The sequence below is a fragment of the Cottoperca gobio genome, chromosome 9, assembly GCF_900634415.1.
Source record: "Cottoperca gobio chromosome 9, fCotGob3.1, whole genome shotgun sequence".
Taxonomy (NCBI): Eukaryota; Metazoa; Chordata; class Actinopteri; order Perciformes; family Bovichtidae; genus Cottoperca; species Cottoperca gobio.
This window is the reverse complement of record NC_041363.1, coordinates 9054278-9182899: the sequence shown is the minus strand read 5'-3', so window position 1 is coordinate 9182899 and position 128622 is coordinate 9054278. Positions and strand designations below refer to the sequence as shown.

General features: G+C 41.6%; 1 protein-coding gene and 1 long non-coding RNA gene across 10 annotated transcripts; both read right to left on the bottom strand.

The window, feature by feature from the left end:
- Window positions 1–10720: 10720 nt before the first annotated feature.
- On the bottom strand, window positions 10721–48121 carry LOC115013253 (uncharacterized). Its single transcript, XR_003832781.1, has 4 exons — window positions 47774–48121; window positions 33461–33556; window positions 14549–14647; window positions 10721–11396 (listed from the first exon to the last, which is right to left on the bottom strand). It is a non-coding gene; the product is annotated as an uncharacterized LOC115013253 (long non-coding RNA).
- Window positions 48122–53494: 5373 nt separating this feature from the next.
- mef2cb (myocyte enhancer factor 2cb) lies at window positions 53495–127989 on the bottom strand. Of its 9 annotated transcripts, none has more exons than XM_029439384.1 (12): window positions 127744–127989; window positions 119119–119248; window positions 95281–95496; window positions 85394–85597; window positions 70764–70907; window positions 70442–70579; window positions 67543–67723; window positions 66586–66633; window positions 61247–61419; window positions 59724–59853; window positions 59199–59334; window positions 53495–58905 (listed from the first exon to the last, which is right to left on the bottom strand). In XM_029439384.1, the coding sequence occupies exons 3-12, from the start codon at window positions 95332–95334 to the stop codon at window positions 58575–58577; spliced, it is 1539 nt and encodes a 512-aa protein (XP_029295244.1). In that variant the 5' UTR covers window positions 95335–95496; window positions 119119–119248; window positions 127744–127989; the 3' UTR covers window positions 53495–58574. The 9 variants fall into 9 exon arrangements, with proteins under 9 accessions (XP_029295244.1, XP_029295237.1, XP_029295236.1 ...); XM_029439377.1 differs by lacking the exon at window positions 70442–70579 and having other exon boundaries at window positions 127744–127792; window positions 127929–127947; XM_029439376.1 differs by lacking the exon at window positions 70442–70579.
- Window positions 127990–128622: the final 633 nt, after the last annotated feature.

Below are 128622 nucleotides of genomic sequence, written 5' to 3'. Positions count from 1 at the left end.
TTGCAATAATTAACATTGTAATATACTTACACAGGACTTAAAAATGTTTTTCTAAAATATCCATATATTGCTTGTGTATTAACAGAGTAGAAGAGCACCAAGATCCTTCTATTTTATAAGTGTCTTTTTATTTGGGTGCGTGATAATTGGACGGGTGGAGCAGATGCTCCGGATGAGGTCAAAATAATAATAATAATAATAATAATAATAACAATTATAACAAACAACATTGCGGACATTGTTGTTTTTTTATAAACATGAAATCTGTTTTAAAAAAGACTGAAAACGAATACGTTATTCTACAATTTGAATGATGCCTGTTCTCTTCTCATTTGAATATAAAATGGTCACAGAAATGTAATTAATCTGACGCTAGGTGATACTGACTGGGTAATAGAATCTCAATATTAAATCATAATTATGTTCTGGGCTTTTCTCTTTGTAAACCATGCGATGAATATGTTCACACATCTCTTTTTGGGCCTCTCCTTAATTGTTACAGGATTTTGATATTTCATACTCAAAGTATCCTAAACTACCAGACCTTGTTAAGATATAATAATAAAATAATATATTAATTTCACTTTTGCTAAGTGTGACATTGAAGCTTTGATGATCTTTATTTAAGTACTCGACTGTACACTGACAGAGTTTATGGTTTCAAGATGTACCAGCATTTTTTATTTAATTGGGTCTGTAGTTGTCCATTAGGTCAGATTAATCATGTACACCGCAGTATTTTTTTTCTCTTCTTCTTCTGTCTCACATATAGAAAGTCAAGAGACTAACAATGCGGCATGAGGCAAAGTGGCATACGCTTGGCATCACATTAGTTTACCGTTATCTGCAGAGTTACCTGCCTGAAATCTACAAAAGCAATTAATAGTCTGAGTGTTAGGTTGGGTTGTCGCCATGGCTCGTTTTACTATATTTTGTTGTTATACTGTACACTTCATTTCCTGCTCTAAAACTCTATTGTCTGTCGAAGTCTCAGGAAAACACTGCAGAGCGCCATTGCAGCACCAGAAAATATTAATGCAGATTCACCCCCCCCCCCCCCCCATTCAACTGAAGACTGATTTATATCAGAATTAGGCTACAGTGTGTGAATGTGTGTGTGTGTGTGTGTGTGTGTGTGTGTGTGTGTGTGTGCGCATACAGAAACAGACACACTGAGAAATAAAGGCAGAGCTAGAGAGAGAGAGAGAGAGAGAGAGAGCGAGAGAGAGAGTAGCTCATTATAATCAGGCAATTATGCTGGCAGAATTAGAAGCGTCCTTATTTTCTCTTGTGGCAGCCTGAGTGTGGAGACGTTTTTTTAAGTGCCTGCAGACTAATCCATGGATATGACTATCCTGTGCTAATATGGAGCATCTGTAGTCGTGTATGACAACAACATTTGGAGGTGGAAGCCTGTGATTTTGGAAAACCGGTGACTCAAGCAAGGCTCCCCATGTTCTGGGCTCTAATTTGCATTGATGAGAATTTTTTTTCTTCTCCCTCCTGGTTGAGGTTTTGGCTCAGCGGTAGTGAGTGAGAGACGAGGGCAGTTATACACGCCTACAGCTCAGGACCGTGGCTGTACGCAATCAGTGCCTTCCAAACAGTGGTATATAATTATATTGCATGTTTTTTGGGACATTTTATTTAATTTCATGTCGTATATGCATTGCAGCTGTTGTTGATGTCAAAGACAAAGTGTGTGTGAGAGAGTGTGTGTGTATGTGAGTGCATCATGTATCCTTTATCCCTAAAACTGGAATACATTTTCGTTTAAAATTATAATGTCTTATAGCCATACAATAATTTTTTTAATAAATGGGGTGTCAAAATGTTTTTGGGTTACAAAATATTGTAAAAATATTGTGAATATGATTGACTTTTCTCATGCAACAAAATGTGTTAAAAAAAATAAATAAAAATGTCTCACAACATATATCTGTTTGTGAAAAGTCTTAAATCCAAATAAATGCACTGTTGTCATTATTGAGTCAAGTATTGACACATATGTGATTGTGCACCAACGGCATGTTCACGCTAAAGACTTTGACCTTAGGTCAAGGGTGTTTGAACCCGCATTTGACTCTTGACCTCTACTACATGTCTTATCAACTGGCCTGTTAATGTGTATTGATCATCCCTCCCTTGAGACGGAAAGACTAAAACATATTGTTTTCAGTCGTTTTTGTGAAAAAGTACCTAGTTGTTGTTTTCTTCTCAGTTTAGCAGGCACTTGCAAAGATATTGAAATAAGATGTTTCCCCATTTCTTTATAATTGAAAAAGTCCTGAGATAACAACAGTATAAACAATGCAATATTTCGCCCTGGAGAATGACAAAATATTACAGGTATTACATCTATCCGTCTTGAGGACACAGACCCAACACCCCACATCTCCCACCCATTTTCCACCTTCAAAAAATGTTGAATTGTGCATGGAATTTGGCAATAGGGATTGTCTATGTGTGTGTTGGGAGGGGGGGAGGGTTAAGATGAAGTGGAATGACGACTCCCTGAAAGTTCTCAGGGAAGTGCTTGTGTCTGGCCATGGAGCAGGCAGCTGATTTGGGATAGGGTGTTAGCATAACAAAGGGCCTGAGCCTGTGAACTTGGGGCACCTTTCGACCCTGGCGCTGTGGGGATGAATAGTCTCTGGGCCTCCCCATAGAGCACCCCCATGGCTAGCCTGATCGTGGCTAAATTGTTAATCAGGGTAATTTAATATAGTTTTCAATATGCCTCATCTCTCATCGGGGATTCACCGCCTACTCGCCTTCCCACCCAAAAAAAGGCCCCCCTATTCAACAAGACGAGACAAGCAGCTGCAGGTCTTATAGCCTCCTCGATTGAAATGTTCAAACATCAACAACACGAAGGCCTCAGCCCTGTGTTTGTGCGTGTGTGTGCATATGTGTTTGTATGCATGTGCACCAGTCTGGATCTTCCAAAGTTGAGCATGAAAGACTGTTCATGCAGGTGTAAATCTTGGACACGCAGTTATTTAATGACAGTGTGGGTGACGGAGAAGACAAAGAGAGAGGTAACAACTGTAATGCACAATGTTACTGTACTCTTACTGGCTTCTGAAACAACTTTGGCCTCACCACCTTCGTGTTCACCAAGTGCAATGCTACATATTTACTTTGACCTGTGGTCAGAAAATGAGGAAATGAGGCAGTGCCTTTACGCTCCGACATGACAGACAATCTCTGGCAGATTTCATCCCTGACCTGAATCAGAGTGAGGTCACTGCGGGCAGTAAATCTCGGTCTCAGGACAGGTGACGTCAGCTCTCCTGGTGGAGCCGTCCAGTAACTGAGGTGAGTCATCGGACTGTGGGCCATAGTTTTAGGCAGGTAGAAACATCCTCCCCACACACACACACACACACACACACTCTCACACATGCATGCACACGGGGCCTGGGTCCTGACTCTACTGTCTATAAATACATACTGTAATCGAGAATGACTCAGACACTTCATGGCTCTCTGTAGGGATGCACAAGATGGAGAGGGGAGGACAAGGAGGCTGTAAGCATAATGGAAGAAAGCGAGCAAGACCCTGCGTTTCCGTTATCTCTGTGCACATTTTAGCTCCGAGCTCCGAGCTCCGTGCTGGCATGATGGCAGAAAATGGAGGACAAAGAACAGGAAGTAGAGTTTCCCACGTTCTGTCTTGAAATGCCGGATGCCGCTTTTGTCGTACTTATTGATTAAGAATGCGACATCACCCACACAGATGGATGATTTAAAAGCTTTTTCTTTCTTCTTTCTTTCTTTCTTGTTTAAAGCACCCTTAAAAATGATTATGCTTATGAAGTAAGTTGTGCCCATTTATTGCAGCTTTGTGGTTATAAACTGTTATATTATGCATCTCTGTTTTCAATCATTCATTATCTGCTTTATTCAGCCTACTGTTCAGAGAAAGTCCCAGGTTGCTAACTGCAGCTGATACAACAATAGGGTATTACCTCCGATTTTAAATGATGACATATTGATGGTGATTCATTGAATCCCTGTTATTACCAAAATGTCTCCCCCCCTTTTTTCTTCAAATTTTCTCACCTTTTCTGTTGCTGATAATACTTTTTGTTCACAAGCATGTCTTTTAAAACTCTTTTTTCCTGGTCAGATAATCAGCGTTGGCATGTTATAACAACGTATTGATGGCGGAGTGCATGCATGTATGTGCAAACACTAGCTAATTATCATAACACCTCGCCATGAGCAGGCCGTGTGCTAAAACAGACACTATGAGGAGTCTAAAGCCAGCAGACCGTGTTCCCTTGTGGGCCATTGAATAGAAGTGGCCTGCTCTTGTGTACACTGTCTCAGGCTGTATGTTAATTTATGCTGTGTGACTAGATGATAATTCATGCCTAAATCACCAGACTGCACCCCCCAAATCCAAAATCCAGACATGTGTCTATGGGAACCAAGGACCCTAAGTGAACAGATATTATTCACATCACCCTCACCGAGACAAATCAGTTCACCAAAGTGAAACAAACTCAAGCATTATTTCAAACATTACTTTATTCTTTAATATCGCCATTTATTGATGCAAATTTCTCTAAATTGTTTGTACACTAAATAAGCAGCATTTACTATGTTGTTTTTGTTGATTCATTTGTTTTTAATAAATAACAAGATCCTCAAACTCTGAAAGTCACTAAGTCACTTACTGCTCTGTACATGCCTGTAGTCCACGTTTCAAAGTTTGGATGTCACAGTGTTTGTTGTACGACTAGTGCGACAGGAAATAGAATTTATCAACATGGAAACAAAGGTATTACAGGCCCCTGGGGGGAACAGGGTCTAACTGGGGTCAGGACTGTTGGGCCTTGTCTAGACGGCCTGCTTTTGTGGTTGCAGGGTTTCTGTCTCTATCTCACCCTTTCAATAGGAGAACTTGACCCGTGTCGAGCTACCGTGGGACTCAGAGACAAGGAGACGGGGAGAGATGGACTGACGGGACAGTGGGACAGCAGTGAGACAAAAGTTTTTGCCAATTAAAGTAGAGAAGAGAGGAGTTTTTAAATAATTTAGGATGATAAAACTAAAACTAAAAATATATTTAGACTTTTGAATCTCGTTGTTTCACACTCTGGGGTTCAACACAAAATGCACCTGGCCGACTTCAGGTCCTCCATTTAAGGATGACCTTTTCCAGTTCCTCTGTATGGGTGTGTCACTTGAAACAATAGCTAATACAGAACATACCTCTCGTCATAAGGAGTTAAATCCAACCAATGACGATACCAATACGCAGAAAAAAACAAAACACCCATTAAACGCCAAATTCAAATCAATCCCTCCTACACTCCCGTCTCGGTGTATGGCGGGTGCAGGGTGTTGCTTCGGGGCATGGTATAATTGAAAGGCTGAAGAAGAATACTGCTTGTTTAAACCAACCAGCAGGCAGTGAGGGCATGATGGGAAAACAAAGCCGGAGCCCCAGGAGTGGGTGACACAACATCACTAATGGCGGAGCAGAGAGGAACACTGCCTCTGTTTTGTTACCCTCAGTCTTTGTGACAACCAGCAGGTTGGAAAGACTACAGTACATTTCACATATTTAAATCTGAGGTTTGCACAACTATATTGAGTTGGTTCACCGGGATCCAACACCGGGAGCTCTCCTGGGTGCTGGTTACAGAGTTATTTTCTTTACTTTGAGGAAATATATTGTCAATCATCAGTGTAATTTAAAGAAATGTATTTGAATTGTGTAGCCATGGTGACTTATATAAGTGTTGTTGTAAACTGAATTCCATATTTATAACTTTGAGATTTCTTTCAGGCTGCAACAAATACATGATATAAGGGCAGAAGGATCACTTATGGATCTATTTGTTACTGCACATATAACAGCACCTATTTATTTCCTCCCTCCCTTGAATGTACAGTATCTATATACACATAGCTGTGGTAAGTAAGTCATAGGTGATATATTGTAGAGTGTGAATAAGCTATTCCATTTAAACAATATTGCAGAAAATCATCAATGTTCCCTGAGACCCTTCCATTTCACATCTCTGTTGTTTTTTTCTCTCTTCCTATGGATGATAGTTTGACACAGGCTGTATCTCAGCAGTATAAGCTACAGCAGCTGCGAATTCCCTCAAACCAAATCATCAGGCATGCCTGTCTCTTATTGACCCTCATCAGGAATCCCCACCCACCACCTGCAAGACGGCGGTTCATTTTAGCCAGCAATAAATATCAATATTACATATCAATAAACCTATCAAAGAGACTGGAAGGAATAGCAGGAAGGAAAAGGGGTTAGATTGGAGGAGCAATGGATATATGTGGAGGATGAGAGAGGGCAAAGGAGAATGGGTACAGAGAGAGAGAGATAGAAAGAGTTAGAAGAGAGAAGAAGAAAGTGATGGCTGCTGGTCGGTTTCGGCCCCGTGGTCTCGTGCCTCCTGGGATAGCCGAACACTCTGTCAAGATTCTACACTTCAAAATCAATCACTCGAATGAGCGCAAAAGAGATTCACACATTCACACGCATGTGTACAGGGAAACAAGTGTACATTCGCACATGTTACAGGCAGTGTCGTCTGTTCCTGCACAGCTTCAACAAGGCGGCCTCGGCATGTCACAGCAGTGTGTGAGCAGCTGTGAGGAACGGACGTCAGATCACCAACTTTCTCCAAACTTTATAGATATATACTTTTAGATTTTACAGCAAGGGGTACTTCTGCAGCATAGTGGCTACATGGAAATATTGTGGAGTAGTTCAACTAATTAGAAAAAAAAAGAAGCTCTCCTGGAAGAGTGGGCGGCCCACGAACCAAAGCTGAGCCCTGAGCCTGGGCTCGAATCTGCCCTGAATGCTGCATGTCACCCCCCTCTCTCGCCCCCTTCTCCAGTCTATCTGTCCTTAATCTATAATAAAGGCAAAAGGCCAAAGAAATTAATATTGTATGTTGCGATTTTGTCTGCAGGAAAATAGTTAGTGAGCGAGCAGAGAAGTCCAAACGGTTAGCTTAGAGAATAAATGGTTCAAACTGATTTTGTATTGAGTATTGGATTAATGGTTGAAATAAGGTATTGAATAAATAGTTCAAATTAAAATAGCTTAAAAATAGTGAAGGGTTGTACATTTGATCAAACTGACTTTTACATTTACAGTTCAAGTGTATGAAATAATATCCATTTTTATAAAAATGCAATTATGTTACATGACATTGAGTTCAAAACTCTTGGAACATGACGCGTGGTGTCGATGAAGGGGTACTTGAGTACATCTGACAGGGCTGTGGAGCTACATCCAACGAAAAGGTGGGGAACTGATCTACAGAATAACTTATTTAGGATGATGTATCTGATGAGGAGTGAAAAGTCGATCAAACCAAGTTAATTTGTGATACATTTTCATTTGAGAACTTCTGCTTTTTTCTTTAAAGTTCCAACCCCCAACAACCTTGAATAATTCAATCAAACTCCAGGTTCATGCAGCAGATTTCTGTTGTGATCTTAAACAAGCTGCTTTTAAAAAAATCTACACGCATCCTTGTGTCTGTAACACAATGCAGCGAGCAGCCTCTTTGCCTTCCAGATCTTCTTAGGCAATAACCAAAGAGTTAAATACACACCAAATGTAGTTTCAGTAAGACCTCATTTTTCTCACTGTGAAGTTTCCAGACTTGGAGTTCTGTATCTTGTCGTCTGTTGGGATCACGGGGCGGATAGTACTTGTGAATCTTCTCCCAAACAAAATAAGATAACACAAAGTCCTGCTATCTGTAGATAAAAGTGAAATACTGTGCCGTCTAGTGGAAAAAAGAGCAGGGAGACAAAGAAAGGAGCAAAAAAGTTCTATCACATAATGGAGTTCAGAAGTTTTATTCTTTACTTTTTCTCGCCAGCAGTTTCCAAGGTCATGTTCCCACGCCACCTTAATGTAAAAGCGAGATTGTTTTTTCAAAGCTCTGCGTCAATAGTAGAATTCATGCATTCATTTTTTTTACCGCCTTCAGGAGATCAATACTAATTGCCATCTGAGATCTTTGTGGTTCCCAAATGTCTCTCGGCTCAACTCGATTGTACTTGACAGATGTAGACGGCTGCATTATGATTCCAGGAAGACCTATTTAAACTAGGATCCATGTCTTCACTGGTTTGTCCTGTCTCTATTGGATTTCACTAAACGTTCATCCACCAGCCAATAAGATACCGTATGATCTGTGGTGAATATTTTCATTCATTAATAAAGCCAGGTTATTACAAACCTATGTTGTGTGTAGGCACAGTTTCTGTAACACCCTATAAATGATTTTGCATATTTCCCGTGATCTGAGTGAGAAATGTATTCCCGTGCTAGTACCCGAGCTCATTAAAACATATTAGTATTCTTCTCACGTCAGGAGAAAATAGAAACAGGCTTGCAACTTGTTTTGGGCTCTGCGCTCTAAGAATTAAACAAACCATGAGCTTAACAATTTCGAGCTGCTTAGGAAACCAAAGGTAGTTGAATTACAGTAATTATATTAATGAATCATAATTTAAACCTACATTTTTTTTTTAATCTAATATCTTGTAAAGTGTGGATGTTTGTTCAAACTGATAAAACCCTCAGCATACCGGCCTGTGACATATATTGAGTCCTTGTGCTTACCAACTATTTTTTGCACATGGGAATATTTTCATATGTCTACTATAACTGTGGATATACAGTACAATAGCGTTCAAGCATCTGTGAGAAAAAAAAGGTTTATTCAAAGCATGGCTCCATACAGCTTTGTTATGGTGCAGATCACATTTAGACTACTGCAATCTGTTTTTCATTTGGAAAATTAAATCCCTACTAAATAAAACTACATTTGCACACACTGTGATCAGGATTTACTTTGGACATTACATTTGAACTTCTTTAAGACGTCAGACCCACATAGACACACAGTATATTGTATATACTGTATACACATATAATTGAATGAACAGGTGTTTCTCCATAAAGTGTGCAGGCTTTAGGTACAACTGGTAAGACAAGATGCTGTGGACACAAACAATGGGATAAATCATGTACAAAACTTTAGCTTTTTTATTTTGGAAATAGTTTTTATGTTTACCTCTTGAGGCCTCCAAAAAGAATTCAAATAAACCAATCCCTCTTTGGTGAAACTACTCACAACTCACACACATACAAACAGTTTCAAGTCAAAAATGTTGGAAAAGCATGCCTCCACGAAATTACATTACATGCATTTCTGTAGCCTAAAATTGTCCGTTACACGCTTGACATAGGCCACGCCTTCAAACTGTGGCAGAAGAACCGATGTATATAAACCGCTTGTGCATGTGCCTTTCCATAAACATTTCAATTGTGTCCAAAATGACCTGATAAGATTTAATGCAATGAAAATAACAACATTCTAGTTAAACCAGATGTTAGATTGTTTGGAATTGGAGACTCAAGGGAACCTAAACTAAGATTGTGACACTGTGTGACACTATGTGCTTGTCCATAGGGGTTCACTTACATGCTGCACTTTGTAGGTGTGGTCTCAGTGTCACTGCCACTCTTATCGATGTGGAAACCCATGGCAGTACATTTCATTATATGGCTATTTGTCACAGTATACCATATTATTGAAGCATTTTCTGCCAGCAACAGGACTGACTGGATATTTTGCACAAGATGTTGTGTTGCATCCTTCAAGTTGATGCCAAGACATGTTGGAGCTATTTCAGTACTCCTGAGACACTTTTAGTTGATGTTTCCTTTATTTCGCTAGTTACCTGTAGATGTGACACTGCTGGCTCCAGGGCATCTTTTGTCTCCTCACAAAAGCCACTAGCAGCTGATCAGTGGGCACTCTTGGAATACACACCATCTCACCTGTCACATTGTAACAATCACATCGACAACTTGGTGCAAACATGGTTTGTAAAAACGTACACAGCCATCAGCTTGGATTCCTGTCCCGTACGACCACTGACGTGCGTGTGTGCCTGTGTGGGTGCATGTGTTTGTGTGAGTCTACAGTATATGTTTGTGTCTGTCTGTCTGTCTGGGAGGGGATAGGTGGAAGCCACCTTTCATCTCTCGCTGTGATCAGATATTCTACATGATATGATGATACAGGCCCAATTAAGGGATGGGGTTGTGTGAAAAATGTGATGACAGGGCAAGCGGAAGAGTAGACTGTGATCTGACATCTGAGAAGGATATAAAGACAAGGGAAAGATAGAGAGAAAGGTAGCAAGAGATTGGGTAAGGGTGGGGGAAGATAAGGGGGGACCGAGGACTGAAAGATGGTTGTAGGAAAGAAGAGTGATGCTGGTAAAGGAAATGAAGATGGCGTAAGCGTGAGAAAAATAGTGAGGATGAATGTTAAGTATGACGGGAGCGGGAGAATTAATATGATTAGGAAGGAGAAGGGAAAATGGAGAAGCACATAAAGATGAATGGAGAGTAACGAAAGATGGAAAAGGGAGGAAAATGAGGCTTCTTTCCTACAAGAAACAATTTGTCAAAGATGTTATGGATCCTACTTTTGATCCGTCTCATTGTAGTGTGAATACAATTCTGGGGAAACTTTGACAGCGTTACAGAAGTCAGATCGTTGTGTCTTTCTTTCAAAAACATAAACCTGACAAGCAGCATGGAGAGGAAAATGCAACAAAAGCTGACGTAGAAAAGAAGCATAGAATCAGTCAAATGTTTAATTGTTGTTTTGTATTTCCACGTACAGGAACATTTGATTTGACAGATATACTGTAGTACACCAAAAACAGTACAACATGTGAAATGGAGCTGGTTTTAAACAGGGAGGCTTCTTGGTGCTGTCTGAAGCTATTTCCCCACATTTCGTTAGTCTTTCAGGATAAACTACATCTGTGTCAGGTGCAGGATTTTGATCGGGACGCATGGTGCTTTGATCACCCTGCCAGCTTTTATCAGCACACGTGCTCTTTTCATAACCAAATAGGACCCAATTATGTCAAGCACATTGTTCTTTACCTGGAGTGCCAAAGCACTACACAGAAATAACTCACAGTAGAACATCAGTTAAAGGAAAGAAATGCTTTTATTTAGCTGTCAAAAATATATCAATTTATCAATTTAATACATTAAATATATACAAGTTTCAATGTGAAGAATGTTTTCATCCTATTTTCCTATTAAGTATTCTCCTATTAAAAAAAAAAAAAAAAAAAATATATATATATATATATATATATATTAGTGCAAGGTCACAACATTTTCCAGTTTGGTCAATAATCTCATATAACCAGTCGACAGAAATACTGAAATGAAGAGTACAGTGCAGGTCCAAGTGTTGTAGAGAGTAATGTGAAGCTCCTACAGCTTGTGAGATTCATGAGTGGACGTCTTGAAGCTCCTCTTGAGTTGATTAGAAGAACTCATCTACCTAAAAAAAAAGAGAAATATGACAATGATTAAACAATTCAAAGACATTGCAGAAATCTCAGTTGACCGTTTACCTTATGTTCATATTATTAAATCAAACCACCAAGGCAGGAACCTTTGGCAAATGTTCACCACATCCTTTGTAACACAACATTTTCAACAGAAAAAAAAAAGTGTGAGACTAAATGATCATTCCCAGCCAGAGCGGATCTTACACCAACCTGTTAGTAACAGTTTATCCGCCACAAACACATAACCTCTGTGTGTGCAGTTTGCCACTGCTGAAGCATGAGGGACAGCACTTGTTGTAGAGTTTCATCACATCCCAAAGCAAAATCCTTGAATGAAAGGAGTTCAGTGAGCTGTGAGTTCCCGGTGTACTTGACAGTGACAAAGGCCTCAACAATAGCCGCTGACATTAGTCCCCCTCATATCACGCTGCACTTTCCTCCCATTGTTCCCAGTGCACTTCTCACATGTATTGTCTTACGTGTTATCCTTAGAACCTGATAAGATGCTCGGTGAAGGTTTTTGTAGCTGAGGACACAGGACTGGGAGTGTCTCAGGGTTACAGCTGCTTATTATTCTCTCATAGAGGAGACTGGGAGAATGTAGGGTCTGGGGAACGCCTTATCGGATCCTCTTTACACCCAGCCTAACATGAGTTTCCTGTTCCTCCAGCCCCTTCATCCATTACTCTTGCCATACCTGACACTCTCTTCCTCCAGAAAGACATTATGGTATTACATTTCATCGGAACTATAGAGCTTGTTGACAAGCATGAAAGGTATTCTGGGGCCCAATATGAATGTATAGGCCGTACAGAACAGCTGAGGGTCATTTGAGACAATAGGGATGTCTGACTGGTTCAGTTAAATCTTCAGTGTATGGTGTCATTGTCTGCATCAGACAACAAAGGCAGATCCTATGACTTCAACAGAGGTGTTTCCTAAAGGTTGTCTCTAAATGTAGTTTGTTGATTTATCTTGTCATACACTTCAAATCCCTTGAAAGTCAGTAACTCCCCTTCAGTTTGTTCCAAGAATTCATAAAGCACAAAAGTACTGTTTTGGCCACACTGTCTCCTTCAACAAATTTCTCTAATAATTGGCTGACAGTATAGAACCGTTTGGGATTGGCAGGGGGTCTCTGGACCATCAGCAGCCAAACTCAGCCCAACTGCAAAAGATGAAGGGATGTGGATTCAGACAACTCAAGCACACCACCGAGCCTGCACACAGCACCTCAAGGGCACATACTGCCTTCCTGGCCTGCCTGTTATCTGTGGCAGCTGATCTTAGTCAACGCTACATGTGCCTCTCTCTGCATCCTCCTCATCTTCTCTGCTGACACTGCAGTTCAATGCCTATATATAAGGATGAGGTCCGCAGTGTATGTGTGTGTGTGTGTGTGTGTGTGTGTGTGTATGTGACTCAAACCTGCCTGACATGTAAATGCAACGCTCATGTACTTCTGTCTTACGGTATTTAAGAAAGTTTCAAAGTTGCAAGATGCATTACACAAACTATCTTCTCAAAACAGAATAATGGATGTGAAGTACAAGTAAAGTCATCTTTTACAAACTGGGGCGTGTATTTATAGTCAGCTGGGATAACGTTTCATTAAGGTAGATAGAGCTTAGAGCAACATGTCTGTTATAAATTAATCTTGTTTTTCTTCATATAATTGTCAGGTTGACCCAGTTTGACTTAATCATACTGCTCGTTATTGGAGGTCAAAAATGGTCTGATCCTATTCAATGAAACTGGTGATGCATGCTAATGTCTTAGCCACTATAGGAACAAAAGCCAAAACAACAGGTAAAAAAAAGAGTAAGAGAGTAAACCAAATAATTCCTTCAAGTGTATTTTCAACACATACTGTATTGTAAGTACCACATCTAGGATTTTTTGTCATTCTAACTTTAGGGATTCTTCAATTCCAGCAGAACACAGAGTTTCCCAGACCAGAAAACAACAAACATAGTTACTTGTCATGCTCTCCAACAATGCGCATTAATGTGGAAAAATACAGGTTAATTTTGGGAGTGGTCTCCCCTCATCCACAAAAAAAGGATTTCATGTCAAAGTGTCACTCTGGAAATCGACAAAGGCAGAACGTAGTGCCTGGTGTTGCCCCAAGTCTGATAACAGGGTGGAGGAGTTGTATGCCTTGCTCCCCCTTTGCTAACTACTCCCAGTAGATTTCAGTCAGATGCCTCCACAACTGATGCTTCTGCTGATCTGCAGAGGAAAAGACTCGACTGAAGCCTATCAGGAGTGGTAGAGATACTGATCCAGACTCAGTGCGGGAAAAACATAATGCATACACGGTACAAGGTACAAACATATGCTTGCACTATGTCTACGACTACTTCATTTACATTATGTAATCTAGGACTAAGGTAGGTTTTGACACATACTGCTGCACATGTATATGATAACAAACAGACTGGGGGAAATAAATACACACACACACACACACACACACACACACACACACACACACACACATGTATACACAAATGCACAGACATGAATAAGAAATATACACAAAGATTTGACTGACACACACACACACACACAAACGCATCTCTCTACCATCCTGTTCTATCCCTCTCCTTCTTTCTCGATCTCTGTCCGTGCTTCTGAACCTTAGGGAGACATATTCTTTTTCATCTGTCAGTATGGATGGAAACAGACATGTTCAAAACACACAACAATGGCCTTGCCAGCACAGAGGAGGCTCTATGTTTTGTATGCTTGAAGCACTGCATTATCTCCTAAGTGTCTAGCAACCCCAGTATAGTAAATAATGGATGCCCCTTTTCCTTCTGAAAAAACCCTCTTTCACTTCAGGGACCAGTCATGGTTTACCTGTATAAATGCCCTTTCTGTGCCTTTGGAGAAATGGATAGAACTAAAGGATGTGGGTCAGACGATTTCATTAGCACAGCATTTCTCTGTGTGTCTCCTTCAATCAGCCATTTGACAGATGTAATGTCACTCAACATGTCTAACAGACACATTCTTATAGAATACACTAAGAAAAAGGATGCAGAGACCGCTGATCCATACCAGGGAATTCGTCAAATATAGCCCACATAACGAGATGGCAGAAACTGTAATGCTCGAAAGGAGAGAGCGCAGTCACCTGTGAGATCAGCTGAATTTCCTTGACGTCCTCATTCTGGAGACTCGGGTCATTATGCCATTTGTTTCTGGGTCATGATCTACGAGGTCTCCATCCAACCTAGAAAACACAGGATGGGCAACATGTTTAATGTTTAACATGCTGTAGATGTATATATACACCCTAAAACAAGCACACATACACAGAAGGTATACATTTCATTTTTGGAATGGAATCAGACTTTATGTAATGACGAGAGCCATGTATGACCTTAATGGGTGCTGCTTTTTGACCTACTTGCTTCTCTGTACTTTGTGCAGTTAACTCAAAACACTAAGCAGGATTGGACAGGAATATAGTGTGCAACTAGGAAACTAAGTCTCTTTGGTCTCCCTCCCCCCATGCATTCTGGGGTTACATCGAAAGAGTTTCAGCTATTGTGAATTATTTACTTGATTCACCATGCGGCCCTTTAACCCCTCAGCAAATGCACCAGTGTTAAAAATACACTCCCACAGGATCTGAGTTTGACTCTACATGCATGTGTATGTGACCGTGTGTGTGTGTGGGTTTGGGTGTGCATGTGTGTGGGCAGGGATGTGAATCTAAAAAAAATATAACGGTATATAACCCATGACACATAAGGCACCTCACATTCTCTCTTTTACAGACACACACTCACACACACACAGGAACTCATCAGAGCATCATTATGTGGATACCTTCTGAGTGAGAATCCAGGTTGTCCCAGATGGGATTATTATAACACAGCTTGATCTGTGCGAGAGCTACGAGTGTGATTGTGTGAGTCTGTGTGTGTATGTGTGTGTGTGTGTCAGTGTGTGAGCATGTTTGCTGGAGAGTAAGTGAGTCCTGACCTGCGCTTCATGACCTGAGTGAATGTGAGGGCGCACCTCTCTGTGTCTGTGAAAGTATAAAATATATAGTACAAGTATAAAACTGTGACATGCCCAATCATTAGCAAGAAGGCGCTTTTCTTAACAATTGTGTCAAACGACAGAACTTGGCTTACATTCACTTACAAGAGAGTGTGTATACAGCGGACATATTCATGTTGGGCCTCTGAGTTAAAGTCTGAAATAAAGGTGTCTGTGATACATGGCTGTCTGACAGCAAACTGATTGAGGCTGCAGTGGCTTCCCTGTCTGACTGAGTGAATATTAATGTCACCGAGATATGAGGGCCTTAATGGATCTACACACACACACACATACACACACACACACACACACACACACACACACACACACACACACACACACACACACACACACACACACACACACACATTGACACCAACTCTACTTGGCCATGTTGCCGTGGCATGTCCCTGGCATGCAGCAGTGTTGTCATGGATACCCCCAGACACATCCGCCATTCCATAAGCGGGGGGATGCTGAGCGCTTCAGAGGGGCTGGCGCCGATGCTCCCCCCCTCACCAGCCCTCAAACCCTCAACCCCCATTCTCTATCCCCTTCCCCCAAAACTGAATCCTTGTCCCCGAAAACAAGCTCAACCTCAAAAAGGCACTCTAGCTTGTCAGCTGGGTCGGCCTGGAAGCACATAGCTGCTGTCTTGTCCCAGTGTTGGGGCCTCCATTGCTCTTAACTGGAGTGTGTATAATGGAACATGGAGAAACAATTAGATATAGACGGAGAATACCTAGTATGCTTGCACAAGTTTAAATCTCCTTGTCTGAGGAAACCTAAAATAGATGTTAAACAGGGAAAATTAATGGTGTTTTGTGTGTGTGTGTGTGTGTGTGTGTATGGATGCATGTGTGTTAGCCCTCAGGGCTATGGTTAAGCCTGTAGTTTATCCTGAACTGATCCTTTTCATTAGCCATTATCAATAATTCATTATTGCACTTGTTTTAATGGTTTAATGTGAGCAAACCCTGAATCCGCACACATCCACACTGACACACATGCACACTTGCACACTTTACTTAACAGCACTCACTCTCTTGGCCTACGTCCAATGCCACTGAGGTGAATATAGATGTGTAAACGTGCACATAACACAGTCAGTGCACCTCAAGCTTTCAAAGATAAATACCTATCCATCAGAAAAAACACATTGTGCCCCACCAGGCAGTCATAGGATCCCTTGAGTTAGAGAAGAAAGCAATTATTATTTCCAAACAAAAGTCTGTTTTTACTGTATATCAAGTTATATTTGCAATAAAAATGCACATCAAATCCTCTACTCTGAGATGAGGAAATGAAAGGGTTAATCCTTTATGAGGCGTCCCCTCCCATCCGTGCTCTCTTTTGCCCTCCCTTTCATATTCTCCAGTATGGCAGCGCTCAATGCCTGCACATATGCTGAAAAAAAGAATCCTCTTTGATTGGAAGGCTAATTTGAAGTGTCAATTATTCTTATGCAAATGAAGGTACAGTTTCTCACGTCTGAAATAGGTTGGGGGGCACGGATGGGTGTGTGTGTGTGTGTGTGTGTGTGTGTGTGTGTGTGTGTGTGTGTGTGTGTGTGTGTGTGTGTGTTGTCTGTGTGTGTGTCCGCACAAATCTCCCTTCCAAAAACATACAGGGCCATTCCATCCCCCCTCCAACTCTTCATCCATACCTCTTAGGGACGAAAGCTGACGTACAAAGACAGCAGGCATAATGGGAAGAACATATTTGCATGCACATTGTCCACACTGAAAGCCAAAGAGATCCTAAATTGAGAATACAATGACAAAACAGCAACAAAGGCGTAGAAATGCAAGTAAGCGCCCAAAACATTCGACAATACAGCGACATGGTTCTAGCTTGTAATGTAAATAATGAGGTGATGTTTGGTAAACAGGAACGCAACAAGAGCTGGGAGGTATCACGAGAAGTACTGTGAGCAAACAAAACAATTTACTACAGCTTTTGTCATTTAAACACTTTCCAGTAACGTTTGCTTTTGCTGTTGCCTTTACCAAAGGTACGAGAAATATAATCCTAGTTTCTGTACAGAGAGAAAGGTACAAGAAGATCCTGTTTAAAGAAGAAGGGAGAGAGAGAAAGAGAGAAAAATGGAGAGCAACAGAGTGTGCCTAAAAGCATACGTTTGTGTCTAAATACAGTATGTGAATGAGTGCACGCTCCTCTTTATGGTAATTAAAGCTTTTGACTCAAATCTGAATCTGGACAAGAGATTAAGACTGACAAAGAGGGACAAAGTGAAGATGAAAAAGGAGAAATAAATAAAAAAAGAAGCGGACAGACGGAGGACTCTACAAATAGAGTCTGTTGTCTGAACCTCTCAGCTGATGTGATGGTTTAAGAAAAAAAAGAAGGGCTTTTCAGGCCCAAAACAGGATCAAACAACCTGCTGTGGAGTCCAGGTTACACCATAACAATGGCTTACATTCACTCTCAGCCTCAACACACAAGCTTTTACCTCAAAGGGTGTGGAGGGAGAGAGTAAGTCTGGTTTGGAGGGTGGGTGGGTGGGTGGGTGGGTGCGTGCGTGCGCGTATGGAGGGGGGTATAGCGATATCTTAGACGATAATGGTGTTCAACAGATTAGATGGTATCAGCCTACCATGTTTGTTTTCTACTGTTTGCTTCTGCTGCTCTACTGAGATCTATGGTCAACCCCGCAGGCACTCTCAATCCCAAGGAAACTTTTAGATATCGCTACAGAAAGTGAAGTACTATTAGAGATAGCGTTCAAAACTCTAAGATAGAGACAACTGGCGAAGAGAGAGCGGCCGAGGATTGCGTATAAAGTGAAATACAGACACTGTCTTTGTCAAAATCCGTTATTGTCCGACTAATCGCATTGAACATTTGATGGACTTTTAATTGACTGGTGAATGAATGAGTCGTTTTTTTTACACTTCCCTTCATCAGCTCAGGATTTTAAACTCAGGCATATTGACGGATTCCTAAAGATATCATATAGCCAACTACAACAGCTGTCCCTGTAAGCTTCTCTGTCCACAGCAGACAATCTGATTAATCACAGACACACAATAGATAGCTACTTTCTGCTCACCTCTTAAAACCCTGCCTCTCAAGCAATGAAGAGCAGCCCTGGCAATTTGTATTTGTTTTACATTGGTTCAGTAGTTTTGGGGAAATTAGTATGCAGTCAGGGATGGGAGAGCTTGTCAAGATCAGGGGGAAATCTCTACCCACCCACCGGGAGGATCTACATTCGTGAACAAGGTTGACAAGAAAGCTGACTAGTGTAAAGACAAGGAGCAAATAAAATGGTGGAGAACACCATGAATATTCTTTTTCAACTGAGAACACCTTCATAGACAGGCCCTCTCTCTATCTGTCTGTCTTGTGTGTCTGTTCATCTGTCAAGGCACTCAATCTCTCTCTTTCTCCCTCACACCCTCTAGCCCTTCTTCTCTTTTCCCAAACTATGTGTCATGCACGTCAAAATGGTAAGGCCGGTCCTTTTTGAAGGTGTTCTGCTGGACCATAGAGCGAATAAACATCCATGCAGGAGAAAGCGATCTGGGGCCCTTCTCTCACTGAGCCCGAGCTCTCCTGGGAAACACACAGCTCATACAATGGATAGAGGAGGCCTTTTGTTGAGTCTCTGGGAGCTGCAGGGCTAGCTCTGGATCAAACACGGGTGTGTGTACATTTCTGCGTTTTGCACACGCACGCATACACACACATGCAAGAGCAAACCACAATGACATGCGAGAGTGAACACACACACACACACACACACACACACACACACACACACACACACACACACACACACACACACACACAGATAGAGTCCCAGACTTTCTTCATCTCCCTAAACTCAGTGTGACTAAGTAAACTTCTTCACCCTTTTGCAGTAGTTACCGAGGACAGGAAGATGAATTTGAAATAGCCAGCAGGAGAAGAGAGAAGAGACAAAGAGGAGAATGGTTAAGTAAATCAGTGTTGGCTTGATTTAGACGGGTTTAGTGTCAATCTAAAGGGGCTTTCTGTTGTACTATATACAAATCATAGTTCAATGCCTGTGACTGGGCTCCCTCCTGGGGTCCAATGCAGAAAAGTCCTGCGGAGAGGTGTCTAATGCTTGTGGGTAGCCTGCGTGTGTGACACAGTTATCTATTACATAGGCTTGAGACATTTCTCAAATACACTGTATGATCTAATTTTGGCATGATATGTTGGGGGAGGGACTGTACAGAACGGCAACACAGGCAAACAACCAGTATTAAATTGTAATTGTACTCGGGGTCTAAAAAGAAAGAAAACAGCAGTGAAGTGAATACAGATGCACAATAGTAACATTCTGTATGTAGCCTCGGCTAGTTATTTCACCACTGTCTAAGAACTGTGTTTATTATGGCTGAATAGTGTGAACAAATGTGGTGGCAATACAGCCACTAGAATACAAAACTACTACAGTTCAGCCCCTCTACCCAGAATGCATTTTAATAAATTTCCATTTGAGCCACTTCCTTGCTACTGGCCGTCTGCCCTTCAGTTAGCATCTGTGGGAATTCTCCTCACTGAAATGAACTCACACCGTCTGACCCTATTCATCCCCAAGTCTGCACTTTCTCTGGGACTCCCCCTTTTCCAGTCCCCCGGTTTCCCACAGACCCCCTCTTCTCCTCTCTCCCTCTCTCTCTTTACTTCCTCCCCTTCTTTCTCACTACCTTCCCACTGCACCCCCCCCCCCCCCCCTCTCCATCCAAGTCTCTGCCCTGCTTTCAACTCCAATTTTGGACACAATGAAGCTGTTCTGGCTGACAGTTTGGCCAGTAGAATAAGTGTTGTTTGAGCCTGCTGTGTGGCCCTGTAGTGGGCCCATTCTCCCCCTCGCCGGCTCAGTTACCGAGAGCCTTGTTGGTGGTACACGGAAGCTATCCGTCCCCACGCTCCCACCCTGACCCAAACAATTAGCCTCAAACCACAGTCAGGCTCACCTGCGCCTCCTCTTTACATGCTTTACATATGCTATCCTATCCTCCACTTCTCAGCAAAGAAATAGCAGCATGCCATTTGAAACTGTACAGTTTAAGGTCTTCTGTCTTTCACATATTCTTGTCTATGTCATGAGTTCTGCAAGATGCCGTGCGGTTGGCTTCTCTGTTGCATCTGTTATGGTGCAGTCGCTGCTACAACACAGCCAGGTTGGCCTGATTTACTCAGTTACTCCATGTCTTGTAGGACGTGTCAGAAAGGATTCTGTATTGGGGTCAGCTGGAAAGACAAAGCCTGCAGCCCTCTCTCCTCTGTCGCTTTCAGTAAGCATCAACCAGCCCGTCTTCTCCAACCCCCCTCCCTCCCCCCTACTCCCTGCGTTTCTTTTCCAGTTCTCTGTTTCTCTGTTCCAATTACTTATCAAACATGTAGAAAAAGTCACACTATAAATATTCTTCTTGTGTGTATCCCCTCTGACACATGCACAGACAAAAGCACACACACAGAAGCCAGGACATGAGAAAGTGGCTGGGAGAGGCCCTGATGGGGGGGGGGGGGGGGGACCATATGTCCAAGCGTTGTATATCAGTCGGCTCGCCCTCAGCGCTCTGCCAGACCACCATAACTTAGTTTGTCTTCAGCACAAAGTTTGGTCCAAGCTTGGCTGAGTTCATTAGGAACCTATTCTCTGGAGCCAATGAAGCTCAACAGACCTCCAACAAAGGAGCTAATCACACCCACTGCTGCTCTCTCTCGTTTTCTCCCTCACCTTCGCTCTTTAAAAAACTCCACTGTTTCCACAAAATCTCACTCCTTTTATTTAATAGAAACCAAATACAAATAATCAATTGGTTAAATAAGGGAAACAGTCACCCAACATTTAGAGAATGCTGCACAATCTGTAGACTGTGGAGCATGAAGAATTCACAATCACAGCAGAATAGCTAAATGATGACAGTAAACAGCAATTGTCCAACAGTCGTACTTTTCATTCTTTTGTCTCTAGGAAGTCTATAGTACAGAAATAAAACTGGATAATTGTGTCTCCATTGAAGATTCACACCTGCGACATGTTAGTGCATGTGAGTGGACTGACGAAGTGTCATGTTTTCACTTGACAGACACTTTGCTGTCTCGGATGCGAGTGTTAGTGAGATGCGGAGTGTAGAATGTACGCCTACCAACAATGTGTTTGTGTGTCTATTTGAGTGCATGTGTGTGTGCAAAAGTATGTGATGCACTGACAATGGAGAGCCCCAGGCTGCTGAATACTTGAAATGACCTTGAACCTCAGCATTCTCCATTCCCATGGCTGCAGGGACGGTGAGCACGTCTGTATGTTTGTGCGTGTGTGTTTGAGAAGAAGAACAATGAGGCTCTGCACTTTGTGTGTGCACATACTATCTCTTCCACAATTCTGTATCACAGTCAGGGTCAGAATATTTCTAAAGTATCTATAGTGAGTAATGTAGGTGAGATTGTATGGCCACTATATTTATGAAATGTTAGTGCTATACAGAAGGGACATTTTAGACATTTTGTAAGACATTCTAAGACACATTTTCAGGTTATTGTCCTCATTAGGATAGAGCTCATCCGTTTGTACTATCTTATCACATCAGAGTGAGCTATCCTCTTTCCCGTGTGCCGTACTACCTCCCAGCCTGCAGTGACTGTATTTGTTCACCCTGCATCCAGCAGAGAAAGAGGCTTTCTCCATACCATGTCCCCTGCTGTGCACACAGGCTACAGGCAAGCACAAACGTGGCTGATCTGGACATGTCTTAAACACACAGACACCGTACACACAGGATGGTCCCAAAGCACACAAATAGACACACATTTGTGAGTACGCGGATGAAGAGGACTTGGTGGGTTAAGAACGGCAGTAGGGGGTAAGTAAAGCGAAGGGATACCCAGCGAGGGGTCGTAAAGGCCATGTCACCGGGCCCTGCTTGGACACAAATGTCAGCAGCATGACTACCTGTACATGGAGACCCATCGGTGAGAGAGCACAGGAGATAATCAAGAACAATAGATAAAGAGGAGAGGAAGACACATTATTGTCCAAAACAAATAAGGTAAATAAGGTAAAGAGAAAAGCTTATCAAGAACATATTTTGAGACCAGTTTTTATGAAATGTGTTTTATCTTGAACCTAAAATTATTCATTTAAAAAAGACTGAAATATGAAACAAAACACATGGTTTTCAAATGATTAGGGAGAAGGAGTTACTATTTTCATGCAACGTTGCAATGTTAAATTATTTGAATAGTAGTGGAATATTAATTCATCTGACTTTACTAATTAAACACCAACTGTGTGCATCCCTCCCTTCAATGCCATATGTTACCGTTCCTGCTCCCCATCCATTAGATGCTGAACATTTCAAAGTGGAGAGAGAGAACACAATGCCCTCTGCAGCCTGGAAACACTGAATACATTATAAGCATTTTGCACTTTCACTTGAATATTCCAACAGGTACAAACAAGCAGGCACGCATACAGTATACACTGAGGAAAATGCAATGTTATTTTTCTCTCTCTTTTAAAAGGTCAAAACACAACCCTGCACCATTCTGAGGCACTTTGAAGACCACTAAAAACATTTCTACTCATGCACTCAATGTCTTAACAGTTACTCAGGTAACAAGAGAACATAATGTATATTGTGATACATTTTCTATTCATCCATGCATTAGTGACAAAGCTCTTATAGACAGTGGAAGTGGACTGTAAGCAGGAGCCTTGTATTTTCTGTACAATGTAATCAACGTGTGTGTCTTTAGGTACACACTGCTCAAGTGTAGAGAGGGCGTTAACTTGAAAATTGGAAATTCAGACAGAAGTGCAAAGAAGACATAACTTGCAGAAAAATAAATGATGTTGCCTTGTTCATTTGTAAAATGTTGTTAAGTGTTAGATTCACACTAAACAACATCGTGTTCAAAGTATTTATCTTGTCGTCAAGGTAAACGAAGGTGGAAAAACCATAACAAATGAACATGACCAAATTCTATTACTTGTCGAGACACAAAAATAATTTGGTCCTTTTGCTCCCACCGTACAGTATAATCATGCGATTGGCTGAGTCATCTGAAGTTAACAGTCAAGAGGGAAGCTGCACATAATATACACACAAGATGTGTTAAACATGATGGTTGTACAAGTTTAATTGAAATACAGTGTTACGATTAGGACACTGAGGTCAGACAGCCATGTGCCTGTCTAAGTAGCACTAGAAAACCAGTAAATTATAGATGTTTTATCAGAGCAGCACACTATTCTTACAGTCATGCTGCTTTTTTGGTTAGCTTGCCTACATTTCAAAGTGTCATTTATTTGTGTGCATTGTAGAATATATACTGTACATGTGCCTCCTTATTGAAAACAAATGCTGGTCATGTTTATTAGTTAGAAAAAACAAAAGCTAAATTAATTGTTTTTCAGAATAACGAGATTGTGAGATTGTTAATCAGATCACTTGATACTTTAGGTGCAGTATTTCAATTTAGGCTGAGAAAAATACAAATATTAAATAATCATTACAAAACATTCTGAAGGAAATGTGTTCACAGATTAAATTACAAATTATGTTCGACTTTCCATAGCATTATGTTCCATAGCATAACGGGAAATGTGATTAAAATATACACACACACACACACACACACACACACACACACACACACACACACACACACACACACACACACACACACACACACACTCACTATCTCCAGATGGTCATAGAGAGTAAATGTGTAAACACAGCAACAACAGCTTGCCTGAACCCAAACCCGAGGCCATCTTCTTCTCAGCACACATGCACTGTCTTTGGAAATAAATCGAGTCCTACATCTTGACTCTTAATACAATTTTTCCTCTCTTTCCCCTTTTAGTTCATTTCCTTTTGTTTCCAATCGCAACCTCTGTCTGGAATCACAGCAAAGTTGCTCAGTGAAAGCATTGTGTTCTACTCATCACCGACACTTTTACAGATCCCCAGCCAGACGGTGGTGATTTGTGCCTGTGTTAAGGCAGAACTACTCCTTGCCTCTTTCACAATATAGATTGCTGCCATTATCTGGAGCTATTCCTCTGGCTGACACAAAGAAGAAGAAAACATGGCAGGAAAAGGATGAAGGAATTTCACACAACCACTGTATGAATTGCGGATGGGACCTGAGTGACAATTTGGTATGCAATTGTCAGTGTCAGTAACAGAGACATGTCGGATTCCTATCTTGTGGAGCCAAGCTTTAGTGGGTACAGTGTGTTGTCAGAGGACAGTTTTCCATTGAGGAAGTCCAATCAGAATCACAACACTTGTATTAGTATAGCTTATTCTAAATAGTGTTTGGGCCTTCTTTTTGGTTAATGTATATGCTTTTACATATACACACATTCAAACACACGTATTCAACAATGAGCCAGGACCTTTGGCTATAGTGGAACCTGACCAATATTTCAACTAATGTGGAGTGAATGTGGCGGAAATGCAAATTCAATGCTGTCTCCTTTCACATTGAGGAATGAAATCAAATCTTTTGTGGCCGCTGGGCATTGAGGGTGGGAAAAACGGCGAGGCGAGGGGGTTCCTTGGGCCACTCGTTTGGGCTGTGAATGAACCAGTGCCCAAGCGGGAAAGATGGTGTGCCAGTGGTGTGCTCTCTGCTAATTGATTGCCTCTACTAACAAGAGCATAATGTATTCTATTGTGATCATCCTTTGCCCATGTTCATGAAGCCAGGAAGCAACGTGATCTTTCTTTTTGTCTCGTTCCTGCCCCTTTTCTCTCCCCTGCTCCTCTCATCCCCCCTCCCAATCCTCTTTTTCGTTCTCGCTCATCTTCTCTCTGTCCCTCTCTCTCTCTCTCTCTCTCTCTCTCTCTCTCTCTCTCTCTCTCTCTCTCTCTCTCTCTCTCTCTCTCTCTCCCGCGCCGGATGGGAAAGGTGATGCAAAGGTGGTATGACAGGCAAAGCATCCCTCGCCATCCCAAATGCAAAAACGAAGAGGAACAAAGGACAGATGGAAGGAATAGAGTAGGTGGCTGGTAGAATGATGCAGGAAAGAAGTATAGATGAAAGGATGAGGAGGGAAAGACATGGACGAGAGATGATGGCTGAGAAGGTAGAAGGGTATGGAAACAAGAGGAAGATGGTGGGAAACGAAGACACAATGCAAGGGTGAAAAAAACAAATCAAGATCAGAGAAGCACCTCTCGCCATCTCCCTCCATCCCTCTCTTTTTCTCCACTTCCCCCTCCCACCCCAGCCTCTATTCCTGTCAGGTTCCCACTTGCTTCTCGCTCTCCCCCACACCTCTTCTTTTTACCCCCCTTGCCCCATTTACACCCACCTCCCTTCCCTGCTTCTGCTCCTCACCTCATCTCTGGTCTGCCTCTTAATAAGAGCTGGCGGGACAATAGTGCCGTTGTTGCCCGTGTTTGGGAACCCTGGACTAAAACAATCGCTGTTTACCCAAGCAGTGGCAGAGCCTGGACCCTCTCCTTCATTACAGCCGGGCCAAGTCTGATTAAGTCTGTTCCGCAAGTGCTACAATAAGCCACTGAGCCAGCCACTCTCCTCTGTCTTCTCGCTCGCTCTCCATCTCTTTCTCCAATACTTCCTGCCCTATCTTTCATCTATAGTCACAACTTTATTTGAATTTTTCTCACTCTGTATATGACCGTCCCTGCTTCCACTTGCTAGCATTGTCACAACCTGATTTACATATTGTTCATTACCAGTTCAGGAGAATCACATAAATAAAAACACAGAGATGGTGGATAAATGACAATGTATTTCAAAAATCATTAGTTGAATCTGATCTATTTTCAAAATGACCTTCATAATCTAGGACAAAGCTAATTTCTTTATTAAAAACTCCCACTGGGTTTGAACATGCTGCAGGCAGTGGCAATATGACTGACTGCAAGAAATAAGAGAAAACTCTCTTTCCATAATGGTCTAAGATCATAAAAGAAATGGCATGGAGGTGGCGTTATCAAGCTTATGCTTGTGGCGGAGACACACTGAATCAGTGGATTGAAAGCTTTTTCACTCAACCACATCCCTCAGCTCTGTGGCTTGTAACAGAAGTATGCTACCAGCACTATGCAAAACAGCATCATGAATATGCGTAATTAGGTGGGACTGGTGTAATTTCTCTGGGATATGGGATGTGACATTTGTGGAAGCAGGAGCATACATCAGCATAAGCACGACTGACAAATGCATAATCCCTTCCTCTGCAATAAGGCATTTTACACTTTGCAATACAAAACATACAGTTTGCCTTCATACACTTAACAGCTGCCTGAAAGTCATTCAGATAAACATACACAGAGGCACGCATCCGTAAAGTCACAAATACATAGACATGCACAGTTGGAAAACACATGCATTAAAATAACTGGAAAAAGGAAGGTGGCACTAAATGAAATATGTGCGATTGGACACAAATGTGAACTTTAGATCACAGTCCAATTTTTTAAAAGCACAAGTAACAAAACAACTGAGAGACAGATAGCCAGAGTACATTTGTGTTTCCTACAGTGAAAGGAGAACATAAAGGTTGCGTTGTGTCTAAAAGCAGGATACATGAGGATATCAGAGGGACACAATTACTCAATGATGATGGAGGAAATATGAAATAAATGGAAAATAAAACAAAATAGGGCTTGGCCATAGAAGGATGGACACAAAGACTGCTATTGCCAAGCAACTAGGTTGAAAGACAACTAATACGCATGGAACTTTAACATAATATGCTACTAGATATCAGTGTGGTTTAGACATTGTTTGTAGCAACCAGGAAATGCACCATAGCTGATATGAGAGTCCAAGTAAATGTTCCTCCACATTTAATTATGTGGTTGAAAAAACTACTACTAGAAATCTACGAATACTTCCTGCTTCTTCTTTTTTTCACAGCGACATTGAATTACTAAGCATCTGTCATACGGCAAGTTTTTCTTCTTCTTTTATTCCAGCATTAGTATTCAATTTAAATGAACCTTCAAAAGAACTGAACATGTGGATGCACAAATAAGGACAGGCACACGGGCATAGGTACACTGACAAAAGCATCTATTAATAATTGGATCATATTCTTAACAACCAGACACACACTCACTCACGCATACACACACACATATGCATGCACATTTTCAACACACCACTCTGGCTCTTCAGAGAGAACCAATTTATAGATACTGTACTGAGCCTCCCTCGCCACCTCTCGCCTCTCTATTTGCCTTGCCATGCCCCTTTCCCTTTCCCCATTCACCCATACAGACTTGCACACACACACAGACTTGCACACACACACACACACACACACACACACACACACACACACAGGCTCGTTCAGCACCCTGCCACAATCCGCGGCCCTGCCACACATACCGAAGGGGAGGACACATCCCTCATAGCACCCAGGAAATTAACTTGACATTTGATGCAGACAGAAAAAAAATATTTCGGTGGGGGGAGGGAAAAAAACAAAGTGTACTAAAGCAGAGATAGCATAAACCCATCCCTTGTTCACCCTTCCCCACCCCATCCCCCCTTAAGCCCAGGGACGCATTCGAAGGGGATTTCAGCGATCTGCAATGCAGACGCCACTGGGTGCCCACGAAAAAATGAGCTTCATCTTTTGCCTGTCCTTCTCAGTGTATGCTGTCTGTCCCTCTTTGTTTCCATCTTTTATGATGTCGACGCTCCATTTTCATATCCACTTCCCCTCCCTCCGCGTTTGTGTCTTTCTATTTGAGAGGAAGTTGAAATAAATGTATAGCAGTAATGGAGGATCATTGATGGTGCATGTGTTTGAAACTAAGCCGCCGCTTTTAAGCCACTCCTTGTGAATATACATATTCATTCAGTTAGGATGAGGATGTTTTAAATTGTTGTTGCCATGCCTTTTGTTTTAACTTAGCATTTATCTTCTAAAACCTTGCCCCTGATTCACCTAATATCCCTTTCCTGAGCAGTTAAACATACAAACAGGTTTGTAAATCTGGGTTAATCCCTTCCCAAATTAACCATAATTTGAGGAAAATATCAAATAAACATACGTCCACTGGTTGCAATGATGTAGAAAGCAATAACAGCAATAGTTCCTGTTACCGAGATTACAGTGCACCTACGATTTCATGCGAGCAGACCAGAAAATACAGTGCAGTGTGATCTTGCATATGTTTGATAAGATTAACAGTCGCATCAAAGGCCGGGTAGTAACCTCAGCAAGGGGCCCAAACACCACGAGCAAGAACGGGCTACAATTAATACATCATTATGCACTGCTACAGTTTATACCCGTGAACACATACAACACACAGCAAGACCTCCGACCAGCTAGTGTCTGTCTCAATATCCCCTGCATTAGACATGCAGGAATGTTAACATCATTATGCACAATTGTGAATGTCTGTCTGTGCCCTCCCCCCTTTTACTCCCCTACCATATTGTGTGTGTGTGTGTGTGTGTGTGTGTGTGTGTGTGTGTGTGTGTGTGTGTGTGTGTGTGTGTGTGTGTGTGTGTGTGTGTGTGTGTGTGTGTGTGTCTAAAAGAGGGCGGAATTATTTAAATATTTTTTTGTATGCAAGATAAAACAAATGACTGATTGTTGGATGGCTATGAGAACAATGTCTACATTGATATCAGCATTTATTCGAGGGGAAGTGATGCTGCAGGAAATTGTTTCATGGGAAAAAATACATAAAATGATTGCATTTTTGTACTATGATAACATTACATCATTTTAGGATATATCTACAAATTAGGACTGAATACGTTTTATTAAAATTCATTTGTGATGAAAAACACGTATATTTAACACAACACTCACCTTAACGCTCTGCAACGCCGTGCATTATAATTTCAAATAATTATTACATATAATTTAGGAGGAAAGCAAATGGACTTTTAACTTGTACACAAATGAATGTTGTTGCGCTTTCTGTGCTGATGCATGTGAGCTGTTGTCCTGATGCAGTATATAGGGAACCCCACTAGTGTTTTAAATATTCATGCTGCAAACCAAACCAAATATCCAGGGAAATAAACATGAGCATCTTTTTTCTTTTCGTGGCTAAATGAAGGTGGAGACTAACCCAGTTCATCATTACCTAATCCCCCCAGTTACTGAACGCACTCGTGAAAATGTCACATTTTGGATAGAGTTGAAGTTTTTTTGCTGGGAGGGCGAGGAGGACGACTTTCATTAGCGCAGGTGTTACTAATATCTTCTCTGCATTTCTCTGAGGCGGTACGGTTAAAATATTGCATCATCTCAACACACGCACGTACTGCAATGCTGTTTGCAGCCATTGTATCACATTTGCATCCACTGTGTATTATAACAGCCTCTTGAATGAACACTGCTTTTTGTTGCATCATAAAAAAATGAAGAACAATTTCCAGCAGAAAATAAACAATGCATATTGTTTAGACGTTGGAAGCAAAACAGATTTATCCAGTATTTACAAAGTCTGGTTTTATTGTGCAGTAGAAATTTTAGAATCAGATTCAAACCAATATATTTTTTTAGTTATCTGCCACAACTTAAAGGAAGATTGTCCGGCAAGTGTTGTATACAAAGTCCTTGGCATCCCTCTGCTTATACAAACTCCCCTCCTGCCACCTCACTATTCCTTGCTGCCAGTGATTTGCATTCATTTGCATGATTTTACGATGTGCATATCCTTTGTTCTGACTGTATCATGATGCAGAAGAAACCCTCCCTACGCATCGCTATTACACAGGCCGCTGAAACCTACTTGGATATTAAATGAAAAAAAAAACTTTTATCTGGTTTAATTATAAATTGATAAGACGGCATTTCCACAAATACCAGACTCATCCCGTCGTACACCGATGATAATGTAGTGCATCACAATGAAGGGGGGGGGGGGGGGAAGATGAGGATGTTCTAGTTTTGTGGAATTTTTGAACAACCATGGAAAGGACATATTGTGCTATCGCTAAAAGGCATGAGCATCTGTAATATATAGCACGGGAAGGGATTGCATCCAAGCATGAAATATGGAATTACTTGACAAATACGAAAAAGGAAAATTATAGATTGAAAGTAAATCATTGAAAAGAAAAAAAAAAAACCTTTCACCTGTTTTACAATATGTTCATAAATTATGTTTTGTTTTCTCCCTCTGTCGCCTCCCCACTTTTAGTCCTAATTTGTAATTGTTTGCTACTGTACTACCTCATCATAAATAATGAAGTCTTTGCATTCACTCTGCTATCTTCACTGTGGAAAATGTGTTCATTTTAATGTTTGTGAATGGACCTACTGCAAAGCCTTCCTATATTCTGGTGTCTTTTGTTCTCTGTTGTTGTTTTATCTGAGACAACATGCACACACACACACACACACACACACACACACACACACACACACACACACACACACTGGCGCTTTAACACTCCTTAATCATGCAGACACATGCAGACGACTTCATTAATCGCTGTGGGCTCGCACTGATGATGCAGGAGTCGGCCTACAAGACTGGAGGGTTTATATCCACGAATGCGGTCGCCACATTATGAATACTTGCCCCCGCTGGCACCCTAATAGTAAGCAGCTGTACTCCAAATATGCATGTCTGATAGATGATTATGAGTATAGTATAGGAAATGAGATGGTGCGATGTAAACAAACCATAGTGTGTAGTAAACATTCTGTGTTTTCATGGGCGTTTATCTTAACGTACACCGTTATGCTACTAAGGCAAAATTTACAGTGTATATGTTTTTGTCCTTATTTCAGGTGGTAACACTTCCTGATATTGTCTGAGTACATCTGTATCTGCAAAGATGATCTGGTTTTCTGTTCAGCTTCAAACCCATGACCCTGCTATATTCTGCACACAGGTAATGGCTGACAGGGGGGGTTACTCGAAAAAAAAAAAGCCTGCCGCTCAAACTAAATAATGCAAAGTCAGATATAGGGGTCTAATGACCCTGACACACTTTTAGCAGAGGGAGTGAGGTATATTTAAGATGACAGTTTGTTTGCAAAGATGCTCCACAGATGTTCTGTGTATGGTATCGTATTGTCTCATCTAGGTAAACTGAATTTAAAAGTTAGCTTTGTAATGCTGTTCAGCTAAGTTTTTGATATTTAAAGCTGTTGACCCACCTCTATTATATAGTGACACAATTCTGAAATCTCAGGTAACAACTTCCTCTTTCAAAGACGACTAATGGTTTCCACTTTAGCCCTTTAACAACTATCAACAATGATCCTGGCTACACTCAATATGGCAAAATATCACCAAAAAAAAGCAGCATTCCTAAATGCTAAACTGAAGTTATGCTGGAATGACAATATGAAGTACAGATAGAAAGATACCAATGTTCTTCTCAAAAGTGTTAATTTTATACAAAAAGGTAATTTGTGGAAATGTACTGCAGAATTCACTATAAAGCTCCATCTCTCTGTGGTATAGTCTAGATGGCTACAGACTTGAGCACTGACTTTTCCTACCCAGTGACTTGCCCTGCCCTTCTAATTGGCCCTTCTGAGCAGTCCACCAAATGTGTGTGAGACAGTATTGGGAGTAATTAGGACGAGTAACACTAACGCATACTGAGGCCCATGGGCGCTGACATACCACCTCTTCTCTTTGGCCACTTATTATCACCGAGAAATAAACTTTTGAACTCTGAGAACTCTCAACACACAGAGTGTGTAGAATCTCTGGGCAATTTTCATTTGGTGTAATTTTTTCATACCAAAGGTCCCACTTTGCCATACTGTGTATTTTTTGCTGACAGTGGCAGATGTCAATCATTTCAACTAGTTGTTCACCTAATATCCCACACTTTGCACCACCTCAGCCTCTTCAGAGGTCACCTAGTTGTAAGACAAATGTGGTCAAAGTTGAAAGTTGAAATAAAGATGGTAATCAGCAGCTGCAGCCAGCTGATATGATAAATATTTCCTTGACATGAGCGCGAGCTTGGGTCATTAAAATGTTTGTCTCTTTTCAATAACATAAAATGTCACATGTTATTATGTCTGTGGGTGTAATTGATAGAGCGGGATGTCCTGCATGCAACGCAAACAATGCCAGGGCTGAGGGCAATTACTGTTACCGCATGGATTTCAATGGCCAGAGGAAATTTTTGAAATCACTTCCTGGTTGTAGCTTCTGTTGGTATGTGTGTGTGTGTGTGTGTGTGTGTGTGTGTGTGTGTGTGTGTGTGTGTGTGTGTGTGTGTGTGTGTGTGTGTGTGTGCGTGTGTGTGTGTGTGTGTGTATGTGTGTGTGTGTGTGTGTGTGTGTTGTGATGAGGAACAGTGAACAGTAACCTCTGTTTCCCCTGGGCTTTTTGTCTTTGGTATGGACCACAGGGCAAAGAATGGGTCATGGGATTTAATATTGCGCACATCGTCTGAGCTCCTTTCAAACCACTGTTATTCTGTTTACTGTGTCCTCTGGACCACTACTAACATCTATGCCTTTATCCAACACACACATGGGCTAACTTTGCTGCAGGCAAACAGACACACATGGACACAGACTCACACATCTGCAAAGACAGGCACAGTAAGAGAAAAATAAAAACAAAACCAACAAAGAATTTGGATGTTTTTGACTATTTATTTCAAATATCAAAAATCAAGTGTAAATGTAAATAATTCAATGGTGAGTGATTTGTGAATATCAAAAAAATAGTGGTGGTTATGTTGCTTTGCATTTAATCAGAGATTTAAAGCCTTGAAATATATTTTTAGAGTCATTTTCCTTAATTGGATTTTGGCCTTGGATTACCAGAGGTCACAGTAAACCCACAATTACAGAACATCTAAATGTTGTCATGATATGTCAAATGCCTACACATTCAGCGCATATAGGCTAATTATGTACACACACACACACACACACACACACACACACACACACACAAACACACACACACACACAAACACACACACAAACACACACACACAGACATTGATGCATTTTGGTTTATGAACCTAAGCTCACCTCATGTGGGTCCAGTGGAGAGCAAAATCCCAGAGATCTGGTGTTGACCTCTACTTCCTGCTGCCTGCAGTTCTCCACAGCTCCTTTTCTCCATCACTACAGCAATGAAAGACACACACAGGGCAGGGAGTGAATACATTTACCAAGAGTTAACCTTTACATGTAGAATAACTTTTCTTGAGCAAATCGTAATTAACATGGTTTCACTAAAAATAAAGGAGGGGAAAGCAAACACGCCGTTATATGGTAGAAGAAGGAAACAGAAGTAGCATTTACCATCGCTAAGTTGACTTGCAGGAATTCAAATTGGCAATAACTTTGTGCAAATGTCTTCTTGGTATCTTTATGGCACACAAGCAGCTGGTTTGCAGATCATTCTAAAAGGTCATTGGAGTTGTATGTTTTTGATTACTTTAATAATATTAATATGAAACTTTGTTTAAATGTTAACGTGGAAGTCTAAAGTTGTTTTATTGACACAAAATTATACTTAAATATGTCAAAATAAAACAGAGATAATTTTGGTCTAAATTGTGAATCCATCCAATCTAATTCTGGTTTAGGCCAACGCTGTTTCTGCAGCCATGTTGTTCAACCCAACCACCTTTGACCTCTGCCTCCTCTCACTGGAGTGAGGAGGTTAGAGGTCAAATGTCAAGGCTAAAGGACAAATCCATTTGAGATCAAAGGTAACCATTATAGATTGTAACATTTTTGACCCCACACAGGAAGGATGCCGATGAACTTTAATGCATCCTTAAACAATAAAGTTAATAGATGTTTGTGGGGTTTTTTTGTTTTGTTTTTTTGTCCTTTAACCCTGGAAATACATGTGCCTTCAGACATTCTCCTCATTTTTAAGATTGGTTTAAAAGAACAATGTCAAAAACAGGTCAGATATAAAAAACACTGTAGTTGATCTTGAATGCTAAAACAAAATGCACTTTTATATTACAGATTCTTTAACGGTTGTTTATGTTTGATGTGTTGGTTATGACTCATTAGGAGGATATATACATATATATATATATATATATATATATATATACTCTACTTAGTTTCTGTCTGCTGGATTTCATTCTTGCTGTGTTCCCAAGTGATCGTGTGGCTCTTCTGGCATGTCAATATCAAACTGACAGATGCCACATTTTATTAGAGCTCCATATCAAAGCGCACACACACACACACACACACACTCACACACACACATCATAATCAAACATTTGCACTTGCATGCACACTGTCATGATGCTGCATGGCAATAAACAATAATACAACCACACAAGATTTTTATGATTTAGTTCTCGATTTTATTTGTGTTTTTATATAAAATACAGTCTCCAAAAATACATTAAAATCAAGGAATCCTGAGAAAGACAAAAATAACATGAACCTCAGAAAACCATAATCTTTCAATCCAGTTGACACTTCAGGAGTAATATAAAGAACCAAAAAAAACATTTAGGATATCTTTATACAGGGCATATTCTCATACTCCCCATTGCGATGTTCTACACTGTTCTGAGTGTGTTTTGCGGTGGTGTGGCAAACCAGTGAATGTGTGTGTGTGTGTCTGTGTGTGTGCGTGTGTTTCTAGCCCTACGGCAGGGTTTAGGGTAACTATACAGCACTCCCCCCTCCACCTTCACCCCGTTCCCTTTGCGGCTTGTGTGGCTTGTCTCATCCCATCTCCCTCCTGCTTCTCTATCTCCCTCCTTCGCTCCGCTCCCTACTCTCCCTCCTCTCCCTCCTCTCCCCATCACTACTCTGCTCCTAGCCTACATGTGTGTGTGTAGGGTGGTCGGGGGGGGGGGGGGGGGGGCTACACTGGCGACGTCAGTGCCAAGAATTGTCCCCTGCTTTCTCTAAAGCATCAGTGTGAGGATGCTAGAGCTAATGCAAATTGCATATGTATACACATCACACACAATCACACACAGGCAATAGAATATAACATGAAAAGGAACATAAAGATCGTAGACCTACAAGCATTCTTTTTATTGAGTGGGAAAATAAAAATGATGTTTAAGTGAGCTGCACTGATTTGAAACACAGTGTAAGAAACTGAAAATTGGAAAAGCTACATATCTTGACTTAGGTGATGCAGAACCGACTGTGGCTTTCTCACTCTGTGTGACTCCTCACCATTTGCATCAACCTATATGACGAAAAGAAGCAGTCATAGAACCAAAACATTTCCTTTACGAGAGGTGTGTCTACTCTCCACCCCGGTGGCTTTCAGTGTTTCATTATCCAAAGTCGAGGTCTGCTTTGCCACACAGCTCCCCCACGATGCCTGTCTCATTTCCTCCCGGTAACAATCCATTAGCCAACGCCGGGCTCAAACACGCAGCCGCTTAATTATTCTCACTTATTTGGCAGCACGCCTGGGCGTACCACTCATCAGAGGAAACAGGGAAACAGCTGATATTGTATATATACTTTATGTATGTAAAAAAAAAGTACAACATGCTGACTTTGACAAGGACACACAGCTCACATAATATCCACGTACACACTTCTAGTATATTAACATGTTGTCTTCCAGATTAATACACTCGCAGCAATATACATTTGTCCACAGAAACAAATCTTCATCAGAACAATTTTAACCAAACTCTAATGTGTGTGTGTGTGTGTGTGTGTGTGTGTGTGTGTGTGTGTGTGTGTGTGTGTGTGTGTGAGAGAGTTTCGATGCCCAAATAAATGGGGATGATGTGTGGTATAATTCATCTTGAATATTTTCCTGCACATTCTTCCTCATGCTATGCCTCAGGAGCACTTCAGGATGAAAGAGAATGCTAATGCTGTGTCTGTATCTCACTGAACAATGTGTGTTTGTGTGCTGTACGCAAGTGTGTGTGTATGTGTGTGTGTGTGTGTGTGTGTGTGTGTGTGTGTGTGTGTGTGTGTGTATGCCGCCTCACTAAGCAAATTTATGATAATTAACAGATAGGAGAGGTCAGCTGCAGTGTGTGTGTATGTGGCGGTGATAGTGAGTAAAAGAGAAGGAGACAGAAAATGATAGGGGGAACAGTATAGCGCTGATTTACATAAATTGGCAATATTTTCACCGACTTCCTTTCTCTGCTCTAAAACATTTGTTCTGTCATTTCGTGTGTAACAGTTTGAAGAAATACTCTCACAAAGAGAGCAAGTTTTATCTCTAATGGTTCACAAAAGGTAAAATGCTGCACCTTAAGGCTGAAGTAAGTACACTGATACATTTGTGATATGCACAATATGTTGTCTTGTATTTGTATGATGTGTGGCACTTTAACGTGGCGAGCTCTCGTTGAAGATGACGGCAATCAAAAAAATGTATGAACTGTACAGCACTGTAAATGAACACATAAATACATATAACTTAAAATATTTTTCAAATAGAAATGGTTTGTGTGTCCCATTACAATGTGTTGTCAAACTGAACTCAATAAAAGCCAACATATAAGGTGTTTCTTAGGATGAAAATACATATAAATGGTCAATTTAAATTCTTAAAATATTAGAAAACACCAGTTTAGTTCTGATGATAGTGCTAGTATTAGTGCTCGTACCCAAATAAACGGCGTGCATCCGAAAGCTAAACGCAGGCGGATCTCGTAGGTGACAGTAATCAAGGGAATTAATACATGCAAATGAAACGCTCAGCATGCAGAGCTGCCGATGACAGTAATTGAATAATCGACTTTCAGAGCCCCGTGTTTCATACCCCACATAAATGTGTATGCGTTAATGTGTATGCGTGCACGTGTCTATGCCAGCGGACATTTTAGGTCTACCCTCCTCACACTCTCACTACTGCCAAACGCCTTAAGATGGTGGCACCTTGAGGCAGAGAGAGACACTCGTAGAGAAAGCCAACCTCCTCCTCCCTTTCCCCCTTCTTCCACCTCGGGTCCTCACGACAACACAGGACAGGCCCCCCTTCCTAACCCTTAGCCCCCCTAATAAATATTTAATTCACCCCTCTCTAATAAGGATATTAGGCGAGTACACCCCAGCCCTGGCGTATATGCATGAGTCCTTTCTCATCAAATTTACATAAAAGGGCCAGATGCTAATGCGAGTGTAGCAACTACTGCTCACTATTCTATATGCACTGGTAAAGGCTCCCTAGTTCGAGAGCCCAGATAATTTAATTGCCGAACAGCATATATTTTTCAAATGGTTCCTCGTATTCAAATTGCAACTAGGCCTCAATACCACATGCTTTACAAAGAGCGCAAAGACGAGCATATTTTAATTGTAGTGGCGGCACGACTACAGTATTTATGTTTATTTAATGTTTTCCCGAAGCCCCTCCTCTTCGATGAAATAATATTACGGATGCATGATATGAAAAAAAGGAAAAATCTGGATGCTCAGACAATGAATACGGGTACGTTGGGTTTTACAGTCAGAGCTTGCTCAAACAATAATAATTACCATTGCAACAATAAAAGCCAATTAAGGTTTGGAAACGGCTTTATACTGATAGGTTAAGAGTTTACTAATGGGACGTTGAGAGTGAATGCAGTGAGACACAATTAGCATTATTATTTAGAAACAAGTTACTTGATACTGACATACTGTACGTGGACGTATATACGGTACACTGTATGTAAAAAATGAAAGTATAGTATATACAGCATGGAGAGACTGAGCGCCCCGATGTTTGTAATTAATAGAGGATGAATAATGCAGTGACACGAAATATATTATTTACACCCTTTCATCTTCGAGGAAGATTCAAAGCATATTTCAGATGCAATTATACTAATTTATTTATAGTGCATAGTATTTGCATAATCAAAAGCCAGCGGAGCACAGATATCATAGAAGACAGGCTGACAGCCAGCTTTAGACCTGTAGTGCAAAAATAGCATTTATGCGCACAACCTTATTGTGCACCACTGCTGCCACAGTATTGATATCTTATAATGCAGCTACATAGCTGAAAATATATAGCATTAACATCAAGTGTAAAGCGGCATTGCGTCATATTCTAGAGAATGTAAAATTTTGAGGTACTGCAATAGTCATTATCAGCTCAGACAGTACATATTGTGATTCGACAAATTATCTTGACAACCATGTAAATACACTTAAAATAAACACTAAGACAAGATAACCACTTTGTTATCTTAATAATATCTACAGAGGAATCTAAATATTTATGTTTCAAAGAATAAAATGGACAATTATTCTCCTCTGATCAAACCGGTAAAACCCTACAGGATGCTTTGACTCATCTAAAAAAAAAAAAATGTTTTAGTTTTCTTGCCTCTTTGAGTCTTTGTGTAGTGTTTGGTTCGGTGGCCAGTATTTAATTATAAGAGAAAGGTAGGGAGTTGCTGTTGCAGACTGGAAAGCATACTGATGGAGATTTTAGATTAAGTCAGGCTTGGGCAAAATATAGACTAAGATGTTAGCAGTATCAATTTTGGGACAACACAATTGTGGCTTCACTTTGGTTGAAACCGATGGCTTGATGGACAATTAATGGAACAAAGACAAGGCCACACTTTTAAATAGATTAACTATATTAATAGATAATCCTAAAATTAGTTTCAGAGCATCTGTGTCATGAAAGTGAAACACATTTTTAGGGACTCATTTTTTGTTGACTGAAGTTAAACTTGATGGTAAAACTGTAAAAGTTTTCCTATGTACCTATTAGTTGCATATTATCCTGTATGTCATAACTACCAAAGAGATCATTTTAATACCACAAGAGCTGAATAACCTCATCATGCCAGATAACAACAAGCTCGTACAAACAACACAACTCTATCACTTTCAAACAAAATCACATTATGTTGCGTGTGGAATAGATCTTTGATGGTCTAGCATGCATATCCATGCAGTTAGCTCATGGGGAGGGCCATACAGCGTGGCAGTGCACAGCATGCCCGCTGCTCCCCACAAGACGCTCAAGTGGCCATGCATGATGTCATTAAAGAGGGCCCAACCGTGACATTCCTTGGTGGATTATTGGGAAGTTATGGCTGGCTGGTCTGTTATGGAGGGAGGTCGATCAGATCCCTGTTAATCGGCAATGACACCATTAATGAAGCCGATGACACCTTTTGAGGGTGTGTGTGTGTGTGTGTGTGTCAGTATGTGTGTGTAAAAGACCAATGTACAATTTCAGGCTTTGTATTATATACAAAGCACAGCCTCATACTCACACATGAGCTAAATATTATTTATAACTTCATTTCATAGAGAGAACCAGAGAAACTTTAACTAAATCGATTAACCAATGCATGTGTGGTAACATAGGAAACACTAAAATGTGTCCATGGAGGGAGGCACTGTGTGGCATTATGGTCTCTTGCATAGAGCACTCTACACACACACACACACACACACACACACACACACACACACACACACACACACACACACACACACACACGAAGAGACCAGGACACTGTCCTGCACTGGCAGGGGCTGATGCTGCCATGCGCACGGTGATCTCACCTACCGTTGCCGTGGCGACACCAACCAGAGGGAAAAGCCTTACTGTGTGTGCGCATGCGTGTGTGTGTGTGCATGCGCTTGTGATTGTGGCAGGAGCTTGAGCTGGAAGAAGAGGAGGAGGAGGAAAAGGAGGAGGAGGAGGAGGAGGAGGAGAAGGAGGGCCTGCAGGAATTCACATTGTGCCTGGCTTGTTTAAGGTTTATGCCTCATTCACTTACTACCCTTTATCAGGGGGAATACTGAACTGGCCCTTTCAATTATCAAGGCAATAAATGCAGCATGGTTGTGTCGTTAAAAAAGCAGGCCATGCTTTAATAGGGAAAGGGACAATATACGGTAAGAGATTGGGTGTATGTCAATTAATTTGCATAAGCTATATAGAGAGACAAAGATAAACAGGAGGGGAAACATGCAGGGCTTCATGCATACATTCTCAATTACTGACAAGCATACAGATGCAGGCAAGCACGCATACGGCACACATGCATGTAGGCTCCACCACTGCTCACACACCACTACTCTCATTTCTCTTTAGGCAAACAGCCAAAATAAACTCCCCTACTACCAGCTGGTATTATTGAATTCTATTAGTGATGAAGAGCTAACTCAGACTATAGGGGTCATCTGCTCATCAATGGGTGGCGGTGGCCTGGCTTGCTCCACAGCCATGAATGCACCGAATTCATTACCCCTGGTGCACAGATGGTGTCTGGCTGCCTGTCTCAAGTTCAAGTTCATGTCCAGGAGACACACACACACACAGAGGAAGAGAGAGACATGGCCCAAGCCAGACAGACAGACGTTGTTGACTGAGACACAGCTATTGTTCCCTTTCATCAACATGATGTAGTGGCCTCACTAGCTATCCGAGACGCCTCGATCAGTTAATTGCAGAGACAAACGCACAGGAAAACATAAACATCATGCAAACACAGACATACATAAGTAGATGCATATGGAGCCTCTCGCTCCACCAAAGGCCTCAGCAGCTGTGAATATAGCCATGCATTTCTGCTCACTTAACCTGGATAGAATTGCTTTGACTGTAGCTGGCTAATATGGCAGATGACGCTTCATGGTAGCTCAGAATATGACAACTTTTCCTACAGAAAAAGAAGCCATATGCAAGCACTTTGTTGGTGCAAAATAATCTGAGAGTAACTTAAAATACAGCCATGCAACACATATATTAACAAATGTCAGCCGTATGACAACTATATTCTCCTCCTTTGTCTGGCATAGAAATTACCCTAGGCCGATATATTATAAACCTGCTACTGCACCTGCCATACACAGCACAGAGGCACAGAGGAAGTAAATAAAAACCCCGGGCACGCTTACATAAAATATGCTGATTGCCCGTCCAATGAATATGAAAACACCTTCCATGGTCGCCATGGTTTTGTTACTCAACATATCACATGACAACAATGGCTGCGGCACACTGTACTTGTGAGCATGGAAGGAGGGCACAGTAAAGCGCATAGCCCCTATTTAGTGAGGAGAAGGAAAGGGGACCGTCACCACCCATTTCAACATGCATAGTCAAATCACACGGCTATATTTATATATATATGGAAATGGGGCGCCGTGAAATGAATGGCAGGGCCTTTCTTTCTCACCAACATACTTGTATGGCAGGAACACATTTATAAATAATATAAAAGCTTACTTTTGGCCTCATCACACACTAGAAGACACAATTCAGCCTCATTTATAGAGACACAGGGAACAGTGGTCATGCACCTTTACACTTTCAGGTGAAATTGAAATTTAGATATGGAGTCTACATCACTGATAGAGAATACAGTTCATTATTTTTAAGGACTCAAGGCAGCAGTGGTTGTCAGTGTTCATAAAAAAGCACTAATGTTACCCATATTGGTGAGATTTACTCAAGCTCCAGAGACAGGCAGTAAAGGCCATGCAAACCGTTGCCAACCCCCGTTGCATCTCTCCGCCATGCAGCCCTGTTTGAGACATGTGATGCTGCTCTCTCCTGGTAACTGTACATCCCAACATTGCATTTCCTATTGATTTTGTGGACTAAGGTCCTTTTTTATTTGATGCTTTTAATTGATGGACCTACAGGTTAGTATTGTGGAGAGATGAGCCAACCCAGTGATTTAGTTTATCATGTGCACACTGACTTAGGCTGAATCTGATAAACATAGGCTTAAATATAAATATACTTTAGCACATTTTGTCTAAATGTATTGTTTGAGTGAGGAAGTGTAGAAAAACTATACTAGTTTTGTGAGAGAAGCATACTGAAAATGATGTTGTAGTAAAATGTAGTGAATGACATGAGATGGTGGCTAGGTTGCAGATACTGAGTTTTTTTCTTACTCTCCGTTGACATTTAGTGTGACCCCCCAGACTTGAAAACAGTGTTCTCTTTCATAAAACTAGACGACTATTTTAATCGACTTAACCGAGGACAATAAGACTTGTTTTATTCAGAGCTCCTCAACCCAAATTGTGTTCTCAAATTTTCTTTCGGGTAAACGACCTGTTATTGTATGGCGTCTTTGACAGGGGCCGGGAACAAGAGACACTAGTTTTGTCTGACTGGTGTGAGAAAGTCGGCAAGAGACCTTTTCAGCAAAGGCGGTGTTGAATTCAGCCACTGTGGCTCTGTTTAACACGGCACTTGAATAATCCTCTGTTGCAAAAAGGAAAGACAAGAAAAGCCAGCGTCTCAGACTCCTGAACATATGCTGAACTTGAACTATGACTTAATCAGATATTTTGAAACATGGACATTTAAATACATACACACTTGCACAATGGGTGAAGATAAACGGGTCATTTTTGATTTTTCAAAATATGTAATTTGAAAAGATCAGGACTGTTTTAAACACGTGGAAACAGCTTCTGACATATGCAGTTGTATGTATTCGTTGGGGGGAAAACTACATCACTTATTTATGATAAAATAGTGCAACTCAGCTATAAGTGTAAAGCTTCTCATTACAGCGGTCATTATTGTGCAAAAAGAAATCATCCGCTGCGAATATACTATTTTTAATTGGCATATCTGAGATCGGCCATACATACTTTGGCCTAATAAATGTAAGTCAAGCGTTGGGTTTATCCTTAAAGCACTAATTCAAATTGCAACTTATATGTTTTTGCTTTTTTTCCAAAGATCTATTTTGTCTGTAGATAATATGCTCCTAACAAATTTCCTTTCAGCAGCCGTGATCTCAAATCCGTTCATGGTCAAGTTCAAATACAAACAATGCACCTATATGTCATCTATTGAAATGGCCCAGACTTATTTATGCAACGTTATCTGTGCTCTTACTAATTATTAGGAGAAGAAGAACAACGCATGCAGCCGCGCGGTGGAGTGGGCCATGCAGGATTACAGAGTTGCAGCCCATCTCTTTCAAATTCATAAACCCGCATAGTTTTAAGATAATGACCCAAAGTCCTCATTATCAGTACAATTGGCGAGACATTACGCATTCAAGACCGTTACTACTCCAAGTTTAGGAGCGCCGCGTCGGCTGGGGCTGGGAAACGTCGCCTCTTTCTTTGGGGATGCAGATGAGTCTGGTGCACTTGACGTCTTTTCATGACCCCTGTCGCCCCCCCCGCCCCCCCCCCCCCCCCCCCCCCATCCCTCCCAGCCCCTCCAGGCCCTCACGGCGCTGTCTGTCATATTGGGCCTGGGCATGGCATTGCCACTTGCCCCACCGAGCGTGGGAATGGGATCGTCCAGTCGTTCACATCTCCTGCACTGCGGTTAACGGAATCAATTAAGCAGGCCCGACCCCCCCCCCATATTTCCCCAATCCCCTCACTCCCTCCCTCCCTCCTCTCCTCCCTCTTCTGCCACCTCCCTCCTTCTCCTAACCCAACTCCCCCACCTCTCTCTCTCTCTCTCTCTCTCTCTCTCTCTCTCTCTCTCTCTCTCTCTCTCTCTCTCTCTCCATTTTTGTCTGTCAGTATACGTCCTAATTATTACTGTTTGGGATGCCAGCGCCGTTTCCTGGCCGGGCTCGATCATGCTGAAATAAAAGCATGTGAGACTCACACGTGGGTTTCAACAGAAGCCCTGAATGTCACTCTTTCATTCCCATGAAATACTCAAGATGAGCCAAGTTGAAATTTCATTCAAATTAAATAACATTTAAAATCATACCTTATGTTATAAGATCACATATATGAACATTCAATATCAGGACTGAAGGGAAGTTTGGAGTGTGTGTGTGTGTGTGTGTGTGTGTGTGTGTGTGTGTGTGTGTGTGTGTGTGTGTGTGTGTGTGTGTGTGTGTGTGTGTAACAATAATGTGTACACTATGCGCTCTGAAAAAGTTATTATTCAAATGAATCAAGGTGCACAAACAAAGCTGTTCCTTCCTGGTGAAAATTTATAATGTACATTGTGGAGAAAAAAAGACAAATTAAATCAAAGTAATATCAAAATAAAGTTATAGTAATAGCATCTACAATCTCTGGTCCATGGGAAAATTGTGCAATATGTCAAGAGTCCTCCTCAAGTCCTCGATGAGTCTGGAAGTAGTTTTTACTTTCGGTTATCTAGCTTTATGACGAGCAGAACACTCATACAGCTAGATAACCAAAGATAACAACCCACTTCCCAATCTTCAGCAATAATCCACATGTACATTTCCTCTTCTGGTCTCCAAGTTTCCATCTCTCCGATATCAAATATAGTAGTCATCAGTGTCCTTTTTCAAGTCATATTGTGCATTATATTCCTTATATTTCCTTTTTGGCATTGAGGGCCACTATTGCACAGCCAGAACTGTTATACACCCGGCGCAAAAAGGCGACAATTCTTCGGAAAAAATGATATATAATCCCAATGTTAATGTCATATTCACTTGACATTACCCAATATTACTGAGTTGGAATAGGCCTTGAAAATCGCGGGTAAAGTGCAGTCATCCTTGCACAGGGGCCCTAATTTGCAATGCAAATAACTCCAATCCCACAAAAGGCTCTTTCGCCTCTATTAAGTCGTTGTGGCAGTAGCAAAAGATATCCTGTGAGGCCGGCGGAGAAGAAACACGGTAGAGAAGGATGGGAAATCCGGTTTCCTGTGGAAAGTGCAATAACGGCACAGGGAATTACGACGCAAATGTTTCGGATTATGAAGACAGGATCTTGTTTTTTACCCAAAGAGTGTCAAGTTGTCCGTTCAAATCCAGCATGTATTTAAGGAGAGATAAAGCCGATGACTCTGAGCCAAAGGGTCCGTTCTGCAGGCTGCACGGTCGGTCGGTGTGAAAAGAGTGGGGGAATAAGGGACATCCCCAAACGATAGGGGGGCTGGGGGTGGCCAAAATATGGACCAACCCCGGTGAGGTCAAAGGCCTCTGACCACGACAATGTAACTGCGGTGATGTCATGAAAAGAAAATCGCAAATGCACCCTCCTATCCATGCATGCACAATCTCCATCCATTACACTGAGCGCGCTGGAATAAGTCCGCCTTCCATCGAGCAGTCTGCACGCCTACTCTCACACAGGGATGAAAATGGATGGCAGGGCAACCATATGTTTGTTTTTTTCACACAGAATGAGAGCGATTCAACTGCTTTTAAAAGAAGCTGCGACCAGGTTTATGTAAACAATAAAAATGAAACAACTCTATGAATAGAGCATCCTGGAGCTGCCTGAGCGCCAGCGTCTTCTGTCTATCAAACGCAGGCTGCATTTTCTATTCGCAATAACACGCTACTCGCTCACTCATTGCTCTCCTTCTCATATAGCCTAAGAGGTACCACTGTGGTTAAATTGCTCTCACTTACTCGATTTTGCGTCGAAGTCCTTACTAACCCCGTGTGTTTTTTTTTTGTCATCGTCGCATCCGAAGGGTAGACTACAATGGTATTCAGGTAGGCTGGCGATGTCGCCTCACAGCGAAATATAGCTCAAGCGCTTCACCGTGTACGCGTGTCAAGCCGCACACTTTCCCACAGAAATGTAAGTAGTTAACCGATGGCTTCGCACACATGGGTTATTATATAGGATATTTGGAAGTGGGTCAACAATAACAAGCAGTGAAACATGCGATGCATCATGCGCAGAATCGTATGCAACTGCAGGTTACCGAGTCAGTGGTATGGTACGCTGTGCTCAACTTTGATTCTGTTTGTCCATATGACTCTCACAATTCAGGAAGAAAAAGTTAGCCTCTGACAGGTAATCGACTCAATTAATATGCGTCTACATGTGAGGGAGAGCTTATGTGTGTGTGTGTGTGTGTGTGTGTGTGTGTGTGTGTGTGTGTGTGTGTGTGTGTGGGTGTGTGTGTGTGTGTGTGTGTGTGTGTGTGAGTGTGTGTGTGCGCGCGTGTGAGAGGTGAAGTAAACTTAGGTGGTGACAAATTAACACCGTATTATTTGTCAATGACATCATCAGCTTTTTTTTTTGTGTCCCATTCACTTGATACAGTTTTAGATCTGGCTCTCAAGTTTGCTCTCGTTTCGTCAGTGGGAGGGGCAAAGCGGAGGTGTTTTAATGAGCAAATATGAGTCACAAGGCCTGTGCATTTCAATAAGGGACTACTTACTATAAACAGCACGTTGTCCCTCAAATGTTCAGCCACAGCTACTGTATTCATATTTCTATGTTTGAGTCATCCTTTTTTAAATAACATATTTCACCTGCCACTCATGATACAATCATTTGTCCAAATGTCACTTGTACTATGGACAATTCCACACATTGTCAATCTCTTTATTTCTTCCGTGCCAATTTTCACACATTCACAATCATTCTGATGTGGAGCTGATGCATAGCAAACTGTAAGGCCAACTTGATCATTAAGATGAGCATTATGAAGCACACCTCATTAGGGTAAAGGAGGCTTCAGAATAGGCCTCCCACACAGAGGCCATGATTTAATCACATCACAGCATTTTTTATACTTACAACCTGCTGAACCACTTGAAATTATAATAAACTGTATTTCCGTGAGGGTTAATGATACATTGCTGAGAAGCCAAAAAATACCAGATGGGGCGTGATTATATTCGCATTATTTGTTATATTATTTGAACAAACGAGGCATTCGTGCGCAGTAACACATGGATAAACAATACAATGAACGCTTTTATTCAACACATTGTGTGGTGATGTTGGTGACCTTTTTCATTCATATGAACCAAACTTTCTTCTTTTGTTGCTTCATTACATTTCCACTCGCTTTCTGAAGAAGGAAAATAATGTCGCATTTTTTTTTAATGTGGTTTGCTAAAGTGTTTCTGCACGTACATGAGTCTCAAACACATCTCAAACACTTCGCTCACGAAATCATATTTCTCACACGTTATCGAGTCCACACTGCTAAAGCCACAGACAGCGTCTGCACTGATTTAAATAGGCCTAATAATAATGATAATTCCAGGCAACACCAATAAAATGTTCGTTTTTTAAACCGCATCAACTGTTTTAGGACTACTGCCGAATAAAGTCTGAAGTGAACAGAAGGCAGAATATAACGGGAGACGTCGGCCGTAAAGTGCACAATATTCAAGTCACTATTATTGATATATATTTTTTTCACACACCTGAAGCAGACTTTGCTAAGTTACCGGTCAGTTGGAGTGTATACAGTTGCTTCTAAAAGGTCCCAAAAATCAGTGATTCACATCCAGTCACAAACTTCACTATTCATTCTAAATCAGTGCAATCTCCCTACGAATCATCAGTCTTTATCAACTCCTTATACAACAACAACAACTTATACTTTATATTTCTTATTGATAATCTATATATTTAACTTTTGCGCACATGGGAAACCTTTACGCACACGATTGCCTCTACACAGCCTATTGAAACCGACACAAAAGTTGCACTTACTTCCTAAAGATGAGTCAAATCGAGCAGAAAGCGTCCCAAGCAGGAGAAGCACAGCGGTGTTCAGTTGGGTCCGTGTGTACCGTGATGTGGTATATGTTCCCCTCAAATATCCCAGCCGTATTATTTGGTGGGGAGGCATCACTTTAAAATTGCCGCTAACACTCAGTAGCCTGCATTAGACGTGCTTCGGCTGCTCTGTGCAAAGCATGGGCATATCCCAAGCACATGATAGACGAAGAAGAGAAGGAGGAGGAGGAGGAGGAGGGAGGGAGGGATGGGGAGAGGGAGAGAGATGTAGGGAGAGAGACAACTTTCCCATAACGTCTACAAGCACCAAATAGAAAAGTGCGTGCACAGTTAAGCTCTCAGAGTGTGCAAGTTTTTCCCCCTGTTGGTGGTGGGGTGGGATGAGGAGGGAGGAGGTGATGATGAGGGGGGGGGGGGGGGGGGGTGTAAAGTCCATCCTTCTGTGTGAGCAGAGGACGTGCTCTGAAACTCAAACAAGTTCCCTCGGTTCTTTTGTTGCACGCACGAACTGAGGCAGCATTGTTCGCAGTTTGGCGTGGACCTCTCCCTCCCTTCCCCTGACCAGGTTACGGAGTGAGCCTTGCAGTTGGGTGGTAATGAATTTGCTGCAGGCGCTTCGCTAACACGCTTTGACAAACGGAACGCATTTACCGGTTTTCAGACAGAGGGGAAATGATTTGCTACATGCAATTCCCAAACTAAGTCTAGAATGAGGTCTATAATAAAAATAAAAAGGGAAAAAACACAGCGCTTCAAACTTAATTCAAAATGTTTTGATTGGATCTGTGTGTACAGTATAGGCCTATACTGGACTTGTGAATTTAACCTTGCTCCCAGTTGCCTAATAAGAGGTAATCTTATAAGACTCACACACAGGCGCGCGTGCCCCCTCCCAAAGTGGACACACACACACACACACACACACACACACACACACACACACACACACACACACACACACACGGACACACACACACACTGACACGCACAGACTAGAGAGAGAATGGAAAAGAAAGATAAGAGAATCTTTCATAGAAAAAAAGTTAGAATGAGGTGACCTACTTGTCAGTAGCCTACCAGTAGCCTGTATCTTCCGCTAATTCTCTTGGTGATGACATACTTCTTTTTTTTATGAATATATTACTAATGCTTGACTTTTCTGCAAAAGGAGTTGGAGCACTTTACCCTGCAAGAAAACCACATCTCTCTAAAGCGTCAGGCTACACCTGCTCTGTTATATATTATATATATTTTTTCTGAAATACATTTTCTGTATATCTCATAAACAAATAGCAAATTATCATGTGACTGAAAAGACAGAAACCGGGTTCCCGATGCATCCTCTCTCATATGACACCCCCACCCCCCCTCCCTATTTTCCTAATTGCAGGCGTAGCCATTAGATTCAACCGGATTCACGTTTTAGTTTAACAACGAGGGCACGTTCAATGACGTAGACAAGCATATCAGCTACGTGCAGCCATATTTAAATACATCAAGGCAATTAGCGCATCAAAATATGCAAATCCCGCTTACTACATAGTCCGCCCGGCCGCAGTCGGAGTAATTCCCCCCCAGCCAGTTCTTGGGTGTTTGATTGCCATTTTGAAAGCCAACATAGCCTTGTTTGTTTTTCCAAGAGGCTTCGGTAATGTGAACGGGACAGAAGGCAGACATGAAGAGAAGGGGAACCGTGGCTCCAGCTTGGAAAACCGCCCATGCGTAATGAGACGACCCGCTCCACCATTCTCAATTCTCCTACGCCGTTGGCTCTGGTGTGCGTATTATTTTTAATATTGATGCATATTCAGTGGGTATATTTGCATTTCATACTTATCGCTCAGTGTTTATTGTACATGCTTGTGCGTTTAGGTCGATGTAAATCCTATTATAGCGATGACATTTATTAGCTAAAATCTCGGACTTCATATTTAAATCGTCTGCCAACGTGATGCAGTGATACGATACCGACAGCGTTGTGTTCTTAATAGTTAAGATTTTCTTTAATCTGAATGATGTAAATCGGCGAAAGCCTTTTGAATACTCATATACAGCATGCATGAACAAAGAGCTCTCTGGTGGGCAAACAATAGAAGAGATTCGAGGTAATACTGAGGAGGTGATACTTTAACACGGCTGACTCATAATAATAGAATGACAAGGGCTGTGCAAAAACTAATAACCAAAAAGTCTCCTGCCCAGTTTGTATGAAATCCGTGACGCAGAGCTGACATTTAGGGTAAGATTGTTCAGGCTGTCTCTCTGAGTCCGTGCACGCGCACAGTGGTGACAGGGACGAGCGTGTGCATGCAAGTGCCATTGCGCTTAGAGAAAACAAATCTACAATTACCACATAATTTAAAATAAAAGACAGACATCTCCATTCAAGTATCTCTACTTTGTCTTTCTTTTTGTTGTGTTGTAAAATCGCACTTACTGCATCTGTGTGATCTCCGCAGAGAAAGCAAGTCCTACATCAAACGTTTAAACTTACCTTCAATTATCAAAATCCAACGGTGATGCTGCTGGAACTCGGTGCTTGGCAAGGTGCGACGTTTCTATCAAGTTGGTGGGACGTTTTCTAGGAGGGCAAACTTTCTGGTATCAGCTAAAGCAGATGCAGTCCCTATAGGCTACTCCCCTCGTCATTGAACCTTGCTCTTAAACTGCTCGTGGCTCAACACCAGTGGTCAGGCTGGCTCACGTAAAGATATTCAAAGCCGCAGGAGTCCATTACCCAACCTATGCTGGGTCTCTCACTCTCAAAAGTCATATTTTACACATGACTTGTTGTAAAATATTTGAAAAGTACGTTACTTATAGGTGGTTCCCTGAGAGTTTAAATAGTCCACTCGTCATCCTCTGTTGTATCACCCACGTTTTCATCACCACCCTACACAGGATACACAACTTCGTTTACCTTCCCAGATTAAAATAGCCAAGCTCATTAAATATTGTGAGTGTGTAGTGATTCACGATGTTTTTTATAGATAAAATCAAACTATAATTCTTCCAATACAATATATTTGTTTGAATGATAGCTCCATGCGGGGGGAGTTGGGATTCGGGAAATGTGGCATGAGTGTTTGGAGATGATTTAACAACATTAATGTAATCTCTTATTCTATCAATTGTTGGTTGTCATCTTCTCACTAAAAAACGAATCAATTCGTTAACATCACTTTTTTTTCTGGGACAGTTGGACCTTCAACATTAGCAGAGTAAATCACATGAGGGGATTTTACTCACCTTTATTTTATTTTTGAAACCTCTATAGCCTATAGTTCTGTGGACCAGCCTGGACAGAACCAGGTTCTGTAATGGGAGTTAGAGAGACGAGCAACCCGCTGCGCTGCTCAGTGATCCTCATTTGAATCGTGTGTAGCAGAGACACAATTTATGGACACCGGGTATTCTCTCTGTTCCTCTTGATTAAACGACCTGGTTGCATTTAATATAACAGCGTTTTGTGACAATACATCCACCAGGCCGCGTGTTCGAGTCAAAGAAAAGCAGTCTTGCAGATTCCTAATAGATGTGGTGGAATACAGGGACAAACAAAATAATACGGATTTTTGTATTAACATTTCTATTTAAAATGTTCTCATATGGAGATATGATGTGAGCCAATAATACCGCTAAATATGTCATTTAAAACGAGGCAAGCTAAATTAGCGTAGGTGGTCATTTTCATTCAGGAAATCACCTGTGAGTCAAAAATCAGATATTAAAATTTATCTTCTAATTTCTGGCCAGACACCAGCGTACAATGCAGTTTGGATAATGAACAGGTGAGTCTTGTCTGACAAACTGCTTAGACATTGGTGTAATGAAGGAGTTTCATTACACCAATTTCAAAATAGTTAAATAATGTCCAAGTGAAAGAAGCGGCCATGCCATTTTTTCAATACCATACGTGTAGCTGTAAAGGTGTGAGGTGTATCGTGCACCGTGCACTAATGAACACTTTAATTTCTTTTCCCTAGGGGAAAAAAAAGAAGTTCATAGATTATTGCTCAATGTATTTGTATGTGAAAGTCTACATTGATTTATATTATTGTTATTAGTGTAATTATTATTATTATTATTATTATTATTATTATTATTATTATTATTATTATTATTATTATTATTATTATTATTATTATTATCATCATCTCAGTGCTGTTTTTACTTCACATGACATAGTATCATTCTTTTTAAAATCGGATATTAAACAAGAATGTGTAGATTTAAATGATCAGGGAGGAATCTTCTCTCATCATGAAGCAGTTAGTGGAGAGCACACAGGCTTATTCATGTCTGGTCCATCTCAATGAGCAGCTGTAGAGTCTGAGGATGAGGAGGGAGACGCTCATGGGGGGGGGGGGGTTCGGTTAGACGACTAAATGGTGACATCTAGTGGTGAGTTTAGAGAATGTTGATGAGGAAAAATGTGGCGAGCCTGCACAGTCACTGAAATAGCCTACATACACCTGCTGGATCCGCCACCCCGCCCAAATGAATGCGTGTAAAATTCCATATACACAGAATGCACGTGCACAATCTTAAAATACCGTTTGTTTTGTTGTGTTGAAAACCCAAATTGCCACAGTCCGATCAGATAAGATGCTACACTTGACTGACGTCTACAGATCCTGCAAAATGTGGCACTTGTAGCCTAAACTGGGACATATACTCATGCATGGCTACATTTTAGGTTTATGCAATGTTAAACAATTATTTAGGCCTATTTATTTTAGAAATTGTACTGGCTATTAGTTACATTTAGATATGTTTTTCTTGTTTTTTTTCCTTATTGTTATTTAGATTGAGCATTGCATGTTTTCTCATATTCTCTGACTATATTCATATTTTTTATTTGCCTCGCATCTGATAGCGTTTAACAAGAGATAGATCAGATTTATGATACCTGTTTCCCATTTCAAACGGTGACGTGTTTTGCATCAGTCTGACTTTTGAAAAATTGTGAGCACTGTTGTCACAATCGATTATTTCTGACATATAATAAATTATATTGTGCCTCCAGCGACTTTATCAGCCTTCTTCACCACAGGCTACTGAAATTAACCCTTCAAATCCTTTTGGAGCTTAATGTAATACAGCAGTGGATGGATTCATGGAGTGCGGCCTAATTAAAACCTGCAAAAACGCATTATAGTAATGTGGGAGAGCGTTTGAAAGAATTCATATACTGCAGGAATATTGCCGAGATAAAACCACTGTAAACTCTAAAACCATAAAACTTGCTGTTTAGCAGCATTGACACACGGATCCCTATCGGAATATTGCAGTAATACAGCGAATAAAATATACCGTTACAGTAATGTCATACAAACTAACTAATAAGTACCGCCAATCATAGTATTATAGAGCGTTTTTAATATGATATTTGTTCGATTGCAGCTTACTGTGAAACGTGAAAGGATTTCACTTGAAATATGATTTCGTTTTCTTTGATTTTGTGCAAAAATGTAATGATAAAGGTACGTGTTTGTGTTTGCAGCTACATTCATTTTTTGCTAAATAAATAAATACAATTGTGTTGAATCTACTTCTTTAAGGCGACATTATCACACTTATCATTGTTTTTGCGTCTTATATACAAATAAAGAAAATAATTGACTTTAATCTATATAATAGGTTACTGACAATATATAGCCTATGAGACTATTCACTTTTTCTTTCAGGTGAAAATCAAACTCATTTAGTGGGTCGGAAACACACATAATAAAGCTGGAGATAATTCGGATATTTCGAAATAAATATTTATTTGTGTTGCTTTTAAGCCTACAATTAAAATTTTAAAAGAATAATTGATGATGAAACATGAAATTGTTCAAATGTATCATCGTCCTACAGGTAGGCCTACATTTGCAGGTACATTCAGCAAACGCATCGTAACACACCTTTCGTTTATAATAATGTAATCCAATTGATGGGACTGATTCGATTAAAGAGGACACAGGGATCCCAGAGTTTCTAAAAATGTGTTACAGCTACGAATGATTTGAAAGATTAATGTGTCTTCACTTCCAACTCGGTTTGTCTTCTGAGGAGGCATCATGATGTGAGCCATGCTCTTTCAAAACACTATTGCGTATCCAAGACTCTAACGAAAAACTGAACAATAATCCCATGAAAAATATAGATATTATACTATATATATATTTAAAAAAGCAACAACAGTAGGGGTATATAAGAAAATAAATAAGGTCAGAACAGAGCTCGCTATCGAATTTCAAAGACACTTGACGTTTCTATATGAAAACATATATTTTTGTTTTGCTTCCTTGTTTTTATCTTTATCCACTTTAAGTAATAAAGAAAAATAAACAATTGATGATTTTTAGTTAAAGAAGAAACATCAAAACGCGACCCATGTAGTCATGTAGGCAGAGCAGAAAGGACATAACGCGTCAAAACCCCAGCTGGGATCAAACGTGTCTAATTTAAAAATGTTTATATAATTATATATTTTAATTAGTGTTTGCGTGTTGACAATGTATCCCGACACCATCATCACTTAATAAATGTGTAACTGTTTCAGAAGCCAACACTGCGCTGTCCACTGCCATTCTTATTTAATGCGCAATTCTTAACAGCTCCACTACGTTTTCTTTGCGTCAGACAGTCCCACACGATTGTTACAGGGTAACAAGAAAAGAAAAGAAAAGAAAGAAGAAATAATGTATTATTACTGAACGAGGTATTCCTTCCTTTTCTATTTTTTCCTCTTCTTCTTCTTCTTCTTCTTCTTCTTCTTCTTCTTCTTCTTCTTCTTCTTCTTCTTCTTCTTCTTCTTCTTCTTCTTCTTCTTCTTCTTCTTCTTCTTCTTCTTCTTCTTCTTCTTCTTTTATTCAGGAATGCAAGATTGTCCCCGGGCAGGCCTAGACCATTTGAATGTGTGTGTGTTCACATCTCTTTGATTTGTAGGAGCAGATCACTGTGTTTGCATTGTTTATGAACACGTGTTATTCCCTGTGCATGTAAGGTCCATGTTTTATTGTCTAAGGCACAATGTAACCCTGACATAAATGATGCAACTGTAATGTTAAGTGAGATAAACCTTGGCTTTAAATGTCAAATAAATGTCTTCAGTATGAATACTTATGTCAGAATGCTCATTTTTGAAATGTAAATGTTTCTAAGCAAATGTGAAAATGATGCTGTTTTCATTATTTCAATGTCATACAATGTCTTGTCTTAAAGTGAAGCAGCTATATGGAAGCATGCACTGACATCATGGAAGATTTTCATGTTTTTTTTGAGTCTGTACAGATTGGAAGTAAAGCCTCCGTTTGGAGATGCATGCAGAAACAAGTCAAACACAATGAAATCACACCAAGCCACATCAGGATAACTAAGAAAGCCAGTAACTTTACTGAAATCTCTGCAAAATACAAATAGCCTTTCCCTCCAGCAGAGGAGACTTTTATTTCATCCCCATACGTTTTCACTACATACAGCTGAATCAAGTCCCTTGAGTTACAGAGATGTGGATTTAATTTAATACCATTTTAGTCTCAAGTGGCGACAAAGGCCAGCTTATGCCGCTGAAAGCCGCTCTTGCGTTCCAGAAAACCTTAGTTCCAAACCTTCCCCATATTCAGGTTTATACAAGCTACATTTGATACTACAGACTGACTTTTTAAGCATTTTAACATATTACTCTTTTTTTAGAAAAAGATTGTATTTTTCAGCTTTCCAATGCAACTTAAATAAACCACAAACACGGTGGAGCAACAGAGAATCCCATGTGAATGTATAGGGACCTTTAGCAATGGTGTTACATGGTTATTACACATGGCTGTACAGGTGTATAGTCTCTCCCTTTTACCAACACATCAGCTGAGGTACTCCCTGGGTCAATTTTGAGGTACCAACATTAAGTCTATTGTAATAATGAAAAAGAACAACTGATCAACAGGTGAGAAAAAAAAAAAGGCGTTCAAATTGAACAAACACAAGAAGAAAACAAAGATATAAAGCCAAGTTTTGTCTGTCTTTGGTTAAAATTACAGTCAAAACTACAGCACTCTAATCCACCAGCATTATGTATAATCCGTTATCAAACAGCACGATAATTTAGTTTGGTGTGCTTTGATCAAGTGGACAGCAAGCATGTGTTTCACATGATCAGGCCTGAATGATTCAGTTGGTTCTCAGCGAATTACAAATTATAAATACAAAATAGGTTTTTGAATATAACCTTTTCAATGCACAGGGAGACAAATGAGCAACTAAACAAGTAAATAAATGTGGTTTGTTTGACATCTACAGCTACATTTGACTGAAATTGAAATGTGAAACCAATTGTACATTTGAGCAAATTCTTTTATTGTCTTGTTTCAATGCTTGCAAAAACCATAAATGAATGTGAAAATAAAAGTTGGGTTTACAACAAAGAAATGCCACTGGCTTTGGTTTCTCCACACTTATGCTGCCTGAAACATCATGTTTATTTCTTTTCTAAACCTTTTTGTATTGAATAAAAAAAAAAAGAAATAAAGAGAAGAACACCATTATAGAGGCTCTGCCCCTGTTTGACTACACAGACTGTATACAGTAACAACATAGTGAACCTGCATGTAATATGCACACAGAAATATTATAACACTTAAGTGACAGCAGATACGGGAGTGGGAGGCAGAGAGATATGTGGATAGTTTCATTGTTTAAAAAAGAGAAAATCAAAACAGCTATTTATTTAAAATAAACAATTGTGCTTCTTTCATACCAGCATGATCAATCTGTCCTTGTGTATCTGACGCTGAACTGTCATGTGACATGTGTTAAATGATGTGGAACCCTGTTTTGAAGAGTGGAACATGAGGAGTCACAGGACGACACCGAATCAAATTGGGTTTGCAAATGACCGGGGGATAATTAATAACAATGCACTTGAAATGATATTACATAAATATGATTGAAAAGCAAAATGGTATAGATTTGGTTGTGGCTTGTGCAACATCTTGAACAAGAAGTGGTGAACATTCGAGATGGAACGGAACATCGCTAATGTCAGAAACATGTTTTAGGAGATTAAGCATATTAAATGAGATCATTTAGAACGACGTATCTGATGCATTCAAATGATAGATCTAGACGTGGATCTAAGGGTCAGTCATATTTCCTCATCAGTATGACATGTACATCATGTGTCAACATTTATTTCTGTGTCGTCCCCAGTTCCAGTCTCATGACATTTTCCACTAACAGGTTGTGTTTCAGCATTCAGGCCTGTCTTTCCTCCGTCTCACAAACCCTGGCAATGCTTTCCAGCTGGTTTTTAAGGTTAGACTAAATACACCCCTGAACAGCACTGTTCAGGGCTCAAATGAAACAAACCAGACAACATGTGCAACTGCACATAGAAACTCCACTAAGAAACCAACAGAAATCATTAGTATATATATTTATATATTAGAAAGCTATACACAAGCATGTTAATTTCACAGATTTTTTTTAAAAGAATCTTAATATTACCATTATTATATATAATTAGAAATACACGTTTAAAAACAAACCTCTACAAAGATAAAACAGTTCAGCAAAGCATTGGATCTCAGTCGGTTTTTCATGGCTTAGGACTGCGAAGCCCTTTCTTTTCCCCTCTGGGTGAACTATCCATCTCTTATTAGCAAAGCTATCAAAAAACACATTCTGGCTTATAGAAACTACAAAAAGCCACAAAAATGCTTTGCATTGTATTCCTTTCATATGAAAATATAAGCAAGTGTATCGTACAATTGTTTTTTATTTTTCCTTTTTTTTTGTTTATTAATACTGAATATTAATACTAGATCCAGAGTTTTCTTGATTACACTAACGCAGCTCTTAGATCAAAGGGTGGTCCTCGCTCGGCTCCGTTTTTTAATGGGAGCGCTAAAATCATCAAAGGTTCCACACGTCTAGCATTGGGTCTGCCTGTTTACCTGTACAATCCTTCAAATGTTGCATAATAGCTTTTCCTTTAGTGAGTAAATAAATCTTGTAATGTCTGGCAACTTTTGACCCCTGCCCTTCCCCCCTTGACCCTCTATTTACATAAATACGTTGAACCTGCAACATGACATCATCTAATGTTAACACACATTTTTGCAAGGGAGACTGCAGAGAAGGTATATAGCAATGAAACCGACACTGTACACATGTATTGTCTGTCCAAATCAAGTGCTAAGGTGTTTTCCATTGGACACACTCACTCTCATGTTAATGTTTCTTTTTTTTCTTTTTTTGTCTCTAGTCACTGTTATATCGCTGAGGCAAAGTGTAAGTACGTTTTATGAAACAGAGTACCTGACTATTTTTTTTGTTTATTTGTTGATATGCATATATGTACACATACACACACACGTGTAAAGATATATGCATACGTGATTCTTTTTATCCACACACAATACAATTTATGCATAGTTCCCCAACAAAAATACCCCAAGATCCCATCCCAACCAACACCGACCCTCCCAAACCCCCATAACAACACCCCACTGGTTTATATAATGTCAATATGTATAGCACGCACACTCAGCAAAAATAAAATAAAAAAAGGAAAAGAAATTACAAACATATTTCTGAAAAGGGCTGTCCCTTTTCTTTCCTTCAGCGTTAAATAGATAAAAGGAGAGAGGCCATGGGGTTGGGTGGTGGGTGACTCGTGATATCGAGCAAGAGGCGGGAGAGGAGGGAGCTGACGTGGGGGCATCATAACGCTGCGTTGTCGGGGGGCTCAGGGAAACTTAGGGCACTGCCGGGGAAGAGGACAGAGCTATCATGTCGCCCATCCTTCTGACAGGCGCACCCGTTTGATGGAGGGGCTCTCGCGCTCGTCCAGGGGCCGGGTCAGTCCCAGAGGTGAGTGGAACTCATTCCTGTGCTCATCACGGTCGCTGCCCTCGTGGGAGCTGCTACAACTGCTCAGGCTATCAACAGGGGAGCGTCCAGAGTCCTGGCGGTTCTGGGGAGGTGGTATGCCACCGTAGCCCCCCGTGCTGTTGGTGCGATCTCTAGGAGGAGAAACAGGTTCGGACTTGATGTGCAGGCTTTGAGCAGAGGGCAGGGAGAGATTTGAACCCTGACATAAGTGTGAGCTAGAGCAATTTCTGTAGGAAGGAAAGGAAACGGGGTTACAGAGCAAGACACAAAAGTGATTGTAAAGTCAGTCTGTCACACACAAACATGCATGCAAGAACCAATACACACACACACACACACACACACACACACACACACACACACACACACACACACACACACACACACACACATTCATGAAAATAGGGAGCTGTGGTATTTGTGTTGGACCTTGCAAGTGAAAGTTGAAAACAGACTCTAGATGTGTCAATCATGCATTTCACAACAACAAAACACCTCAAATTAAGTTTAAAGCACTCACCCTAGCTGGCCGAGGGCTGAATGCTGCATGTTCTGAAGGTGTTGCTGTTGCCATCCGCTCATTGAGCCAAGGTGAAGGGAGCTGCCACTGTTGAAGCCAGACAGGGAGGATAGGTCTGCACTATTCAGGGAATACTCTGTGTACAAACAACGAGGAAAAAGGAAGAGGAGGAGGAAGATTATAGATTGTTCAAAGAAGTTCAAGAAAGGTTGCAAAGAGAATGTAGCTCTGATAAATGTTGCTGTGATGTTACGTGAACATGTTCTGTGTTTGTTGGTGGGACAATAGCACCCTCTGCTGTTAGACTGTTATATAACACTTTAGGAAGTAGGTTTCAACACATACTTGGAATTAGTCAATTGCTAACTATTTTTACACAACATCTAAACAAAACTTGATTTGTTGGATTCTTTGGGTGTAGTACAAGGGAACTGAATCTAAACTATACTTACAACATCTAAATCATATAAAAGGTAATTACAGAGAATGTGTTAATGATGGACAAATGAGAATCACAGTACATACCGGTACCATAAGAAGTAGAGATGGCAGATGGGTAACCACCCATGCCTTGTCCTGGTAGAGTGGGAGTTGCTACTGATACCACTGGGGTGGCCAATGACTGAGCAGACTGGGAGTTGTTTATTCTCTGGTTCTGTGTGAGAGAGAGCAAGATAGATGAGAGAGGCTTGAAAACATAAAATCAACTCCCAGACAAAACAAACAAAAAAACGGCAATAAACCAAGAAAGTTTTCTTTCATTTCTTTCTTTCACTCAACAGATGCTGAGAGAATGAATGTGATGCCAACTTCAGGGGAAATTAATCACTTGACATGCGGCACGGCTGAACCCTGCCAACCCTATCATTTACCACCCTTTCCGAGGGCCCACTGTCGCTATAGTAACACCATCGGTCTCCAAGGCAACGCAGGGTAGCGACGGCAAGGGAGAGGCAATTTACTTTAGCAGAGGGGAGGGTTTGGCAGAAAATAATGGAGGTTTGCGGCAAAATGAAAGAGTACTCTTTTGTTGCCCATCATTTTTACATTCTGAGTAATAAGAGCTGTGAGCTGTACGTGTGCGACGCAAGACACAGGCGAAAAGATAAAAGGAAGGACCAGAGGAGAAGACACACAACGGCTGAGGAAGAAAAGAGGCCAGGCTGCTTTACTCTGACACACCACTGGATGGCACTGTGCCCTCACAAAATGTTATAAGAGGTGACTTTGGAGCCTTCAGCAGAGTCAGCAACAATAAAGGTGAAAGTTACTCTGGAGTCGGGACTGCTTTTCTCAAAAACGCTGTATCTAGCTCGAATGATCTCAACAGTGATGGAAAAAAATTAAAGCAAATTAAGACGTCCGACTCAGACGGCAGCAACGCTCTCAGTACTACAAGGGACACGCTCTCCAGAACTATTTTAACCAGTTTCTCATTAGAAAACCTTTCAACTTTTACAGATTCTTAAGGCCCTTTTGAGGTTGTTTTGATTCCTAAATCTGAGTGGCAGTCTGACTTACCAATAGCAGATCAACATCCTCAGACTGACGGCATTAAAAGGGGAGGGTAATAAATTCAAGTTAGTGAGTGAGAATACAGAAGTGGTTGATAAGTGTGGATCTAGGGGGGAGCTGCTGTAGGATTGAGCCAACGGAAACAGAACTACTAACTATTTTAACTATTCTAACTGAACACATCTTACTAGAAAGAGAGGAGAAAGAGATATCAGTGTCTAATGTATACGCATTCACATATGCACACAGACACAGCAGAGGGAATATATATCTGACAGTATATCAGACTTGGGCCAAAAGTACATTTTTAAGAAAGGGTGTTGGTTTAAGAAGCTGCCAAGTCAACAAAAATGTCATGTACAGAAAGTCCAGTTTATCACAAACATAACCTCATCAACCCAAGTCTGATATGAGGAGACGAAGGCAGCAGCGGGGACATGAAAGGAAATCAACAATAGCTCAAAGAAATGAGAGACCCTGCTTAGATAGGAAGATATACAGTAGGGATATGAAAAGAGGGGAAGATTACTCACGATGGAGGGCATGTTGTTCTTTGCGCCAGGGGGGATGAGCACACGTAGGTCAGGTTTGCGGTTGTTCATGCCTAAGTTCATGGGTGGGGGAGACTTTGCCTGCATGTTTTTGTTCATGCCACCTGGAGAGACGAGCAGACCTGGCGAGTTGCGATGATTCCCGTATCCATTTCCTGAGAAAGAGGTAGAGAAACATTGAATGTACTTGGTATTTGAACCAAAGTATTTAAACTGTTTCAAAAGTGTAATGACTCCGTGTGCTCCTTTTTAGTGTCTCATCTCCACTTCCTGGGATAGACATTTTATTATCTCACCAGTCTGAAGACACGTAAATGGTGTTTCATGAAAGTGGTGTATGCTGGCGGGGCATATAGTCAAACAAGCATATTGTTTTTGCCATGGTGATCACCACTGTTTGCTTGGCAGTTATACATCGAAGGCACCCACTTAAGAGGACCTCACCCTCCACCTCTGTCACTGTCATTTAAGGCTGCATGTGCCCTGCAACAGCCAGCGAATCGTGTAAAAACATCTAATTATGGGTAGCAAGACCACAGAGGGATGGGACCCATCATTTGGCCATCAGAGCTAAACACACGTGTGGTTCTTTCAGACAAAGACCCTGCATTGGGTTTGCCACCAGATCTGCATTCCCCTAAATACGGAGGGCCCAGTGCAGCACCCATTTCCTCTTCAAAAACCGGTGGGGCGAAATCCCAGCAACATCATTAAAAACACTGAGAGTGGAGCATTCTTGCAAGCAACATAGTCTTTGTTTCTAACCCAATCCCGCAGGCTGTTTTTCCCCTTACTTCTGCTTCCTTCTTCCAAAGGGGTAGAACACAGGGCACTGTGTGGACGTTCCCACTTGAAAGACGGGCAGGAATTATACGTTAGACATAAATGAATTTCCTAATCATATACTCCAAGGGAAAATGAGTCGCAGATGTCTTCCTGGGCAATTTCCCTTGCTGATCTTTGTTTAATTTGAGAGCGAGGTTTTTGTTGTTTGGAAATGAAAAGTCTCAAAAGCTCAATTTGAACAATCTGAAGAGTAAACGACCGCTAGCGGTGAGAGAAAATGAGGCCGTTTGACAGAAAACGGGAAAAACAGTGTGTGTCACTCTAGCAGTTGCACACACTGTTTTATGCTTCTGCTGGCATATGTGATGTGTGAGTATATACAAGTTGATGTTAACAACATAGACTTTGTGTGTTATTGCATGTTTTGCTGTATACAATTTTGCATGCAAATGATTCTATATAAGCACCCTTTTTCTGTCACACTGAGTGTACATAAGCACAGTGCGGCTTGAGGCTCCACGAGACATTCTGTAAGACCGCTTATGCACGAGCCGTTCATATGGATGCACATGTGTGTTTTGTATTGGACCCTCTTAGTTCCAGTGTCAATCTCACATTAGCAAAGAGGCAGCTGCCTCTTCAGTTTTCCCGCTCTCTCATTCTCATGGCTGGCCCTTTGTGGGATTGAGTGGGTGCATGTGGAGATAGATGAATGAGACCACACACACACATAAAACACACACACACACCACGCATACACACACTTTAGTAAATAACCCAGCAGGAAGTACATCAGTGTTTCTGTACAGATGAATAAAAAAAGAGACTGAGCTATAGAGAGACATTAATACACACTTTGGTCAAGATGACACGGACTTCATCTTGGTGAGTTAATCAGACATCTGTTTATTGCCACCCTGTAGAGATGGCTGCCATCCAGTCAATTATCTGCTAGATGACTATGATCATGAGTGGCATAGGCCAGTCCTTAAGCACTTCAAAAGTAAAATCATTGGATAATTAAGCTAATGAAGCAAGAACTGTGACTCAAATCTTTCTGTTCTGTAGCTTGATTGCTTTGATTCTAGGACAGTTGCATTCAATAGGGACACATTGGCTCAACCATCATATCAGCGGAAGACATGATATCGAGAGTTCATTTCCATTCTCCTACATAAAATGCTACTTTGCACGGGCGAGCTGTGGAGCAGGCTGGCATCAACCGTTTACAGGAAGGACCAAAATTAAACACAGTACAGCGAGGAGTCGGTTTTGTGGCTCAGACGTAGACAACGACATCTGAGACTCAGCTTTTTGCTGTTTCTGAGGTGCGGAGGGGACAGCTGAGGTCAAAGCTGGAGGATTGCAATATGTCTCTATAGGTGCCATGGTTACAATTTAGCGCTCTTCGAGATCCATGTGTTTGACAAGCCACCCCTAGAGTATTCTCTCTCTCTCTCTCTCTCTCTCTCTCTCTCTCTCTCTCTCTCTCTCTCTGACACACAGACACAGACACAGACACAGACAGACAGACACACACACACACACACACACACACACACACACACACACACACACACACACACACACAAAGGAGAGGTGTGGTTAAACTCATGTACATTTTACTGTTACTGAACAAATTTCTGATGTCCTGTTGTGGTCTAACAGGCGCGCCCCGTTCTATTCCCCATACTCACACACTCTTCCGTTGCGGTTTGGCCAAATGTGCATTCAACCCTGAATTCTCCAACTGAACTAAGGTGTCGCGCTCACGCTTACAACTTGTACAGTTGGTGTGAGGTGTTGCCAAGATTGAGACACACAATGTTTGATCTAGTGAGTGTGGCTTGTTGTCAGTTCTTGTGTGTATTCTTTTTAGCTTGTATATCTGTGGGATTTTGACCAGATGTATCTTGTATGGAACTAATTTGAGGGAGTAATTGGTGTGTGATCAAGGTGAGACATGACAAGAGCTTATTGTTAATTTCTCACACTGCTTTGGTGAGTAGAGTGCTGATCGGAGCATAGATGACAGCTACATAATTGCACAAATGGAGGTGGGAGGTTTTTACAAGCTCGGGGCTTGGTCCGAACTGAGCTCCCTTCATCAGCTCTCTTTTTCTCCTTCACTCACATTCTGTCTCTTTCCTCACCTCACATTCTCTCCTAGCCAGCAAAGGAGTTGACAGATTGAACACATACTGTATATAAATGAGCGAACGCACGCACGCACGCACACACTTCCTATAATATTTCCATAGAAGAGACATGATGACTCAGCCTTTTAACAACATGCCCCATTTCCACTGGACTGGAATCACCTGGGGACCTCGTTTGATTTAGACTTCACCACGATGTCTGGGTTTTACACAGGATAAACAAAAAGCGTGTTTTATATTTAAATTGACATGCCAAATTCAAAGGATTATCCACATATATGATTGAAATATAGTGCGTCTTCATGCTAATGCTGCAATACAATGAGAAGTTGAGTACAGGGTATGCTTTGGGTTCAAGTAGTTTAATCATGGTAATGCTGTCGCTAGGCAACTAACAACACAAATGGTCTTTACATTGTTCCCTTAGAAAAGAGTTAAAAATGTTGTGGTTTTTGTAACTTTATAATTAGTATTATGTATTTCAACAGTATAGCTATTATACAACACTCTCCTGAGTTGTGAAGCAGCCTGTTCCGATGGACTATTCTCACAAAAGTTGGAAACCATGACTTCTGGCGCCATACATTATAGCTACTAAAGCCTTCTGAGTTTCCACTTCATCAATGTTAGCCCAGAAAAGAGAAAGAAATAAAGGAATCTTTTGTGAAATGAGAAAAATATATAAAACTGAGACAATTTACTAAGATGACCTGTGTTTGGTAAAATACGGCAGCAGTGGAATTATTACTTTACAGATTGAGGACACGGCATATTAACAGGATTAAGACACAAACGACTTCTGAAATCCTTCCGAACTACAAGAGGACATCAGGTAATGCTAATTACATGTGAGTTGGACTTTAAAAGCTGTCATTTTCTCTCGTTACCCTTTCTTTACAGACAGTGGAAACATGACATCTGAGGCACAAAGGAGGTGTTGTGTTTATGTGCATGTCTGAACCACAAACACATGAACACATCTACAGACACACACAAAAGTCACCTCCCATGCCACTCGGACCACGCCACTTAAGACACTCATACACGGGCCAGACAGCTCCTACTTGTACAATCATTTTATCAAAACTTACAGTGAGGAGAAGAGGAACATTAAAGCAGCCTCTGTGGTGCCACAGTGGCTGGGCCACCTCACACTGAGTCACTTAGAGGAACATCATTAAAATGGCTGACCAAGTTCACAGAACACTTCCATCTGTGTTTCCCCACTGTTTCTTCTTTGCACACATGCCTCCACCATCAGTGGATATTCATCACTGGGGTACCCCCCCGCCACCCCCCCCCCCCCCCATACACACACACACTCTTTCTCTCTCCCCCTAGAAGAGATTTAAGAGAGCTTTGAATGGAATCTTTTAGCTCCCACATGACTCTCTCTCCACGTCGTGTTTTTCGCTGCTGCTGAGCGACGCGCCGCTCTCACAGAGCGCCTCTGTTCCTTCGACGCGGTGACACAAAGGGTACATTTGAAGCATGCTCTGCAGCACGCCGTCGACAGAACACACGCCACAACAAATGGTCCTGTTGTGTGTGTGATGAGCGACCAGACAGAGAAACCAGCCATTGACCCCTTGTGATGGAGCCCTAGGGGGCAGACAAGGCTGCCCAGCTGTACCCCTCTGACCCCACCGCTCTACATTTTTACACTCTGCACTGTACGTCAAGGCTGTAAAGTTTAACCCTTTAAAAGGGAGTCTCTTTACCATACACTTGGGCCTGACATGTCCTCAGGGATAAAAATCCAAAGACACACAGAAGCTAACACATAAGATTCCTTACATATGTTCCTCAAACATGGGTTACTCCACTCTCCACGGGATCATTATGGCGTGGTGAGCCACTCCAAATATTTAATTAATTTGGGTGCAGACATATGATAGCAGTTACTGTGTAACAGTTCTGTGTGTGCTCCAAATAGGAGCTATGGGTGTTGTCATTTTGAATTTACATCCACATCCAAGAGGTGTCAGAAATATATAAGATGGCTCATCAAATAGAGAAACAGAGAAAATTCTACTCTACACTCAAAAGTCCATCTCTCCTGACTGCCCGTCAGTCAATTTGCTGCTTCAGTATTTAGTGCGAGTTTCCCCACACTTGTTCTACCATTTTATAGCTGAACGCAGGCAGGATGTGTCACAGCCCCAGCACTAGGCAAACATTCCCAGATGAACTCCACGACCACTAACATCAACACATCATGGACAAAATCTCCACTTGGGTTTGGGCTACTATTAGTCATGCATTTTATGGCCCAGAGTGGGTGAGTGGGTGCCATGTGTGTGTGTGTGTGTGTGTGTGTGTGTGTGTGTGTGTGTTAGCAGACAACTGTGAGCGAGAAGAGGAGGCCATTCTTACCAGCACTGGTGCCTGCGCCAGTGGTGAGGTCAGCACCCATGAGGCCACCTGAAAGATGAAAGAGAGACGAGAGCAGAAGAGAGAAAACCATTAGAGGATAGACACCCACGTAACATCCACTATGCCTCCTGTCTCTTACCTCGCTGGCCTTTCAGAAACTAACTCAATTTAATCACAATCCACAGTGTGTGTGTGTGTGTGTGTGTGTGTGTGTGTGTGTGTGTGTGTGTGTGTGTGTGTGTGTGTGTGTGTGTGTGTGTGTGTGTGTGTTTGTGTGTCAGTACATCATATGTGTACTGATACCAGAAGTATCTTCCCACTCAAACCGTAACACTCTGAGCAACTGGACACTGCGAGTGGATACATTAAGCTTCCGTCCAAGAAAAATGACACATTATTATTTTTAAATCATGTGAGGTGGAAGAGTAGGAGGGTCCAGAACGTGTGCGGTTTGGTGTGGATGCTGTGAGTGCCAAAACTCATATTGAGTTTGTGCTAGTGCTTCTAGCATACAGTCGTAATGACAGGGTGAGGGTGTGGGCAGCAGCCTTCAGACCAGAGGGACAGAAAAGGGACTTTGGACAACAATAACGACCCAACAGGCCTGATGTGCTTATGTCACCAGCAACTCAAAGCCTATACATAGGGCCAGACAACCAATGTGTAGAACCTCACACTAAATAAACGAGACTGTAGAATGAGATTTAATATGCTTTTAAATCTTCAACTTACTTTGAACAAAATACTGAGCAGGCAATGTGTGAATATATATAGGAGGGACTTTGGATTCATTCGTTTAGGTGGAATATTGCGGGTGGATGAATATAACTTGTGCATTTGATGTGTGTGTGTCTATTAGCATGACAGACAGGTACACACACAGTGGAGAAGATAGACAGATGGGATAACAGCGTGTACATGGGTGCATGAGTGCGTGTGATGCCCTTCCTGTGTTACCTGCACTGGGGGGTCTGTGTGTAACTCCGGGAGACATGCTGTTTCTCTGTAGGCCATGGTGCGCCAGTGGCAACAGGTTGTGGTTGCCCAGGGAACCACCAGGATGGCTGTATATGAGATTGTTCTGGTTGTTAACGGGAATGGACACAGGCATGTCATAGTTCGATTGGGGCACGGTCTGCTGAGAGAGAGAGGGGAAAAGAGAGACAGGGACAGAAGTTTGATTAGACTAAAGATACTAACGATTGCAGTGAGTGAAGAAAGTAAAACAAGGCTTTCGAGTAAAGTAATGGACACAAAAGAGAAAGAGACGTGACAATTCGGAAAGACTACAGGAGAACAAAGGAATAAAAAAAGAAATAAATCTTTGACGATCTGCAGTCAAACACAAAAGAGAAAAGACAGACAGCCAAGTTTAAAAGGACAAATGGACAACTAACAATAGACAGCCATGCATAGATGCTACAGAGAACAACTAAAACAAAAACTAAAAATACAGGAGCATGAAATTTGGAGGGGAGCACTGAAATTAAAGGGTAAGCGCCTAGAAAACTCCTCTCAGAGTTACTCAAATTCACACCGAGATGTTATATGAGTTGGCAATACTTTGTCACTCAAACTTGATCCAGCATTGGTAGGTTACTTTGAATGCTACTAATATTTATTTATTCTTTATTTAGCCAGGAGGGTCCCATTGAGATAAAAGATCTCTTCTTCTAGGGAGTCCTGGACAAGGCAGCAGCATACGCAGTTTCACATAAAAACAATTTCCCATGTTAGAACTAATGCGATACATAAAAGCAACACAATGGAAATAGTAAAATAAGAAGAAATATATGATTATATGTTTCTTACATGTTGTGACATTTGTCATTGTGAAGGCAAAAGGATGAGCTGAAGAAATATAATATTGTGGTCACTTGTTTATACTCCCTGAAATACATTCCTACATTTAACAAATAAGAAGGCCATTGTTTACTGAGAGGAAAGCCAATGGCACCCAACTGTTCTACAGATATGCAGTCTGTCTTCACCTCACTAAAAGAAATCTGCACTATTTCCTGCAAAAGTAGTTCCAAGACTGGATGACTGAATGCAACTAGGAATCATTTATTTTTCTGTCACATGGAGCTAATGCAAAGTGTTATTAAGGGGTAGACTCAGATCGGTCAGCAGTCTCATCAGGAACATGAGTAGAGGTAGCCTGTCGGCCCCAGGCGTCTAGTTTGTCATGTTTATTGTGTCACTTGGCAGAAGGGCTTAACCTTGGGAGTGCCCTGGAAGTGGTTGATCCTGCATGTTAGCTTTAGGAAGTAGAAAATAGGGCCCTAAATTATTGCCATGTGTCTCAGAGCCATGGAGGGAGCGCATCAGGAGAACATCAGCCTGGCTTACGTGGAAGTGGGATATGTGTCTTATAGCGCCGCTTCATCTTCTTCAATGTTCTCCCTACTGCTAATGTTCTTTTTGCAGGCCAAATATTATTTTATTGCGGGCCTCTGAACATTTCGCTTTTACTGCAACTTTACACAGGAGTGGGCTAGCCAAAATCTATGGAAGCTTTCTTTTATAACCCGTAAAGGGCAGTCTCTGGTTCTGCTTTATTTTTTGACTTACTTTCAGTAATTTCTTCCATCTTGGATTCCTTGTTGGAGTTTTTATACCTCATGATTTCCCTATGCTGTGTCTTCTAAAAGTGGGGAAACTGTCTCTGTGCGCACATTTGCGTGTACACACATCCCTTCGCTGGCTGTAAGGCCCCCATCTGTAAGCTGTCCTTTAACTGGTGCCATCCTTCCTGTTTTCACTCATCTTCCTCCTCCGCCTCTCCCCACAGTCCTCTCAACAGTCCCCTGCAATCCAGAGGCCCAGTGCTTGGCAGCCACCCTGACCACACACTGAACTGCCACTTGTTGTGTGCAGAGTCTGCCCCACCCCCTCCCCCCACCAAACACCACCACCCCTGTTGTTCCACCCCCATCCCCACCCAGCTCCTATCCCAAACCCACCCTACACCGCCACGCCATCCCAGCTCACTAACCCCTGCCTTGCTTCTAACCACATCTCCCCCTGCTCCACGCGGCTTAGACACTACTGTTCTTCTCTAAATGAGCTACCATGGAATTATCTCTTTCTCTGTAAGGCTATAGCACTAACCATTGCAATATGGTGCTTTCTGAATGAAGGGCAGGCTCAGTTTACATACAAAGCAGCCTTTATTTTTGTGGTTTCTGGCAGCTGGCTACAGATTTGATTCTTTTGTAAAATTAACACTATATAATATAAATCCAGCAGCTCACATGTCTTGACACATCTAAGTCTATTAACAAAGATGCTGTTAGGCTACTGAAGAGTTTGCCTTCAATTATTTCAGCAACGAGAAGAGATAATTGAGTTTTGTGAGGTACAGAGATGTGCTTAAGAGTTTTTAAATGTCTGCTGCTGTTTCATTGCCATAGTGCCTGTCCTTGTATTTTCGGGTGACTGAGCGCTGTGTTCTGGTGCAGGAAAAGGAAAAGCGCATGCAGACCACACCTCCCTTGAGAGCCAGGCAAGGCATTATGGGTAACGGGTTCAAGGAGGGAACCCAGTAAGGTTAAAATTTGTCATGAGAGAAAGTCTGCAATTATTATAGCAACAATGCCTGCTAGTTATGGTTACAGTTGTGTCAAATTAGAGGACCGCTCCTCAACTGTAATCAAGATAAGTCTAAGAACTGTTATTTTTTTTCACTGTAAGTATACAATATACTTTTACTCTAGTCTTACAATCACTCTCACTTTGTGTATTTAGTCTAGTGACAAACATTGGTGGTTAGCTGGGTTAGCTCAACAGTTACTGGCCAGTCAGCATTTTGTTAGCCTGCTGAGGATGCGGGTAGTGTCAACCCAGTACTTACAGGTATCTTATGAGTTTTAATCATTTGATCAAACTCCTCATTAATCTGTTTGTATTTCTCCTCAGTGCGTGGGGTGAGGATGAGAGTAGACTCGAGCTCCGGGCTTTCGCCGCCTTTGTTCTCCTTCTTGCTTAATGCCTGCCAGGTCCCACAACCACAGAGACGGACGGAGGGAGACACAGATGAAGGGACAGAGAGATGGGTGGGAGGAACAGATGACAAAAACAAGGAGACGAGGACGAAGCAACAGAAAGCATAGGGGGAAAAGAAAGAAAGGAAAGAAAAGTGAGAGGAAGGTTCGGGTTTAACAAGAGGTACTTACACACAGTCTCTGTCTGCTGATCATCAGATCAATGTCCTCGTTTATTTTCCTGTACTTGTCCTCGGACTCGGGGCTGTGGCCGACCGAGTCGTCTGCGTCGGGGTCTGGGCTGTCACAGCCGTTTAGGCCCTTCTTTCTCAATGTCTGCAAACAGAGCAGTTGCACAACATAGTTGAAGGGCTTTGTTTGGGAACAGTGACCCAGATGAACAGCTTGTGAGGGACAAATGGTGATGACCTGTGAGAAAGTACCTTTTAGAATCGATCCTGACTAATGACCAATTAAAGGACGTTTGGAAAACCATTTAGAGATTTCTTTAACAGAAGTAAATTCAATCAAATTTCAAATGAATAGATTTCCAAAGTACTTTTTCTCTTTGATAAAATTGGTTCTGTTGCTGAGAAAAATAAATTCATCATTTTGGCAGGCTCCAATTTTAACCTCCATCAACATGGGGTGACACGAGGATACAAGATAAACAAGATAACGTGCAGCTAAACATTCAAGATGGCAGAAAGGATTCAAACGCGTCCAATAACGAGACAGCAAGTGATCAAACTCTTGACCAAATGACAAATCATGAGACCTTGAAACCTCATAATTACACAGGAAGAGGAAAAGTCATAAAAGTAAAACACACTTTACAACCATAACCATCAGTGTGTCATGAAATAGAATTAAAATACAGTTGAGCTGCTTGAGTTCACGACTGTGGTATATGTGCTATTAAATGTGGCAGTTTCTGTTTTGGCCACCTGATGGCCACCTGCCCCCATTAGAGTGGCCAGAGCGGAACAGCAGACAGGCAGAGAAGCACACTCTCCACTCGCACACCGCTCCCTCTGAGTGGAAGAGAGACACAGACAAAGAGACCGTAAGAGGGAGCGAGGGAGAGAAAGCTGCCTCTGTCCTTTTTTAGATATTGTTGACAACCATAACAACAGGGATAAGTTTCAGAGCACATTACTGTGTGTGATAGCACAAGGGTATGTTTGCTTGAGCAAGTAGGCATGTACCGATAGGTGCTGTGTTCATTTGCCTCGTAAAGTGAGAGACAAAGACAGAGCGGAAGAGAAGAAAAGTACAGTAGCTGACAGTTAGAGATCTCATCAAAGGCACCCCCCTCCCCTCCTCTACACCCCGCTTTCACTCTCTTCCTCCCCCCCCCCCCCCCCCCTTCCCTCTCTCCTCCTGGCTTTAATAAAGGGAGATTAGTCTACAGGAGGAATATCACGGGCCTGCTCCTGTCTGTGCAGTCGTCGCTTCACACTGCGCTCTCCTACTTTCATCTGAAGCTCCATATCAGACAGACGTAATTAAATTTACTTTAGCACACCCTGTATTTGATGCTGATCAAGTGTGTGTGTGTCTCTCTCTGTACATCTTGGAGTGTGTGTATGTGTCTACTGGTGTGAGTGTGAGTGTGTGTGTGTGTGTGTGTGTGTGTGTGTGTGTGTGTGTGTGTGTGTGTGTGTGTGTGTGTGTGTGTGTGTGTGCGTGTGTGTGTGTGTGTGGGAGGGAAAAGAGGGGAATTAGTCTGTGCATGTGTGCATGTGTGGGTGTGTGAGAGTGGGTGTTAGCGTCAAGAAAAAAGAAAGAGAGACTGAGCAGGAGCAAGGAAGAAGATAGATGCTAAGATAAGTTAATCTCAGTGAACTTCTTCCTCTCATTTGTTTGTCTCCGTCAGTACTCACTCACTGAGGAGATACGAGTGTTAGCTACTCCATCACAACCAGCAGCAGAAGTGACAGGGAGCGATCTGCCTGCTTAGAAAACAAATAACAATCCAGTCATCTCTCATGTCAGCACAACAAAGACCTGTTTTGAGTGTGGTTTTAGTGAACTTAGAGGGCTTCTTTTGTGTGTGTGATAACTGTTTGATTCCTGAGGCGTCTCGTGGCGAGGCAGCTACTGTAAGCGTGTCAACATTTGCTGGCTCTCCTCTTCTTTCTCTGAATCCTCGCTTGGCCCCCAGAGTGGAAATCTGGAATTCTGAATTTGAAAGTGTCTCTCACATCTTTGACAGTCTTCAGGAAATCACACCAAACAAATCAACCGAGGCGGTGCAGGAGATCTGACTTCTAACAGACCTTCAGTGAATCAGGCACTCTTGCTCTATCAGAGGTGGATGAGTCAAAAGAACAAAGGGGTTGCAGAGGTTTAGCATGCTGTCTTTTTTGGCAAAGGCGTGAGATGTAAAACTTTTGCTGTTTCTTTTGTGTAGTTTCATTCTGGCCCTGGCGATGCATCATATCGAACTGACAAGAGCTGAACCACTGGCCTTTTTCTTTTCGCATGAGAATGCATACAAGAAAAAACAACAACTTTTCTTCCCACTTGCAAAGATTTCCACAACCTACCGCCGCCAGCACAGAGTGCATGAGAGATTCACTTCCATTCTAGGAAGAATAGCAGTGGGGCATTGCTTGAAGAGGAGAAAAAGGGCTGGGGTAAAGGTGACACCTATATGGAGCAACTGAGCTGCTTGTCTGGCAGGGGGATGGGCAGTGGTTGCTTTGGGTGTTGATTGTGCGCAGGGAGCCAGGGCATGAGTGTTATATGACTTTGAAGCATGTGGCCCAGGCTTAGCTTTCCATCAGGGCTCAGCACATTGAGGGTGCGGTACAAGGACGGTATGCCACTCATCCCAGTTATGCCCACCTGTTTAAAGACATCACACCTGTTGCCAAAGACTGACACATAACCCAACAACCAATCCAATCTGTTGGCGTGCTCTTATAGCCATAGAAGGGCCTCTCACTCTTGCACTCTCCACCTCACCACCCTACCGCCTTACTCTCGTCATCCTATGTAGTTTCCCCTTCTCTAATAGCCCATTGCTTAATCAGTGCCCTAAATTTGTTCTGTTTCATGGCTCTGTGCCACAGAGTCATCGACTGCTGATCCAAACAAGGCTTTGAGTCTCTTATTCAGTGACATCATCACTATATATAAGACACATCAAAGACATACATTTCAAAATGACGGAGAGAATAATGATTATTGGAAAAGGAGCTGTTACCCTTATATTGAAAGGCACAGAGAGTATGGGTATGAGGAGCTGGCATGAAAATAGAGTCTTTGGGGAATATGCTAATAGGATGAGGATTAAACAAAAACACTTTGCCAAGAATTCTATGCACAAAATATTCACCCAAATTTTTATTCTCATATTAAAATTATTCAATTTCACAAGTAACTGGGATTTTCGATTTCATAAAGAAATGCTCATTATTTTATTCTTACAAAATGACTGCTGGCATAAAAGGAAAACTTTTCATGGAACAATATTTAAGTTTCTAGCAATTATATTGCCCCTGTTTACCTAAGTATTTTTCTCTCTGTTACTTAATAATCTTTTTATAAGTCATCATCTTGAAATTAAAATCTTAGAACTAAGAACCAAACAAAAATGTCATGTACTCCTGCCACAGTTTAAATTATGGACATGCTATGAAGTTAGAAACCAGTCCATGAGAGAGAAAGATCAATGCAGAAATGAGGGAAAAAGCTACAAACTACTATAATGTATAAAGTAACGAGGCATGTTACAGAGATCGAGCCATTAAAGGAAGAGAAAGGAGAAAATGTATTACAGAGAGGAAAAACTGCAAAAAAAAGCTGTATATGCTTGCTTGGCTCTGTGTCTTTCTCTGTGTCCCCTTTGGAGGCTTGCTCCTAATTAAACTCCTTCTTCATGATGCTCCCTCATGACTCGACTTGTCACAGGGCCTGTGTGAAGCAGGCACAGCATAGACACGGCGTCCTACATATTTAGACACCCGTCTCATCGGTACCCTTCAGTTTTGCACCCTCAGCTAGACTGGCCTATACTGGGCTGGGCTAAGATGGGCCAGAGGACTAGACTACAGTGATCAAGGCCATGTAAGGCTACCTGGGTCCCATTGGGTAAACAGAGGCTAAGTGAAGCATGAGCTACAATGGAACTGATTCATATTTTATATTGCTTGGTTTTAGTATATCTGTCAAATATTTGAGTTCTCTGATGTTGTAATTGCAGGAAAAGTTCTAGACTTATACTAATTTCATAGTTTGGGGTGTGAGTAATAACTTCATGTTGCTCTTGAGAAATACTGCGGAGGGTATTTGGGTGTGAATTCTGGGTGGCCCCAGGGGATCTGCTAGGGACAGCTGACGCCTGCCCAGAGCTCCTGCCATACCAGGATCCGTCTGCTCGGCATTCTGCCACCCTGCTCACCCTCTCTATCCCTCTATCCATCTTTCTGCCCCCATCTTTCTGTCTTGGCCTGCTGCTCAGTCTGTCTCTGTCTCCCTACCACTGTCCTCCTCTCCTCATTTTCTGCAATACTACCAAGTCTCAACAGAAGCTGAGTCAAAACATTGTTGGCGTGATGGGTACATCTTTATTTCTGATAGACTCGGGCTATTTGATGGGTTGTGTTTGGAAAGAGCCTCATTTCTGACCATTCCCCTCTGCAGTTATCTTGGCAGTGGCTGAAGGGTACGACACATTCAATATTGTGTTTATGGCTATTGGCGACAGACAGGGCAGTGAATGTTTCTCAATGTCTTCAACCCAATGGCTGACAGCATCAGTGAAAAAACCCTCCACAAAAACAACCAGTTTATAATAGGCCTTTTATATCTTCGCCAGCACTGTATGGTCTTCAGAATACACATACTATTGTAAGCAAAACCAAGACTTATGAAAGAAGACAGTATAGTACTAGAACACAAAGACTTTTCCCAATAAATGCAGCAGTTTATGGTTTCACAGTATATTTCAGCAGTCGATGGAAAACAAGTCGCTCACAGGCGAACACAATATAAAAGCATTAATAACTGTGCCACTTACGGTTAAACATGTTTGCTGTGCTGTTAAAATATAATACAATTGTACTGGAATAAACAGTTTTGCCTGCCAAGGTCTCAGTCTCCGTTTGTCACAATGTTAAAAATGGTAGACAACAGATTGATTCACTCTGACTATCAGAAACACTCCTTGAAGACATGACAGTATGCAAATTATACAGACCTGTCTTCACAATGGGTGAGAATGTGTGTAGGTTGAGTGTAACCACAGCGTGAATCTACAGTAGGCTCTACAGTCTTTTCAGTAACTGGTGAAGGACCCAAACGTGAATCACAATGGAATTTAAGGGAGCTCCCAAATAATCTTCAAAGCTAGGGGCTACAATAATTAAATAGGCTTCTTAAAATCAACAACAGTCTGAATAGAATATGGATAGGTTACCTAACAAAAATATACACTATATTCTTTTTGACTGGTCTTTACACTAACATACAAACCCAAGATTTAGATCATAACTGTTGAAGTGGAAGGTGACAAAAAGAGGAAACGTTTGGAAAACCACTGGACAACAGAGAGCTCCCTTTCTTTAACCAATTGACAAACTCAATTTTGTCAGGACAGATTGGTAAAGAGCAATGTGGCTGAGTGTCAGGAGGGGTGAGGCAGGAGGGGAGAAACGTTGTCCCTTCCCATCACAAATAACGAGATGGAGGTGGTCATGAAGTCGACCCACAGTAGATTAAGACCCTACAGCACCACTGCACAATAAAAGCATTCAGGGTGGCCTTGCTGGCGGCAGAGATGGGGTAATAGTATGTTTGAAATGTGCTCTCATTCTCCCTATTTCTATTTCTTTTTCTGTCTGTCTGGCTCGATGTTACTTGCTCTCGTTTTTGTCTCTCCCCCTCACTCTCTCTGTCTCTCTCGCTCACTCTTTCTTTCTCTCTGCTTTTCAGAGTGGAGGGAACATCAGAGGGATCAGGCTGGCTTAGCTTATTGGAAGCAGATGGCAGACCAAAGGCAAGAAGGCCACAGTTTCATGAAGCGTGGTTTGAACATGCCAGGACCATGTCGAGGGGCATGCCCATGGATGATGGCTACATAGTGTGTGTGAGTGTGTGCATTTGTGTGAATGAGTATTTGGGAGGGAGATGGTTGATTTTGTAGGTTACCAATCTGAGGAATAGGACCCCCAAATCACAGTCTGTCCCTGCCTGTCATCATCTGTGCATCCCTATGCACTGGTTGAGGCGACGTTTGAAAAACTATGCATCAATAATTTGGTGGCTTTGAAGCCCCTCACTCTTGGTGCCCTGCTGCACTATAATCAGAAATCAAAGGCTGGCGCCTGGGATCCATCATCCCTGGCAAAGTGGTCGTGTGTTCAGTAATAATGCTGGCTAACTGTGTATGTAATTACTTGCTGTCCAGCGATTACTAGATTGACAACACATTAAAAAGGGGAGTGAGAAGTAGAGCAAAAATTAGAGAAAAGTATTAAGATTGAGTGAGAGAGACTGGTTCTTCATAATTTCTCCAAATTGTGGCATTGCGATGGTGCATGTGCTAAAATCACTATTAAAAAAAGAGTCCACTGCAGACGAGAGCCCACTCACAGACAGGCAGTCTTAGCTAGCCAGTACACAGCACAATACCAGATGGTGCAGTGTTTCCCATATGGAATAGACAAACACTAAGCACATGTCAGAATCCAACACTGTTTGCTACAGCAGCATCCCAGCCTTGGGAACAAAGTGGTCATTCACACTAGTCACTACACTGTATAATTACCCAGATAGACATCATGAGACACAATGCCAGCTCAGTGAAACTGGATAAAGAGGGCACTTATGTCTGCACCCTCAAACTACCCATCTTTCATCCTGTCTACGCTCCAGTTGCATAATTTGTCTCTCCTCAACTGAGAGAAATGAGAATGTGTCTATATATTTCTGATTCAACATAAAAATCAATTCTCCCAGGCTAAATCGTGTGTGGAAAACTCTCTCTTATACTTATGTTATATTACTGTAAGCCATAGTATCAGTTTATTTCAGTTATTCATGTCACTTTGACTGGACTGTGACATTATCAAAAGAGCCTTCAATGACATACTTTAAGTCATCTTTAGATATTACCAGATTACAGTGTCTGTAAAATGACTACACTTCTCTAAGGGTAGTAATGCGTAAAACTTCAAGTCCCACCCTCTATTCTTTCTTTGTCCCCCCACCAATCGTCACTTATCGTCTTTTGTCTCTCTGTGTCTTATCGCGTGGTGCCACAGCAGGAAAAGGGAGCCTGAGGGAGGCCTTGAGTAACAATGTCCAGCCGGTTGACCTCTATAGTGTGACCTTGAGTTTCCACACCCTGTCCAAAGCATCAATCATGGCAGGGGAGGGGGGAAGCTCCAGGCAGGGCAGGGAATGCCATCTATAAAAATAGATCTTCATTATTCTGAATTTTCCACAAATAGTTTCAAAGAACAAGGCATCATTTCATCTTAATGGCTGGCGTGAATTGTTTTGGGCTGCGTAATGGAAAAGCCTTGCCTTTTGGCAGCGTGGCCTCAGAAGTGGCCTGCCTTTTTCACCGCACCACACCACAGGGACCACATATTGGCACATTTCAAACGGTCTATTTTTAAAACCTCTTCTTGTTGTTGTGTGAGTACCTCAGACTTCCGCTTCAGTATATTGACCTTAAAAAACACCTCTGACAGAGCTCCAAGTGCTACTTAGTTTCTTGTCTGAGGTTCTGCTTTTCTGGGCAGCGGGCGTCTGATGTGGAATTTAATGCTGAGCCCGTAGATCATATACATTATCTGTCATCTTGCTTTTAGCCAGTCTTAAGAAGTGGAAGAGGCATATAGTCTATAAAATAGGACCTCAGTAAACTTGCTCTCTTTATGTCTGAGGCTGGCGCCGCAGACAGATGTGTTCTCGTGTGCCAGCCTGAAACTTAGAGCAGACAGTGTTCAGCTGTGTGAGGAGACTAACATGTTTGTGTGGGGGAGACACCTCTCAGGCTTTGTCCGTGGTATTATAGGCAGACCGGATGATTAAAATACACTTAATTTGTTCGACATAGATAATATAACTTTCCAAATAGTGTACTTTCTCTGAAATAAAAAAAAGTTTTTGAAAACAACCAGACAGGAAGCCTCTTGTTTGGTAAAGTATGGGGGCAGAAAAACAAGTAAATTAAATAATAGACTTCTTTATCCAAGGGATCAAATGTTTATAGGCACAGCAGGGTCTCAGATCAATGGTCTTATGCATGCGGTCGCCGAGGGCAACTCTTCATGGTCGGTCCTCGGAAAGAGAGACGGAGGCTGAATGAACACTCTGACACTTTGCTTGCTCACTCCTCACTCCTTTCAAAAACAACCCCCTTCCAGCCTGTTTCAAACACAAAGAGGGGGGAGTGACAGACATAAAGAGAGAGAGAGAGAGAGAGAGAGAGAGAGAGAGAGAGAGAGAGAGAGAGAGAGAGAGAGATTCCATGCCTATTATTCTACCCTCTCCGAGCAAGGACCGCCAGCAAGGCAACTATTTTTAGCTTCACCACACACTATTTTTAGACTACTACCACTTTTTGAGGCATTCATTAGAAAAAGAGCACATCAAATGGAAGAGCGTGATGCTGGTGGTTGTTTGGGGGTGGTGCTTTTCTTTTGACAATCTAACAAACTAGTTTTTATGTGGAAGTGTGAAGGAAATGCAGTGACTAAATGTGGATACATGGTTTGCTTTCTGCTTTTTGTCTCAAAGCCCTTTTCTATGCATTAGAACAAACAATTGTCTATCTGAAAGCTTGGAGTCCAAACCCAAGCGGACAGAGAAGGGTGTAGACGGGAAAAGGAGGAGGACAAAGGCACGCCTCTGTTTGTGGAATTCACCATACTTTGAACACCGGAAAGAGGTTTCACATATATATATTATGTGGTAGCTTGTTTATATTTTCCTACCGACCTTATAGCTTGTTTGTAACTCTGTGAAAGACTTCGAGAGCCATCTTTACCATTATTGTTAACAGTGTAAATCTAAAGTATGAACTGAAGATAGAAGTGTGTGAAAAGTTATTAACAGTTATACAATTTATCTCGCCCACTCTTCAACACTTCAACTCTCAACCTCACGTACTAACTCAAATCTTAGTCTTTTTTTTCAAGTTGTGCTGTCATCAGTGTCTTTGTTTTAACAAACTGCGATACCGTTAGCTTTCCAATGTCACAAGGTTAATTTACTTAGTCAGTCAAAGCAGCTTCAGACTTTAATTCTCAGCTCTCAGGGAAAAACAAGTCATGTTGCAGATCTCTATATCAACACTGAGGCACTGTGATCTCTGTGACTACACCCCTTACCTCAACCTCAAGTTGCACCACATGTACCCTATTCTAAAAACCTCAAAATGACTTTACACAAGATTACTGGGAATCAGGAGATATGATATGACTCCCTTATTTCTCTTGGATGCTGACACATGTTAAAGTCGTACAGGATGAATTAGTGAAGGCATTCAAGCCAGAGTAATTATACAGGGTTTGAGAGCCATGAGACGAAGTCATTCAGTGGCCTGATCAACACAGAAAACTCCTTAAGGCTAATGTTCTCCATGCTGTTTAGAAACCAAACAAGCACATAGAATAGCACACATGCTGGAAAATATTTTCACAAGAGCGAGGCAGAACATGAGCACACTGGCACTTCAGAGAAGGGAGATCACATGTCGTGTTGATTTGCAAGAATATTATGAGTAAGCAGAGAAAAAGGTGTTTGAATTAATAAAGAAGGGAATTTTTGAGGTGCAGTGAAATGGGCCAAATTAGTCTCTGTAGTATTTAGAATGTGCGGGAAAATCATATGTTATTGCCAATTGAAACAATGTGCAAGGAATGAAGTGAACTGGTACATGGTACTGGTACTGGTGAAGCTACATTACTCGTTTTCCTTTTTGCCATCTTCCAGACATACCTGCTTGATTTACTTTATTTTTATGTTTCATTATTTCCACGCCAACCCCCCAACCCCTCTTTTCCCTCCCTCCAGTGGACTGTCACTGGGCTGAAATCACACCTGTGCTTCTCACACATCTCGGCACACGGGTGAAACATACGCAGGGTGAAACATGGTGAGGGAGCTTTGCTGAATCTCATTAGCCAAGCGGGTAGTCATTAACAGAATGACCTTTGGAAATAATTACCAGCCTTCCTCCCTCCATCCCTCTTTCCCTCCCTCCTCTTCTAGCACTCATCCATCCCTCTGTCCCTCCCCTTCCCCCTCTCATTCAATAGTTCCTTCTAGGTGAGGACAGAGGAAGGGAAGGAGAAAAGAAGGGAGAGAAATGAGTTGAGGATGGGTGGTGAGGCAGGTCCCTGCTGCTGCTGTTTAAGATTACAGGGTGAGCTGCACTTTCAGATTAGGTTAATCTGCTGGAAATGGGATTGGCCAACGGCCTTTCCTCTGGCAGGTAGACAGGTCAGCTCAGAACCAAGAGGCATGTGCCATTCCATGTGATACTTGAGCCAATGACATCAGAGTGTGCTTTGTGGCTGAGGTCATCACAATGCCGTCGGCTCTGCAGGGTTCGAGCCAATTGTCACCGTGCATGTGCACAAGCATACACCCATGCAGTGCAGCCATTGCGAGCACACTTACACAGGCCAAACACACTTGCATATAATTATAATAGCATTATAGCACTCAGGTATATCCAGGCATTGAGGGGATATCGTTTTTTTCACAGCTCACTCACTAACCCTGTAGTTGTTACACAAACCTGTGTTCTTTGTTTCAACAGAGGGGAAAACAAACACATTGTGGAACAGGGATTTGGCACAACCCAAGTGTGTTGTTGGATTTGGGGCAATCACAGCAAGAACCAGCCAGCGCCGATTAGGTCTGGGGCTTGATCTGAAATCATCGGGAGGGGAAAGAAAGGACTCTTTCATGTCCTATTGCAATTAACAAGCCCCATACCGGCATAATAAATCCCCAATAAGAGCTGAAAGTGATTGTTCTTAAGCAGGAATAAAAAAGAGAGGAAAAAGGAGAGATGGATCTATTCTCTTGTCATTTCCCAACACGGCTTCCCATTTCTCCTCTAACACCATTCACATGTCCAGGAAACCGGCCTGGCAGACAGCAAGTATAGGAAATCTATCTGCGTGTTTGACTGTTTTATCTGGAGCCAGACTCAGAGTGTACTGTAGACCTGCCAGGACGACACATTTGGATCCCGCTTGGATATCCAATGTTGGGAGGATCCACCTCTGTGTTTGCTTTCATCAAGCTACGGGAACCTAGATGAGCTTACGAGCCTCTTTGAACAATTAGCATTAATTAAGTGGACCTCCCCACTTGTTTATGTAACAGCTGATAACGCTGTGTAGAACATGTTTTATTACAGTCTCTTGGGGGGACACTCTGGGAGTTTAGATATCACTGTATCCTGCATGGGGTTACATGTAGTTTGGGATTTAATGGAAGCATTCAAAATAAAATAAAAAATATCCTAAATTGCTTTAGATTGCCACTGCTTTCATGTGATTATTATGAGATTCTGGGTGTCATTTGTTGTGATTGTGACAATAATAATTGTGTAGCCAATTTGATTAGCAATGCTTTCTTTTGTTTTACCACTTGCTCAGAGAAGGGTTAGCTTTGCTTTCTTGGTCTTTTGCTTTCACAGATATTTATGGAAGTGTCATTCCCAACTGAGACTGTTTTCAAGTGAGTCATCAAGACCTTCTTTACCTCTCTCTCTCTCTCTCTCTCTCTCTCTCTCTCTCTCTCTCTCTCTCTCTCTCTCTCCCTCTCTTTCTCTTTCTCTCTCTTTCAATCCCCCTATTTCTGTCTCTCACATAAATACACCCATTGATCCGTCCATAGATTCAACCCTAATGCAAAAAAAAAATCATAGAGATTGTGTATGTTCATTGAAAAACAAGATGAAAAAAGCAAAGAAAAAGAGTGAGGGAGAGATAGAAAAAAGCCCTCCAGCCTCTTGTAAACATGCTGTAGCTAGAGAGGCTGTGCAACGCACTCAGTGCCACTCTCTCAACAACGCTAATTATCAACCAAAGACATGCTAATTACATAGAGCTTTATTGCTAATGTAGCAGGCCTCTATGCCAGCCGCCCACACTCTGAGCTCCGCTCCCCTACCTCTGCCTCTCCTCCCACTACACCTTCAGGCACAGTAGCAACAGAGGGAGAGAGATGCATGCCGTTTGTATACTTCTAAAGACATGCGCTTGCTACAAATTTGAAAATAAATATGTCACAGACAGATGTCATATCTAAATCCTTATTGCTTCTTTGTGGGGGAACCTAGTTTTAATCTACACCCCTAAATCCAGGCCTTTCATCTCGTTGTTGACCTCCTCCTCATCTCAACAGGAAGTCTGCTTCAGTCCTGCCTCCCCCCAAACTCAGCAACCCACCCACGTTCCTGCACCTGTGACGTAACCTAGCAGACTAGGCTCAGCAGGAGACATCCAACCCCCCCGTTCCCCTCCCTCGCCCACCCATGCCAAACGTGCTAGTGTCAGCCCTATGGCCAATCCCTTTAGCACGCTGCAGCTAAGGCTGAAGGCCCCTTCAGATCGATTTCTCCCGCTGCGAGTTGCTCAGAGTCCTCCAGGGATCACAGTGTAGGTAGTGCTCCACAGCACTCTCCCCCACTAGGCTCTTTAGCGTCTTCCCCTGACACGGCTGTTTACACGTTAGCCATCCTCTGCTCACTAATGGAGACACAGTTAAAGAGAGAGCTTCAAAGCAGGGAGCTCTCGTCACAGGCACTTGCTGAAACATGTGACAACTCTCTTCATGGGTTCAGCTGGGGCAGGGTAATGTACTGACTATACAGTTGCTGAAGGGCTTGGTGCATAAAATATATCAGTGCTTACAGGCACACTAGAGATATGAGTGGATGCTGAATGGGTTAATGTAAATGATATAATGCACAGAGGATTATTAATTATCCCTTCTGATATACTGGGATACAAAATTCATATAGATTTCTAATAAGACTCAAACTAAGTTTTGAGGACACAACATAGATGTGAACGGCTTTACTGATTATTTAATGTTTTAGAGTTGCACACAACATTATAACTATGCCAAAACTGATTTCATTATTTCATTAAAGCTTACAAAGTTTTATCCTCAGCCACATTAACAATTTAAAAAATGCCTCAATATTATGAATTATAGGAAGGTAATAAAAGCACATTCCAAAAAAGAATAAGCTGTTATGCTGTCTCTAGTGGATTTATTTGTGCTTCTACCTACTGTCCATGATAATGCACCCAGTCCATTCTCTTTGTTTTTGTCATTAAGGTTATCCATATGTTGAGTGCTGTATCCCTTGATGTATGAGCTACATTAACACACTACATATTTGTCTGCACCGAGTGGAAATGGTGATGGAACAAAAGCAATAATGACATCAGCAGACCACATTTATTTATGCTGTTTTTTAACCTCCAAACATGATATGAAGGAAGAGGTGTTTATATAAAGGATGGGAATAATGTAAGACAAATTCTTATCCAAAACAAAATGCATTTGATATGAATATGTAAATTCAAAAGGTTTGTAGTCAGGTGCAGAGTGCCATCTGGAATAGCAGGACTGTTCCCGGTGGGCTTGTCCACCCGTGGGCGGGCGACAAGCCCAGCAACACCCATATGAAAAGATAAAAACATGTCCCATGCTGTTTGATCCTGTGTTAGACTGGCCAGCCAGTTCCATAGGGGCGTGTGTGTTAAGGGTATACATTCATTACGTCTCACTGGGTCCCCACTTTTCCTTTCGGTCTTTTTAAATCCTGAGCTTACAATGGCAGACAATAGTGTTGTGCATGAATTGTGACCAAGTCGGTGCCTGTTGAATCACACATTGAGCATGCATATGGACACAGTTGAGGTTTTAGATGCCAAAATTATACATGTTGGATTTACTATTATGTTATATTATTTGTTATTTATTACCATATATACTGTAAATAAAAAACAAAAAAATGTTGTTGCAGGATTAATGTTGCAGGAACTAAAAATGCCATTTGGATTTGCAAATTCAATCCAATATAAGCATAATGTTGCTTTAAATAATTTGTATAACAAGCAGACAAAGAATGAGTGTAAATGTGTATGCGCACAAAAAAAAGGGAATAAACTCTGCATGAATGCATGCAAGTCTGTGTGTGGCCCACCGGGTTTGTCAGAGCTACAGTGTGAATGTTGCATAACAGGTTCACGTTGAGAGCTTAAGGATCCTGGAGGGGGTCCGTGTCATTTCCTGCTTTATCTACCTGCCTACTGGCTCGCCTGACAGCGCTGTTTAACATCGCCTTGAGCCACACTAGCGACATGTGTCCAAAGCAAGTCAGATCAACATCCTCGTCTGAGGCACATCAATGGTGACAAGTCACCAGGGGCAGGGGCTGGTGATTGCACACCACAGGGGACAGCCTGGAAGGTCCAGATCAATCATAGGCAACCACTTTTTTGTTGCAAAGTAGTACACACGACACAAAGATGCAATTTAAATAAACATATTTTCTTGAAATGAAGTATACAGACCTACTGTGAGTCTTAAAATATCTTAAAAATTATTTTAAAAAGGGATGAACACTTGGGGAAGACCGACAAACTATCAGAGCAATTACTTCTTACACTATATTAGGTGTGAAGACCAAGAGAGGGAAGTAAGGGTTGCTGAATGAGTCACAAATACTGTATCCATCTGTCTGCTTGTGCGTTTCTTTGTGTTTGCATGAGTCTGTGCATGTGTGTGGGCTCCCGTGCATGCGTTGTCTTGTAACTTACCTCCACAATATCGGAGTTGGTCCTGCTCTCATGGGGCTCGTTGTACTCGGTGTATTTAAGCAGGACCTTGTCCATATCTGTGCTGGCATACTGGAACAGCTTGTTGGTGCTATTGAAGATGATCAGGGCGATCTCACAGTCACACAGCACACTCAGCTCATATGCCTTCTTCATCAGGCCAAACTTTCGCTTTGTAAATGTCACCTAGGTAAAAGAAAGAGATACAAAAAAAACAATAGTGAGTCTGAGGCATTGAAGATTTATGGTCACACATACAGTGTCACTGAACTGAATTTGGCTCACCTATCATCAAATCAATAATTTCTTTCTGACTGGTTGTCATCATTTAATTATAGCAAGAAAAGTACCCCACCCTCCACATATTCTCTGCAATGAGGAAATAAATAGGAACAACCTTTCCTTATTAAAATGAGTAATTCTCAGACAAACTGAAATAAAGGAAATTGAAGTTTGCTGACGGTTCAACACCCCCTTAGTAACAGTTAATTTACTATACCAGGAATAAGAAGAGAAAAAAGAAGCTGGGCTTGTATTTAAGGAACTGAAAATACTCTGCCTCAGACAGATAACGGTAAAGAAGATCAGTTGTTGCTTGTACCTCAAGGCGCACAGAGGTTCATCATGGGACATAGGTCACGTTAAATCGTCCCTTTCACATGCCCGGATGTGTTCGCTCTCTCCCTTCCGCTTTTACACAAAATAAATACACATACCTATAACTATTTTAATAAGAAAATAAAAAGCTGAGGCATACTATTTTTTCACCGTGACATTAACACACATTGTTAAGTTGTTTAGTTGCTCAATTAACCGCGTCTCATAGTGAACAACAAGCAATTGATATAAATAACGGACGGGTTCCCTGACTGTGCTTGAAGATTTTTGTGAGTGCTCAAATAGTGACAATGCACTCAACTTACACCACACAATTTGTTTTCTCTAATGGGGTATTTCTCTCTCTCTCTGTCTGGGTATCTGTAAGTGCATGTGCGTGTGTGTGTGTGTGTGTGTGTGTGTGTGTGAGAGAGAGGCCCACGACTGGTACCTTTAATAACACACACATGCAAGTGCCCACATTGTCAAAATAGAACAGCCTCTATTCCTCTATTGTTTGGATCAAAACTAGAGCATTGAAAGTGAGTTAATTCCAGTGAGCTGCACCTGGTTTCTTTTCCAAGCCATGTGTGCACGCTCTTTGGCTATATGGGAAAATGAGAAAATGTGCCACTGCCAGTTTTCTTCTCTGAGCAGCACAGATTCTTTTTTTGTTTTGTGCTTTCTTACATTTCCTTCTGTGACTGTGTGTATTATTTACATTGGAGATCTGTATTGACAAAGCTTTTTTTTTTTTACAGAGTGGAAATACTGCCAAAACTGTGCCCAGCTGGTAGCTAATGATCTCAGTTTGTTGATTAACTGCATGTTTGTCTATTCTCTTCTGACACTTAAGTGGGCCAAAAATCACAGAATGAAAACCTCCCAACACTCAGTTAAACATGCTCTGAATGCAATTATAAAGGCTGTAACCGTAGGCTATAAAAACCTTTACAAAGAAAGCATTTAAATAAGAGATCACTGTGTGTGGTAGATCAGGATAATGCATGAATTGATTTGCGGCATTAATCTATCATGCATTGCCCTTCACGTTTTCTCTTTACAACTGTGAGGTCTGAAAGAGGAGATAGGGTGGAATGGATATTGATAGATAGTTTTGGATTTCCTGAAATCATATCTCCCAGGATGCACCAGGGAAACTAAATATCAAACCATCCCTCAACTTCAGCCCGTCTTTCTCTCTGTCTCCCTCTCCACTGAGGGATGGGTAAAACCTTGCATGAACTGTCGTATCCCGGACCAGCTTCCCCTCTTTCCAGTGATGTCATTGCGTCACGCCAAGCTATGTGTCAGACAACAGAGGCTGAAACCTGAGACACGGACGGCATTCTAACTCCTCGCTAACCATAGTGTGCAATGTCAGATTCTGTACCTCGGCACAGACACGCATCTGATTCACTGACGACATCAGGAGAGAAAGCTCCCCTGGGCTCTAAATACCATGCTGACATTTACACAGTCATACTGAAATGTGAAAAAAACAAGTCACATTCTTAACACGGTAATATCAAAAGGCATCTTGTGACAATACGATTAATTGTCATATACAACCTACTCTGAGCTATATACCCTCCAACACTGAAATGGGTCTGCCAGCTTAACAACGGCAAAGCTACAGTAGAAATCGTACATGAGCGAGTGAATAAGACGACAGGGCTGTAGGACATAAGGTCAAAGAAGACTATTCAGGGACAGGACATGTAGAGTGTTGTCTTCCCCTAGTGTTTTGATGTAAGGGGCACCGGGGCAAACGCAGGACACAGCTAGCTGCCGGCCCAGCTCCGTTATCACCCACTCACTCAGTCACACACTCTGTTGGGGCCATTAATGTTTCAAAGGGTGGCACATGGCACACATAGTGGGCTGGTTGTGAGTCCCAGAGGTCCAGAGCTGCTTGTCTCAAAGGGGAGGTCCACATGCTGGCTCGGATCGCTCAGATATTAGTGGACCACTTGCAAACATCAGCACAACCACACAGACATACAAACGCAGCAGTGTTTGTTTTTAGTTGTACTTGGAAGACACTCTTTCGCTGCCTCTCATTTCGACATGTAACAAATGTACAGCAGGAATCCAATCAAAGTTGTCTTGAGCCTCACACTTTAAATGAGGAACTCTGCGTGCATTTCCCACATAAAATAATTCTCACATGGACTGACTTTAACAACGCCACAGGATGAGAACGAGTGTGATTATGAAAAGCCTTAACTGACCAAACAATAACACCTACATAAATATCACACCACACCCACATATCTCAATCTGACACGTACAACCTGCTACCTCCAAATCACATATATTACTAAGCTATGCACACACATACATAAATACACAGGCATATATACAGTAACACACACAGACTCACACACACACACACATTTTAAAATACAGTTGGACATAAATACTGTCTTGAAGGTAAATTCTGGTGCAAAACATCATGTGAGATGTGCTAACTTGTGTTCTACCGCAGTTATGCAATTCTTATGTTCAGTATTCAATTTCACTGCTTGAGGTAACTTTGTCGTGACTTCATGGTCTCACATGATGCTGTCATGTGACCCTTTAAGCCTATCATGATTCAAGCTGGTGTTGTCACCACTGGCCTTTCCTGCGCAATCTCAAAAAGCACTTGGCCACACAGCAGCTATAAACCACTGCGCTGGATCTGTATTCGAGGAGCAACTGCTCTGCATTTTGAGTGGAGAGTAAAAAGAGATGCTATGAATGGCACACCTGATCTGCAAACATTTACAGATATCTGACCCAGGATGCTTTTCTCAGCAGAAAAATGTTAATGGCTGAGAAACTGAGAAAGTAGGGTTAGATTTTATAGTCTATGTTCATGAAATAATGAAATATTGATAATGAACTTACATCTTATTTCCAATTGATACTTTGAATTGGATGAGCAGGATGATGCTGCTCTACAGCCTTCGGGTTAAGTTGGACCATGTCTTTATCTTTCACTGAATGAGGCCACTGTACTTGTTGTTAAAACAAAACAACACATTGTAAACCACCCGTATGTCAGTGTGGGTGTAATCTTTGTTTCCTTGGTCGGTGGGTGCTGTTAGACACACCACTGCGTTAATAACAGAGAGCATGACGTTTCAGCACATTTGCAACTGTGCATACTGGTAATAGGGACCAGTTTGAGCATGTCATTTCACAGTAAATTGGTAACCAGGGTGTTAAACCTATCTTCACACGCACACAAGAATATTGTTTAGACCATTTTTGGGCATTTGTGACTGAATCATGTCATAATGGAACACTTAAGTTTTAAACTGTCATTGTATGCGTCATTAAAATATATATGTATTCTGGCTCTGCATCTAAAGCAGAAAAATTGCAAAGAAATGTAGCCTACTATAATACTAATACTAATATCAAAGTGTCTTTGAGTATTTGTACTTATAAACCTCTTAACTATCAACACTAACTACATTTCAAGATACCAAGATTTCAGTTATCAGTTATGGAAAGCACAACATTTTCCTTCAAATGTACTTATAATTGCTGTTATTATTATATATACAATTATTTTGGCACCTAATGAGCACTCACTCATAGGCTTAAGCATCGTGAATATTCGCTGGAGACTCACAAGCCTTATTCGTTCACCCATAACCTCCTCCACAAGCCCATCCCAAGAGAGATTCAGACACATGCACACACAAATGCATTCAGACCCTGTAAACACCTAAACTTGTTATCGTCACATCTCCTTTCAGAGCTTATCCCTCTATTTTGAACATTTTTCATTCAACCCATTTTAATTTATTTTTGCTTTTCTTAATTTTTTCTCTCTTCTTCTTCTTTCTACGTAATGGTTGTTTGTTGATTTGCGATTATTAAATGTGCTATCACTGGAAAATGACCAATACCAATAGACCAATAGAAAAATAATAATCAAAATGAAATAATCAATTGTGATCTGTCACATTTCCTCTGGCAGAAAAAAGGAGAAAAACGCCCAGGATAAACAGAGGGACGAAAAGAAAGGAGGGATAGTAGTTGATTCTCTGCCACATTGGGTGAGAGGGGAGAGAGAAAGAAAGGAGGGAGAAGAGAGGGGGCGGACGCACAGGAAGCACATTTGTATGCATTTCCTCTCATAACAGGAAGAGGCCAGTGGCTTCCCCTTCACAATGGCTTCGCTTCTGCTTCCCACCTCCTGCCTGCTTCCCTGGGGGAGGAGGAGGTGGAGGAAGAGGAGGAGTGGAGAGACAGGCACCAAAAACTGCTGGTTAGCAAACCAAACATGGCCGTGTGTGTGTGTGTGTGTGTGGGGGGGGGGGGGGGGGGGGGGGGGTATGATGACTACACACGCAAGCACACTCACACACAAACATAAATGTCAGTCAGCTATGGAGCAGCACGATTTGTCTTGAGACAAACACTTATCCCATTGTCGGGGGCCAAGCAGGAAGACACGGACTTACGCAAAAGGAATAAGAGGAGCACAAGACCTGGACCTGAACTCTGCCTCACAGCCAAAGAAGCTGTTAAGAGGGGCATTACGACAAAAGAGGCTTTGTCCCACCGCCAATATATGCTATGCTCTTCTCTCTCCTTAAAACCCCACTTATCATCCTTTTTCAGTGTGCCTTCATTATACAGTACGAGCAGGAGGCAGCAGACTCCTAACATTAGTCCATTCAGTGTCGGAATCGAAAGTGTCCACTTTGTGAGGTTAAAAGCGAACCTGTGGAACTGATTGAGTGGTGTCTAAATTGTGCAGATTTTAGTTATGGTGTCTTAAAATACATGCCAGTTTAGATTGTTCTTCTATCCCAAACTTGTAATTACATTTCAGGACGGCACTGTAATGGCTCCTTCTCTGTATACTACTGTTTATGCTGAAAAACCGCAACTGGAAAAGGATATGCCCACTGACTAAAAAAGAAAGTGGATGTTACATTGCAAGGCCCAAGTTAGTGGCCGGAATGACAAAAATAACTTTGTTGTCATTCATCTGCGGTGGATAAACTTTTGTCGTGGCACTAAGGTTGGCGCTGTTAGTTTAAGAAACATTCTTTTCACTTTTCAACCAATCCTTTTAATCTGATTTTGAATTGAATTCTACATATTGTATGTCCCAACATATATAATTGTTTTAGTGAGTTCTGCTGCAGGAAGACCCTATTAACCCCAGTTTTCACTAAATGAAGTCTTCTTATGACAAGCACATCTCAGAATTAGATAACTTGTAAAAGAGAAGGGCTATATGGAGGGAAGATGTAAATGAGCTGTAGATTATGAGCCAGTCCCTCAAAGTATTTCTTTTAAAAATAAGGGGAAAACCATTACATTAATGCCCAGTCTATAGCCAGTATACGCAAAAAAAATTGTTTTAATAATCAAATGTTAACTCATATTTATGCATTGTATTAATATTTGATTAAAAAAATCCCTATTTCTCTTTATAAATAGACATTTATTTACTTTAGCCAGACGAACCATTAAGTCTTTCTAGTGAGTGAAAATTAGAGAGGTGAGGTGAGAGAGCAAAATGAACCAAGCGAAGAACATGTGAACGAGAAACGAAACAAGACATAAACTGAGAAGGCAAAAGAGAATAACAATACAGCAGAGAGAAGGTGAGAGCCTAGTGAACTCTTTACAGGTGAGGTCTCGAAGCGCTGAGCATATGACAGAGCGGAGTGCTACTCGCTGTGGTGAAAGAAGGAGATTTAGAAGGTGGGAAACATGGGATTAGAGGAGGGGTGCAGGGGTGAGGAGCTACCCTGTGGGCCTCATTATTTTCCTGCTGTTAATTTCATTCGCACATTTTCTCACCCCAGTGCTGTTGATTGGAGAAAAGAATGCTTTGTCGTAGAAACAAAAAGACCCCTTATTACAGCTGCAGCGCTGCAGTTAACATAGTGAGGGAAGAGAAGCGGCATACGCAGGAAGGCATAAAAAAACATATATTTCTTTCATGTCTTCCAGACAAGGATACGTGTGACTGTTGTTTGTGGGAGCGGAGGGATCCTGTTGTTTTACTTCCTGTCACTGATGACCTGATCCATGTTTAACCTTTGGCCCTGGGTCCCTTCCCCCTTGGAAACCACATGTGTCACACCAACACACACACACAGACACACACACATACACACAGATTTGCCCAAACAAGCCATCCTAAATTAAGTCCACTGAGTGTACTGGCTGGAGAGGTAACACTAATTAGAGCCAATTGCAGCAAATTAGTCGATGCCCAAGACCGACTCCAGAGAGATAGATGCGTTTTAGATGTGTACATGTGTTCACAAGCATGCATTTATCTATGCTGTATAAACAAGACACTAAATACACCATCTAAGTATGTGTCTGAGTGTATAATCTGCTATGTCTCAAATGTATGCTTGTATGTGTGCACACAAACACACACCTGTGCATGCATCTTGTAATGTAGGTGTGTGTGTGTGCCTATATTTCTGTATATGTGTGTGTGTGCGTGTGTGTGTGTGTGTGTGTGTGTGTGTGTGTGTGTGTGTCTGTCTGTGTTTGTGTGTGTATGTGTGTGTGCTAGCTGGGGCAAGAGAGTCCGCCCTCTGTGTGCAGCCCATGAGTTTATGGCACAGGGGGCCCTTTCATGTGCCCGAGGCTGGGAGAGGGTCTGAGTGGTCGGGGGGCTTGGAGCCAGGGCTTACACACTGCTGCCCACTGTCCAGAGCTCCGGGCAGCCAGTCAACGCCAGGGAGGCCTGGCCCTTCTGCCCCTGCTCTGGGGAAGTGTTTCGGGGCCTGGGGGTGGCAGCCCAAAGTGGCCGCCCAGAGAGAGTCAGGCCCTGTGCCCACTATGATACTGGCGCTTCAGGGAGGGCAGGAGTGGGGAGGCAGTGTAGCCCTGTAGGTGGCAAGGTAGCGTTGACAGCCACACAGAGTGGTGCCACTCCAAAGAGGATTGCAGTATGAAGTGTCTTTGTAGACATGTAAGAATCAGGGAAATATCATAATAGCTTTAATTTGCTATTTTTGTCTGAAACAGGAGCAACTTTATGAGCTGTTGGATTCATATAGTGTTAAATAACTATCACTATACAGTTGCACAAATTCTTAATACTGTATAAATCTGTTAAACATAGAAGACTACGGCTTTAAGAAGACTTAAAGCAAACAAACTTTGGGAAATAAAACAGTAAAAATATGTAAAGAATGTGAGGTTGAAAGAAATGCTTTACAAATGCAAAGAAATGTTTATTTGGCTTGGGCTCTGGGACACTTCCTCAAAAAGGAAGTGAAAATATGCAAAGCCAAAGCTTCCGTTTTTTTGTTTTTTTATGTTTTAAGAAGAACTTTTGAGTTTCTGTGTCTGTCTCTGTCTTGTGATGTCCGCCTTTGCAAAATGTGGTAATGTCATTGATTCAGGCCGTAGGTTCAATGACACTGAAAGGCATATGCTCAGCATGCATGAGGTGTTTGCCACATGACTGCATGACATCATATCAGTAGGAATTGCTCTTCGACTCATACAAACATCTAACTACTAACTAACTAAAGTAATCCATCATATCAGAGATCAAAATGACAAAATCCAGTGATATATTGATTTGCCTTTCCCTGAACCCTTTCTCCTTTTTCTCCTCCCTCCTCCTCTCTCTGTAAGTAAAGCCCGGATATCTCAGGCATCGATTCCCCTCAGGTGTCCTTCCTGTCTCCCTCTTTACCTCCTTATCCGTAGGAGCCGGAGTGCCTGGTGCAACTGGCGAGCCCAGTCTAAGGTGGGATGAGAGAGAAGGGCTGAGATAACAGTAAGGAGGAAGTGTGGGTGCTGCAGCAACACGATAGCTTTAGTCCTCATCTGAAACCCTGTGACCTCCTCCTTGCTCTTGTCTCTGTCTGCTCGTCTCTCTTTCAATAACAAATACATTCATCCAAATACAGGGCACACAGGTGCACACTGTCACACACTGTCTGTGTCCTGTTTATTAAATCTTTCTTCCTATGTATCTTTCTCACTCTCCTTTTTCTGCTGCAGCTTCGACTCTAACGTCTTAAGAGTTTTAGTTAAATCATCATTACTGGAGGTTTCTTCTTTATCTCAGCTACACTCACTTCCTCACTCCCCTCTCACTTTCCTCTTGTTACTTGCAATCACAGTCATTGAGATCAGTCACGGGAGGGGTCGCAAGCTACTTCAATTACTCCTCCAGTATTGCCCAATCGATTCGTTGAGCCCTTTTATGTCACTACTCTGGCTGCAAATGTCTGTGTTTGATGAAGCACACTGGGAGAAACTGTTGTGGACTATTCTTGTTGATGTCAGACGAAAAGCGATGGCAAAGGCAATGAAGAGGGCCTGTGTGTTCAGACAAGGTGTGTGTGCCTGTGTGCGTGTTTGACCTGTGATCCAGGGGCCACGTTAGCAGCGTATGGATCCAATTGGGCTGCCAGGAAGCTGACAAAGTGTCAGTGGTCAGTCGTGCCACAGGAAGTGATCAATTGTGTGCCTCGAGGGCAGTGAGAGAGCTTCGTCTCTATCTATTTCCTGCCACAGTCGGTAGTGTCTGCTTGAATCATGCTGTCCACAATTTATTATGTCTCTCTCGCTCAAGTAATGCCAGCTGTTGTTAAAAAGTGTCTTGCAAGAAGTCCATTGTTGCAAAGTTTGTTACTTGACCAGAATGACTCAGTACAGTATCGCTGGTTTGAAAATGTATCTCTTGTGCTATGCAGAGGAAAGCTACCGCAGTCCAACTGTTACATATTTAGCTCAAGTAAAATACTGTTGCTGTGTTTGTTTCCCTGTTGGCCCACTCCAGTGTGTCACTATAGACCATCCCATCTCTGTTTGGTTGTTTGTTTATGTTTTCTCCCACCCTCTCACCGGTAATATTCCACTGCGAGTGAGCTAAACTGGGTGGCATGGTGTGAGAGGTTGGGTGTGTGAAGCGTGTTGTGTGTAGGCCGCAGACCTCAGAGCAGGCAGTGATATGCAGAATGTTTTTTGAGAATTACAAAAGTTCTCATGCAAATTCCCTTTTTTAGAAAAAAATAAAATTCTTCACCAGAAGGGGAAACAAACCTGCCATTATAACCCAATGGAACTCTTCCACCCAAAGCAATAACCTCTCCGATCCCGGCATACACTTCTCTGTCGCCCAGTTCACATATTGCCCAGACTCCCAGAAGACCTTTATTGTTGAGGGCTATGTGGGGTGTAGGGTGTTTCTCCTTCCTCCATCCTCCACCCCTCCTCTCCCACACCCTCATACTCATCCATCCTCCCATCCCCCAGGGACATACCTGTCTGTTGCGTTCATCCATAATCCGCGTGATCTGAATCTTTTTCCTCCCCATCGTCCCAGTCTCTCTCTTTCTCTCCTCTTTCTAAAGAACTTTATGCTTTCTTTCCTCTCTCTTCTTTCTTCTTCTTTCTCTTCAATCTTCGTCTCTTCCTTTATCTGTCTTTTTTCTGCTTTCTATTTGTTCCAATCAACTCAAAGATTCCAGCATCCGTACCTGCAAGAAAGAAATGGGGAGGGAGGGAGAGGAGAGGAGAGGATCAGCATTAAATGAAATGAAATATGGCAAAATACTGAGAGAAAAAATAATAAAAGTGGCATCATGGCAGCCACAAGGGAGGGTGAAGAAAGACAAAGAATCTGTCAACAATGTTGTGAGAACCGCTGTGTTTTTCACTGTCGATATCATGCAAATCAGTTTTTGCATTTTTTTTCCCAGGCACCGACTATGAGAGGAGACAGCGCTGTCAGGATCTCGCTTCGTTCACAGAGAGTTTGACAGTGTTTTGGAAGTGCCGCTAACTTAAACGCTCTAATCACCGACACTGTAACATTACCTCCAGACTGAGAAATACATTTTGTTTCTTCCCACGAACTGCACTGTATTGACAGTGGAACTGCTAGACACAGCTTTTTCTACTCGATCTGCAGTTCATCTCCAAAATGGCAGACATGAGTCGCTGGATAGAATACAGATGTAAGATTGAGTTCAGTCTTGCCATATCCTGGCAAAACAAAGCCAAAATAATAAAAGAAGAAAAGACAAAAAGTGCCAAGAGTGATCTTTTAAAACACGGTAAAAGGATATTTCTTAGAGACAGAAATCAAACAAAATTCCAACATGAACTTAATCCAGCTGGAGACATTGCATGTCAATGAGAGCAGCTGAGGAGCATCTGAATAAAGGCTCTTGTGCGTTTGCTTTTGAGAGTGTGTGCACCCGCGTTCGAGGAGTGGAGGCCAGAAGCTGATGAGCTGGACTGCATGTGCGAAGAAGAAAGCTGGGCTCCAAAAAGTTTGCGTGAGTGAGTGACTGTGTGTCCATGTATGCGTGCATGCATGGCATGTGTGTGTGTGTGTGTGTGTGTGTGTGTGTGTGTGTGAGTGTGCACATGTGTGTGTTCTTGTGTGAGCTTGGCTAAGCCAGAGCTCCAGTGCATCTCTCCAGAGTGCTAAAGTAGGCCAACCCAATCTATCTCAGGGAGGAGCAGAAGAACTGTTGTTGTGTTTTCTTTTGACAGTAGAGGTGATAACGTCCCTCGTTATGCAAATGAGCATCCCATTATTTAAGCTCAGTGCAATGCAGGGGAGCTGTCAGCGCCGTCACATAAAAAAAAAAAAAAAAAAATCCTCCATCTACCCTGCCTTTTTTTCTCTACTTTCCCCTTCTTCTCTCTTCTCTCCTTTCTGAACCAGATTTCCGGCACCTGGCAGCACAAGCATCAGACATTGATGTGGAAGACGACACCGCTTCACCAAAAGACATGTCATTCTCAGTCTCTCTCTCTATCACTCTCTCTCTCTCCTCCCTCATACACCCTTGCTCTCTTCCTCACTCTCTTATTCTCTCCTTTGCACACTCCCGCACACACACATGCACATTGTAATGCACTTCCTTTCCCCTTCTTTCCTTCTTTTTTTTTCATCTCCCCCTAACCTGAATCCATGTATTTATTGAGTAACATGCATGAGAAAGCACAAGAACGCTCTAAACCCCTGAGGTGAGTGCAGCACATTGCTATGCACTTGACCTCTTTGTGCTAGAGAGTAGGACATTGATAATGAAAGCGTGTAATAGGGACATCCAGGGATGTTGTGTCTCTTAGTGACAGACTGAAGCCTGTAGAAGTAGTACATAACTTTAGATCTTTTTTATTTTTATTAACAGAAAACACTGTGAACTAACTCTTGGTCCTTTCAAAATCCACGGCACATTAGTGTTTAATTTAGTTTAATTAGGTCTAAGAATAGTATGATTACATTTTTTAAGGAATAACATCACATTGATTATTGTGTACTTTATAAAATTCTCTGAGAAAAACTCCCATCACACAAAAATGGAAAACAAAAAGTGAGACAATACAATTTCAACAATGATGAAATTCATGACAACAAAAACTTCTTGAGTTGATGGTTTAGAATACGCCCACTCATGGAAGAAATGAGAAACAAACATAAATGCATCCTTTGGCAGTTAGGACAACAGCCGGACTGCACCAACATAATAACAACAAGATCTAAAATAAATCTGTGGCAGCTCTGAAGAGGCTATCCAAAACATTTTAGCATTGCTCTGCGCAAACACACCCATCCAGAGACAGAAAAACAAAGAGCTGCCCTCTGGAAGAAAACAAAGAAGGATGTTGTCAGACAAACTAGGATTACAAGCCAACAGTAAGGCGCTTGGCACAAGACAGCCAGACAAGGATATCAATCAAGCCGGCATACTTCAATCACAGGCTGACAGCATCATCCCCTCCCAGTCTTTGTGCTCAACACTACCCAGCCCGGGCATCGCTCCAAACAAGGAGGCGTTACCTCCGTGATCCCTGCCTCCTGGCCTCCACCTCCTCCTCGTTCCTCCCACAGCCCACTGAGCAGAGCTGAACTTCTCAATGTCAACAACCACTGGGGCAACACCTTAGGCCTTACGTAACATTAACGCTAAGACTAAGCCCGTGTCCTGAACATTTAATCCCTGCTTTTGGCTCCCAGCACCAGCCAATTCTCCCTGAGGTAAGGCTCTGCTGCCGCTTAGCCCCGTGTCGGTGCCTCCCTGCCTCAGCCACCCCCTCCTTCCCCATCTCTTCTCACTCTTGCCTCCTCTACCTCCTCCTACACAACAAGACAAGTTTCCTTCCCTGAGTACCCAAGTCTCCCCCTCTCCTCTCCCGCCGACACCCCTCCACTTTTCCTCACACCCGCCCCCGTCCCATATGAGTGCCAGGCAGCTTCTGGATAAGAAACGAGTGCCCACCTCCTCATCGGGCTCGATTCCCTCTCCTTCCCTCGTGGTGGATAGAGCATCAGTTAACTTAACAGATTACCACTGAATCACTCAATCCAATTTAGCCTTATGACGCCAAGACGACAAAAGGGAGGGAAATGCAGGAAACAAGCACTGCTTAGTGAACATGGTTAAGTGGCACAGAGTATTAATCCTCAGCAGGAATTTTTCTCAGGGGACTGACACTGACACCTGACCTTGAGAGGGCAAATGAGGTGAGAAAGAAACAAGCGGAAAAATGAAGACAGACAGAGGCAGACAGAAGAAAGAACTAATAAGCCTGTACACATTAAGCCAATTTACTAATCCCAAAGTAAGGCGCAGGGGAAGAGGAAATGAGCTGTGGAAAATGAAGAATACACTAAAGAGTTTCTTTATATTCTCTGCGGAGTCTGACTTAAGGAACGCCTGCATTCACACTAGCCTGGTACCTGGAAGGTGGCTAGAGCGAGTGACTGCTAGGGTCAGAGAGCACGCTGGCACCAAGCGGACAGAAGGACAACGGTTGCTCCTCTGCTTGTTTTATATCCTGGGTCCCAACTCTCTGTGCTTTGAGTTGGAGAGGTGAAAATGAAAGAGAAGTGGAGAGACGGAAACAGAGAAATGGAGAGAAGAGAGGGAAATGGAGTGAAGCATAAAGAGAGATTTTTTTTGAACAGGCACCAGGCCTCTCCAGGGGGAGGGGAAGAGCTGTACCCACGACCCTCCCATCTGTTAAGCAGACGGACGGAGAGAGAGAGAGAGAGAGAGAGAGAGAGAGAGAGAGAGAGGGAGAGAGAGAGAGGGATGAAGGTTGGGGGAGGATGGGAGAGATGGAGAGGGAGCAGCGATTCAGCACATAGATCTAATGAGCATTCTCTCTCTCTGAGTCTCAGAAGTGGAGCTGAGAGGACGATGAGAACATATACACTCAGTGCACCACAAGGCTTGATTCTAGGTCGCCTCTCTCCCAAGTGTTTAGTCACTAAAAACTAATATACAGCACATGCCGCTTTTTCACATTCTAATAGACGGTCTGTAGGGTGCTTGTTAATGTAGCTTTGTTATTGAGGACAGACACTGGAGACGACTCCTTTGAATCGGGAGGGGGGGGGGGGAAATGTACATTAACTCTATTTCCAAGAATAAAAGTTTAGCACAATCATCTATCAGATTATTTCTGTAGAATTGGATTGTGAGGAAATGTTCAAATGGACCTGGCCCTCCTGTAGATGCAATGTGTGTAGAATTTTGCTGATGTCGATGTTTCTCGAATCCTAATTCTACATTTTTATAGCAAATTGGGGAAGGTGATTTATCATGACAGGATTGGCGATGTTTTTCCAAGAAACCCCACCTCGGCAGCACAGCCTCGGCACATGGTACATCTGCAACACATTTGGTAATAGCATGTGTCCTGAAAAAAAAGAAATATATATATATATACAGTATATATATATATATATATATAACGCCACTATCCACTATCCTCCTAGGAAATGTGGTTGTGAGGATTTGAAATAACATATTACACTACAGTAAGTAAACCTTTTAGGAGGTGTATGGTACATTAAATAAACGCTCTCTCCTTTTAAATAAACTCCCATTTCCTTGAAGAGGAGGGCGAAAAAAAAGAGCTTTAATATGGATTTCCAAATACAATCTGAACGTCAGTACACACTCACACTGCTCCGTTTTTTACTTTAGCATTGCTGTCATGTAGACGATTTATTTTCCTCGAGAACATTTAAGTTTTTTCCATATTTTTGGTGGAGGTTTCTTCTTTGTGTTTTTGATGTAGCTATACACGCGTGTTCCGGTATAAATGTGCATGTGTTTGTGAGTGCATGCATGTGTGTTTGTGCTTTATTTGGATCTAGTGGTACACAGCATTTTATCTCCTGTCAGGATGGATGGAGATGTACCAGCAGAAATGAGAGGAGGGGAAGGATCAAGCAAAGGAGCGAGTCGATGGCCAAGCGGAATGGGAGCAGAAAGAAAATGTGTATCAGGTCTCATTGTGCCTCTAATGTCATTACAGGCAGTGACTCCTCTATGTGGCACGCTGCACTCCCCATCTGTCAGAGCGAGATAGGCAGGGTGACGAATGGCTATCACTGCTACTTTCCTCAGCCCCCACCACCCCCACCCCCACCCCCCACTCTAATATCTGTATCTTTTTCAAGTGCTGAGGGAGAAGAGTGACCTAAACCTGGGCGGTAGCCCACGCGTAGGTGGGCCTCTATGGCTCTGAATCTCAGCAGATATTAGGGCTAATTTAACATGTTAGCGGCTAAGGAGATTAGCAACATGTACATCTGGGGATTAGAGTGATAGTGGTGGATCATCTTATAATGTGTTCATTCCTCCTTTTTTTTTCCCAGTGAGCATTCTAGCTAAACTTGAATTTGCGAGGTGGTAATGTGCGCGTGTTCTTATGTGTGTGTTGGAGGATACGTCTTCACCTGTCTCTCTCTATTAGCTCATGATTTAGTTGGATCATTAGTGAGACAGAGACGGTTTTACATGTATTCTATTTTCAATCTCTCTGTGCCTTAGAACTGAGACACCTGTCTCTTGATATGGAGGAAAGTGAGCCAATAGCCTGTGGTTGGCACAAGTTTTATATACTCTGTCAAGCACTCAAAAGTGTGATTGACATTATGGAACAAAGTATATTGTTATAAGTAGCAGCTAAAGTGCTACAAGATGAGCTCAGAATTTCTGGCCAGCCCCAGTTCAACCAATTTCTGAACTTTCAAACTTTATGCTTTAACTTTAAACTTAATTGATGTTCATACTAATGAGACTCTGCCAGCACTTTCCCCTCTTATCCTTCAATCTAAAAGCTCTGCCCTGGGGTCTTGGAGGACAGAAAGACAGGAAACACACACACACACACACATACACACACACACAGACACACACACACACACACACACACACACACACACACACACAAAGCTCAGCGGAAGGATGTGACATCAGCAGCCACAGACAATCAAAGGTGCTAAAGGTGCTTCCTTCCATAAATCACTCGGTTAAGAGAGCAGCAATTGGGAATCAAAATACAATCGGCAACTGCGGATGATGAGTGCAAATAAACAGAAACAATATGTTTTCTTAATATGAAATACTGCTGGCCTTATTTTGAGTTCCCTCAAACATCACTTTTGTTTTATGTGTCTATATACTTAGAGAACTGTTAATTAAAGTAAACTTAACACCATTTTCACCGAAGCAACAGAACAGATTGTGAAAACACCGACTGGAAAACTCGGATGCAAAATTAGATGTATAAAATGAAAAGAATATATATTCTGCTTAAATATAAATGATATTAACTTCTGAATAAATTGAAGGTACTTAAACTAAAACTTTGTACGAAGCATATTTTTGAGGTAAATATGTCCCTGTGATTGGAGTGGCACAATATGAGAGGGAAATATTACCATTAACATATTTTCATGCTTTTTACGGCCTCAGCACCTTCGCTGCACTTGTTCTCCGTCGTAACAGCAATCAAACTAAAACGGGATGAGCATTTCTAAACTAAATTACACCGTCTCCATTGAAAGAGCAATTTGAGAAAATTCACCGGTCTTCAAATTGCATAAGAAATAGAAGCACTAATACAGAAAAAGATGATGTAACTACATTTACATACGATGCGTCATGTAAAATGTGATGTAAAATTATACACAATTTTCTATATGAAGTATTTTTTATTTTATAAAATGTTTAACATTGCACTATGGGTCTAAATAAAATGTATTTGCTACCAAAGGTCATGTCTGTATGAAGCTTTATTTTCAAAATGAAAATCTAATTTCATTTACTTTCCTGTTGTTGATGTAAAACACTTTCTGTTCGATTTAATATTAATAATTCACGTGTGTATCTTTAGATTTAGACATTTTACTGTGTTTAAAGAGTTTTTTCCAACTGTAGTGTGATAGCATAAGGAAGTAATGTGAAAAAGAAATGGAGGTAGAGGAGTACGTAGCCTTGCCCTTCGTTTGGGCAGCTGCACGTCTCACTCAGCAGCAGCAAACAGAGGCCTTGGGCCATCAGAGCCGCAATGGAGGCAGGTAGTCATCCGTCAGAGCCAGTGTGGAGACAGGTGAGAGCCATCTTTCCATAGCCCATTGCTGACTTCCCCAAGGACAAAATGACTTGACACAATGCGTCAACCCCCCTCTTTGAATGGAGGCCAAGGGCTGTAAAGCCGCAGCTGCTAGGCAAAAGGTAGATGAGCAGGAGGGCACATGTGAAAGCCAGGCAAAACTAGACGTCCAGGGAGAGGGAGGAAGAGTAGCCGCTGTGGTTAAAAAGGCATTCCCTGTCCATTGTCAGCAGCTTTGTGTTGTGACAGTGGCTCATAGCCATGAGAGATAAACACAAATAAACTCAAAGGACAGCTATGACTGATCTTGCCACACACATACCCTTGTGCCAAGTTGGAAAAAATGGTATCAGAAAAAAGGAGAAGAGAAGAAAAAGCAGAAGCATAGGCGAGCCACAATTTGGAGAGGCCCCGGAAAGGCTGGAATGAATCACCATTTAGTGCATTCAGTCTTTCCATGGCATGGGCATGAGGAGGGGCAAGGACGCATTGAAGTAGCCATAGAAAAGAAGATAGAGAAAACAAAGAATCAACTTAATAGAGATGACACAGTACAAGGTGGAAACAGAGTGGAGTTGGGCAGAAGGGTAAAACAAGCCAGGTTTTGAAAATGGTTTTGAATATGGAAGTGGTGCAGATTGTGGTGATGCGCACATCTGATGTTTAAATGCAAATACCTTAACATAAGTTTCACTTTATCAACACTGCCACAATTTATTTCACTTCTTCCTCTCTCTCTGTCTCTTTCTCTCTCTTTCCAGTCATTGTAAAGTCATTTAAAAAGCTCTGCCGCAGGTCATGTTTTCCAGTGAATGTAAACCACTGTCTCAATTCACATGTTGCCCCGTGCGCCGGAGGACCCAGGTGTGACCAACTGCTGACACTGAAGGAACACAGGAACAGAAAAGGGACACACACGTGTACATGAATGATCACACACTCACAAGTGTGCATCTAGGTGCACAGATAACTCATCCCCTGCTTATCTATTATGTTCATAAAACAAGAGGGAAAAAACAACTCTGTAATGAACAATGAACCAATGCAGTGGAATTGCAGTATAAGCCCTTCAATGAGTGTACCCAGCCCCCACAGGAACAGCCGGGAGTCATGTCACTAAGAACACAAAGCACTGACATATTCACCCAATTATGTTCCCTGCCGAGTATGACAATGTCTCAGGATGTTAGCAATGTTCTCCAGTGGGGGGAGAAGGGCAGAGAGTGCGTGTATGAGTGTGTGTTTGTGTCAGAGTTTTGAAACGGACGCTAAGGGCTCATTGCTGCCTGGGCCACGCTTACTTATGTTCAAGCACAGCAAGTAGTCGTGTGCCCCTGCTTCTCCCGCTCCTCCCCAACCCCACACTGTATCAACACCAGACATCATGGATAAGACGATCCGCTGATGATTTCATCACACCCCCACCCCTTACTCTTTCTCTTTGCTACAGCATTCTAATCACCCTAATTAAAAGCTTTGTTCATTTAGAAATCTCTGATGACAATTTGTTTCACTCTACCCTACAGCAGTGGTGGCTGTGAAGAGAGGAGAATTAAATTTGATCTTCTGACAGCAATTATTAAATGCTCCCTCCTGGCCTCAATTAAGGCCCGCAGGCTAATGCTAACATGGCTAACCCTCATGCAACCACGAGGTGCCGATGCACTTCCTTTTTCTTCGTTTTGTCACCTTGCATGTGTGTGTACTTGTGCATCTGTGCGTGTCTATCAACTTGGTGGGTATGGAAATGTTTGCTTGCTTATGGTTTATTATCTGTTTTGCACACTTGCTGATGGGAAGACATAAATAAAATGATTTCCTTTTTTTCTTCTTTCCTGTTTGTTGTAACTAAGTCAGCATGGGGGGGACGGGCAGCTCTACAGGGAAGTTGTGGAATTTACTATTTTGCTTTATCTCGCTTCATCAGCAAATTTAGATTCCACAATGAAACTATTACGTGAAGTGATTATTTTTGAAGTTGTGACCGTAACAAACAAATGCTGAAGCTGCTCTACTTCTCTACTGTCAAGACTTGAGTTCAGTGTGTTGAGGTCCTGAACTTATATACATAAAAATCTATAAAAACAGATGTTGTATTGCACTGGGAACACATATATTAAGGTTTGGCTGTGTACATGTCTTAAAAGAAAAAAAAACCCTTATAAAAGAAAACCTGCAAATTACAGTTAACACCCCAAGGAACGCTGCCTCTCCCTGTAGTTGTGATACTTCAACAGCATTATGTGTCATGGTCGCATCCTTGCTTAGCTTGAAGTGAGAGCCACAGCACTGCTTTGAGTCTATGCACAGCGTGTGGGTAATTTGCAGAGAAGTAGAAGGTTGCACACTTCAACAAGGATGTCCTTCATAGATTCGACCTTCTGTTTTTTTTTTTTTTCTTCCTCCGGTCCCTGTGCTCCGCTAGGAAACCAAGTAACCTAGATTGTGGAGTAGGGAGAGAGAGGGATTGTGACAGAGAAAGAGAGAGACAGAAAGAGAGAGAGAGAGAGAGAGAGAGAGAGAGAGAGAGAGAGAGAGAGAGAGAGAGAGAGAGAGAGAGAGAGGGCGAAAGAAGTAGTCGTACTGATTGAAGGGAGACAGAGTCAGAATATGACACCCCACCACCCCACCCAACACTTAAAAATATATTTTTTTTAAACCTCCACAAGGATGATGTCAGGTTCTTTTTCTCGTTACCGCAAGCTGATTGTGCTGATTATTGGTGAGCATTGTTTCCTTGTTGACGCTGCGCATCATTAAACAGAGATTGTTCCACTGTTAGTATTTGTTTAAGCATGGCTGGTATAATGTTTCCAGGCAGTGTCTCTTCACCACACACACACACACACACACACACACACACACACAGACACACACATACACACACGCACACACACACACACACACACACACACAATGTAAACTTGAGACACAAGTTGGAAGTATTGCATCTATAATTTGTGTAGCTCCTGTGCTTTGTTTCAAGTCAAACATAAAAAGAAAGCAAATTGAATAAAAAAACTATTATATTGAAAACGTTTCCAGTGTCTTTGATGAAGAACTGACACAACATATACAAGGGTCTTAAAAATATGAATCTTTTTCAGCATGTAGCCTGGAATACTCTCACAGTGCCTTACAGTTCCCAGTGGTGGGGTGCACGAGGATAAAGGTTGTATGGAGTGTGTGGCGACATACGGTACCTACAGATCAGCCTCTGTTTAGGGGAGTAGCCCCACCAAGGCTAGAGCTGGGCCAGACCCAGTCCAAGCCTCTCATTAGTCATCGGCTGGGTGCCGCGTTCCTTTTTGGAGTGGTTAAGGGGGAACCGACGAGGGTCTGGCAGTTCCACTATACTCCACTCCCAGCACCATCACAACCCGACCTCATCAAAGCGAGCGCTCGTAATTTGTCACAGAAAGCAGCCAATTAACATATGTTAAGGGAGGAGGGACGACGTGAAGAAGGGAGGAGAGGAGGGGAAGGCGAGTGAAAAAAGATAGCGTATGATTAAAGAGTCTGCACAGCTGCACAAAATCAAAATGGCAAAGAGAGGTTTGAAAGAGACCTCAGACCCAGTAATCTGATAAAGCTTACTGTTACTTAACCCCCGTAAGCACGGGAGAGCGGGAGAAGGAGAGAGGGGGAGAATGAAATAATAGAGACAAACAAATATTAAATTACTGCTGTGAAGCTACATGCGTTGGCAGAGTGCCTCTGCTCTCAATATGTGGCTACAGTGACGGCCACTATATCACACAGAGATGACCCTCTTGCTGTTTGACCACGCTCTATTTTTAGCTCAGCGCTCACCATTGCACTTAACGTAGTTCACAGTTATGCTAAAACCTGCCAGGAACTTACTTTTTTTACTTTTTTTTTTTACTAAAATGTGAATGCCTGGTGCACCACAGCAATTTAGCTCCCTTTCTCATGAAACAAAAAGGTGTTTTTTCATTTTTCATTTATTTTTCTGTCACAAAGTCTCAGACAAGTTGCTTACATTCTCACTTGTTTGTTTGCTTTCAAATTCTTGTTCCTCATGGTTGGTTTTTAACATGCTGCGTATTTATTTATGCATGTGTGCACGCCTGTGTGCCACTGTGTGTCTGCGCGTGTGTGTGCATTTATATGTCTGTTATTGTTGATGTTGTTGTTGTAGGAACATCTTGTGAAGTGAGTTGTGTGATATTTTGCCTTGTTGTTGGATATGGTGGCAGGCTGAATGCATTAGCAGTGCATGCCGGTGCCATTCTGTGTTCTGTCGTATCTCAGCCACCTCTGCCTTGTCTCTCTACTGCGACTGATCACACAGGCTGACAAGCAAGTTTGGGTCTTCGTCTGCCGCACCATCCTTCACTACGTGGGCTCCGACTCTTTCAGAGAGCAAAATAAGAGAGGCGGGGAGGAAGCTTTAAACAAATTTGAGGGATTTTGGATTTGTACCGTCAAGTCATGGGGAAATCCCCCCCAAACAAAAAGGCAGAAAACTTGAACAACTATTCTGTATTACTAATACAGTTATTTGAAAATAAACATTATTATTAAATGAATTAAATGTTATTTTGACTGGAATCAGAGATGAAAATGGACAGTGAAACCACAAATGGCTGACAGAAAAGAAAAGCATACCCTACACTATATATAAATCATGAATGTTTCTTTTTTACTCCTCTTCCTCTCTCTTGCACTCTTATCTTTGCCATCAAGCATCAATCGTTATTTATTTATTTTTCCTATTTGGGAAGTAAAGGGCTAGAGTGGAGGAGCGGAGGAGTGAAGGAGTGGGGGATGGAGGGATGGCGGACAGAGGGGGCGGCGGCGAGTTGTGTTTGGTTCACAAGGCTCGCTGCTTGGTTGAATTTTTCTCTTCTCCTCTGTGTTGCGAGCTGGTGGTTCAGCGAAGGACCTGGCTGCCTGGAGTTCCCCCCCTCCACTCAAATCCCTCTGCTGCGAGCACAGCTGCACCGTTCACATAACCTCGCCTGCCCCCTCCAACTCCCCCCCCCCCCCAGCTAATGATAGCAGAGCACGTCCCCTCCACAAGGCAACAGCTTTTTCCACTTCATGTACATACACACATACACACAAACTCGCCGTGCATGCACACGAGATCATCGAACACGCACGCAGACTAGCGGGCACAGCATATCCCTTTTCCTTCTCTTGGTTCCTTCCCTTCATTTTTTCTCATATCATTCAATTTCTTCCCCTTCTCTTCACCCTGAGAAAAATCCCCTGGCCTTATGACCCATGTAGGCCTGAGAACGTTAGGCCCCCCCCAGACACACACACACACACACACACTAAACCCACCCCTTCAACTCCAAACTCCCGTTTTTTCTCCCTCTGTTCAACCCTGCACAGCAAGTGACCTGCATCACAGCTGTGTGTGGGAATTTGTACGAGTGGGTGTGTTTGTGAGAAGGTTGAGTGTGTGAATGTATGTATTTGCACATACCTGCGCACGTCAATGTTCACACCGCTTATGCTGCATGTACTTTGCTGTATTATTGCATGTGTTGTACATTTACTTCATGTGCATATTTCTGTTGTGTGTGCATGTGTGTGCGTTTCTATGTAAGCAGAGGAGGAGGGAGGTGAGGGCAGCTCTGGGCTTCTGCAATACATACTGTGCATTATCCCAAATAAACAACTCATTACACGTGTACTTAACCAAGGGGAGCTGGTAAGCAGTGGAAGTTAATCCCCGTTATCGTTCCTAGCGTTTCTCTTCCGATTAGGCTACAGGGAAGAAGAGCGCAAGAAGGTAGGCTGCTCAGTGCACGAGGAGGAAGAGTGAGGAGGAGGCGAGAGGGAGAGAGAAGAAAGAAAAGCATTTGAGTTAACTTCCCACAAGTGCCTTTCTTACTTATAGTATCTTTCTCTCTGCCTCTCCCGCTACCCTCTTGCCTTCTCTCCTTTCTTTTCCCTGTGGATTTTGAGCTGCTCTTCCTTGTTTTCGACCATCTCTTAGAACTGGGTCATCGACAGACTGTGCAGCAGCATTTTGAAGAACATGGGAAGGAAAAAAAGCGTGTTCTTTCTATGAGAACAATCCAAGGCTTCTTTAACAAGTAGCCCGCTTATCAAATTAAGCTGTCAAAAGCACATTAATAACAAGCAACACAATTCCCTTCACAGAGAAAGAGGGAAAAAAGCACATTCGGAGGGAAAAAAAGGAATGATTTCTCTTTCACCGTGTAAAGAGACAGTCCACCAAGGGCAGTAAAGCTTTTCAAACATGTCTCCCTCTCTCTATCTCCCTCTTTATTCATCTCTTTCTGTCCCATTCCTAATGTGATTATGAGGCCCCTGTTATGAGGGGCCAAGATGTAGAGTGCCACTCATTTAGAGGGTGAACGATATCTCGGGCTCGGATGCAGCAGGGATGATGCTCCTATTTAATGGAATTACAGGCTTAACTGGTGCTGTTTTTCCACTTATTACTACTACACATAATTGAGACATTAAATATGAGTTTGTCCCTGGATGATCTCAACCTTTTCATGAATAATTAACTGTTAGAGAGTAAATTATAAACAGGCTATCATAAGTCAATTCTACCCTCAGACATCATTATCAGTAAAGCAATAGTTGTTTTATTTTCTGGAGTGCTCCGTCATTTAAAAAGATACTGATTGTATTCTTGAAAATGTGGAGCCGGATCATCCCGTTACAAAGTGAGAGCAGAATGTGAGGAAGACAGTGTACAACATTGACGCAAAGAGAGACAGTTAACACTCTGAGTGCTGTTCACATGGCATGTGCCTGAGACAGAAATTAAATTAACAAGACACCTCGGCATATAGATGGCAAAGAGGAGAGAAAACCACCCTATAACCTTACACTCATAGACTAAGTGTCGGAAAAACACACTTCTCATTTTGAAGACAGTATATTGTGTTGCCATCTTGACACTCCTCTTAAAGCCTTATGCTCGGCTCAGTGTTTGTGAAAAGACATTGACTTGTAGTTTTTTTTAATCCCTAATTTACAAAATCTGACAGTGTCAGATAGGCTCCTCACGCTGAACTGCAAGCGCTTTTGTGTTTTTACTCCAGACTAATTTTCTCACACCCTCAATTTGAGTCCCATCCTGTTTGCTCGGCCCCGAGGGGGCTGCTCTGCCGTAGCCTGGAGTGGGCCGGCGGTGGATGGATGTGACGTGGAGGCACTGGGACTCTGCTGGAGGGAGGCTGGAGCCAAGACAGGTATCCCCCGCACTTCCTCAGCTATTTATAAAACCATGAGTCCAGCACAGGGCCAAAAATAAGACAGAGGCCATTTTTATCACAAATAATAAAGGAAGCTTGCTCCTTCACTAACGCACTTTAATGTTCATACACAAACACACGCACCGGGAACGGAACACTTCCATTAGCACTGTACAAGAATTAGCAACAGATACTACCAAAGTGAAAAACTCCTCACTAGACAATGAAACCATCTCTGTCCTCCTATCGAGCATGCTCACACGTGAACATCCACACACACACACACATACACACCAGACAAAAGTCAATATCAAGGCTGAGCTATTTCTGTAGAGAACACTATTTAGGAAGTGTGGGCTGGGTGCCAGTATTCTCCTCAGTATCGTCTGGGCGTCATTGCACTGCTGCTGTTATACAAACTCACCTCTTTCCTCTCTCACCCGCTCCTCACCCTTTCCATCCAACCCCTTGCTCCATTGTCAGTGCTGTCTCTCTCTTCTCCCTCTCTGTGTGTTTCTCTTATACACACACAAGGTTATTTGTTTTTCCACTGGGTCGAACCACAGTGCCAGGTGAAAGCATCTATTGGCAGGATAAAGAGAGTGGCTGGTGTGAGATCACAAGGCCCCACTCTGCCCAGCAAACCTTGAAGTGAAGCGCTGGGCTGGAGTTTCAAACAAAGTGCCCCCTCATTCATTATACATGCAACTGCACTGAAATTCTCCTTCCGCAACACCATCTCTTCTCCTCTCTCTCTCTCTCTCTCTCTCTCTCTCTCTCTCTCTCTCTTTCTCTCTATCTTCCTCCTTCTCTCCTCACATCGTCCTTCTCCTTTTTCTCTCGTTTTTTTTTTTCCAAGACAGAGCATCCATAAAGTATGAATAAAATTAATGACATCACGAGCTGCACTTTGGAAGAGACACTGTAGGAAAAAGCCATACATCACGGGGCAGAAGGAGCCGGGACGGGGGGAAGACATTTAACAAATAAAAGAATAAAATAATTGACAGAGAGAGGGAGAAAAAGGGGTGTAAGTGGGGGGCATTGCTTCACCCTTCTCCACCCTTAGGGCACTTCATATTGCTGTATGTTATTCTGCGTTATGAAGTTTGATTTCAGATACACTTGAGCTGGAAAGTTTGAGCACAATGAATTGTCCTTTTTTTTTCAAATGTCATCATGTAGCAGCAACACTCCTTTTTTCTTTTTCTACATTTCTTTGTGCTGCTTTTTTCTGACTTTTTTTTTTCGGTCAGCTGAGTAATGGAAGTGTTCAAAACAGTCCTGTGCTGTGCAATCTGTTACAGACTGCTCTCTGGTGTGGGAATGGCACAGATGACAGTGGAAAGGAACACTGGTGTAGACTTTGGCAGGACACCGTCTGGTGAAGCTGTGTGCTGCGCAGAAGAGGGAGAGCACTGAGCGTGGATTCTTAGCTGTTTCTCGACTTAGACAGTTTTAACAGCATTTTCAATGGCAAGCTCCCCTCGGAATTGAGCAGCGAACCTCCTGATGTTAGAGACTTTGCCCAGATATCTGAGACTCGGAAATGAAAAATAAGCATCGCATTTAAAACTGTTATATTCTTCCTTAGAGCAGAAAAAAAGAGAAAGATATATCAATCGTGCTGCCTATCAGTGGCAATTTAGTGTGAAACTGTTTCATTACAAGAGCAACATCACACTAAAGCCTGACTGGGTAAAAAAAAAATCAAGTCCTTATCTGAATCTAGTGTGAACACAAAATCTGCTAAAAATACGCAATGTGAAGCTCGGCGGCAGCGTGGATTGGGAGCAGTGTCGGCAGCGGCGCAGATTGTGGCAGCCGAGTGAACAGGGGTTTCAGATGGATGTGAGCTTGTGTGAGGCCAAGGCACAGAGCTACCTCTGTGCGTCTCACTGGACTATGTTGCAGAATGACTCGGCTATGTTGCAGTCGTGACAAAGATAAATTACAGCCACTGGAAAACATTTCAACGTTTTTTTTCTCACTCTCTCCCCTTCTCCACACCTCTTTTCTTTTTCTTGGCATTGGGTCTAGTCCAAATGTGTGCCACACTAAAGGGAGATGGGGAAGGGGGGGGGGGGGGGGGGGTTCTCGCTCTGAAAATATACTACGGGTTAAGAAGTTGCCCCTCACCATTCACAGGTCAGGTACTGTGTTTTATGATGGAACATGCCTTCTGTCGCCAGATTTATGCGCATGGACAGCAAACACTTCTCCCGCAAACTAACCCCTAAAACTCACTAAAAAGGATTCCCAGTTAATTCCGGATTTACCGCACAACATGTTTAGAGCAGGTATTACAGATATACACTGTAAGTGGTATTACAGAAGAGGCTGCTCGGATTCTGTCCGTTACTCTGCTACTGAATAAAGATTACAAATCTCACAGGAAGGCAGCGAAAGTAAGTATCTGCTGTTGGAAGTTAATGAACTCATTTATAAACATTTTCATTCAACTCTCATTTCAAGATTTAAGTCTTGATGCTGAGGCATTCAGCCTAATCCGGACCATCCAATGTTTAGACAAAGAAATCCAACCTCAGTTCTACTCTAAATGTTTCTCTTTGTCTTATCATCCAAAGTCTTCTGCTCCCTGCACTCCTGCTGCCTGCTCGCCTCCCAGGACTCTCTCCCTGTCCAAATATTTCAGGGAGTAGGCCTCAAGTATGGTGAGGTGTTTTCGGGTGTCTCTTTAGGTGGGCTGCAACTGACGATATGATTGTGTGGTCAGCACTACTGAGAAAAGACCACCCAGCAGGCAGCTGCTGCCATAATGACCAACAGGCCAGGCAGGAAACAGGAAACAGGAAGAAGAAGGCAGGACATCCTGTTCATCTAGATCAGTGTGCTAAGCATGACATCACGAAAGCATCACTCTTTAATGAAGAATACCTGATCAGAGGCCAAATATTTTGTCGCATGAGCACAGATACATTTCTATCTACGTTTTTTGTGTGTGTGTGTGTGTGTGTTTCTCTGTTTTTCTGCGCATCTGTCTTCTCAGTTTGCCTTTTCAGCCCTCACACTGACACTGTTTTCCAGACTGTTCCATCATCCCAAACATCAAATCCTACCCTCTTCAGTGTGAGAATAAAGGAGAAAAAGAAATACACGCATTTTCATTTGACTATACACCAGCGACAACTTCACAAAACTCAGACAAAAAAACACAAAAGCACAAACATTTCGACGCGCAAACAGACAGAGACAAGACACAAACTTGAATGCACGCACGCACACACACACACACGGGCACACACCTCCCAGACACACAGCACATACTGACAGACAAACACACAAAGAAACAGCAAACACAAAGCACAGCACAGCCAGAACTCTACTTTATGCAGAAATATTCTAAAGTGTGTTTTACAATACAATTAAACATCAAAGGCTGATATATTCCTCTGTGATCTTTAACACCCCAGTGAACAAACCCCATACACCCCCATCCACTTACAGCGTACAGAGAAAGTTGCTGAACGTCATCGCTAATTACTAGATAGAGACAGAAGAAGACTTTGCATCATTATGCAAAAACCAGGACATATTCAAATATATGTATTCAATCCACCAAAAAACCATTCAAGGACTGTGTTATTTACTTTAGATTGTTTTTTTTTAAAGTTCTATGAGTAATTGCAGCTCTTATGAAGATATACAGACAGTGCTCCTAAGGCTAAGAAATATTTGAGTAAACATTTATAACATGCACAACAGTTACGACAAAGAAAGGGAGATCTGTTCAAAATGAGTAAATAAACACATGGTGAGGTTGAGCCCTACACTTTTCATTAGTACTATTAAAATGTATGAAATCCAAAAGGAGACTTTTCCTCCCATGTAGCAAAAGAGGGAACACCTGCCTTGTGCAATAAGTAAGAATACAACAAGCCCTTGAGGTATTATAAAACTTAAGTATTTTCATCTGCTTATAAACAGGTAGGAAAGAAAGTTGTTGTAATCAAATGGCTTAACATTTCTACACGATTTGTGTCATGTACATTTACTAAAAAGAGAAGTTATGTTGAGTCTATCACATCTGGATTTTTAGTGTTCTGAGTAACATTTATTTGATAGAACATCAAGCAAAGTATACTGCGTTATTTACAGGGATGTCTCTTGACATTTAAAGATATTATATGCTCCTTATATATGAGGTAAATATGATTCTCTACAATTGACTCTTATATTACTTTCTTATTTGAGCCAAAGGGCACAAAGTCCAATTACAGTACTTCAATATCTACCTGCAGTTATTGCCAACCTGCAATCTGCAAATGAGCGTTTTACTGATGTTTAACTGAGCAAACTCTGCAAACCCCTTCCAAAATATTTGAAAGCATTAGTGGAAACTTTAAAGCATAGCAAAAGGGGCCATTAAATGATTTACTTAAACATAAATGCTTCTGATGTTTCCATTAAGAATAATGTTTTCATAGAAGGAGGGAATCTTGAAATGTGCCTTCTGTACAATATTTACGCAGCACAGTGGTATACTTTACTTCCTTTTTTATAAAAAAAAAAAGGTGAAGGTTTAACCGCACTGATTTTACGTGAATCATTTATGGGCATTATATGATATATTTATGCTTAAAGATACAAACAACAGTCCATCCGATGCTGATTTTCTCTGAATATATTTAAAACACATGGCAAAAACCCTGACCATGGCACACAATGTGTCCCTTGCCTTCACTTAACTAAAGCTCTACTGAGCCCCTGGTGTACAGCAAAGTGCCCTGACAATCGGCTCAATGCCCTGGCCAATCACAGGGACACGTGACCTTCTAATCCCTCTCTGTGTGAAGGGGTAAGAGTTTGTTGTCAATGTTGGTTTTGTGAATCAGCGCCCAAAATCCCAAATGATTTGTCAAGAGGAAGAGGTCTTAAGAGAATAAGAGAAACAAAAGCAGCGCAGGCCAGATAGTGTGGGTGTCGGTGTCGGTGTGTGTGTGTCTGTGTGTGTGTGTGTGTGTGTGCGCAACAGAAAGACAGAGAGAGAGAGAAAGGAGGCAGACCATGCTTTTGCCTAAGCATTTGTGTGAGTTTGCATACGATTGAATACGTGCGTGCATGTGTGTGTGTGTGTGAGTGTAAGTGTGAGTGTGAGTGTGTGTGTGTGTGTGTGTGTGTGTGTGTGTGTGTGTGTGTGTGTGTGTGTGTGTGTGTGTGTTTGTACAGGGTCTCTGAGATTACAGAGCTTGGCTGACAGAGTCCTCTGTGTGTAATCGTAGGTCCACATGCGAGCGCTCACCTTCCTCTGAGCGGATTAACCTAACGCTAAATCCCAAGAGAGCAACAGGCCAGACAGGCCACACAGAACAACTTCATTGACGATGGGCAGAAGAGGAAAGGCCACGACTAAAATCTTTTTATAAACTAATACAGTTTTACATCTTTTTTTAAGAGGAAAAAACTCACACAAAACATTAATTAAAGGATTATTAAAAGTATGGGGACAATGGACAGGACAGTAGATTTTCTTAAAATATAACAATGTAACTCAAATGCTGCATATAATTTATATAGACGATATTATTTTTTCCAAATTGAACTTTGTGAAATTGTGAAATGCAATCAAGCAGTAAGCGACAGAGTCTATGCAGTACACTTTTCACAGTCACAAATTATATTGATATGCTGTAGTACACAGCAGCACTTTATACCTTTACAAATGTACTTTGCACTTAATATATCTCACTTATAGACTATTTCAAATAAAACAGTTCTTATAAATCTCAAAATGTTTTTACTTTATTTGACTTTTATTCATTTTTGAGAAACTGCAGCTATCTCTACATTAATAGCATTTTTTTAACTTTTAAAATGGACTGCATTATTTGAGTAATTACATTTTTATTAAAAATGTCCAAGCATATGGGTATAGATATTAACTTATACGCTTATATTAATGAACGTAAGTTAAATGCACACAGCACAGTCAGTTCCACAATCTGCTACATTTAAATTAAGTGTGCTGTAGTCATTTTAAATGTCATAACCATCATTACTTCATGTGCAATTTTGCAATTTCATCAGGGCCTCATGTCCACACTTTACGTTTAAAATAAATAAATCCAATTGGTTTTCTAAAGCCAACTTGTGAAAGTTGCCAAAGGTTAATTATGGTGTCAATATTAATCCTCTAACTGCAACAGGTTCAATTGAGCCACACGAGACTGAACTAAACTCAATGTATAAATATATAATTCTTGCTGTTATGAATTAAGTCTAAACAATGTCAGTCACAAAGTCACAGAGAATAAATTATAATTAGGCCTGAACACGCCAAACCTTCTCCTAAACACTGATTTACAGTTATCACTGTCTCTTCTCTGCGTACATTAACGTTCACATAAGTCTGACAAACTGTGGTCTCCTGTATTGTAGTTTGGAAATGATAAACGTTTATACTATTCAGTCTTTTCTAATATAATTATGAAAGTTGACCATGCAGATTATACTGATTTATTGTGTAATACCAGGGTAATTGTGATCATTAGTGCTGCTTAGTTTAGTAGTTTAAACCACTGGTAAAGAATTACATATTCACAAAGAAAGGCCATCGTATGTGTAGTGAGCTTCCTTGCATTATGTGATTTACTTAAGCCAATTATCTGAAATGTAAAACCTTATGAACTGCATGTATTTTTTTGCATTGTCTTTCAGTTTTCTTATCTTATATTATTTTGTAAAAGTGTATTCATCAGGTAGATTAAACACTACATTTAAAAGTGACAGTGTAACTTTTCATGTGCCACCACATAGCGCAGAAGAGAAGAGCATACTGTTTTATGCTTTATTAAGGAGGGCAGCGGATTCAGTAGCTGTGGTTCTGGGGCTGTGCGCCTGCATGTGGACATGAGAAAGCTCCACAAGGTCGACACAACGGTACCACTACCTAATACACGAGACAGACCTTGACTCTCCTAATAGATCATAAACAGCTATTTGATGTCAGCCTGTAATCATATGACATAGTTGTCACCGGCATAAATCGATCAGGGTCACAACAAATCAATAGACGCAGTTACTGTACTTTGTTTAGGAGGAAGCGCGCATCAAAATAGACCCCTCAAGTTTCCCTCTGTAAGAGTAAAAATACAGATGATATGATGCGACGTGTCTTTCTTGGTGTTTGCGAGTGAGTGTGAGCGCAGTACTTACTTTATTTCGCGTGAAATCTTGTCCGGGTGAAGTGAAAGATACAAGCGGTCCGCCGGTTGTTTGGTCCGGCCGACTGACAGGAAGGTTGAAGCTGCTGCTTGATGGTGACGGACTTCGCCAAGGCGCACTTAAAATCCAGGAGCGCAACTTAGCTGAGGACGTCGCCAGGAGGAAAAAAAGTAACCTACAGTGCGTGGTAGGAGTCTCTATAATGTCAGAGACAACTACTCTCTCTCTCTCTCTCTCTCTCTCTCTCTCTCTCTCTCTCTCTCTCTCTCTCTCTCTCTCCCCCCTCTCTCTCTCTCTCTGATCGGACAGTGTCTGCTCAGGAGGCGGCGAGAGCGCTTCGCCTGGTCTCTCTGCGATGTGCCGGTGAGCGGAGAAGGACCCGGTGGAGCGGTGTAGCGATGGTGGAGGTGAAGGTGGTGCTGGTATACTGCTGGACGTCTGGAGCTTGATGGTGATTGCTGTTTCTGTTCCTTCCCACAATCCTGACCGAGTCTTTCCCCAAACCCTCTCCTCTCCCAGTGCGAGGAGAAATAATCGATTTTTTTCTTCTTTTTTTTTTTTTACTACTGGAAGGGGGCGGGCTCACATTTCCCAACTCTACTTTAATGAAAGAGGCACGGCTCTTAATGCTTTATTATCGCGCCAGCCCCCATAGAGTGGTCGCACAATTAACTGCTCAGAGAGGACCACTAGAGGAAGATGATGAGGGATGTGTGCTTTAACTAATGAACCAACAGAGAGCACGTTACGCATCTTTAGCCAACTTTAGCCAGCTAAATCCACCCGTGAAAGTTGAAGTTTTTGCTTTGGCCTGTTGTTTCATGCATGTAACTTTGGAAAAAATAGAAAATGCACAACTCTAGAAAATAGAGCATAAAAGAGTTTGCAAAATGAATGATCTCACTCGATTATTTTAAGGGAAACTTGTTTTCGAGACTCATTGTTACATGCATTGAATGATACGATATGCTTCTTGCAATACAAAGTAGATTTCAACTCGTTTATCTTGTCCAGTAACCCCTACATAATACCAGCATTCAGTTCTCAACAGATTTCTTCCTCGTCTGACGACCACAAAATGCTGCCTCCTCTCTCAGTCACTTTCAAACTTTCCATCTCCCGCACTCCGCCAATCATTCTCCAGGACCCAGCTATCTCCTTCAGATAAGCCCTGACACAGACAGTAAGCATGGGGGAATTACCAAGCCTTTATCCACCCAACCAAATGATTTCAAAACATCCACTCTATTAGTGTGAAGATAACAATTAGAACAGCAAGTTTGCCACTTCAGATAAGACACAGACAGGCAGTCTTGTACAGAGATGTATCCCAGATACGCCTTGTAATACTGCGCTTCTATTATACTCGCATTATATGGGTGCTGTATCAGTTTAAAGAATGGTGCCTGTTATACTGTAATACACCATCAGGTCTCACTCTTGAGTTTTTATCAATCCATCCTTAGAAATAAAAAAACATGTACTCCTGTGTTTGGATTAACACAGGTGTTTGAAGTCTGTTGGCATTCCCTTCTTTCTTTGGATCGTCAAATATTTACCATTATGATTAACATTTACCATTTCCACACTAAAAACCCCAAAGGACGGTGTCGGCCCTTAAATTTTCCCTGTCAGGGTGAAACATTTTTTCCACTTTTGTTGAGTTTTAATCTTATCCTCACTTTAATTGCAATGGTAGTGGAGCATCATCCACTTTTTTACAGAAAATGTTGGTCTAATCCCAACTAATAAACTTTTTTTGTCTAAATGCAGAAAGCGAAGCATTTCTCTTATGAGCTTATAGCTTTACAGTAAATGCATGTCACAAGACTGCGTGAAGTGTAAGTGGACACCAAGCGGCATCCTAATCTTTCCCTCCCTTTGAAGTTCACCTGTGAAGCATAAGCCATGTATGCAGCCAGTCACCCAGTCACTCAGTCAGGGTAGGAAATGGCGGGACATCAGTTAATAAATAAATCAAGCTGGCTAATTTTGTTGACGGGCGGACATTACAGCCTGAAACTGAAGCTGCTGGTGTCTGATGACTCGGGATACCACCTTCACATCACCTGACCCTTTAATCTTTAATAGCGTTTCCTCTGGCCCCCAGACCTCCATAATAATCAATAAGGTGTAGTCTGTTAGACTCAATGTGTTCATAAATGCAACATGGCAGGTATTAATGGCGTCACATATCAGCGTGTATGAAACATACAGATTTGACACCCTTAATAGATCATTTCCCCAGTTCAGCACATGCTACAATCGCATCAAATATGTCACTGACATATCGAAGCCTATGGGTGCCTGGGTGATCGTACATACCACGTTCAGTGTTCCTTCGTGTGCCGTCTTGCGTGCCCTCAGTCTCGTAGCTTTCTGTGCTGTGTGTCAGCGATTCATCAGATAGGTCCTCTCAGTGTTCACGATGCTTGAGGTTGTCTTTGGTTGGCACCTGGGAGGAGAAGTAACATTGTGAAGCATGAGAAACGGGAAGAGAGTGAACCTGCCATTGAAATGGTAATTGTTTGCATGCACTTTGCACATAGTGAGCAGAATCCTTGTTAACATCTATGTGTGTGTGTGTATGTATGTGTGTTTAAAGTCCATATGAAGTACAGAAAAATAAATGGGGGGAAGAAGATTGAATATATTTGAATGGTAAAAAAAATCATTAAACGAGGCAAACACTCGGCTCATGCATATTCATAAATGACTGTCTGACTTGTCTACAGGGATAAACTTATAGTGAAGGCATGCTTACAGCTTCATTCTATGCTCACACATTTAATGCAAAGTAGGGAAGACCTTCTGTATATTTTGCTCTTGAGACGACCAAGTGGGGGTCTACAGCTAAATCTGAATATGATAGAAACAACTCAAAGCATTATAGCCAGATAATATTATGTCGTTCAGAGTGTGTCACACTGTGCCTTTTACAGCAGTTACATTTAGAGGTAGGTATCCAATAAGTGTGTGCAAGCAAGCAGAGTGTGTCGTAGGTCAAACATCTGTAGGTTCTGGCATTTGTGTTATCTTGAACCAAATCATTTTCTCTTTAATTAAAAGGAACTAGGTTATTAGTTTCTTGCTATCAGAAACTTTCCCTGCTCAACTCATAAACCATTTTCCCTCCCATCTACTCTTAGAACATGCAAACTCAAACTTATGTGTTGGTGTGTTTGTGTGCGTGTGTGTGTGTGTGTGTGTGTGTGTGTGTGTGTGTGTGTGTGTGTGTGTGTGTGTTCAATTGTGAGTTTTGACAGTCTCATCAAAGCCTGATGGAGAAAAATCAACAGTTTGCCAAAACAATTATGTCATTTCAAATATGTCACAGTGTGTATACACACACACTTTAGGCTTTTGGGTAAATGCAATTTCGTGAGGTTTGGCATCAGCTGTGCATAAAAAGGGAAGAGGGGAAACTGCGACTGCATGTTAAGTCAAACACATAAGTGCGGTTTGCTGATATTGATCTTGCTTGGATTGTTTCTTAAGCCTCTGCTGGCAGTCACTTCACAGCGTGTGTCACACGCACACACATGCAAAAAAAGCTTGCCTGAAAATGTGTTTTTTTGTTACGGAGGGAGAAAGAAAGGAATGCCTCTCTCAAGCAAAAGATAAACACTAACACATTTCCAGGGCAAACAGGAACAGCCAGGGCTCAGTGCAATCTGTTGTCGATCACGCTCACGTGAAAACACAATCTGCCTGTCACAGTAGATGATGTTGTCAAGCACTCTGCCTTACTGCTCCTGAGAATTAGCCAGCTATTACAGAAGCACTACGAGACACATGGATTGCTTTTTGTATGTCAGATATGTCTGAGGATGCTTCCAGCTTTATCTGGTATTTACTGCTTTCAGTCATTCTTCCTGCGTTCGTTCCCTAATGAATTTGAGAGACATTTGGTGTTTTGACACTAGATTGATGCTACATGATGTGACGACCAAGCTTCACAGGGGTTACAGATAGACCTGCAGGCCAATTTAAGTCACAGGCTCAGCTGGGGATCTATAGATCTTGCAAGTGTGTGTGTTTGTGTGTGTGTTCGTGTGTGTGTGCGTGAGTGCGTGCGTGTCTTAGGCAAAACATTTTAGACTGAAGTTTAAATACATCTTACTGATATTAAATATATATATAAAATATGAATAAATACATTTATGTTTATTATTATTTACAGAATGGAAGAGCATCAGAAAGTATTTAAACGATCATGCATCATTAGATTCTGATTTACATATTTAGTTGTAAATACTGGGAAACAAAATAAACCATTAAAAACAATGAGGAAATTATTTAGAAAAAGTTGCAAATATAAGAATTAGTGCATTTATAAAATGTCATATCAGCACTATATGACACCTACTGGTCTATATCATATTTTTGAAGGCCAAAATCAGCCCGATAAATCATGTGAATGTATAATCTGCAAGTATAAGTTTCATGTGTGTTTGAGTGCATAATGTGTTTGTATCACATTTAATTTATAGTTGTTGGTTTTTAAAAATAGAGCACATTTAAACCGCACTGTTTTACATTCATTCCTTGCTCATGTTAACACATGACATATTGTACAGGACTTGATCATCTGGGTTCTGTTCTCAGGGAAAACATACCTACTTTAGAAGTAATCTCTCACTTTGTAGGAGAGATGTGAGACATTTCTCTGCCGATCCGCGCTTGGTGTTTGTGTAAGTCATCTAAAGCTCTATATTACACAAGTTTCGGAGCTCCTTATTAATAAGGTTTATAATGAAACTCAGAGGGCAATATCGGTACCACTGTACAGTATAATTAGAGAAGCAAAGGTGAGAAAATCACTTTTAATTAACTGAAATCATATGTCCTCATATTACACAATATATAAAACAAAGAAATGCAGGATTCTGGGGAAGTATTTATTTGTACACTCAAATGAGCTTTCGTAATATAAAAGGTGAAGTTCCTCTTTCTAAATTTGCTACATTGCAGGCAATATAACGTTGATAATTCTATCCCTGAAAGAAAGCAGTTAAGCACTATGTTTTTGAGTCAAAACCATATACAATAGCGTATTGTAGTAATTTCCTTGCAAAGATATGTTATATGTAAATATAATATATTTTGATTTGTTATGAATTATTTTGTAAATTGCGGTCAATTATCAAGGTAATGAATGGCAGCTTATTAAATGCAGCCCTTTTCTTTTTCATCCGTAAAAACATTAAAAAAAATTTAATTAAATTATCCCACATATCGTGTAAACTTAAAGTTACCTCAGTTATTTTAGCTGTTACAGCTTTGCTTAGGTGCAATTCTTGTAGTTTTCTAAGTAAGAAAAAAGGCAAAGAAAAAACAGTTATGTCTACTTATCATTAGCTGCTGTGTTTTATAATGGTATTACTCATTTTTCAGTGAAACCATACAGAGCCTTATTTTCAATAACACCGTGTTTCTGTGCGGTTTGGCCATTAACTGTGTCTGGCGAGCAGTAAATTCACTGTACCATTTCATATATTTCCTTGTCCTTATAGTTCAGTTTTAGAACAGAACCCTGTTGAATCAAACCATACAGAACAGACTTAAATGCAATAATAACAAAGTCAGAAGGCCTCTGAAACGGTAATGCCTCATAACGACCCCTTACTGAGCGGTGTCAAACGAGAGACAGCGCTGGTGATTTGCATGTGTCGTGTTTAACCAACAGTATTCTGTCTGTACACCTTTTATGCATTATGGATGAGGCACAAGCCGAACAACAAGCTCTCCCTTTGTTCTGCCTGATGCTCCAGTTACATCATAGCCAAAAGCCCCATGGTCCTGTGACTGCCCTGACTGAGTGAGACACAGTGCCGCTGACCGAGCTCTTCATCAGACCTGTTGCTTCTTCACTTTATTATACTATCATGCATATGTGAATATGTAGATACGGACACACACACAAACACAGATGCACACACTGACACTTACAGTGGAGCCTGCATAGAAAATTCCCACCAATCTTTGTGCTGGATATATGAAACTTCAAAATATAATAACTTGACTATGCTGTCTATTAAATTTAATGAATGATAATTCATTATTTCCGCAAGACAAATTTCCAAATAACATATTGATATTGAGTAATTGCCTACATGCAGCCTTTTATTTGATTATTCTGACTTGATACCTACTGATTAATTAAGTTAATTAAAGTTTCAAAACGACTTACTGATTTTAATATCAAAATGCTTTAATATCACGTATGTCATACATGTATACGTGGCAAGTACCATCATTGCACCACCTGCTACATTATGAAAAGCACATTTTGCCTGTCGAGGTGCATTCAGTGCATCTCTATATTACGCTGCTGTGTAATTAAATGTGCTGCCTGCAGGGGAGCTCTGCATCCTTCTCAGCACAGAATAAACTGCTTTACCACATGGGTTAACTGCAGGTATCCCGCATGCAAAGTTTAACCAGTATTCTTTTTTTTAAGCCTACATTATTTGTATTTAGGGCATAGCGTAATAACATTTTAATTTAGATTAATCATCTACAAATTTAAACAAAGTAATTTTATTGTAACATAAATTAAATATCAGTAACCATTATCCCACGTACAAACATTTTAATTATTCTTATTTCAATTTACTTCCTTTTTCATTCTAATCCCTGACACTGGCACTCCCCTCTCCCCTCCTCCTCTTCCTGTGTCTTCTCTATGCTCCAGTGTAATTGCTGGACCTTCTGTCTATATCAGGGTTCTTTTTGTCTGCACTAGATTGCTTCATGTGAGGGAAAAAAAAGAAAATCACTTTCTGCTAATGATTTTTCCTCCTTTTGAATGGTTGGAAAGTAATTCCCTATGAACTGTTCCAACACACGCACAGCTATCTCATTGTTCTCGCTGCCCTTTCTCTAATTTGTGCCTATAAAGGGGAGATGCCAATGTTAGATATTTTTTTTTTGTCTCTGTACAAGGGGGTGCCCACCGGTGTTTCATGAAGTGATGCAAAAGCTGTGTCTGAAACATTATTAGTGTTTAATATGCAGAAATGGAATAGATCCCAATTTACATGATCAAAATGCAAAAGTTTAAAATGACGTGAATCATGGCTGTCACAATATCAGACTTTCGCTACACGACAAAATGAAATTCATCTTTGGCTTTGTTTATTGGGCCTCTTGTCTCTGTTTTGGCAATGTAATGAATTACAGTCAAGATATGAGTGTAGGGAGATAGAACGAGTCTGTAACCATAACTGTTCAAAAGCATACTAAAAGAATGCTGGATTATTTACTCAAATTATCATATGTGTATCATTAACATATATATATATATATATATATATATATATTTAAATATCACGGTTATCGCTAATACAGATTCATGAACTGTTACACCATAATGTAAACTTAAATTAGCTTTTTTTTTCATTCGAGTTTGGTTCACATATTGCTCCGCAGACAAATTCCAGGATTTCTTGTTTGTCTAATGTTTCTGTGTACCTGACCTGTTGGTTTAGAAGCAAAGGTGGGATTAGTGTGATGTTAGGTTGCAAGTGACTTTAACATGGGAGACCACTGTTTGTTATCCATTTCCTGTAACTGTCATCATGGGTTTCCTTCAACCCTATGAGCATGATAGTCCCCGAATCGAGTTCTTTTTAAATTCAAACCACCATCTTTCTCTAACCATAAGCATGTAAGTTTTTTTGATTAACCCTGACCAAATCTTAACCATACTGGTGGCTGTTCAGAAAATATGAATGTCATATGAATATATTTTAGAATGTGTGTTTAGAAAAGGCACTAGATCAGTAAACGCTAATATGGGTTACTTTGGAAGGCATTACAATGCATTAGGTCATTTAGTTTGGAGGATATATAGTGTATCATCTATCATTTTACTTGTAAGCCACTTTCTATAGCTGTAGTAAACAGTGCTTTTTATAAAATACATGTTTTGAAATCACTTTGGAGCTGTTATTAAAGAGAATCATCAACCAAATAAATCATATCATAAATACTGTTACTGCCACTTCAGGGAGCTCCATTCTCTGCAAAGGTATGGGGGAAATGATTTCAGACCATGTCAAATATTTTTGATGATAAATACCCTGATCTGAGTGATTTCAGATCAGGGTTTAGAGTAAAGACCTGTGTACGTCATCTATTGATCACTGTTTTACTGCTACTGTGTTGGACTTACAGTAGCCTAACCCATATGCTGTAATGCATTCAGCTATAGCATTAAAGCCGACAGTCATCACTGTTTCCAATTCCCATAGTAACCATTACACAGCAGAAGTCCCTTCTGCAGCTGTTGACCTCAGCCAATTCCCTTGACAATTAAAGATCACTCAGCATGGCTATGTAACTTCTCCCACACTCTCAACAAGCAGCTGATAGCATCTCACTGTGAAGAGAAGCAAGTGGAGCGGAATATAATGTGCGTCTAAATGAGGGCTTCCCAGCTCTGATGTGTGATAGCGAGGCCTAGCGACCATCGTTACAGGCCCGTGTTGCACGATGGAGCTCGGCAGACAAGCAGCAGCGTCTAAAGCTCTTTGTGCCTCCAGGATCACCCCCGACTCATTCTTATTCAGACATGATCAGAGGGGAGGCAGGCAACTGAGATTAGCTGCAGATCAAAGGAGCTGCCTCGCGCCAGCACTCGTGTTTTGTAGATTTAGGCGGCCCCGGCGCACAGGCGTTATATAGTGGCGGCAGAGCGTCATACTGTTTTCTGGCCTCAACAGTGCTTAGGGGGGTAGATGGAAAGAGAGTTTTCATACAGAAGGCTGGACCGCTGCTGGAAATCTTCCAAAATGAAATAATAAAGACAATTGAGGAGAATGAAAAGGAAAAATAAGAGCAAAGTTACTATGCCATTACTGAAAGCCATTACAGTGGAACAAACTTGTACTTTCATGCCGTCGCAATTTAAACTGCTTCCATATGTGTAATAGCTCTTGGTTCAGTGATAATTTGAATTAAAAAAAATGAAATGCACTTTTAAAAGTGAGATACTTAGGTAACTCAAGAGCATCTGGATCAGTGGTGGCCAACAACTAACCATGGAAACTACTACCGTAACTACTGCTATGCTTTCTGTTACAGAATAAACAAACAGCAACATACATCTATGCTGTACCTTTCTATTCATTTACACAAAAACACAAGTGGAAAGCTCAAAAAGCATATCTGCATTGAACTACATTCCACTAAAAACAAACTGAAACTGAAGCAGGCAGTAACCACACATCTGTTTGTCTTTCAAACATTTGAGAAAGTTTCACCTTTCATAATAGGACATTGAATATGTGACTGTTCCTAACTTTGAATAACATTTGATTTCATCTATATTCACATTTCAGACATTATCAGTGAAGATAAACAAACGTTCCCTCTACTATTCATACTGCAAAAAAGAACACCAACAATGAAACTAATAGCAGAGTGTGAAGGTGAAGTGACAGGATGAGGAGAGTTTCAAAGGCAGAGAGGCAACTGCGTAAGAGCGCTCGCCACCCTACAGAGAGAGAAAACAACGCGTTTCCTCTACTCCGCTGACCATCAAAGCTGTGGAATTCAGGGGCAGAAAAACTAATATGTGAGGACTAAGCGGTTCCTGTAAACTGGGTCGAAGTTTCTCAGGTCCTGCCTCTTTGGGTTAATAGCAAGAGGACATTAACTCTCCCCAGGTATGAAATAAGGGACATGAGTGCATGTCAACTTGTATGATATATATTTTTTTAAATCTGTTCATTTCCTCTATTTTACCTTGTTACAGTTTTGTTTGCTTGGAAAGGAAATTAAACTGTATCCATTTTCCACAGTGTTAATTATAGGTGTGGTAAGATATTGTACAATAAAGATATGGGATGTAAAACCAAAGTCAGAAATGACATTTACTAGAAATACGAGGATATCAAATTCAGAAACAATATTACTTCTCCTCTTATTTTATCCAAAAGCTACAGTTAATTCAAAAGTTGAAGGAAAATGTCCGACAGAGGCTTTCACCACTCATTAAAATCAAACAAAGCCTTTGCTCTAGTATGAAATTCCATTTGGTTGTTTTGGGACAAGTGCCCTACAGTAGAGCTCTTTTCTAACGTCTCCATTGGGTTAGGGAAAAAACCCTCTCCGTTCATTTAATATGACAAAAGTTTTCTCCTTTGTTTCAAAAGTTTGCCCGATATGTCTTACTTAAACAGCGAACTGTGTGACACATACTGCTACTGAAGTGTGTATTTGCCACTTAGGTAGCTACCTTGAGCGAATGAGTCATTTCTAAAGCAAACAGCATGTTAAGGCTATGCTCTTTTCTCTCGCTGATAATTCCAGATTGTGCAATGAGATGTTCTAAGCAATTACCCTTAAAAGTACCAGTAACCTAAACTGACTGTGAAGAATTAGAAGCAGAGAAACAACACAATATAAAGTTCCACTTTAGCGACTCAAACCATTTGTCTTGCCTGAGAGAAATAAAAATGTAGACTTTTAAAACTTAAACACACAGGAGCCTCAATAAGCTATTCCCCAAGTGCTCCACGGTGGTGATTGGCAACAGCTGAGCCATGACTCCTCCTTCAGTTGTGTGAGAGCTTCTCTGGGGGCTTTTCTACTTTGTAAAGAGCAGGAGAAACTCAAAGTAAACACCAATTGACTGTATCTTTTTGCCTTGTTCATACGGGCGTATTCTTTTCTTTATCGGGCTTCACGACAAAGACATAATTCACTAAATCCAGAAAGACTATAATAAAACAATTAGGCAACAGCGCTTCAAAATAAAGCAGTTGAAATTGAGCAGCTCAAATATCAAAATTAAGAATTAATCTGTTAAAAAATGCCATGATCCACTGTGCAGAGTATGGTTTCAAATCCTGGCAGAGACAGGTTTTCCACCGACAGAATGAGATCCAGAGGCAAGGGGGGGGGGGAAAGGAAGGGAATATGTTTGCTGTGAAAACTCACCCGTGCCAGTTTCTCTGCTTCCCCAGGAAGTTACACCCCGCAGCACCAGCTAAGGCCCAGCTCAATCAAACAGTTCAAAAGTTTTAAAAAAGAAAGGAAAAGAAAGGAGATAGTTGAGCAAAAGAAAACAAACAAATATCAACAAATTGCTTAAAATAAATGTCCTGCATGTGATAAAGCCAGACCAGCTGGCTTTGAATAGAAACCCCCGATTTGGGTTGTGTGTTTCCTGCGATCTCTGTCTGAACTGAAACCGGGTCTGGTTCTTTCCAACCACCCCCCCACCACCCCACTGTCCCAGCTGAATCCACCTGCCCCCATCACTCCTGGGTAAATTTAGCCTTCTGAGGGATCAGTGACACCCACCCCCACCCCCTTCCAAGCACACACATATACACACACACATACACACACACACACACACACACACACCCCAGACCTTTGTCAGCACTGGCATATATGCCCTGGATTATTACCCCCCCCCCCAAAGAATGCCGCCATCTTCACAGTGGCAGAAAAAAGATCCCCCTCCCCTTTTGCCACCTTCACACATCCACAGCTCGAAACTGTACAGATGACATTCATCTTTTAAAACAGAGCTGTTTCAGCAGAAGCTACATATCCATATTTTAATATGTTTCCTTAATAACTTTTCTGTAAGCACTTGACAGAAAAGACACCAGACTATGCTGAAAGGCTCAGATCTCTGGTATTACGGACCATCGCAGACTAAGAGCTCATTTAAAACGTAATTTCTTTAATTTGATGACCTAGCAAAACCTATTATATGAACTTTGCTGTACAAATACCGTTTCACCCCTTTCATAACCAGCATCAGTGTAATCTACGTGAATCATAAATAAATTACTCAACGGAAGA

Bases quoted from the DNA above. Each gene is read 5' to 3' on its own strand.
- mef2cb (XM_029439384.1), bottom strand. From the start codon at position 95,334: ATGGGGAGGAAAAAGATTCAGATCACGCGGATTATGGATGAACGCAAC. The intron at 70,908-85,393 runs GTAAGTTACAAG...CTCTGTTTGCAG, and splicing joins CCAACTCCGATATTGTGGAG to ACATTGAGAAAGAAGGGCCT. The intron at 59,335-59,723 runs GTATGTACTGTG...GTTTGTACACAG, and splicing joins CTCTACTTCTTATGGTACCG to AGTATTCCCTGAATAGTGCA.